General features: G+C 46.1%; 2 protein-coding genes across 2 annotated transcripts; one reads left to right on the top strand and one right to left on the bottom strand.

The window, feature by feature from the left end:
- The first annotated feature begins 29,293 nt into the window (after positions 1-29,293).
- Positions 29,294-30,393, top strand: LOC146186707 (uncharacterized). Its single transcript, XM_084605723.1, has one exon. It carries the CDS (start codon positions 29,682-29,684, stop codon positions 30,384-30,386), a length of 705 nt encoding a protein of 234 aa, XP_084461849.1. The 5' UTR covers positions 29,294-29,681; the 3' UTR covers positions 30,387-30,393.
- Positions 30,394-44,530: 14,137 nt separating this feature from the next.
- On the bottom strand, positions 44,531-127,817 carry LOC146186706 (uncharacterized). Its single transcript, XM_084605722.1, has 5 exons — positions 127,590-127,817; positions 106,240-106,397; positions 83,610-83,686; positions 74,208-74,294; positions 44,531-44,899 (listed from the first exon to the last, which is right to left on the bottom strand). The coding sequence occupies exons 1-5, from the start codon at positions 127,704-127,706 to the stop codon at positions 44,673-44,675; spliced, it is 666 nt and encodes a 221-aa protein (XP_084461848.1). The 5' UTR covers positions 127,707-127,817; the 3' UTR covers positions 44,531-44,672.
- Positions 127,818-144,179: the final 16,362 nt, after the last annotated feature.

Here is a 144,179-nt window from a genome sequence, read left to right as displayed (position 1 = left end):
GTTCGGCGTCGACGTACGTAACGAAAATGTCTCCGATTGTTTTGTGGAGACACTCTGTAAGTCCATTCGTCTGCGGATGGTAGGCATTTGTCTTCTGGTGGCTCGTTTGAGTGTACTTCAAAATGGCCTGCGTGAACTTCGCCGAAATGATGATTCACTGTCCATGAGAAGCACTTCGGGGGTGCAGTCCATCAGGAGAATCGTTCGATGAAGTACTTGGTGACATCTGCCCTGGCCCCATGAGGCATGGCTTTCGCTTCAGCATAGCGTGTAAGGTATTGAGCCGCCACGAGGATCCACTGGTGAGCCCCAAATGAAGTTGGAAAGCGGCCAAGCAGATGCATCCCAATTTGCTAAAATGGCCTATTTATTTAGGGGTGGTATAAGGTTGAGTAGCCCAGAAGGTCTGATCGGGGGTGTGTCTTGCGTCGCTGATACTCACGGCATGTTTTCACGTAATGGACAATGTGATCCGGGAACTACAGCCAGTAGTACTTCTAGATTCACTGCAACGTGCGAGCTAACCCGAGATGCCCAGCTGTGAGCTCATCGTGCACCGCCTGAAGAGTTTTCCGACGCAGGCTTTTAGGCACAAGAAGCTGCGCGCACCTGTTTGGTGCGACGTTCTTCACGACTACGTCATTGTTTAACGCGAATAAGGAAAATGACACCTGAATACAACAGAAGGGGAAGTCTTGCTTCTAGTAAATCGGCTAGGTATTATAGGTCGGGATCCCATCGCTGCTGTTGTGAGAATCTGCTGGCGCTTACCGATCCCAAGTGCGCATCGTCGTCGTCTTCTTTCGAGGAAACGTCAATGGGGGCTTGGGTGTCGGAATGACTGCCGAAAGACTTGTAGACTACACAAATATCCAATTCCTGAGGACGTAGTCTCCATCCTGCAAAGCAGCCTTTCAAATTGGCGAACAAGCAAAGTGCGTGATGATCACTTACCACCTTGAGTGGTCTGCCATGTAGGTAAGGGCGGAACATGGAAGACGCTCAGATGATCGCGAGGTAATCTCTACGGTCTTCGAGCAATTGGCTTCCGCTTATTAGAGGGATCTCCTGAAGTAAGCGATGGCTTTTTAGCCTGTCTGCCACACTTCTATACAAGAACTAGGCCGACACTTCTTGCGTCGGTGTGATTTCAGTCTGCCGTTTTGATGAAAGTGGCTTAGGACACAAGCGCGAAAGTTCGTTGAAAGCTCGTTCTTGAGGCACTTCAGATTTACGAAATACGTCTCCATTTGCAAGCTGGGTCCATGGCTTGGCGATGCGCGAACTGTTCCTGACAAATCGGCAGTAGAGAAGCGCATAGCGAAACGAAACTGCGCACAGCCTCTTTGTCTGCAGACTGTGGGAACTGTGCGATCGCAGTTGTTTTCTGCTGGTCTGGTCGAATTCCTTCCTTGCTCACAATGGGGCCCAGGAACAGCCGCTCCTCGTATGCAAAGCGGCACTTCTCTGGAATCGTTGTTAGCCCTGGTGATTTGATTGATTCCAGCACTCCAAATCCATTGCAGATGTTTTTCAAAGCTTGAGATGAAGGCATCGACGTCGTCTAAATACAAAATACAAATTTGCCGCTTCAAGTCAGTGATCACAATAGTCATTACTCGCTGGAACGTCGCTGGTGTGGAACAGAGCCCAAATGGCATTAGCTTGAACTCGAAGAGGACATCTGGCGTGTTAAATGCGGTTTTTTCGCAGTCTCTTTCGTCGACCTCGATTTGCCAGTACCCGGTATTTAGATTCATCGAAGAACTACTTAGCGTTTCAGAGCAGATCCAGTGTGTCGTCGATGCGGGGGAGCGGGTAGACATCCTCCGTTGTTATGCTGCTCAAGCGGCGGTAATCAACGCAGAAACGAAATGTTCTGTCTTTCTTCTTCACCAGAGCGACGGGAGCTGCCCGTGGGCTATTCGATGGCAGAATGACGTAGTCAAGAAGCATTTCATTATATTGCTCCCAAATGCTCGGCGTTCTCGTGGTGATACACTTAAGGGGCTTTGACAAAGAAGCCGTACGTATTTGTCTGTGATAATGCGGTGGTTTTCGAACGGTGTCTGTTGCACCTTTGGCACTGGCAAAAAGCACTCGCAGTAGCTTTCAAGAAGAGCGCGAATATCAGTTCATATCTTCCGGGGTAGCGCAGGGTTTGTATCGTATGTCTGATGCTGGCCTTCGTTAGTTTGGTCATTAGCAGGCTCATTGGGAAATGTGAAGACGTCGCTGATGTCTGCCAACACGTCGAGGAAGGCAACTGTTGTTAAGATGCCGGTAGTCGGTGAGGCTGGTTACCATCACCGGAGCTTCTCTATATCGGAAATGGGTGACGCCTCTTGCGATGCCATGTCCTCTATATAGTAACAACCTTTCAACGACAGCTTCGGTTATGACAATTTCTCCTTTACCCAGAGAAGCGATGATGCTTAATCAGAGTGGTATGGTCAATGTGCCGTCGAGGACGTTGAGAGTGATGTGATGTGTCTAAGTTGTCGTAGCAGTTATGACTGTCGATTAAGAGCTCGATAAGCTTCTTTAGGAGGACGATGATCGCCAGATGGTAAATCATAAAATCCATGCCCAAGATCACGTCATACGAGTATTGCGGTAGGAAAACGACGTTAGCAGGGTAGATGCATCTATTTACTCTAACCCTTGCGTTGCATCGCTTCGATGGAGTAATAAGGTTATTGCGGACTTTTGGCGTCCAACCTCAGCTCCGTCATGCACTGAGGTGGCAGCCGCCGCACACCATTGTCACTTGGCAGGGCGACGGTCTCCGCTTGGAATCTGGACCCGTCGTCGTGGATGCTGTCGTCGTGCGTAGCGGCGGTGTCACTTTGAAGTCTGGGCGCGTTGAGGCGTCGTCATAGGGAGCGTCAGCATAATAGCGTCGTCATCGCTACTCTTCGTCGGAGGTGGAGGGTCTTCGTTAGTTATCCGTGAAGCGACCTGACCTCCAATAGTTGCTACCTTTATTTTCCCCTACTGGGGCTTGGGGACCTTTCTCGCACACTGTCATCGTAGTTATGGCTGGCGACGCAAAGCGGGCCCTTTGCGGAAGTGGGGACAGGAACCTATGGCTTGGTGTTGCAAATCCACCACTAGGCAGATAGTTCTCGATTTCGTGCGGTCGTTTACCGGGCCGAGGTCGTGGAGTGTCGGCTACAAATCCGCTGCGGCCATTCGTCGGTACGGGTAGTGGCCTATAATGTGGCCGGTTTCACGGCAGTGGAAGAATAATGGTGGGTTGTTCGCAGGCCTCCAGGCGTTGCACTTCCAGGGCCTTGGGGGTCTTTTGTAGATTTTACGGAGGGGGCCAAGGGGCATCGTTCAGGTGTGGCGTTCTCGTGACGATGGGGGAATTGCGAGCCTCGTCAAAACGCAGGCTGACGTAAAGCACCCCCATAGTTCTTTGCAGTCAGGTTTTCCGGTGCAGCCGTCAGAGATGTCGCATCAGGAACACCGAATGCCTGCTGAACTTCATGAATGGCGTACGCAAGTGAAGCTAACTCAGGTTGCACTGGCGATGAGAGGATTCGACTCAGCTCTTCCTGGACTACATCACGGATACGTTCCTGCCAGTCATTGCTAGCAGTGGACACAGTGTGTGGGCAAACAGAGCAGGCTTGCACTGCACGGTTGTATTTTCGAGCGCGAGAGTCGAGGGTCTCTTCGATGTCAGAGGCTTCCGTGACAAATTTTTCAACCGTTTTCGGCGGGTTCCAGACGAGGCAGGTAAACAGCTACTCCTTTACGCCTGGCATCAGAAATTTCACCGGTTCTCCTCGCTCCATCTCAGGGTCGGACCGATGAAAATGTGTTTCATTTTTCGACGCATGCGAGTGCAGTAATAGAGTTGAACGTTCAGATAGTTGGTCGAACTTGTTGCAAAAAGGCAGCAGAGCAGGCAACAAGACAAAGCAATCACAGACACAAGGACAATGTTGCAGTGACAACTATATTAACCTGGACCCGCGCATCTTCTGCATTCACTTTACTTCTGCATCTAAACTCTTCCTTAACTTTAATGTTCTCCCTGTAAGCGTAAAATGTCTAGTTCCTTTTTCAGCAGTGCCACCGAAGGCGTGCTAAAGCAATGGTCCCCAGAGTTTCTTATCGCATATGCTTCTAAAATTTTCCATATCAACCTGTCCTTATGCCTTCTCAAAACCTGCACATTATAAAGGTCTTCTGGGATTTTTCGGTCTTTGCAAATCACAGTCATTGCAGTACACCGCAAGGTTAGTGCCCAAATTCTCCGATATTGCCGCAGCGTGCTCTCTAATTCTGTCAATAATGCATCTCCCTGTTGGTCCAATATATTGATTCCTACAATGCTAGGGAATTTATATCAATGCTCTAGATACAATTAGAGAACTTTGTCTGGTGTGCAGTTTGGCATATATACAATTTCCTGGTTACTCACCCGAGCACACATGCCTTTTTCTCTGTTTGGTGCCGTAGGAACAATTCAGCTGTTATGTTTGTGTGCAATATTCGTCAAATAATGGGTTATTCCATGAAAATATGGTACCAATGAACGCTTATTCCTTTGTGGAATGTCTTCTTTTGCTCTCCACGGTTTGTACGGCAGCACGAGGTTTTCTGCTATACTGCACAGCAAATACTCTGGAAACCCTACCACCTGAAGCCTCCCAGTCTGGTGTAAAAATTTTCTCTGATACCGTGGTGGCAGGACGTGTTAGGAGCCGACGTCAACGTAGCTCTCGCAACGCCTCTTTATACTGTCTTTTTATGCTGTGATGTATATGAAACGAACTGCTTATACGCTCTAGGCTGGTAACTCCAATAGAAGTGCGCTTTATGCTTATCGGCAGAACGTTAAAGTTAAGGAAGAAGTTAGATGTAGAGGTAAAGTGAAGACAGGAGAAAGTGCGCGGGTTCAGGTTAATATAGTTGTCAGTGTGCCATTGTCCTTGTGTCCGTGTGCTTCTGTCATGTTGCCTGCTCTGCGGCTTTTTTGCAAGATGCGAGGAGAGATTCATTGGGGAGTTGGACCATTGACGGAAGAAGGAGTTGAGCTCTTTGCCTTCTAACGACGGTCGCGAACACCTCCACAGCGCCTTCTTGAAGGCTTCCCATGTTTTAGATGAGACTCATGGTCCTCGAACCACGTACGTGCGGTCCCATCAAGCGCGTAAATGTTCTGGAGCTTCACAACTTCGTCCCAGCTTGTTGAAGTCTGCCACTCGCTCGTACTTGTCAAGCCACTGTTCGTCATCTTCTCTCCGGGTGCCATGAACAAATGGGTGGCATCCAGGGCTGCTGCATAACAACTGGGACTGCAGACTTTGCCATTGTCAACGTTGAAGCCTTCTTTCGGCGTTTAAAAGAGGTCCGAAATCAGACCGTGTTCGCGCTGGAGCCATAAATTCAGCGGCTGGTTCAGTCGTCGTTTGGCTGATCCTACAGGGCGGGAGAAACAGAGCACTGGTCGCGTGAAGGGGTAGACCGGAACACAAAGGCAGCACCTGCACCAGATGTCACGTGTTGATGACAAGGCAGGCACCAGAAAAAAAAAAGAAGACACCCGTAATTACGCAGAAAACTCTTTATTCGTCAGACTTGTGCCCCCAAGAGTAGTTAGCGACTCGCCGCGGCGATAGCAACAAGCGTGCTCTCTGGTCGTCGAACTACGAGTACCCTTCGCACCCATCACCGCTCAATTTTAAGGCGGCCGAAAACCATCGATATAAAGCCGTAAACGGTTACCACCACAACCTGGAACATTGCAGAAAAATACGCGAGTGGCCGATATCTTCGAGATACATCTCGGCGCATCTTACGTGAGAAAGTTTCTGATAAATATTCCTCTCGCAACAACGAGCATGAACAAACGAAGAATACAGGAGTTATCCGCGTGCCGGAATCAGTGATGAGAGCGCGTGCAGCCGCTGTCAAAAAATTGAAAAAAATGCAGATTTGAATGATTTGCGGCAATATACATAAGTAAAAAAGAGGGGCGCAAAAACGAAAGCAATGCTTTATTCTATAGTTACGGCGGGGTTCCAGGATAGTAAGGAACGCAGTCCGCACCCGCTGCCGAAACATCACAATAATTCATTGCTTTTGTTCGTGCGCCCTTACTTTTTGACTATAAGTAGTTGATATATATATATATATATATATATATATATATATATATATATATATATATATATATATATATATATATATATATATATATATATATATATATATATATATAGCTTACGGGGGTCTCGGTTCTGGCAGTCTTGAAGCCATAGGTAGCGTAAGAGGGTTCTAGCACAGCTTTCGCCCTCGCAGCTAGCGCAGCTTTCGCTGGCGGTAACAAGGGACGTTCCACGTCCGACCCTGGGGTTGAGGGTGGCTCTGGTGAACACCCTCAAGGTTCGTATACAGACAACATAAATACCCAAGCAAGTAGCAGGGGGGACAGTGGCCGATGTAGCTCAGTTGGAAGAGCACCGGACGCGATATTCGGAGGTCTTGGGTTCGGTTCCCACCATCAGCACGTTGTTTTTTTTTCTACTTTGTGTTTAATTATCTTTCCCCTAAACAGATTACATTACTAATTTCTGTGATTATCCAAGTAAACATTAAAAAAAAGACATAAAGTTCCATCCCTAACGCTTTCCTTGGCCTCGCCGACTATTGGCTTCTTTCCTTTATGCATTATAACGAGCACCCTCATTTCCCCTTAATTGATCTGCTTATATATATATATAGTCCTGAGAAACTAGGACTATAACCGCGTTGAAAAGAAAGCAAGGCCAGAAGGGCTCGCGGATTAGGAGCATGTTTTGTTTTTGGCAGTGGTAACCAGACACACTCCAGCGTGGAAGAGTCGCATCTTTTCTTTCAGATTAAAATGTGACAGCATTCATGCTCTTGCCGTTAATAAATTGGTGCACGTTGAAAATTGCGACCGAATGCTACTCGAAATAATTTATTGCATTTCCCGTAACCTGGAGACGTAAGCTTGAAATGGTTACGCACATTGGACATTGGTTGTGGATGGTACTAACCACAAATATGAACAGGCCTAGTGTACAGCACGCCCAGCCAGGGGTTTTCTCCTTCCAACAGAGCAGCGTATCTCTCACGGTTTTCTTGTCGTGTTAAAGCGATCGCGTGAAATATTGCGGCCTTAGGTATTCAGCGGCGCCCCATGGCCGCTTTGTCGCCTTCGTTAGCTGCCGTATAATCAATGCGTTGCCGGCACCGGTGAGAAATCTATTGTCGTGGATTGTGGAGCTTTGACGGTGGCGGCACTTAAATGCAGAACGTCGAAGATGCGCACTCAGCTACGAGGAAACGCTTACTTCCGAAAAACGAAAGTCAAGCAGTGCTTTGAAGTGCTCCTCGAGCGTGTTTAGAACTGCCTGCTGGTGAGAGAGTCACCATGAGCGGAGAAGGCAACACAATGACAGACTCGATTCGAAATTCATGAACACGCTTCGAGCTTCGACGTCTACCGGCGTTTTACGCAGTGATACCTAGGACCATGGCAAAATTCTAGGGAAGGCGTGGCATCCTGATAGCGCAGTCATGTTGTAAAAGCTCTTTCGGTGCCGAGATGAAGAAAAATTAGTGCCCTGATCAGCGAAAATCAGCTCCCGGATAAAAAGAAAATCAGTGCCCGGATTAAGGAAAATCCGTTCCCCGGATGCGGGCTTTTGTTTTTATTTCGACGTCCCCTAATGTCGCCGACAATAGAAGTTAAAAGCATTTCATGCTTAATTCGCGAACAACGGACGGTAGCAGACGTCAATATGTATTCTCAACTGGTCGTAGGTGATTCCAATTCTCATGTCTAGATTTACGGCCTACACTGTCGCCTCTACTTCGTTACTATTATCCAATCTATCCACAAAAAATGCGAAAGTACAATATGGAAATGTAAGTGGTGGAGCAGGATTTCATACGCCGTCTCATAGTTACAACTCGGTAGGCTTTAGAACCTGGCTCTCTGAACAGTACTGGTGTGATATTTTGGTGGCACTTCGACTTAACCATACTCTTTGCGGCTTAACGAGGATTGCACTTTTCTTATGAAATGATTGCTATATTTCACGTGGTTTAGGCATTCATAAACTTATATTCACAATTAGAAAACGAGTGTAAATTCGCCTCGCCACGTTGACACGTTTTGGGCCACAGTGGTCACATAAGCAGTGAGGACTACACTTACTTAAATCGTATAAAATTGTCTCCTCGCACCCTAGCACTACATCCAGTTTTACTTTTCTTTCGAAACAGCTCAGTAGTCTGTGCAGTTTTTGTGGGCTAAAAGCTCTAAAGGTCTAGAGTTATATTGCCGGTCTCTCATTAAACAATGTCCTTGGGCAGCCAAATAGGCAGCTAAATTGGCAGCTACATTTAGGCTGGAGGTGGTTTTTTCCCAGACAGACCACATTTATGTTCCACCTGCCCTCAGGTACCCAACAAGAAACCAGTGTGAACAGGACGTGGGAATGGTAGTTTTCTGGTCGTACTTAGGTCGATGTGGGACCTAGAAAGGGTCTTTTGGCCAGCATGAATTGAGCTATGCTGCGTATTTCTCGTATGTGGCCCACATGTTTGCTGCACTTCCCAATAAAGATTTTACAAAGGCCCCTGAGGAACACATGTGTTGATGCCAGTTTTCCAACGCCGCCACAGCCGATCCAGGACATCAAGAAGCTTTTGTTGGGTAGCCATTTGCTCAAAGAGAGGTCTTATTTTCAATATAAAAACCATATTAACGCTGCATCTGCTCTTAAATACTCGACAAGGGAACAATGCGGGGTTTATGTATGTATGCGGTCAGACGAAGCAAAAGCTATGCCCATATGGGGCCCACATAGGGCCAACAAGGGTGATCCCAATTAGCTGCCCACTTATGGCACACAGGGTGCTGACGTAGGTATCAAAATGGTGGGTTCCGCCCCACATGCCCGTGGGATCCGCAAGGGCCCCGCGTTTCGTGTTTAGTTCAGTTTATTTGAAATGTTTATTTTTTGTGTATTTGAATTTTATTCTAGTAACTGTTAGTGTTTATAGATCTTTTCCGTCATTTACTGGCCTTTTCTGATGACGTGACTAGCATCACTTCGGGGAGTCGTAATTTGACTGCTGGCCTCAGATTTGACGCCCCGTTACTTATATGCACTTTTGCCCTTGCATTAACATTATTGAAATATTGAAGTCTGGTTTTTATTATGTTCTTATTCTTCTGCACCGTTTAAGGACGATTCTACTGAATGAAGCACTAGCAACAAAGAACTCCGGTACTACTAACACCTATGAATCGCTGTACACAACAAATAAACGTCACATGTGGTCCCAACATGTTATTTAATTCAAAATATAACAATATTTTACGCGGCGAAGTATGAGACAAATACAAAACACTAAAGGGGAGAGTAACATCAGTGACAAGTAGATGTCATTCAACACAGCTGGGTCTAAGCATTGAAACTTTCCAAAAACTCCATTAGAGCGCTAGCGCTACCGCATTCTTGGGCGAGTTTCTCGTTATTTCGCGTAATTCCTGGCCTGTTACCTCACGCGTTCCCCGAATGGCGCCACGTACTCGTGCGCGCTGTGTTGAAAAAAAGTGTCTTCATTGATTGTCATGCGCAGGCACGAGAACTTATGATATCGCTGCGGCCCATCATGCCTTGCGCAAAACTGCAGAACACTCTAGCGCTGTGCAGTAAACTTCGTCGGCTTCATGCAGTCCCCAGTGCACCGCTGCTTCATCTAACCTATGTATATACGCCATCTCGTTAAAATTTAGAGCACGGCGTGTTGTACAGGCAGCTGAGACCACCGAACAATGACAAGCCAGCCCGCTGCCAAGAAGCTTTGCAAGCGCGGAAGCGAGCCTAACCTTTCTTCACAAATTCTTGGACGCATCTTTGGTTACAGTAATTAACAATGAAGGGACATGTACTCGGAACATCTCTTTCCAAGGTTGTTGTAACACGAAGTATAGAAAACTGTTCATGATTCCTCAATTTGAACTTATTTTCGTTTTTAGGCTTTAGTCTAGGTGCATAGTACTGTTCAACATCTATTGCGTAAGTTAGTAATATTTGAAACTCTTGTTATTTAGGATTTCTAGATGAGTACTTTTAGCAGTGTCAGGTTGCGACAGAGCATTACCAAAGTTTTCTGTACTTTCATTATTCACCACTTAATTTTTTTTGGAACAACCAACAAAGTAGTCCATATCTTAATACTGGTTCGCTCATTCCTTTGTAAAAAATTTCGGCCTTGTCACCACTACTTGTCATGTAGTGGTGACAAGGCCGCATACACCAAAATAGGACATATCCGTGATAGTAATAAAATGAACTCTGAACTGGCTGACTTGGGCCCGCAATAGAATTAAGCGACCCGGCGGCGGCGATAGCAATAAACGTGCTCTCTGGTCGTCGAGCTGACGAACACTAAATTTAAATGTGATGAGGGAACATCTAGATAGAGCCGCAAACGGTGACGAGCACAGCCTAGAACATTGCAGAAGCACACGTGAGTGGCAGCAATCTTCGAGACCTACCTCGGCGCATCTTGCGAGAAAAAGAAACTGATAAAGCTGCGCCTCGCGACAATGAGCGTGAGCATCAATGAGTACAGAATCGATCCGCATAACAGAATCAGAGTCATAAGGCCTCATGCCGGCAGCGGGCGAAAAAAAGAACAAATACGATTTGACTAGATCGCGGCAATATGAACAGTCGTACATGATGTTATATGACACAACTGTGCAGTCAGGCGCCTTAGATTTTCATATACTAGTTCGTTATGTTTGCAGCAAGCGAGAGTGTTATCATTTATATTCCCAAATTTTAAGCGATATATTGCACGTAAGTGGAACACACGGGGCATTGTGCAACTGTTTGCGTGCAGCAGTGTTACTGGCAGTGACAAATATATTTTTGTATACTTTGAAATAATAAATATTATTTTCAACGCTATATTACTTATAAAATTATCTTGGAGCAGTTACATCAAGTTAAAATATTTGCATGGATCCCGTTAACTTCCAGTTTAGTTGTGTTTATGTCAATAGGAGACAATATTTTTCAACTTAATTTCGCCTCACTTAAGTAATCGAAATACAAATTAAACATCAATACTTCTAAGGAGTTATGTGATGTTAGGAAGATAGTGAGAGACCGGAAAGCGTGGCGTGACATGGTCCATAGGGTCACGAAGAGTCGGACACGACTGAACGACTGAACTGAACTGAACTGAACTGAACTGAACTTTTAAGGAGAAAGAGAGAGAACTCTTGCGATTCTACATACCTGATTTTTCTTATTCTCCGTGTTTCTCCTCTAGGTCTAGTATTCATTGGAAGTTTTTGAGGTAGCTGCGTAGCCATGAGATATAATTTCCAAGAAATCTAATTATTTCAAGTTTCAGTACAAACTATTATCCGATATAGCTTAAAATGTCCTAATAAGGTCGAAAAATGACAGTTGGCACCATTTCATTTTTATCCACTTTTGTGCAGATCGAATAGCAGTATTCATCCAGCAAAGAATTAGTGTTACAGCTAGTGTTCAGTTCATAGTAATAATTGGTTATCTGTATATCTAAATTCAAGCGCAAACCCACATATCATAGCGCTTACCTAAATTGTCTTCAAACTCGATGTTGTCGAGGTGATCAACTGACTCAAAAATCAGCTATCTTCCTATGCGAACGATATTTACATCTTAGAATCAAGAGAGGCGCATTGCGAAGTTCATACTAGTCTTTAAAAGGTGGCACCAATGCCGACATTTTACAATCGCCTCCAGTACTCAGGCATTTCATGGAAAAGTGTTCTGCGGGCGTGTTTGTATGCAAATAAGTGTCACATTAGGCCACATGTGTAAGTGGAAAATCTTTAAGACAGTAGGCATGTCTACTCTGCAACATCGACAGAAATGTCGCGCCGATCTCTTCGCTGCAACATTTCAACCAGTTTTTCATCTTGACTTAAAATTCATCCCTAATTTACTTCATTGCGGCTTTGAGGTGCTGCGCTCATTTTTTCATGATCATGTTATCGTTGTGGGAAAGTAATGGCACCCATAAGTGCGATGGTGTACACTACGGAAGCAACTGATAGCAATTTGAAGTAACAGGTATGATGTTTCGTCGGCAATCGCTATATGACAAGAGTTGAATTTAGCTTTTTTTTTCATTTAGTTTCCAGAATCAAGCCAACATTATATCAGTAAGTGCGCAATATACGACAATCATTGCATTTTTTAAAGAGCCCAAAATATAGTTAAAGGATGCAATGCGATATGTCGGTAAGCAGTAGCGCTACGAGATTAATTGAAAAAAAAGTTTTCAAAATTGACATAAATTGATAACCGCTAAACCTTTATAAATGTTGTAAAAGACACTTATAGAAAGGGTGCGACCTATTTCCTTGATTTTTCGTATCAATATATTTTCCCAATCACTTGATGTATTTCGTTTCATTTGTCTTGTTGGATTCAATTTCACAGTCTTTTTCCACCTCGGTGCAATAATTTGCGATGTTCAATATTATCAGGTAGAAGTGCTTTCCGAAGTATATGAACATAATTACAACTAATCATACCAAAGTTTTAAGGCTTCCGGAGTTCGTGGCTTACCAACTTCCTGCTGCACAATAGATTGCCATGATTTCTAGAAACCTCTGAAGTGCACGTAATTAAGCAAGCTGACTTTGTAAACGAAAGAAGGACGTTTTATGTACGCTGTGCGCAATCGTGGTTTTGAATGAGAACGAAATTTAGGGTTCTATCCTCTTTCCTGACTGATAGTGCCGTGCACGTTCTTCAGCGATCTTTTTGGCCAAACCTCATTCGAGGGGAAAAGGTCGCGCTTGATATTCCCGGCTTATAAGTGCTTCGCTCTTTTCATAAGATCCAGTTTGCGTTCGTCGCTATTGAGCAAATAAAGGAATCCTTATCTGCGTCAATCGATTCCTGTCCGCCAGGAGGCTCTATTACTCAGGCGTTATGTCCAACTGCAGTTTGGAATGTGTAAGGATTTCTTATACATAAGTCAATGATAATTTGTCCGTCTTCAGCAAGTGACATTTCTCTGCGTTGCAGCTCGAGCGAATCCCCTTTATGCTTTCGGGGAGTTGGGGCGTAAAAAAAGAGCTCTTAAGTCATGAATGTGTGGAAAAACTATTAGAAAACTGTACTCCACGAAGCGCTGGTAGGAATATGTCAGCGGAGTTTTTCCCCCACTGGGCGAGTGGGCAAAGAAGCGGGGGAACGAGTTGATGATTCGGGAGCAGTCTCTTCAGGGAAAGAGGGGTAGAAGGGGGGGGGGGGCGGAGTGCTGAAAATCAGTGGAGTGAACTTAACTGGAGAAAATGAATCAACATATTGTTTTCAGAAAATGTGCCGCTACAGAAAGCGGCAAGTGGCAGCATCGGAGATGGCGGGTTCGAAACGCCTTGTCAATAATGAAGGTAAGTTTTGCGACGGCCGGCTCTCTGCTGCCATTTATGTTGTTTTGTAGGGTAAGTAGCTGGTCTGTGCAGCATTGAAAAGTATTTTGGTATAGTAAAACTTACAGGAAATGGCATCAGTGAGAAGTAAGCATTTTCTTCTGAAGCGCATCTGTGTCGATTAATACAAATTAAAATGCTTCCCTTCGCAGCCATGAGTGCTTCATGGATTTGATGTTACTTCCAAAGGCCCCTTTATAAATAAAGAAAAGCTGAGAACTCATCAGTAGCGTCGTCGTCTTCTATTTGTTAAACGTATCTTGCAAAACCTTATGCATAATTCATGCATACATTGCTTCATTAAAAATACTCGAGAATGCTTTCAGCGTTTTCCTAAACTGGTAGATTTTAAACTTTAGGTTAATTCTTGTAACCTCTTCGACGAGCGTGTCGGCGCGCTATAACGTTGTTAATTTCTAGACAAAAATTAAAGAGCACTGCAGAATCTGCATTGAAGTAATGCGAAAGCACGGATGCTGCTGTTGGTTGCTTCTAGTTGCTTCATTCACTTCTTTTGCCCTTTTGTGTGTTTGGTACTTTCAAATTGCGCGCCAATCCCTTTCTAAGCCCTTTTTCGGCGCAATTCCCGGTTGCATGATCTCACATCCTCTACCTCACATTAATTCACTTCTTGTTTACCCATTTTAGTCTTTGCTACTTTCATTTCCAAAATGGTGTGCAACACAGCTACGTAACTCAATTTACTTGGTTTAGCAGCCGGATAGGAAAGCCATTTAAAGATAACGGTAATAAAATGAATTTACACTTTCAGTTGGTTCGGTGTACCACAGAGAGGTAAGACACCGACACTGCGAATGGATAACCGAGATTGCTATCCATGAACTATAAGATGACACAGAAATAACTCACCAAAGGCAGCCTTATTCTCACGAGATCCGTGGCGGGAAGATAGATTTGCACATGACATTAAAAAGACATTCTGCTGTTTTACTGCGATTTAAATTCAAGGTGGTAGAAGGAAGAACATTAACGGGAAATAACGCGTTTTTGAAGCCGCATACATGCGCACAAGTGGCCTAAGCTGCCTCTCACTTTAAGCACGCACGCCAACATGGGGCGTCTTGGAGAGCTTGAACTGCGCATCCTAGACCGCTGAGAGGAGCAAATGTTCTCTTTAGGGAAGAAACTCTAAAAACCACTGGAAACAATAGAAACACTACATTGTTTACAACAACGTGCTTCAGCCGAGTATAGCCTCCTATTAATTTGGCTTCAGCTGATCTTAATAGCCCCCAATTCTAATCACCCCTCCGTTAAGGTCACTACGCGTTTCTAAAACCTCTCTCCAATTCATTTAGAGATTTTAAGCTCAGGCGGGCATAGTCTTCCGTTTTATGCAATTGTTCTATAAAGTATGAATACATTACAACTTTTACCCTGCAGGCACTAACATAAAGCTCATATTATTTATGCCTGGTGGCTAAAAAGCGCGCAGATAAAATTTCATAAACTCCCGCGGTAGGATTAGAGAAGCTGAAAACGGTCTCAGGTATTTCACGCGCCACAAAGTTTTTTCTGATGAAACTGTAGGATGATGGAGAAGCCTATGTTAAACAGTATGTATTTCCTCTCTTAAAGCAAGAGGGAATGTCATAATGGGAGCCAAAATAAATATGTATTGCGCGGACAAAGAAGTTGCGTTTTTCGTTGTGTTTTTTAAACTGCTTTCGCTTTAACGATGTAATGCTATTCACCAAAAGCATTGTATGGACATCGCTTGGCCACTGGTTGGATTGGAGGACGACTGAGTAAAGAGGCCTCCCATGAAGTCGGAGACGGCGTAGTCGTAAGTCAGGCTTAAACTGTGCGTTTTTTGCCTTCACTATTTCAGTGCATATCTAAAGGATTACGCGTATGGTAACAATAGAAGGCGGCTGCGGCCGTTTGTGCATGGCCGATGAGGGATGTGACGGCATTCTTTGCGCTTTTGCACTTCATCTGCGGTGACACGTCGCTAGAGGATTTTAACTTTTTCCGAGGCCGTAAAAAGTTTTAACGCCTGGTAATTTAACGCCTAGTTTGTGGGCGATTCGGAGAAAAATGTGCACGTATGGCAGTGCCATTATCCTACGCTGGTCTTCCATCTTCCTGCCCCCGTGACGTAGTTCTGCACCGGCACGCTTTGTGTCAGAAGAGCGTCTGGCTTAGTGCGCAAGGCACCTGTCTCAGGCACTTGTAATGTGTGACTGAAAGGGTATAAGAAGGTTTATAATTGCCAAAATAAAGGTTGGAAGTCAGCGCTCTTTGTGCCAACTCCTTTTCTCGTGTTCCCGTTTACAATTTGCTCTTTTTAACCATGAATTAGAGAATTGAGCAGGAGAATCTATCGATATTTTTTTTTTTTAGTCCACATAAACGAAGTATTGTGTCTTAATGAGATACGATTATAGTAGCAACACTTAAAATACGAGCTCTCTAGTGACTGCGTTGTACACTCAATGTTTCGAACCCGCTAGCCCGCTGCACGTCCCATCGAATGAAACTTGAAAGACCCTTTCACGGCAATTCGGCCTCAATCTTTATTCCTGCAAAGTAGAAACGAACTTCAACTTCTGCTCTACTGAAATGATGTAAAGAGCCATAAGAATCTTTGAGCTTCCTGTTATATTTGACGCCTCATTTTGCGGCCTTCTCTTTGATAACGAAACTTTCGAAGTACTGAGACTGCATAGCCACGGCCTATACACCCACTCGTGCCGGTTATCCAACGTAGGGGGGGGATGCCGCCAACCTAACACGCAATTAGCGAACCCTTGTAATTTGCTCCCTCCCGTAAATATACAAAGTTCAACTCAACTTTTATTACCAAAAGTAGCCATGTTGCGAAAGTTTCAGCTCCCGCTTCGAGCGAACTGCAGCGAAGAGCTCCTTGCCTGAAAAACGCGATGCCAACTTGATTACGCAATCACACCTCTGCATTGGGTTTGCGCCGTAGAGAAGCTGGTGGTTTAACTACCCTTGCTGAGAGTAAATGCGTTCTGCTTGCGCTGCCTGTTCGACACGATTCTGGTCTGTAAACCTACGCACTTCACGGGATGCTTTATTGTTATGTCTTTCTTTTCTGTTTCTTTTTGAGGAGTACACTTTGTGCGAGTTATGCACACCGAAAGAGCAGAACATGGGAGCTGAGTGAACATGCCTTGAATTAGCGCGCTGCCAATTTCACTTCAACCGTGGGCTAGACGAGTCGCTAGAACACGGGTTGAGCGCTAAATGCAGGCGCCTGCCCCATCAGAGAGCGAATTGCAATCATGACTCGGGTAAAAGTTAGCGAAGTGCCGGCAACTTAGCTTTTATTTTTTTTTTTGTTTAGCACGCTCCCTAAGGAAGGTTAGAAGCCCCTATATTTGTCACATTCACTCCGTTGATAGTTACAAAAAAAGAAACCAAAGAGGCGCCTTTTACGGTGTGGGCAGCTTATGCTTAATTGAGAAACGAAAGTTTGACTTCAGAAACTTCCCAAATATTTTACGCTCCTATCACCATGCCACTTTTGTCGGGTACTGGAGGCGATAGAGGACTTGTGGAGCAATGGAGGAGAGTAACGGTGGTAAATGTTCTCCAGTTTCTATTAAGTTCAGATTGAAAATCTACTAAAGTTGAAGTTTGGGCACCTGCCACCCCTTGCTATAGATTGCAGAACACCACCCGTAAAATACAGACGATGTGCATTATTATCCAATCAGCGCATTCATTTTTTCTGCACTGCCATTATTTTCCCGCCATGAAATGATGACGCAATTGTTTTGTCATACAATTACACCTAAGATTAAAAACAAACAAGAAATGCTGATTTCTCTACCGTGTCTTTAGCGTTGTTGACTCCAGATTCATTTATATGCACTTGAATGAGCCTACCTTCAAAAGATTCGAATATTAAAATGACACACAGTTATGTAGTACAAATATATTATACTACGCGGTCAAAACTAAACGATGCCTGATTGGTGGCTGTTAGGCGTAGACAAAGTGAAAGCGACTGATAATAAAAAAAAACAAGGTAAATCCGCGCAACAACGAAGAGGATCAATAGAACTTCAGAAGGACAGGACAAGTAAAAAGAGCGCTTAAGAAGAAAAGCGACTGCGTAACTAATACGAAAGTCAAAGAGAACAACATCGTGGTGAAGGATATTACTACGTTGACATAGTGGTGGTATCAAATGTTCCAGCTCACGGTTCTTTCTCAGATGCATTGATGAGACAACGAAGCACCAGGCATTGTTTCCAGAAACCTAAGCGAAATGCACTTTGATATCCTACTGTGCTTCACTTGCTTGGGTGGATTCTAGGCCCAGCCGTGACCTTACCGATGCGACTTCTTTCGGTGGCCGCTAAAAGTGCCGAAGCGTACTTTTCATATCTCTTAACTCTGAAATAGCATTGAAAGCTGTAGTCCATCTCATGCTCTATAATAAAGTGTGCTTCACAAGAGGTGAAATCTTTATAATACTTTATTAGAATTCAAACACCTTATTTTACTCTACCCAACTGCCAAAGGTGTGGGTAACAAGAAAGTATTTTGGAAAGCAAAACAGCGCACTTCAAAAAACAGACACAGGAAGGGAACGACAACACAGCGCTATGTTGTCGTTCACTTTATGGGTATGTGTTTTGAAGTGCGCTATTTTGCTTTCCAAGATGTTTTGCCAACTAGCCCGTTCTTCCACCCTCACAAGAAAATATATCCTACATGCCAATCACCAGGTCAAATTACTACAATTAAAAACTCGTTTCAAAATTACGGCCCGCCTCGCCATTTAAATTTAACATTTTGCCTCGGCTGCTAATACGCAGTTTATATTTTAGGTTTGAGAATAAGCTACTCTCTTCGGAGCTACGGATCAAAGAACATGAGATGTTTGAGTAGGCAGAACTCCGAGCCAGGTCAGCGCATGCAGCAACTTAACAGAGTGCGCGCCACCGAGCATCGAGCGTTCCGAGAGCGCTGTCTCCCTACCACGTCTCCACTAATGTGCTTTGCGCTGCTGAAAACGCTCCTCGCTGGCGTTCCTCTGCCGGTCTGATTGCGCGGGCTGCGCATGTCACCAAAGAAGCCCGAAGCATGCTTGCCACAGAATAATGAACGCTTATCGCTGAATGACGCAGGCAAGGTGTGGTTGTATGATCCTCTATGTTTCGCCCCAGAAAAATGTCCATGCTGTTTGCTGTACATCATCGAAGGCATTAGCGTTCGTGGAAATTTTACACCTAATATGTATATCAGGAATACTTAGCAAGGAATCTCGCGATCGAATTAGAAGCTCAATTGTAATACGTGAAAGTTCAACTTCAACGCTACTTAATGGACGTTGTAACTTACAATTCTAACATTATTTCTTTTGCAAACTTCTTTTACAGAGCTGTACGGAACAACACGATTTTAACTTCCTAACATATATTAACCTTATTACTTATGATTAACAAACTTCTTGTATTCAAATGTGGTTTTCAGCCAAATAATTAAGCACTCATTCGATGCAAACAACCAAGAAAAGGAGACGTGTGAGTGATAAGGACAACCATTCTTCCACTCTATTCACTTGAGCTTTCTCTGCACACCAGTTCTACCATGAAGTGGCATCTGGAAGCGCTTGCGCACGGATTCCGCAAGTATTATTCTCACATGCGGTTGAATCGTCTGATTCATTTGTCAGCTATCGTCTCACACTCGCGCCCTTCATATCCCTGCCAAGAATATTTAGAACAAGCATGGGCATCCTGTATACAAGAAAATGTTAACCACAGTTGGTAGGTGAGGTGTTTTTTATATTAAGAAATATGTGTTTCTTCTAACTGTTACTATCGAGTAAAGTTTCTTATCCTTCTTTTTCAAAAAGAAAGCCAACCAAAAAATAGGTTGACATTCGCGGTATGGCACGCATCGTGTCTCATGCTCGGAGTTTCAGCAAAGCTACCCAGTACGTTTTGAATATCCGGTCAAAATTACAATGATGGCAATACGACATTCTAACACTAGCTATAAGGAACATGAGAAAGCTGGTGAACGATTTTAATCATTGTTAATATCAACATAAACAATAAATGTCAAATTTTATGGCCTTTTTATCTTCTAGATTTGTGTCAGGTGGCTAGTACGAACCATAAGAGTTCATCTATTTACGCAAATGTAAATACTGATGCTCTGTGCGCCCGCAGATTCTGGGCATTGCAGCTGCAGGTGCGTGAAGAAAGCATAATAAATACATTTCTAGACCGCTTATCTCTGTCCGATCGTCGGACCTTTATTTTTCTTGAGTGCAACCAAGCAGCTGAAAAGCAGGCCTGCCGTGAATATGGATGTTACGAGGTAGGGACAAGGGACGTGGCTCAGGGATATATGCTTTTAGGTATTCTGACTGGCTCTCCCCGGGCACAAGTTTCTCAATTCCTCATGAGGATGTCAAAGGTTGTTGAACCGATATAATAGAGCATATTCTGGATCGCATGAGGCCTGTTATTATCATATTCAAAAAGTGAGCTATTAAAACGATATCAATAAGAGAAATGCCTAACATCACTCTCAACGTTTCGCAAATCTATTAGTACAGGCTCCGTTACCGTTTCCTAGATTTAAAAAAATTCGATGTGGTTCCCTGCCCAGCTGTAAACAGCAAATACTACTTCACTGGCTATTCTTTCCAGGATTTAACGCGCGTACTCCAAAGGCAGACATCAAAGCACTAGTGTCCTAAACGTGCCTGTGATGTGATGACGTTTGGATTTGCTTAGAACTGTGTATACAGTTTCCCCGTTTAAAATCTCCCTGTGTCGGAGCCATAACGGCGCCCGCAGTGGTGGCTACATCATTTGACGATTAGTTCGTTGTCGAATGAAGTACCTATACTTCCTGTGCACCAATATATCAAGGCAAAAAACAATAACCATATAAATTCTAGCACGGCTTGAATCTGACGATGTAAAAAAAAGCTCTATTTAACATAGTTTGACTTAGAAACGTTTTGCACTTAGAACTTGAAGTTTTGAATATGGGGAACTCTCATCATCATAATCATCATTATCATCATCATCAGCCTGACTATACCCACTGCAGGGCGAAGGCCTCTCCCATATTTTTCCACTTTACCCGGTTCTGTGCTAGCTGCATCCGCTTGACCCCTGCGAACTTCTTAACCTCATCCGCCCACCCAACTTTCTGCCGCCCCCTGCTACGCTTTCCTTCCCTTGGAATACGGTTTGTTACCCTAAGCGACCATCGGTTATCCTCTCTTCGCACTACATGTCCTGCCCATGCCCATTTCTACTTAATTTCCACTAGAATGTCGGTAACCTGAGTTATTTCTCTGACTCACTCTGCACGCTTCCTATCTCTTAATGTTACCCCTACCATTTTTCGTTCCATAGCCCTCGGTTGTCCTGAACTTAAGTAGAACTCTCTTGGTTAGCCTCCAAGTTTCAGCCCCAAAAGTGAGTACAGGTAAGATGCAACTGTTATATACTTTCCTCTTTAGCGATACCGGTAAGCTGCTAGTCATAATCTGTGAGTGCTTGCCAAATGCGCTCCATCCCAATCTTATTCTTCTCGTGTATGGGGAACTCTCAACTATCACCTTAAGAACAGACTTGCTAAAGCCTCTAACAGCACGTTTATACTCAGCGATTTGTCTTATGTTTTGTTTAACTAGGTTTGTGGAGAAAAATAGGCCCTGTATTTGCCTCAATTTTATGAGGACACCTACTATTAAAGAAGTACAGTCATTTTTTTCGTCTCTCTTACATACGTGCCCGCAGCCATGAGACCTGCCAGCTGCTGTACCCTGTTCTCTGTTTTCTCAGACGTGATTGGAGTTTTGAGGACACGTGACTCAAGAAGGATAAGCTGCACCAAATAAATTTCAGAAGAATAATCTGAGGTTGCAACGATCACATTACTTTCTTGTGAATCAAACTGTCCATATCACTTTTAGGAGCCCGCCTGAGTGTTTGCTATAAAGCTGATAAAACTCAACTCGTGTTCGGTCAGTTGCTGCGACCTTTATGTTCTGCGGTAGATCTCTATCGCACTGAGAGGGGAAGATGAGTGCAGTAAGCCCTCGCGCAAGCGCTTGCAACTGTTGCCCTTTTAGCGTTATGTTCGCGAAGTTGGTGCTGGCGTAGCGTTGTGCCTAAAGTGTGATTGACATGTTTCTTTATAAGATGGCATTAGAGCGCAATAAACATGTTTGCTATTAATGCTCTGTGTTTGCTATTAATGCAAGCGGGGAACTCACGAGCTCCCCGCTTGTGCCTGAAATTGGATCGTTATAATCCGGCTAGTGGCAGATGTCTAAGATGGACGGGACACTTTGAAGCGTTATGCTGCAGGAGCGACGGGGTTACTCTGAATTCTTGAAGCGCTGCAACGAACACGCGCCAATAAGTTCATCCAGACTTTGCCTCTTCCTTTGATATCTCGGATTACCTACAGCCATTATTAAGCTATGCAGACGTATCATAGCACTTACGACAAAAGGTTCTCGTGATCAGTTGAGGGTTAAATAAAGCAGACCAGTGTAATTTGCGCCGATTAAGAATCATGTGAATAATGAAATAAAGATTCACACTATGAGCCAGAATACTCTTTAGCCCAATGCAGGTATATATTTTGCGGGCAGAAAGTAGAGTTTAACATATGATATGGGCCTGACTTAGATACTATAAAACTCGAAACGTGGGAACGATGGGAACCAAGCTTGCGCAGCTTTGACCTCGAAGACCACCGAGGCTTAGTGGAAAGTGCTTCAGCGGGGGCCTTAGGCTGCAAAATACCGGACTAAGTATATTAGAGCAAATTTCAAATAAAGACCGCTTTCCTTTTCTTTTCAATAAAGCGTTTTTATAATCATCATCATTGCCATCAATACTGTGCATGGACGAGCCTCATCCTCAAGCTATAGAACTCCTGGTGACTCCTAGGACTTAGCTGAATATATATAGAACGGCTTCTGTCGTTTCTCACTCTGTGGTGTAAATTCAGTGCTCTGATCCCGTTCCTTACTCCTTTAAATATATTAAATCGCTAAATATGTAAATAAATCTATTTAAGATAGAAGGCTGCAACTTCTTCCTCGTGGCACAACATGACGCACTAGAACGCAGGGCAGCGGTTCTTCTGCGCGACTGCAGAGTTGTGGAAGATAACGCAATCTCCACTCGCCCGACCATGTGGCGAGAAAACTAGAATTTTTAAGACAGCCTGGTTTCTAAGATTTTTAAAAGTATTTTAACTACCGAGTAAGCGGAATCGTCAAATGAACATTGGCTTGCAGAAAATAAGATGTGTAGTAACTGTCCATATATCGGTAAGCACGTACATCTAAGGAAAGGGGGAGGGTAGGGACTGAAATATGCAAGATAATAAGAGGGGCCGCAGTGGAGTTCACCAGTAGAATGTCGGCCACATGGTGATATTGAACATGCATTAAAATTTCAAAACATGTGGGTGACTTTCTGTCTCCATGAAAAGGTAGCTGCCGCGCCCGGGCTGGAACCCGTTTACTGCGGCTTAGTAGCACTACTGCGACGGGGAAAATGAAATGCGCTTTAACCGCCTACAACTCAGTAACGCCTTGAGGGGAAAGAGGAAAGTTAAACCAGAAGCAGACTAACAGAAAAAGGGGGTATAGCAAGCGACTGAAATATTTTGGACAATCTGGATCGAGAAATATTTCGCATTATAATTGCATTCACGTTGTAAAGTGTCGTCTTCCACCGTTCCCCATCTGGTAAGCGCGGAAGATGAGGCAGGCAGATTAATGTCACCTTGCACTGACAGAGGGAGACCAAATTACGACATGTATTTCATTACGTCACGACCTGTAGGAGGAACGTAAGACATTCATGTAACATGTGCTATCGGGGCACTTCAAAGAAACCGAAGCAGTCGAAAGTTTAGCGATTCCATTTGTTAATTCTAGTCGGAAATCCCCTAGGGCGCTAAAATATATGGCGTACCTCATGGTACATGCAGGTTTAGGACCCATTATTCCATTCAACATATATTATTGTCTTCTAGGTCTACCGTATAGGTCTACCACATAGAGAAAGAAGAATACTACTTATCCGGTAGACTTAGCCGTAATTAGTTTGTTCTACCTTTCCCAGTGTATAAACATTTGAAACCACCAAAATATAGATTCATTGCTTTGTGCTGACCATTTTGTCCATGTGGCAGACGTAGCCATGGTGCAATGGAAATGTGAACTGCCGGCTCGACTCGGTGTTCGTATTGTATGTCAGCCAATAATACAGGTGTGCCCCTATTTTTCTGGCAGAACCACATTTGCCACAAAAGAGCAAAGAGCGGCTGTACAAGGTAATATTCAAGCTCGCGCAGGCACTTCCTTGTGTAATACGAGGTGATGTGCTTCAATACGCACAGTTTCAACTTCTTTTACGTCATGGCTGCGGGTACTGAAACATCTTCATCACTCTCCTACGTTCACTTGTTCCCTACTTCTCGAGTTTAGACCTTGACATGTAATGTCACATAACATCAAAGCTAGGCACATTTTATTTTGTATTTAAGCTCAATCATTTTAGATCAACTCGGTCTTCTAAATAGGAGGATTGAGAACCGGCAGAGTAGCATTTGTACGCGGCCTGTGGTTTCTTTTTGTTGCCTCATGCTTCATTCTGTTCATGCATGCGGAGAGGTAACTTCCCGGATACCTGTTAGTAGGACTCCATTTGACTACTCTAAAGGTTATACATAACAGACACCGCCCTAGCTTCATGTAAGATAGTTTTGTGGTCAGCGCGCTCACACGTTGCGGCAAGGGGCTGCAACTGGTGTCTACTGACCCGACGTCATTTTTTACTTGTCTCATTGTCCAGATGAAACTCTGCGTCATGCGAATATATCGAGTGGAATTCTAGGATCATGATATTTCGTAATGCGATGCCCGGTGTTTTTTCTTGACGTGCTCTGTGAGAAGCATAAGAAAACGGCCCATGTTTAAGCTGGTTGATGCGCAACACTGATATTGTGTTTCCGTAGACTGCCTACCACCGCTTCAGTGATACCTTTCCATAAAGGAGCACAGTGTGGATGCATTTCGTTGCTTTGGAAATGGCTAGAATTACTGAGCTCAGCCAGACACCAGGGAATATATTGAATAAAATCACGCGTGCAGCCGTTCAGCATTAGAACGGTGAACCCAGTGACTTCATACCTTTTGCTCTCCACTTGAGAGGAGCAGATGGAGTTGGCTTTATTCAAGGGATTCAATACAGTGAAAGCCTCGTGGCAGATGGGATGTTAACAATCAAACTGTATATACCGATCAATCTCTACGTTTGCTATAAACGCACAACATTAACCATTTCCTTTGTCTTCTCAAGAATACGCCCATGAATGGCAATGCATTGCACCACTCTAGTTGAATTGTAAATTTATTTGAGGGTGCAGCCAAGTTAGGTGCACAGGGATGAAACGTCTCCACGTATTAAATTTACAATATTTGCATGCTAAAATAACATATTTCGACAACATTTGGCACGTCTGATCTAGGTCGAGGCATCGATTCAATTCCCAGTGAACCGATGGGAGAAAAAGAAAGTTTGTGTTACTCTAGGACCTCAAAATAAAACTTGCACAAAGCACATCACAGCGCACGTGAAGGCCTCTACTGGGTCGAACTCGTCGAGAACCCTTCACAACTGCGTCCATAGTAGTCTCGAACGCTTTGTAACGTTAACCTCTCCAGAGAAAAGCAAACACTACCTGAAATGTTCAGTGTACAAGTCACTTCGCAGCACTACATCCGATATCGCTTGTTTTAAAGAAACCTAACAACAGAGCTTCGTGCCGACGTATTCATTAGCTATCTATTTTTAATTTTTGGTACGTATTAAGAGGCGAGTCACAAGAGTACTTTTAATGATGGCGATCTATTTGCTTATGCGTTTTTATTTCGACAGTGTTTAATAGAATCATAGAAGAAAAGAAACGAATGGTTATCATCACTAAATTGAAATTAGAATTATCTTTTTGGATCCTGACCTGAAGCTGCCCCTAACGATCACAAATAGTGGCCAGATGGTGCTGAATCGCGCTTCTCAAAAAAGCCAGAGGGCTGTACACGCAGATGAAGTCAACCTGCAAAATCACACAGCAATGCGGCTTATGCTGTGAGACGATGCGGTCGTTCGAAGCAGGCAGGTGTTGCGGTCACCTCGCAGATTACCGTGTCCTGGTCGCCCAGTGAAGAAGCGTACCATGATGAGAACCGTGCCATTGCCTCTCGCCGACCACACACGATTGGTTTGCCCAATCTCGATAGAGGGAAACAAACCAAAGTGGCTTTTCGTTGAGAGTGCGCGCAATCTTCATCTTTCTTGTTTGTTTCTTTTGAACCGGGAGCGAAAGGAAAAGGAAGTTATTCCGCTCATAACAACGCGGGCAAGAATGTTGGGTGCTCCGTTCCGTGATTGCCTGAGCGGGGCTTAACGACACCGCAGAGGGATATTAAGTGGGACTTATTGCACCAGGCCAGATTGCTATCTCGTATATGTCTTCCCACACAGGAAAGAAGACACGACAAGGCTTTGTGCTATCCCTCCTTGGTCCTGTGTGCTTAACCTTCTTTGCGAAGCATGATTTCATTTCTTTGCTTTGGCGTACACCAGCACAACTGGTAATCCAGAATAACACGAAGGTATCCAAACCATTCAAGAATTTAGTATCAAATTTTAAAGCAAAATCAAATATTCAACTTTTTTTTTCACATTTGCATGTTTAATAGGCAAACTATTCGCATGCACAAATGTAGAGTATAGTAGCCCAGTCTATTGTTGTCAGCTAACTGAAAATGCGAATTTCATTCAAACGCGATATCTCCTGTATTCTAGTTAAAGCAGACGCTTGGGTGAGGTGGTAATCTATGCGTTCAGACAGCAAAAAAAAAAAAAAAGACGGGGGCGTAGAAAAGACACATATGAGCGCTGGCTTTGAACTGAAGCCTTAATATGCTTGTGCAGTTAAAATAAATCTTCGGTTGAGATTCACCTTCTTTTGTGTTCTTCCTAAGTCCCCATAGTTTTTTGCTCTGTCCGACTCCTATATTCATTCCGCAAAAGGCATAATTCAGGTAACGCGATCTGAAAGCGCTAACAGGAAACCAGGTCTAAAAGAAATATGCCTTTCGATAATGTTTCTCCTCAGTATTCTTTCTCAAGAATATCCCCGATACCAGGAATGTAAATTCTGGATTCTCAATATTTCGCCGAGAGTTCACTGCCCTTTTAGCTTTGACCATGGTACACTCGTCTCAGTATTTTATTATTTTATTGGAAAAGTGTGCTCTGCGTTTCTAATGCATTTCCCTTTTCATCAGTTTTGTCAGAAACGCTGAATATTCATATGGGACATTTGGTAGTATTTTCTAACCAGCGGGTATACAATCAGTTCCTCTCCTAAAGCCCGCCAGAAAATATTTGATTCGTATATGGGGTTTATGTGCTTAAAGATTAAAGTCCAAATACATGACGAATCTGGAGCCTGCATGATGAATACTGTTGAGGAATAATTTTCATCTTTACAGAGAGCGACTTCATCTGGGATACGTGAGAAAACAAATAATCTATGTTAATTTCATGTGCCTTAATAATCATTACGACTTCCAGTAACGGCTGATATATATAAATAAAATCACATATTTATGTTAATGATATAACGACACAAAAAAGTGACATTAGGGGCAGTGAGAAGTGAGATCATCCTTTGAAGACAACATCCGGGGTGCGCCGTAAATTTTATCGACAGAGACAGCGGATTTCTATACAGCCCTAACGAATTAAATGTCATTTATTCTTTCCTCCTCAGAATAAAAGCCTGCATTTTACGGTGTACGAAGCACCATTTCTCTTTTGCAGCAAGAAAGGCTTTTGCAAACGTTCACTATTTTTTATTCGTCGGTAAATTAGGCGGCTTCGGAAAGGCGGACAACATAAAAAAGCTATGCATGATATGTTCAGTACATAGTTCATGACTGAGGCATATTGAAAGGCATCAGGAAGAGAAATATATGGTGCAGCCTTGATGTGTATATTAACTTTCCTGTAAAGAGGCGCGAGAGATAAATAATACACAAAGCAGGCCTGAAGCTAGAAAGCATTCTTAGCCAATATGATGCCGGCTTTCGATTAGCGTGAATTTATTATTGCAAAAGCGATACTACGACAGCCAAAGCGAGACGTCGCGTGGCCGGAGCTACGCCGCGAAGAGGCGTAGCTACGGTCTCCTCATAAAAAAAAAAAAAAGATTAGCCTGCCATAACATTTGAATTCACGTTACCCCAATGCCACGGGCAGGAGCAGCCAACTCCAGTCGCTCCTTTGATATCGGAGGATGATATCAGAATCAGCCTGCCAGAAACGTTTACATTCTTGTTAATTCTACGAAACGCAGGCACGTCCAAACGGCTTGGTTTAAGTGTGACTTTATGTGACTGCAGAACAAATTTCCACGTTCACCAATATTCCTGGCAGGTGACTTCAATTATCCGAATATTGAGTGGCGGGAATGCCGGCCCCTCCACGGCGCAAGAAAGCGTGAATGTCAGAATTTTATGGATGTGCTAGCACTTTTCAACCTACATCAAATGGTTTCCACACCTACGCGTGGCGATTCAATCTTAGATCTAGTGCTGACAACGCAGCCTGACCAAACGTCTGTAAACTTGCTGGATGGTCTCAGTGACCACAAAGTTTTGCAGTGCGATTTCACAGTAGCCAGAAACAAACCAGAAAAAGCAAATAAAATTATATTTGATTATACCAGAGCAGATACTGATATGATACTTAATGAGCTATCATTGTTCTCTGCAGATATTTTTCGCTCCTTCAATTCGCGGGACGCGAATGAAAACTGGTCTCTTATGCGGGATAAACTATCTTTGCTAAAAGATAAGTACGTACCTAAGGTCACCATCACCACATCTACAGAGAGCACATGGTTCACAAGGAGCGTCAAAAGATGTATAAACAAAAAGAAAAGGTTGTACGCGAAAGCTAAAAAGTCAGCATCTGAGCACGATTGGAATCAGTATCGTACACATGCCCAACAGTGCAAAACTGAAATCGAAATCGCAAAGAACAAGTTCTATAACAGTGACATTTCACGTCTGTTAAAGAACAATCCTCAAAAATTTTGGCGCGTTGTTAATCCAAACTATGGTACAAACACCTCAGTGTCAATAACTAAAGAAGGAAAGCTCCTTACCTCCCCTGAAGTAGCAGAGGAATTCAACCAATTTTTCTGCTCAGTTTTCACTGATGAGAGCCCTTTACCTACTGACCTGCAATTTCCAGAGCTACACGAAAGCATGCCCGACATAACTGTCACAGCAGAAGGTGTATCCTCTGCCATAGACCGCCTCCCTGCTAACTCTGCACCCGGCCTCGATAACATATGTCCTAAATTACTAAAAATAGCGAAACCTGCAATATGCTCCATCTTAGCTGCTATTTTTCAGCAATCCATTGATACGGGTTGTGTACCATACGACTGGAAAATTGCGCGTGTCATACCCATTTTCATATCTGGTGATGCCTCTCTGCCATCAAATTACAGACCAATTTCTTTAACCAATATAAGCTGCAAATTGCTAGAACACATAATCTCCTCCGCCATAATGGGTCATCTGGTGAAGCATAACTTCTTTTTTCCCAATCAGCACGGCTTCCTACATGGTAGGTCTTGCGAAACACAACTGTTTGAATTGGTTACTGAGCTTCATCATGCTGTTCATGTGCACTCTAAAATAGACGCCGTATTTATAGATTTCGCCAAAGCATTCGACAAAGTCCCACACATACGTCTAATAAAGAAGCTTGAAAATTTAAACATAAATTATAAGGTTATTTGTTGGATAAGGAGTTTTTTGGCTAATCGCTATCAATCAGTCTTTGTTAACAGCCATTCTTCCTCCCACTCCCCCGTTAAATCTGGAGTGCCGCAAGGGTCTGTACTCGGACCTATCTTGTTCTTAGTTTATATAAATGATATCAGTAATAACCTAAATTCCACGGTCAGATTATTTGCTGATGATTGTGTGGTATACAGACAGATAACTGATCTTTCAGACTGTACTCATTTACAATCAGACATTGATAAGATCAACAATTGGTGCACACAGTGGCAAATGGAAATTAACACCTCAAAAACAAAACTTGTCAGATTTACCACAACATCTAACACCGAACCATTCCATTACACTTTGAACAACGTGCGTATTGAATCGGTACCCATCATAAAGTATTTAGGTGTACATTTAGCATCAGACCTTTCATGGAACTGTCACTTAGATACGGTCATCAATAAGGCTTCCAAAACACTCGGCTTCCTCAGACGCAACCTCCGATTAGCTAATCCAGACACAAAGCTATTAGCATACACCACATTAGTGCGCTCTAAGTTGGAGTACGCCTCTTTAATTTGGAACCCTCATCAAGCATACCTAGTAACAAAATTAGAGTCTCTGCAAAATAAAGCCGCCCGTTTCATATCTAAAAACTATTCGCGATCAGCAAGTATAACTGAAATAAAAACAGCCCTCAACTTACCTCTTCTTGAAAGACGGAGAATGTTTTCCTTACTGTCCTTTTTCTTCAAATTATATTATAGTAATTCTTCCTTTGCGTTGCATCATATCACGCCGGCTCATCATGTATTCCCACGCATTGATCACCAACTGAAAGTGCAACCCATCTTTGCTCGAACCAATCTGTTCTTTCACTCGCCTCTCCTCCTCGCCATCCGTCAATGGAATCTGCTGCCTGCCACCATTGCATCTTCCAGTGATTATGAAACGTTTGTAACCGGACTAAAAAATCACTTCGAGCTGTAACCTTCATCTTTGCATTTCTTTTTTTCGTATTAAAGCGCTGCTCTTCGAAAAACGTGAATGTTAGGTGCCATCTGTATCTTTATTTGAGTGTTTGAAGCATTAGCTTTTCAACATTTTGCGCCTGGCTATATTGTTAACCACTGTATACTTATCGCAATTTTGGATGCATTGTTTGTACTGTTGTCCCACTTTCCGCCCCCCCCCCCCCCCTATGTAATGCCCACCCGGGCCTTTAGGGTATTTGAATAAATAAATATGTGGGCTGGTATCTAACGCTCTCGCGTCATACCCTTAGAGGATGAGCTTAAGTGTCCCCACTAAAGTAGTACCTTGCACTGATAGGGCGTGATAGGGGAATACTGTAGCAGGAAAAAGAAGCTTCCGCCGTTGCTTTCACAATTAAACTAGGGTTAACCAGAGCTAAACCACAACTAATTTATTTCAGTCTGCGCAATCTTAGCATAAACATTTGTAAATTCTTTAAACTGATATGATTGATTATTACTGTGTGTGCATACCTGATTAGTTTATCAGCGCCTGATATACAGTTCAATGTGGCTGCACTTTAGGGAGCCAAGAGAATGATGTCTGGCATAGAGAAGGCGATATAAAAAGAGGTCAGACTACTTTCGAAAATATTGTTAAGGGAAAGGTACGCAGCGGTAGACGCTAGGACACACCACAACTGTAAGACGGACACACCACAGAACGAACCCAGCTTAGCCTGAGCATCGTCTTCTTCACTGCACCACACCACACCACACCACACCACACCACACCACACCACACCAGCACGTCGTCGTCGTCTCCATACTGGACTCCGTAACAGTATTTCCCGCGCGTGAGAAGCACCGTTCCTGTGCTCCCTACACAGGAGAACTTCAATGACACGGTTTCAGACGGGCGACATGCACGAGTTTTGGATGAGGGGTTGTGGAAGGATACTTAGTCTGTAGAGGGGCGATCTCATAGGTCACGTCGGTGACTTGCCGCTGGACGCATTAAGGGCCCACGTTACAAGGCAGAAGTTTTTCGCACATCCCCGCACGGCGGGCGGGAAGCCAGAGAAGTACGAGGGAACCAGGAGTGTAGTGGACGTAACGGTTATAAAGATCATAACGACGCTTTTGAGAGTGCTGAGGCGCGCCAAGCCGGTCTCTAGCAATGTGGCGGGCGCCATTATTGCGGGCGATGGCATCCGAAGCGTAACTACAGGAAGAGTCGTCAAGGGGCAGCAAGGTGTCAAAGGGTAGTAATGGGTGGCGGCCGCAGAGTAGATAAAAGGGAGAGTATCCGACGGTATTATGGTGTGAGGAGTTATAGGCGAACGTGACGAAAGATAAGGAGACGTCCCAGTCACGATGATGATCGGACAGATACATAGACAGCATTTTGGTCAGTGTGCGATTAAAGCACTCAGTAAGACCGTTTATTTGTGGATGGTAGGCCGTGGTGAACTGGTGACGAGTAGCGCATGAGCGCAGCAGGTCATGAACCACTTTAGAAAGGAAACAGCGGCACGATCTGGAAGCAGTTGATGTGGAGCGCCATGAGTCAAGATTACATCATGCAGAAGAAAGTCGGCAACGTCGGAGGCTTAGCTGGTGGGGATAGCAATCGTTACAGCATATCTGGGGCAATAGTCAGTCGCCACAGCAATCCATTTGTTTACAGAAGTTGACGTCGGAAAAAACCCACGAAGATCGAGGCCCACACCAGAAAACGGCTCAGTCGGCACTGGGGTTGGTTGCAGGGGCCCACTAAGTTGAAGCGAGGGTGTCTTACGACGCTGACACAGCTCACAAGCGACGACGTAGCGACGGACAGAGCGGTAGAGAACAGGCCAAAAAATTCGGTGTCGCTCACGGTCTTACGTGCGGGATTCTGCCAAGTGTCCTGCTGTAGGGGCGTCGTGAAGTTGGGCGAGGACCTTAACAATATATATGATGGCCTGTTGTGCAGGAGATGCAGGCGACCTGAAGTTGCTAACTAATTTCAGTGGCAAACACAAAGAAAATGCCGTGCACGTGTGCAACGTTTTCGGGGTGTTGCTAATCCAAATGACACAAGGAGCACAATTAAAAACATTAAAGTGTTATTGTTTTTCTCATCTTCAATTTCCGTAATAAAGCATGCGAATTTAATAATACTGACGTTGCATTCCTATATATGAGTTTACTAAGCATTTGGCATTTGTAATTTGTAGCACATATGCTGTATTAGTTCGAGGAACCGAATTTGTAGCCCTATTAATATTAAAAAATCTATTTCACTCGCAGAGTCATCGCATGCATTTATTTTCAGGCTTTTCAGGACGATCTTTAAACAAAATATGGAACTTCCTTATTACGAAATACTTGGGAGTGAGAGTCCACGGAGAATATGAGGTAAATGAGCATATGAGAGGTCAATTTTATTGTACTGAGCTTCATTTTTTTTTCAGCGCACCGCCTGAATGCTTTTTGCGTGGAATTTTCGGGTTGCATTAGTTTATTTTTATTTTCTTTATTCTTCACTGTAGGACACCCCGCTTTGCCCAAGGGCGCATAAGCAGGGGCGTTACAACTTGGGAAAGAACAGATCTTCATTAGTACAGCACATGGTCACGAGACAAATTATTCTACTCTGATATGGTTTTGACAAAAATGAATTAGCATAAATGTTGGTTCTAGTCCGGTATCCTCGAATTTTAGATTCATGATCAGTTCTTCTAGATACATAGTTCGGTTGTTTAAAATAAATATCTTTATTAATGCAAGTCCTGTTGTTATATATTCTAAAACAGAATTTCAAACCCAGTTTTCGTCGGCGAGTCGAGAGCGCTTCCCATTCCAGTTCTCTTTTCATTTCTGTGCAGCTCGATTGCACCGGTCGAGAACGAACCTTGCCGTTCCGTTATTCATTCCTCTATTTTGTCTATCAAGGTTTTCTGGTCAGGGTCCCACACAACACAAGCATAATCCAGGATTCGCCTTACGTATAATAGTTAAGCAGTGGTTTTCAGGGTACAGGTTAAAGATTTCAGGTTCCATTGAATAAAAGTTTGAACTCTGGCAGCCTTTGAAGCTTCTTCACTCGCATGGGCATTCCAGGAACAATCATTTTAAAATGTCACAACCAGATATTTATACATAATTTTCCGATTAATAACATTAGTATTTACATAGTATAGAGTCTCTGGTTGTTTCTTTGTTTTTCGTGAAAGACAGATGGACACATTTGTTTATAATTAGTTCTATTTTCCGCTTCTCACACTATGCAAACAATTTTAGCCATATCAGTCTGCAAATCAAGAGAATCCTGTTTAGTTTTAGTTTTTGTTTATATGACGCAGTCATTGTCAAACAAACGTAGTCGCGAAGGTATACCGGTATGAATGTCATTAATGTAAACTAAAAATAATAAAGGCCGTAAGATGGATCCCTAAGGAACTACCGATGTGACCTCAGCCGCAGGGGAAAAAGCTCCGTTTAGTATAACACATTGTAGACGCTGGGAAAAATAATTGATGATCCAATTCCACATTCCTGCATGGTTAATATTTACCATTTGAAGTCAATTATGAAGCAATGGGTAACACACCGTGTCGAAAGGTTTGTGAAAAAAAAAAACACAGTCTTCCCGTTTTCATCTACCTACGATACTAACTCATTGTATAGCTAGCTCAGTTTTGTGCAGGACAATCCTTTACGAAAACAATGTTGTTCATCAATTAGCAATCTCTGTTGAAATAAATGTTTGATATTTCCATGCATAAAATATTCACCGATATTTTGCACGAGATGGATGTTAAAGAAATAGGCCTGTAATTCTTTACTTGTTTCCTGGACTACCCGTGTGAAGCGGAACTACCTGTGCCATTTTGGAGTCAACTGGTGCACAGCAGTGGAAAGAAATTTAGTGTGTATTAGTTAAAGGTAGGATCAGATAGGCCAAGTACAATGTCTCAATATAAAGGGAGAAATACCTCCTGGACCGAGTGCCTTGGTTTCATCTATATTCTTAACAATGATGCAATACCTCGACAGGTGGCATTGATGACACACCACACTCACATGGGGGATTCCAGAAAAAAATTTGAGCAAAAATAGAGAATGAAAAAAGAAATATTAAAACAACAGGCTTTAGCTGTATCGTCAGATTAGACCTGATTGTTGTGAACAATTTCTGTATTCCAGTGGCGTCGAACCACAGCTTTTAACGTCGTCCAAAAAAAGCTTGGGATTGGCTTTCATATTATCATTCAGTCGATTAAAGGGCTGTTCCTTCGCAGTGATTATTTTAGTTTTATATTTATTAGTTAACTCGATTGACCTGTTATACTGATAGCTACTTTGTGTCCTTTTAATTGCGAGATATACGAGCCTTGTTTTACTGAATAGTGTTAAGATACTTGGAGTTACCCATGGCTTCTTGCACTTTTTCAGCCTGGCTGAATCAATACTTGGCACACACTTTTTGCTTAAATAACGACTGCGTTTGTTAAACATTACCATTATATAAAATAAAACAGTCAAATATAGACGATTGATTAAACAGCTCCTGAGAAATGGCCGAATAATCACTCCTATCAAATGAGAATACCTTCCTCGGTTGAATCCAGGTAGAACGAGATGATGAAAATGGTTTACACGGTATGAAGGTGCACTGAATAAGGGTAAAGGGCTCAGTTCGCAGGTCGCGCCAACGTTTGAACAAGTGGACTTGTGTTCGATTGGGCAAAGCGATCATCACTGGCAGGGGTTTACATACGCTTTTGCTTCCGAAAAAGAAAACTGGGGAGGGGGAAAGTGGGTGAGAAGAAATTAGGTCAAAGAGTAAAAAAAAAAGTTTCTTCAGTAGGTATTTATCAGCCTGGAACCAGGGATCCTGCGGCCTGTAAAAGAAATAAATGCGGCCGTACCAGGAAAAACTACTATACCGGGTGGACGATTGGTCACCCCTTAAGCAGGTTTGGTGCAGATACACCTTCTTACAAAGGGGCAGGCTTTGCAAAGGGCCCTGATAAAGAATATATCTCAAGGGAACAATTCTTTAAACTGCCTGCAAAGGGGGGGTTGGGGGAAGAAAGGACAAAGAAACAGAATAATAACCCCACAGTGAAGCACAACAAGCATGCAAAAAAAAAAAAAAAGGTTCGAGGAAATGTGTTTGGAGAAACATGTGCTGCTTGTGTTATTGCGAAGGGGAATAGAGTATACATGTGCAGTGAATAGACTTTACAATAACACTATGAGGGATTGTTTTCCCGAATGCTTATGGTGCAGAGGGAATCTACTTAAGGGATTATTAGTTTCTTGAGAGATATTTATTTCTGCTGATTCCAATGCTCTAAACTTATGGGTTGGATATGCCTGTCCATATTGTCTGTCCCTTGCAGATTTAAAGCCTGACTGGAGAATATAATTGAATTTCTTCGATCTTACGGTCTTGCTGATTGAAATGCTGGGAAACTGCTTTCGGGATGTTTTTGCCTGTCTGCCCGATGGCCATTAAGCCTTATGTTCCCTGCTTGCCCTGTCTCTCTGATGTACTGTTTATGACAGAAGCAGCATTCTAGAATGTACGCAAAAGCCTGATTTTATGTGGAAAGTGAAATCGTTTGCATTACTTTTAACCGTGGTGCCTTTTTCAATGTGAGTGCAGGTCTTACATTTAGGTCGAGAGCAAGAATGTGGTTGTGTTGGATGCTTATTGTCGAGTTTAGAATGCAGTAGAATATTTCTGAGGTTTGTGTTACGTTCGTACCTTGGTGCCTCCGAAAATATTTTCCTCAGGTGTTCATTACACGTGTAATACACGTGCAATACATACATACATACATACATATATATATATATATATATATATATATATATATATATATATATATATATATATATATATATATATATATTGCACGTTCTTACAAGCGAGGTTTAAGTTGACGCAGGCTTTGTGTCGAAGACCCAGCTGTGTCCAGTTGCGAGTCCCAGCATGAGCCACTTTTTCGTCGACCTCATCTTCTCTTGTCTCCATGTCTGGGCGTCACACTTCCCCCGACGCAGCTGAAGCCCGCTAGGTGACTTAAACATCGTCGCGTGATCGATAAGGCTTTAAACGAACGACGTGAGCGACTTCAATTTTTGCAGGATGACCGCCGCTTTTGGTGAGGCGAGCGATTGCGATAATTGACCTCGCTAAGTTGGGCAAGAATGACAAATGGTCCATCGCAGTGACACACCAGCTTTTGTGACAGACCCCGCTTCGTGATAGGCCGCCACAGCAAGACCAAATAGCCAGGCTGGTAAATAACGTGACAGTGGTGGGCATCGTACCGTAATTTCGAGCGATCCCGGGACGCTAAGATGCGAAGGCGGGCAAGCCGGCGGGCTTCTTCGGCAAAGCTGATTGTCTCGGCTATCGAGATATCTTCAGCACTAGTGGTTGAAAACGGGAGGATGGTGTCCAGGGTATATCGTGGGTGGCGAGATTAGAGCAGGAAGAATGGACTAAAGCCAGTGGTCTTATGACGGGCGGTGTTGAAGGCGTAGGTGACAAGCGGTAGTACACTGTCCCAGTTTTTATTATCTGCGTCGTCATACATGGACAGCATGTTAGTTATCGAACGGTTGGTGCGTTCATTTAGGCAGTTGGTTTGGGGATGATAAGCGCTGACACGCTGTAGCGCTGACACTAGGTGCAGCGGGCGACGTACCGCTCAGTAGTTCGCATTTTTGGCCAATAGAAGCGCTCCTGAGTGCGGTGGAGTGTTCATGCAGTTTCAAGATTACCGGGACTAGGGTCGTCATGCATGGCCTGTAATATAGGATGGTATAGGCTCCTCGGAACAATCTGAAGGATGCAGGGACCTGTTGAGGTATAATTTTCTTCCAGAGCAGGCGATCACGCACACTAAATTGATGTCCACCTGACCGATATTGAGCCGCTGCAAAGAGAGGATCCAAGATGGGATCTCTTTGTTGTTCTATAAGCGTGGAGATGTCAGGAAAAGCCGTTGATACCGACGTGACCCAGCTCTCAAAATCATCGGCGTGAGACTCCGCCGTAGGAAGAGGGAGGCGCGAAAGACAGTCTTCGTCAGCGAGCTTATGGGCAGTTTTGTATGTGACTGTAAAGTCATATTCTTGTAACCGTAGAACCCATCGTGCAAGGCGGACATACGGGTCTTTGAGATTAACTATACAGCAGAGGGCATGGTGATCTGTGACAACAGTCAACGGGCGTCTATATAGATACGAGCGAAAGAGTTGTATGGTGAAAACAGCGAGACATTTCTTTTCCATGAGAGTATAATTGCGCTCCGGCTTACTAAGGGAAAGACTCGCGTACGCAACGACGTGCTCTTTGCTGTTGCAGCACTGGACAAGAACCGCGCAAATTCCAACACCACTTGCGTCAGTATGCACTTCTGTGGGCACTGAAGGATCGAAGTGGCGGAGCACAGGTTGCGACGTGAGAAGAAATTTCAAGAGGCGGAAGGCGGAATCGCACTCAGGTGTCCACTCGAAATCTGCATTTTTATGAAGGATTGTCATTGGGTGTGCAATATCAGCAAAACGGTGAATAAAGCGGCGAAAATACGAACACAAACCCAGGAAACTCCGTAGTTATTTGACGGACTGGGGTGACTTGAAAAAGGCAACCGCTGCTGTCTTTGCAGGATCACGTCTGACGCCGTCTTTATCGACGAGATGTCCGAGAACTAGCGCTTGGCGCGATCCAAAACGACACTTCTTTGAGTTCAGCACGAGGCCAGGTTTGCGCATACATTCCAGTACAAGATCTAAACGTTCATTGTGCTCGCTGAACGTCTTCCCGAAAATCACGACATCGTTCAAGTAACACATACACACCTCCAATTTTAAACCGGGGATTATCGTGTCTATGAATCGTTCGAAGGTGGCGGGTGCATTACAGAGGCAGAATGGGATCACATCGAATTAGTAAAGCCCATCGGGTGTGATAAATGCAGATTTCTCTCTGACCGCCGGACGCACAGGTATTTGCCAATAGCACGATCTGAGGTAAACAGTGGAAAAGTAAGAGGTAGAAAAAAGACAGTAAATTGCGTCATCTATGCGGGGAAGAGGGTACACGTCTTTCCTAGTGACTGCATTTAGACGACGGTAGTCAACGCAAAAACGCCATGTGCCATCCTTCTTCCTGACAGGAATCACTGGGGCAGCCCAAGGCCACGAGACTCTTGAACACCCTTCGTTAACATCTCGTTCACTTGTTCATTTATCACCTTTCATTCAGACGGTGACACACGATAGGGCTTTTGTCGAATCGGATGGGAGGCGCCATTGTCGATCCTGTGTCGGAATCCTTGAAGCAGGAAGTCAGGATGGGGCATCTGGTTGGGAAAAGTCAAACAAGGAGAAGTGTCGCCCTAAAATGACCAGCAGTGCACGGCGCTTCTTCATTGAGAGCGAGGGGTCAATCATACGAAACAATTGCGATTCATCTTGGATATCAGTCATTGCTTTGTCTATGGCGTCGGTAATCAAGTCAACAGGTATTGGCGAGTCATTACTGCAGGATGCAAGTTTCAAACCTGTGGGAAGAACGACAGGTTCCGTAGAGCAATTCACTGCTCAGAGTGCAGTGCGGCCTTTGGCAACAGACACCATGGTATGAAGAATCAAGACATTTTTCGTGATGCAGGTGAGGTGCGCCGGCTCTAACGTTACTTCAGACATGCCGAGGGTGGCGTCGAGGGAGGAAACCTGTACATATACAGCCGACGATGGAGGCCCAACGGTATCTACAGAAATACAAAACGTACTCACATTACTACACGAGCCTTTCATCAGACCAGGTGTAACCGACTTGCCCACGCTAATATTATGTTTATGTTTTGTAAAGTTTATGTTGCGGGCGATAGTTCTAGGGACCGGCTCACTTCTTCGCGAATGATCAGACGGATCATGGAGGCCAGATCACCAGACGATGTACGTCCTCAGCGTCAACAGCAGCCACCAACGTAACGCCAGGCGAACGTCCAAACTTGGTTGTTATTAAGATGCATTTGCAGCGTCTCGAACGTGCGGAAATGCTGGATCACATCTTCCATTGAATCAAGGCTTGACTTGCCGATAGGGAAATTATAAATATCTATGGCAAACTCTTTAAGCAGATGGCCAACTTAGTCATCTTCAGTTATGCGAGCATCGACAAGCTTACACTGCTCCAAGACTTCCTCGATGCATTTGGTGCACGTTCCGCCAGGAAGCTGAACTCTTTTGAGAGAGCGCTTGTTCAGCTCGCTTCGTCTTCCCGTCAGAATCTCCAAAGCACTTTTTTATCTCTTCCACAAAGCGGTCCGAGGTGGTGAAAGTGTCCTCGATGTTGTCGTACCACGTTAGGGCTGTGTCGTTAAGCGCGAAGACTACTTTAGCTAGCTGGGCGGAAGAGTCCCATTGATTGTAACGGCTCACCATCTGGTAGTGAGTGGGCGGTTCAAACTGGGAATCGAGTGTTCTGGATTTCTGGTGACCATATCCCCAGCACCTCCACCAAGTGCGCGGTGGCAGGAGCGTGCTCTGCCCCGACTTAAAACGGTTCGGGCAGGCTAATTCTAATATCACCCACCTATATGAAAGGTGTGCCCCAAGTTGGCAGCTCCTGCCCATGTTATAGAGGTAACGTTAATTAAAATGCCGTGGCAGGCTGATTCTTTATGAGGAGGATTCTTTATGAGGAGGCTAGACTGAAATAGAACCTAACCTTACCAAATAAATAAATTACACCTCTTCACGGCGCCTCTTCGCGGTGTAGCTGCGGCCACCCGAGGTCTTGCTTTGACTGTCGTAGTATTGCTTTCGTAATAAAATACTTCGACGAAAGGCCTCCCATGTTTCTTGCGAAGACGCCTTATTTTGAGGTCCTGGTACGTTTCGCACGGCATGGCCCCCCGCTAAATCTATGTCCATTAGACTGTTAATGACGTGACAGTCTTCGTTACAGGTTTCAAGAGTTGAGAACTAACCATCTCACTCAGTAAACGATGTCAGGCCCATACCTTACCAGCCGCTGGCTAGCGGTACAACACAGGAGTCGGGAATAACAATTATTGCATTTAATAGAGGATCACTCCCCCCACTCCTTAGCATCGGTATTAACAACAAAGTACGCGGCCCATCCGAGGTGTAAGAAATATTAGCGTTAATACTGAGCTACCAAAATGCCAGCTGAAGGGAAATACAAGGACAAATTTCGGGATATAAAATTACTAATTCAGAACAAGATATTGCAGAGTTGAGACGCCTTAGCTTTTCGACGAAGTCGAGATCCTGTCTAACTTCAGGCTCGCTGTCGAAGACGGCTCCCTATTATCCAGGCCAGGCACTGTAAAGGTCCAACCATTTCCGGGTAGACTAAAACCACTCGCGCAGAGTTTAGAGTTTACCAACACACCGTTACCCTGAATCCTTCCTCCAGGCAGCTGCACACGACAACCTAGGCAAGCAGTTCATGTGCGCGTAGGGTTAGTTGTACACCCACAGGAGGCACAGAAAGCAGTAACGGTGGAACAGGCCGCCGGACAAGAGGTATGTGCGAAAAAACGAAAATTCGCTGCGGGGAACGTCGCGTTATCAGCGGCGTGAAGACGGCTTGTTTAAATAAAAAGCGAAGAGCAACGAGATGGGAGTCAGGTAGCGAGGAAGCCGGGCGGGCCATTTCTTCATCCTTGGTGCCGTCCATTGCAGTTGCCTTCACTTAGCCAAAGCGTCTTGGCCACAGCACTGTACACCTAACAATGATGAATCAGGTAATGACTTAATCCACGGTGGTCAAAACTGGATAACGGACACTAGAAACGAAGTTTATTCCTGAGTTGGTTCATGGTGGCAATGTCGCCCAATCAGACATGACTTGTAATGACAGCTCTCGTGGCAGTAAAAGTGAGAGAGAACAAGGGGCTGACACCGCGCCTGAATATTAGGAGATACGTTCAAGCACCCAGGCGCCTATTCTCGTCTCTCTCTCACTCTCTTTAGGTCCGCAGACGAAAGCTTCCTGACGTTTCTACGCTGTAGACAATGCCACGTAGAATAAATACACCGGTGCTTGTCCGTATCCACATTAGCTTACTGTTTAGTGTAAAGACCGTATTATTTATACAGCTAAAATTGTTCATTTTCGCTTAAATAGTTTTTGGACCGCTGCATATCCATATCGTAACAGATAAAACAGAATACATATATCGTAAAAGCGTATATAACGAATACATATCACAGTGACTGTTGGGCTCAGCAAAAGCAATATGCAACCTGGATGCTATAGAAGATTTGTGCGAAGACACCTTGCATAACCGTGAGCGTGCGGCGCTGTCCGGTGCCGAAGGTTTCTTGCTTAAGGAATTCCATCAGTTTCAGGCATTATTAAGGATAACCAGTGATGTGTTATATTTTAAGTGCGTTTTGTTTCTCTTGTGTGCATCAATATGTTTTATTTATTAACGCCGAGGTTTTATGGAGTTCGTGGCACCGAAATAAAACCTGTGAGTGCTCGGCGACCGTCCAAAACAATGATTTTGGATTCTTAACATGATGCCACCAAATGAAGGAGGATACAATTAGAAGAGCGGGTACTCGAAATGACTACACATAATTCCATAAAATATTTCGGTGCCAACTCCGGTATTTGGGATTGAACCCGGGCCTACTGCGTGGCAAATGAGCAAGCGGCACATACGACAAATTCTTATTGATCCAATGTTGTTAGAGGAGGGCCCAGAGAATATCTTTTGGAGTGTGCAACGCATAAGTAAGTGTGTGGGTACTGCACTATATCGTAGAATAAAACCGAAAGCAAAGATGGAAAAGGTGCTGTCGCGTTGATTTATTAAGACAGAGCTTAATCGACCTCCCAATTTGTTTTGGATTTTTTAACATACGAGATTCTTGGTACCGTTTATTGTAATGTCGGTTCGTGATAGGCTTCTAGTTTGTCATACAAAGGTCCCTTACAGTGACATTGCGCAGCAAACACCGGCTCCTTTGCCACTGGGTCGCACGATTGGCATAATCATTGGCTCATATTTGTAGCACCCACACTCGGTGACGGTTGAACAAGACGAGCCTAGGTCGAAATGTGCGTGGTGAATAACACGGCGTACAAAGAAGAAAACACCAGACTCGCTTTCTAGCTGAGTGCTCGTCCGGGAGGCTAGACTGAAATAGAACCTAACCTTACCAAATAAATAAATTACTCCTTTCCAAAGGCGTGCTAGATAACTACGAGTGGGTGCTGTCTGCCAGCCATGGGGGGGGTCACCTTGTCGCAAAGTGTCCTGTCCTGAAAAGATTCATTGCGGCGAACCGACATAGCCCCATGCATACCTCGGATTGGACATATACTGCCCCGATTGGCTGAGCACTCTCAGGTCTGCAATCTTGCGAACTCTTTCCTTAATTAATCTGTTCCAAAGTGCCTTGTATTGTATTTTTATTTCCTTTCATCTGCAACATTGGATGCTGCGAACGAAGGCTAAAATTTTATCTTTCTTTCCGATACACCTTTATCCGTTTTTCCTATTGTTCCTAGTTTTAATGTAACATTTTAGGCTTGATTTTTTCTAGCCGTTCAACAATTGTACTTGCATTCCCGACTGCTCTGCCGTGGCTACGGTCGGTGAGTGATCATTCGTGGCCCTATCGCCAATTAGCTATTCGTTGGTGCATCAGACTTATGCCGAATTCGAGTCGGAGAGCAGGCACACTCTAGAGCACTTCGAAACTGCTCTCAAACAAGCAGGCGCCCTCCAATGGAAAAGTAGGAGTAGAATCACTGGCTTCCAATGATTGATTAGGAGGGCTTTTCCTCCGCTTAGAGCAGCCGACAGCACTCTCGGCTACTATCTCGTCTAAAGAGAGTGTAGAGTAAGTCACATGGCGCAAAGCTTCATATCCGCGCCATCATTTGTTTTTCTTAAGTCGGCGATGCTCAAAATGGCTTCTGCAAAGCGGGAGCGCTCCGCGTGCTCTTCGAAATCAAGCGAATTTGCGTCAGGAGTAGAACGCATTGCTCAGGTGCTGTATGCATGTTTGAGAGTCAGTGCTGGTATCGAAAGGGCCAGAGAAGGCGAATCGCTGCGCTATGAGAACAAAGGCATACAAAACAAGCGGGTCTTCACGAAGCGTTGGCCTCTCCGCGGGTGGCAACTGTGGCCACTGCGGGCAGGCGGAGAATGATAGGGAGAGAAGTGCGGTTACGTGATCGTGGCGCACTGCTCTCGACACGCAGAGAGCGTTCCTGTTGGAGGAAAGTTACACCGTCGCTCGCGTGTTTCTGTACTGCTGTGCAATGCTCGCCGCCTCTGTTCTCGTCCCTTTACCGAATGCGCCATTAGCACTCGGTTAGAGCTTCTTGTCCTTCTTGTCATAAAAACTAGAGTGCGGGGACCGTTGGCAGTGCCTTTTACTCCGATTGTAATTGTTTTTACCAGTGGGTTGTAATTGCTTGTTTTTCACAGTTTCACGAGAGTTTTTTATACACCACAAGAAACAAGTAAATGCGGAAAAAAGTGCCATCTTTATTTTGAGCAGAGTATGTAATTATGTAAATGAAGCGAGAATATGGAGTAAGTTTGATAGCTCCGCGAAACAGAGGCTATTATTGAGGTGGCTGATTTCTATTTACACACTGAGTTCCGACTGTACTTCTATGCTAAGCCCGTTATACTTTGTGGCACGGGCAGAGGCTCTTTGTTTTTCTGTCCTTTAGCATGCCTCAGCATAATATATGTACTTCTATGCTTATCTTGTTTCTTCGGGAAATAGAATTCGCAGAGGATTGGCCAGTGCAATATACCATTAGCAATAGCTTGAAGCAATGTAAGGGGGGGGGGGGGGCTTCGACGGCCACAGGCTGTGCGTAATAACGTGAGGTAAAATATAGGCAGTGGCAAGAATAATAAAAATGAGAAATTGTAAAACTTTCCAAGGTAATAAGAATAAAACGTAACTTGAAGAAAACCAGGTTATTGAATTCACCTAGACAATGCTTTTTCCAGAGCTTCCAAAGTATGTGTTGCTGAGGGACATAAATTATAAGAGATTAAACCGAACTCCTGCCTCAAAGGCCAGCATGTGTCATATGTGTTCAATAAACAAGTCTTAAGAAATGTGAACCCATTTTCACAGAAAAAACAAACGTTCAAAATGTTTTTATTTGCCTAACGTATTAGAGCTGTCACCTCATTTTAACTCTTCTTGAAGCGAAGCGTTTCCTGAAATAATAAACCTCGACGCACGCTGCCTTCCTCCTAGTGTACCGTCAAGGTTCGGTCTTGTCTTTTGCGTGTGCTTGAGATGCAGGAGCCGGCATTTTGCAATCCACTTGGCTGAAACTGTGGAGACTTTGGCCACAAAGAGTGTTGAAGCGCTTTCGGCAGTTCTCGTCAGGTTGGGTTATTTTATCGTCCACCCACAGCATGCAATCTCCCGTCTTTAGTTGTGTGCTGTCCGCACTGTTAGTGTTCCGTTGTTCGACGTGAACACGCTCTGCAAGAAGATTGGTCCAATTTGAGTGCGAACACAGTGTAAATTTGAAGAATATTTATATCTAATTCTGTTTGAACAATGTAAATACGCAAGTAGAAATTGTGTTGCCTGAAAAGGTCATTCACGTTTTCCATTAAACAATTTGAAGAAAAGCCAACAATGACTATGCATATTCTCAAATCCTCGAAGATAAGAAGCGGTCTACATGAACGAATAATAAATCTTACAACCAGAAAGACAGTTGCAGGTTTTTATATCCGCACTTCCCTAGCGTTCTGCGGGATTTTTAAGAGCTGATACTTTTTATTGTGTTCCTTGTTTTCTTTAGACGCTAATTTTTGGGATCAATCTTAGTTCTACGAAAGGAAGTTAGGTGCACCGCAGTAGATATCTTTACTATATGCCCGCTTCCATGAAGACGAACATTCTATATAAATTACAAGGGCCGGACTCGAGTGGCGGCAGAGGCAGGAACTTGCGCACATGGGTGTTTCCTCTCTGCCACCGCTGTTAAATAGTAGCGCTGTGACCCATGCACTTGTTCTTCGCGGGCGGAAAGGCGACGCGTTTGCTTTGGGATGTTGCTTTTTCTGCACATCACAATGTAAAAGGACTGTTGTCGTCCAACCATGTGACAGAAGGCTCAGGCATGATTTGTGAAACCACGCACTAGTTTTATAATCGTTCTTTATTCTAACCAACAAGCGGAATCTTGAGGAGCATACAGAGACCCAATGGTAATTTTGGCTCAGCATGGGGAGGGAGGGGGCATGGGAGATCATGGGTTCGTCGACCGTGAGTCATCCTTAAACCTTATAGCTGTGGTTGTGTGTCAGAATCTTGCTGAAGAGCCAAAAACATAGTACAGCTCGGACGTAAAGTAAAGATAAATCATCTGGAACCGTGTTCTCCTTCACTCAAGAATTGGTGAAAGGAAACATCGGCAGCCTTTTCATACCCCGACTTGCAGAATAGGGCGCAGCAGTAGTTCTGGACACAGTAACCTCTAAGCAAAAGGTTAGTTCGGACTCCAGGAAGTCGCTTATTCCTAATGCAGACGCATTACTTGCGCAGCCAGGCACACATCATTCAGAGAATCGCATATGACAGCAAAGGTAATAAAGTTCAAATATGCTGCAGGAAACGTATATCCGGACCGAATGAAATGCCAAACCTACATTGCGGCCGGGAAGGCCATCTGCTGCCGTGGAGACAGGTTTTTTGTCAAAGACTAGCCGCAGAGGAACATGTGGCGGCCAATATATGTATTCGTTAAAAGGCTTTCAGGCATTTTATTTACGAGGAAGGTAATGAACTCGACCAGTTGCTCCGAGGCGGTGCGCGCGCCTCGTATCAGGAAGTCGGGTTACGCTGATTTTTTAAACTCGTGTGAATAGTCCTTGCAGCATCTGAACAATCAGCCTGATGTGATGACCGATAAGTGAAGCCGCCTGAAAATTGTTCACGAGGGGAGTCAGACAGAGCAGTGTCCAAAAGCGGACAAATACCTTCGCTCTGGCACCCATTGAGATGGTGCATACAGGCGAACTACGTGATATCCTAACTCAAGCACTAATTTTAACAGGCTGGAAGAATTCAATGCGTCGCAGAAAACAATGGATGCAACGGAAACTGCATGCAACGCGTCCGTAACGGCTAGCCAACAAACCTTAGAGACTAAAAGTGGTTATGTGATAAGTCGTGCCTTTCTGCATCCTTGACATACAATTTGCGTGAACGCGCTTTCCTGTCATATCATGCAGGAACCAAGGTGGCCGCGGAAAAAAAAAGCAGGTTTAGTGCAACCCAACTTAGTCAAACCTAGAACAGTGCTCTGCAATTAGGTTGTTTTTTGCTGCGCACAATAGTTACAGCAAAGAATTGGTCTTTCAGATGGAGTTTTGCCTAAATCATGCAATGTAAGAAATAAGAACACAGTATATATTGCTGTTACCTGAGCCAACACTGAACCAGCTTCATACATTTAAAAGTCAAAGTACCTAAGTTCCAAAATTATTTCGCTCACTTAGTAAAATGAACATATGAGTAGGGCAAACTCCACTCCAACTGCCACTCTGGCTGTACCAAACAAACCTGCTTGTATTTATCCTTACGTTATTCATCGGTAGTCGAATGATACAGCGAAAAGTTTGCAAGAGGTTGCGATGAGTTTGCATATGCGATATGGACGGAGAGGACGTGAAAGAATCAACACGCTGAGTCTGTATTCCGCGAAGATCTTGATTTTTTTATAACTTTCAGCATCTGTTCTCATCGGCATGAACCAGTCTTCGCGTCCACTTAGTACTTGCTAAAAGGAATAAGCATAGGAACTAAATAAATGTACAAGTTGTAAAATAACAGCCGCAATATAATATTGTTACTTAGCTGTATTCGCTGTTCGTGATGAGGATGAAGAAATGAAACAGACTCCGAGAAGACTACGACGCTGAGTGTTGTGAAACCGGTGCCCTCATCAACGTTAGTTGTGCGGACAGCTTTGGGACTGTAAATCTTCCACATAACATCTCTTGGTGGAGGTGAATCTATTCGATCCCCTGTCACAAGCTGGATCTCCGCAGCGGCCGCCACATCGGAACCACCACGATGACTACCGACGCCTCTACCTCTACAGCCGCCGCCCCTGCTGTTGTAATAGCTCACCCCCGTGACCCCGGAACCTTCTGCGGGACCGACGACGTCGACGTAGACGACTGGCTAGCCTTATACGAGCGCGTGAGCAAGCACAACAGGTGGGATGCCACACTCATGCTCGCGAATGTAATATTTTACTTGGCTGGGACCGCGCGGGTGTAGTTTGAAACCCACGAAGACGAGCTAACATCTTGGGATATTTGCAAACAGAAACTGCACGACCTATTCGGCAAGCCTATTGGCCGCCACATTGTCGCCAAAAAAGCGCTCGCCTCTCGGGCCCAAACGTCTACGGAGTCTTATCTCACTTACATCCAAGACGTCCTGTCTCTATGCCGCAAAGTCGACCAAGGCATGCCTGAGGAGGATAAAGTCGGCCATATAGTAAAAGGCATTGCCGACGATGCCTTCAACCTCCTGTTGTGCAGGCATTGCTCCACCGTGGACTTCGTGCTACAGGTGTGCCGACGTTTCGAGCAGGCGAAACAGAGGCGCATATACCACCGTTTCGACCGGCTGCCGAACACGGCTGCTAGCTCCTCCTGTATCGATATCCCGAATCCTCGACCGCCTGCTAACGACAGCACTTTGACACGCATTGTCCGCCAAGAGCTTGAGGCAATGACTCCCGCGGCCTCACTGTCGCATACAACCGACAACATCCTGGCTACCATATTGTAGCGTGTGCAACAGCAGCCGCTAGGCGGCTGCTCATCGAGAGTCTCGTGCACGGACACGAAGTGCCCCGTGGCGTTCGAGAAGAAGCTGAAGTTAGCTGCCATCTCTCGGTGCTCCGACCCTGTTCTTCTGCGCCTGCTAGCTCAACCCCCCATTAAAACCCAACCTTCTGGTTACGGGCCTAAACGGCTACGTGACACTGGTGGAGGTGAGGCCTTGTTCTACATGTCTCGGGCCTCTCGCAGCCGCTCATCGAGTCCCAACCGGCTTCCGCTCGTATCTAAACCTGTTCATCGCTGCAGCCGTCGCCTCCGGGGTCTGGCGCCGGAATTCGCTCCTATACCTGAACCGACGCCAGCTGACCAGCAGTTAGAGACTTCTGCAATGGCCCAGGCAAGTGAGCATCAGTTGCTGCTTCAGCAGCCTCGTACGCCCCCCAGTTTCCATGGCGGTACTGGGGAAGATGTCGACGACTGGATCGACCAGTTCGAGCGAGTGGCGCAATTTAATCAGTGGAACCCGGCTCAGAAGCTGCGCAATGTGTATTTCGCGCTTGAAGACTGTGCTAAAACGTGGTATGAGAATAGGGAGGCCAGTCTTCAAAACTGGGATTCCTTTCGCCAGCAGCTGCGGGAAACCTTTGCCAACCACGACCGCCGTGATCGCGCACGCCGCCTCCTAGAAGCCCGTGTGCAACTGCCCAACGAAAGTGTGGCCATGTTCGCCGAGGACGTGACGCGTCTTTGCCGACGGGCTGATCCCGACATGACGGAAGCAGCGAAGTTGCGCCACCTGATGCAGGGTGTAAAAGAACCCCTCTTCGCTGGTCTGGTTCGGAGTCCACCTCAAACCGTCGCGGATTTCATCAATGAAGCTACCCTCATTGAGCGAGCCCTGCAGCAGAGATACCGGCGCACGGAGTCTGCCTGTGGTCAGCCCTTCAGCAGTGTGGCCACATTGAACAGGTCCACTGACGATCACTCTCTGCGTGAGTTGATCCGCGAGGTAGTTCGCGAGGAGCTCCTCAAGTTCAATCTTGGATCGCCTAACCCTACTGCCGTGGCTGTCACCGAAGCCGCGCGGGAAGAAATACGTCAGACATTGTCACCGCCTGAGTCACTGTCGGAGCCACGTTCTATGAACTACGCAGCGGCTCTTCGTCGGCCTGCAGTGCCTCCTGCGCAACAGCTTCGTTTCGAAGCACAGCCGCCGCCCACTTTGCAACCACCGTTCTACCAACCGTCCTACCAGCCGCCATCCCAGCAGAGCCTCGTCATGCAGCCGTCCGCTCCTCAGCCACTGTTCTACCAGCCGCCATCCCAGCAGAGCCCCCTCATGCAGCAGCCGGTTCGGAAGGCAGACGTCTGGCGCACTCCTCGCCAACGGCCGCTGTGCTACCACTGCGGAGAACCCGGCCACTTGTACCGTCGTTGTCCATACCGGGAACTCGGTCTTCGGGGTTTTGCTCGTGATTCCCCGCGTCCCCGGGTCGGCGAACGCCCTCCAGAAATCGCAGAATATCTGGCAACCCGTGCAACCTCTTCGAGCGACAGTACACAGTCTTCTCCCGTGCGCTCCTCGTCACCCGGCCGCCGTGAGTTTAATCATGTGCCGAGGCGCCGGTCACCAAGCCCACACCGGGGAAACTGAAGGCGGCGACCTCAGGGGGGCAGGTTGCTGACGAACGGAATCGATGTCCCGAAGACCCTCCCGTGACGACTCAGCCCGATGCTGTGACTACGATGCCTCCGCCGCCCCGTGAACCCGAAACTCCCAGTCAACCTCAAGCCGATCACGTTGTTAGCGCCGACCTTTCCGTTCTCGTCGACGGACACCCAGTAACCGCTTTGGTAGATACCGGAGCAGACTTTTCAATAATAAGCAAGAATTTCGCAGATCGGCTCTCCAAGGTTAAAACTGAATGGCTGGGGCCGCAAATTCGTACTGCTGGCGGTCACCTTATGACGCCGATTGGACGATGCACTGCCCGAGTAACCATCGCTGATTCAGCCTTTGTAGCCGTTTTCGTTATACTGCCGCACTGCTGCAAGGATCTCATACTCGGCATGGACTTTTTACGTGAGCATGGAGCCATTATTAATGTTCCTCGCCGAACTGTCACGTTTTCGACGCCTGCAAGGACGACCGCTGGCTCCGAACGACGCCAAGCACCTTTACGCATCGTTGACGCGGATGTATCTATGCCGCCACGTTCGTCTGCTCTCGTCACAGTCAGGTGCGACGACCAGTCCTGTGCTGCCGGCGTCGCCGAACAGAACACAGAGCTTCTGTTGCATCATGGAGTCTGTGTTGCACGCGGTATAGTTCATCTGACTAATGGTCTAGCTCACGTGCTGATTACGAACTTCGGGAACGAACGGCAACGCATCGCTAAAGGCACCACGGTAGCCTACTTTGAAGGTGTACTTTGAAGCAGCCCACGACTGCTTTGTTCTTGAGACCAACACGTCTGCAAGCCAAACGCCCAACTTCGACCCTGATGTGAATCCCGCTCTATCGCCGGCAGAGAAGGACAGACTCGTCGGGCTACTCTTTCAGTTTCAAGACTGTTTCTCATCCGCCTCCGCGGTTAAACAGACGCCCTTGACCAAGCACCGCATAATAACCGACGACCGCACCCGACCAGTCCGACAGAACCCCTATCGAGTGTCACCGCGGGAACGCGAAGTCATTGCTCAACAGGTAGACGAGATGTTAAATGACGGTGTCATACAACCATCGAAGAGTCCCTGGGCTTCGCCTGTTGTCCTCGTTAAGAAGAAAGACGGAAGTTTAAGGTTCTGTGTGGACTACCGTAAGCTCAATCAAGTCACAAAAAAAGACGTCTACCCGCTGCCACGCATTGATGACTCACTAGACCGGTTGCGCCACGCGCGCTACTTTTCATAGCTTGATCTTAAGAGCGGTTACTGGCAGATCGAAGTCGATGAACGTGATCGCGAGAAGACAGCGTTTGTCACGCCCGACGGACTTTATGAAATCAAAGTCCTACCTTTCGGATTGTGCTCCGCTCCAGCGACATTCCAGCGAATGATGGACGCAGTTCTATCTGGTCTTAAATGGCAGATGTGTCTAGTCTACCTGGACGACGTTGTTGTGTTTTCACCAACGTTCGAGGAACACCTCCAACGTCTCTCCGCTGTGCTACGGGCTATCAGATCTGCCGGCCTCACGTTAAAACCACAAAAGTGTCACTTTGGCTATGAAGAGCTCCTGTTCTTGGGCCACGTCGTCAGCCATCGAGGAGTTCGTCCCGATCCCGCTAAAACAACAGCCGTCACCAAATTCCCTACTCCATGTAACAAGAAGACAGTTCGCCGTTTCTTGGGCCTCTGCGCCTATTACCGCAGGTTTATTGAAAACTTTTCGCGCATTGCCGCTCCGTTGACACGTCTCACCCGGGATGATGTCACCTTCACCTGGACGGACGAAGAGCAAAAGGCATTCGACGAGTTACGGCACCGCTTGCAGACAACACCTGTGCTTGCCCATTTTGATGCGAATGCCGAGACTCTGGTTCACACAGATGCAAGCAACGTGGGTCTAGGCGCTGTACTCGTCCAGTGGCAAGACGGTGCCGAGCGAGTTATCGCATACGCCAGCCGGACTTTGTCCCGTGCCGAATCCAACTATTCCACCACCGAAAAAGAATGTCTGGCTGTTGTATGGGCGGTGATGAAATTTCGACCCTATCTTTATGGCCGGCACTTTCGGGTTGTAAGTGACCATCACTCTTTGTGCTGGTTAACGAACTTGCGAGACCCATCCGGACGCCTTGCACGATGGAGTTTACGGCTACAGGAGTTCGACATGACCATCGTGTATAAGTCTGGACGTCAGCACAACGACGCCGACTGCTTGTCCCGTTCACCTGTCGAGGCTGCGCGGGAAGACGAAGAACCAGACTTCCCCCTTATCGCAGCCGTCGACGCGCTCACTGTTTCGCAGCAGCAACGTGACGACCCGGCTCTCGCACCACTTATCAATTTTCTGGAAGCGCGCTCTACAGAAGTTCCCCGTCTCTTCGCCAGAACGCATTCATCGTTTTGCATGCGAAACAATGTTTTATACAAGATCAACTTCGCTTCAACGGGAAGAGATTACCTCCTCGTCGTACCACAGTCTCTTCGAGAAGAAATCTTACAGGCATGTCATGACGAGCCCACCGCGGGTCACCTGGGGTATGCTCGAACTCTGGCCCGAATTAAAAGGAGTTATTACTGGCCAAACCTTGCGGCCGCAGTACGACATTACGTGAGGACATGCCATGATTGCCAGCGACGGAAAACACCGCCTGTGAAACCGGCCGGTTTACTGCATCCTGTTCAAGTGCCAAGATACCCATTCGAACAAGTTGGCATGGATCTGTTGGGTCCTTTTCCAATTTCTGATTCGGGCAACAGGTGGATAATTGTCGCTACAGATTACCTCACGCGTTACGCTGAAACGAAGGCTCTCCAGCGCGGTACAGCCACCGAGGCAGCGAAATTTTTCATCGAACGCATCGTCCTGAGGCACGGCGCCCCGACAGTTATAATAACAGACCGAGGCACTGCTTTCACTGCCAAGCTACTGGAATCTGTCATGCAACTAAGCGGCACTACCCATCGCAGGTCAACCGCCTACCATCCACAAACTAATGGCTTAACAGAACGTCTGAACAAAACTCTCGCCGACATGATGTCCATGTACGTGGATGCTGAACATCGGTCGTGGGATAACATCCTGCCATACGTCACTTTTGCGTACAACACGGCGCAGCAGGAAACAACGCAAATGATGCCGTTCTCCTTATTGTATGGTCGCGAAGTTTCGACAATGCTCGAAGCCATGTTGCCCCACGACGCCCGGGGCCTCGAAGTTGGCGTCGAGGAGTTCACTCAACGCGCAGAAGAAGCGCGACAGCTGGCGAGGGCACGCATCCGGAACCAGCAAGGTCGAGACGCCCAGCGTTATGATCACCGCCACCGTGTAGTGACTTTCCAACCGGGTGATAGAGTGTGGCTTTGGACTCCGATTCGACGTCGGGGACTATCCGAAAAACTTCTGAAGCAGTACTTTGGCCCATACAAAGTGCTCCGTCAGCTGAGCGACGTCACGTACGAAGTGCTTCCGGACGGCTTTTCTTCTACTCGTCGCCAGCAGAAATCCGAGGTTGTCCATGTCGTGCGCATGAAGCCGTACTTTTCGCGAGGAAATTAGCGCACCGCCTACCGCATGTTTCTTGCTTTATTTTTTTTTATCTCTGCTTTCGAATTCATCAAGTTGACATTTATTTTTTTAGAGAGGGGGGTAATGTAGCGTGTGCAACAGCAGCCGCTAGGCGGCTGCTCATCGAGAGTCTCGTGCACGGACACGAAGTGCCCCGTGGCGTTCGAGAAGAAGCTGAAGTTAGCTGCCATCTCTCGGTGCTCCGACCCTGTTCTTCTGCGCCTGCTAGCTCAACCCCCCATTAAAACCCAACCTTCTGGTTACGGGCCTAAACGGCTACGTGACAATATCACTTATTAAGGCTGTTGTTCGCCAAGAAATTGCGAATATGGGCCTCCCTTCTACCAGCACCACCGACACCATGGTTTTCAGGACCTGCCCCTCCAGTAATTGCTGCCACCTCAACCAACGCCGGTTTCTCGCCCCGATATCGTTACTGCAACCCAAATGAATGGCGTACCCACGACAATCGCCCCATCTGTTTTACTTGTTCTCGCATTGGCCACATTTCCCGCCACTGCCGTAGTCGCTGGTACACGCCATCTCGTCAGTACACCTACGTTGACCGCCGCGGAGACTATGCCCCTCGCTATTCCCCACCTCGCCCCGACCAGACCCTTGCTGACCCCGGTTCCACTGTCCGTGCTGCCGACCGTTCACCATCCCCGCAAGCACGACGTTCGCGTTCTCCTCTTCCTCGCCGCGATTCGCCATCGTCATATTCTGGCCACGTACCGGAAAACTAGCCAATGTAGCTCCCGGAGGTGACGCTGCATTTATGACCCGGACTGAAAAACCTCTGTTGACCCCTGCCCTACAAAATAACCGCATCGACGTCCTTGTGGATGGAGTTCCCGTTTCTGCTCTAATTGATACAGGCGCCCAACTGTCCGTTCTCAGCTCCTCATTTCGTCGTCGCCTCAAGAAAGTCCTTACGCCAGCCGTCTCGTCCACAGTTCGCATCGCCAATGGCAGCCATGCTGCCGTGGTTGGCATGTGTACGGCGCGAGGTACAACTGCTGACCGTCATGCCCCAGTGTTGTTCACCGTCCTACATGAATGCCCCCACGATGTTATCCTTGGAATTGATTTCTTAACAGCCCACTCTGCCCTTATTGACTGCTCTAGCGGCCTACTTCGCTTGGACCTTCCGCTCTGCTCTGAAGACCCCTCCTGCTCACCCCGACTTCGATCAGCACAGTTTAGCCGCCTTCCTCCTGAAACTGCCGTTTACATCCCTATGTCGCCATTTCCACCCGTCTCAGATGGCGACTATCTCGCTTGTCCCATTATTGATGTCATGCTGCAGCGGCATGTCACCCTTCCTCATGTAATTGTGCACATCTCCCAGAACCGCACCACTCTCCCAGTCCTTAACTTCAGCTTTTCAGCTCAAGTTCTGCCCGAGGGAATTTCATTAGCTTCGCTGTCACCGATGACTGATTGTGCCATTTCAGCTCAGTCTACAGATCATACAACTGCCGTCCCTGCCAACACCCCTCGTCGTTCACATCGCGCCCTGATCCGCTTAACAGCATGATATCAGCTGATCTGCAACCTGAATTCGCCGCTAATTTACACAAGCTTTTGTTTACCTACAGTGACCTTTTTGACTTCGGCACCCGCCCATTGGGTCAAACGACAGTTGTAACCCACCGCATTGACACCGGGGACGTCAGTCCTATCCACAGGCGGCCCTATCGTGTTTCGCTTACCGAGCGACGCGTCATTCAAACGGAGGTCGAAAAGATGTTAACGAACGACATAATCGAGCCTTCCAGTAGCCCCTGGGCATCCCCTGTCGTGCTGGTCAAGAAGAAGGATAACAGTTGGAGATTCTGCGTTGACTACCGTCATTTGAATAAGATAACCAAAAAAGATGTATATCCTCTTCCGCGCATCGACGACGCGCTTGATAGTTTGCACGAAGCCAGCTACTTTTCATCCATCGACCTTCGTTCCTGCTACTGGCAGATTTCTGTCGACGAGAGAGACCGTGAAAAGACAGCGTTCATCACCCCTGACGGCCTCTATCAATTTAAAGTCATGCCTTTTGGCCTATGTAACGCCCCTGCAACTTTCGAACGGATGATGGACTCATTGCTGCGCGGCTTCAAGTGGACGACTTGTCTTTGTTACTTAGACGACGTCATTGTTTTCTCGTCCCATTTTGACAGCCACCTCTCTCGCCTTTCTACCATTCTGGAGCTATTCCGCCGCGCTGGCCTTCAACTCAACTCAAAGAAATGCAGTTTCGGCCATCGGGAATTCAAAGTGCTTGGTCACTTGGTTAATGTTTCCGGTGTTCAGTCTGACCCTGACAAGATACGTGCCGTCAGAGATTTTCCCACTCCGCGTTCATCCAGCGATGTCCGAAGCTTTATTGGCCTATGTTCCTATTTCCGACGATTCGTCCCGAACTTCGCAGTCCTTGCTCGTCCGCTCACCCAACTCCTCAAGAAAGACGTTTCATTCTATTGGCGGCCTGCACAAGTTGCAGCTTTCTCAAAGCTTATTGCTGCTCTAACTACTCCACCACTCTTGGCCCACTTCAACCCTTCCGCCAATACTGAACTCCGTACCGACGCAAGTGGCCATGGAATAGGAGCTATTCTCGCTCAGCAACAACACGGCCGTACAAGGGTGATTGCGTATGCCAGCCGCCTCCTCTCAACACCCGAACAAAATTATTCTATTACAGCGCGAGAGTGCCTGGCGCTTGTCTGGGCTATTACGAAATTCCGCCCTTATTTGTTTGGCCGCCATTTTACTGTGATAACAGACCATCATGCCTTGTGCTGGCTTTCCTCTCTCAAAGATCCTACTGGCCGTTTGGGGCGCTGGGGCTACGATTACAAGAATACACCTTTTCCGTCGTCTACAAGTCCGGCCGGCTTCACCAAGATGCAGACTGTTTGTCACGTCATCCTGTCGACTCCCCTATCCTACAGACTATGACGATGATGCATATGTCTTATCTGTCTCCGCCTTTGCCAACAGTGTCAAGGAACAGCACCTAGATCCTTCTCTGCATTCCATTATCCTCCGTCTTATCTCCGACCGCCCTGACCCATCTCTCGCCTTATGTGAGCTCCACGAGAACACCTTATACCGACGTAATATGCGACCAGATGGCACAGACCTTTTGCTCGTCGTTCCACAACACCTGCGTTCCACCATCCTTGAACAGTTCCATGATGCTCCCACGGCTGGTCACTTGGGTGTCTCTCGCACATACGACAGCCTGCGCCGACGTTTCTACTGCCGGGGCTCTACCGCTCAGTCCAGCAGTACATTGCCGCGTGTGAACTGTGTCAGCGTCGGAAGAAGCCCACAATTTTGCCTTCAGGTCATATGCAGCCGATACCCATACCAACTGACCCATTTTCCCGTATAGGCGTTGACCTCATTGGCCCCTTTCCAGTTTCCACCTCGGGGAACAAATGGATCGTTGTCGCCACCGATTACGCTACTCGGTACGCTATTACCCGAGCCATCCCGACCAGCTGCGCCACAGGCGTCGCTGACTTCCTTCTAGAAAACGTAATTCTTCATCATGGTGCTCCTCGCGAACTACTAACTGATCGTGGCCGCTGTTTCCTGTCGCGAGTGGTTGAGGAAATTCTCCGTTTGTGCTCCATCCGCCACAAATTCACCACCGCATATCACCCCCAGACCAACGGGCTGACGGAACGTCTAAACCGTACCCTCACAGACATGCTGGCCATGTATGTGTCTGACGACCATCGAGATTGGGACGTTCATCTCCCCTTTGTCACATTCGCTTACAATTCATCTTTCCATTCTACCGCTGGATACTCCCCATTTTATTTATTATTTGGCCGACACCCGTTACTACCCTTCGACACCTCTCTACCCGCGGCAGACGCCACCAGTACTTACACCAGTGATGCCGTCACCCGCGCTCATGATGCCCGCCGGAGAGCTCATGCCAGGCTCTCTGCATCCCAAGACTCTCAAAAGATCCGGTGCGACAGCCGCCACCGTGATGTCCACTACACTCCTGGATCTCTCGTTTTGCTGTGGCTCCCGTGCCGTCGAGTGGGCTTGTGTGAAAAACTTTTACCTAGTTACAGTGGCCCTTACCGTGTTTTGCGCCCCGTGACCAACGTTACCTACGAAGTTGAATCTGTGGTTACGAAGTCCACGTCCACAGCTCCAACCTCCGAATTAGTGCATGTGTCCCGTCTAAAGCCCTATCATCAACGTTCTATTTCGCTAACATAGACCGCACCGGGACTGTGCTTTTCCCGCGGGGGGGGGGGGGGGTAGTGTTACTTAGCTGTATTCGCTGTTCGTGATAAGGATGAAGAAGTGAAACACAGTCCGAGAAGACGACGACGCTGAGTGTTGTGAAACCGGTGCCCTCATCAGCGTTAGTTGTGCGGACAGCTTTGGGACTGTAAATCTTCCACATAACAATATATACCTTGTCTAGTTCTGTCAAACTGAGAAACAATTTCCTCTTGTGGTATTTTATTGCCGCCAGCTTTCTGAAAAATTTACGTATCTCGTTTGAAATTCACGCAGTGCAGGAATGCTCTGCATTTTGTATTAATACCATGAACAAGCCACCGGGCCACAGAAGCGAGCAGCCAGGGTCGGGTTGGTCCCCCGTACTCTTCGCAGCAGCGAAAAGCGCCACTCGCTTAGAAGCCCTCTCATTGTATTCGCGGCGGACCCTGTCTTAGAAAACGAAAAGCGCGCTCCAAGTGGTGAGGAACGCTTCGGGAAGGATGAAGGCCTACAAAAGAAGCAAGATAGGGACAGAGTGCACAAAGGCACTGAAGAGGCAAGGCTATCTGTAGACGACATGGACAATACCAAGGCGGATCCTTGGAATAGTGCGAGGGGAAGGGCGTGTAAACAGCGCTAGAACGGGGGCCGCGAACAGGTTCCGGAAGAAGAGAGGAAGAGATAGCTGCTCTTAGTCGTCGCTGACTGAAACATAAGAGGTGCAGCCGAGCTATCAGGGAAAGGTTAAAAAAGATAGCAGAGTTTGGATCAGGGTGCTTCCCGGAAAGACTAAGTCACGTGCTACATGTAACGACAGACGAACTGTAGCACAAATCTGTAGAGCGCAGCAAGGAAGCAGGAATCATTGATGTTTTAACGGTGACAGGGCGAGAGTTGTGGAGCGGCTGGGACAGGGAGGGGAAGATCTGCAGGCAGTAGCTCCAAGGTTGAAGATAGTAATATGAACAGTACTAGAGGTGCTCAGAAGGAACCAGGAGATTGGAATGAAGGTGGCCGGGGTCAACGGGAAATTAAAAAATTAAGGCGAGAAATGCATTTTAAGGTAACTGCTATCAAGAAGGAAGTACGTAGAGCAAGGCCGGGCAAGGGATTTCACTGAGATGGAATCCATTTAAGATCCGCGCTGAGATTGACTGGCGCCCGGAAGGTTGTGCGGTATATTTATTAGGAGGTCTGCAAGAATTCCGAGCGTAGGGCGTCACATTGAAACAAAAAAATGTCAGGCTTGAGAACCACTCCAACCAACCCACCAGAAGAAGACGAAGAAATAAAGCTGAGAAAAATAATTTTAAAATTTTAACTTCATTATCCAACAGATAAACATGCAAGGCGGCAGAAGTAGAGCAAGGTGGTTAAAGATAGAACAGGAGTGAGACATGGTCAAGCAGGTGTATATGCTATGTGCGAGACACAAATACGGGACCTGGAAGAACCACCGGGTACAGAAGGCTATGTTTGGGAAGCGTGCAATAGAAAGGAGAAAGGAGGCGGGGTTGGTATGTGTGTGTGTGTGTGTGTGCGCGTGTGTGTGTGTGTGTGTGTGTGTGTGCGCGTGTGTGTGTGTGTGTTTGCTTATACCAAAGGACCACTTTGCGAAGGGTAAAATCAGCTAGCAAAGAACATATCTGGGCTTTAGGAACAATAGCAGTTAAAAAGGTATGGGCTATGGGCAGCCTGTTTATTGACCGGGGACAAAGGCAAACTGGAAAACAGGAATATGGTAAATGTTTCAGTGAATATATCAAAGAATTTGGAAAAATTTTCGAATTGATTGGGTGATATGAATGGACACATTGAGGATCTGGATGGGTACACTGATGGCTACGGGAAGTTAATGTTAGAAATCTGTGAGCAGTTAACTGCTGTGAATAGAAAAGGAAATGTGAAGGCCAAATAACCTGACACTCTCGGATTAGGAAAACCATCGTTGATTATTGCTTGTTGTTACCGGGAATCTACAATAAGCTTCCGAACGTGGAAATAGATGAGGAAGGCGCGCACAGCCTGGGTAGTGACTATAAGCGTATTAGCCTGCAGATGGGACACCTTGGTCGAAAGAAAAAAAAGCCAGGAATCATAAAGAGCCAACGCAAATTTAACCGGAAAACAACGAGAGCTAATAGCATTCCGCATTGAGAAAACGATGTAGAAACACGTCATGCAGGAGTGAGTTAATTGTTGGAACATTAGGAGGACTCCTCGATGCTGGTGGAATAATGAAACTATAGTGAACTAGAATAGGTGTAGTGGGGCGAGGGAAGCGCCGCGCCAGCGGAGCGCGTGAAGTAGGCGGCGCCGAAATCTCAGGCCTCCGCGCGGCGGCGCTGCTGCGCCTTTCACTTGGCAGCCTCCTCATACTCTGGAGCTCGCTGCGATAGGCGCCGGCTTGTTACACGGGGAGCGCGCTCTGCCTTGGCGTGCTTTTTCAGTGTGTCGTCCTCTGTTATGCTGTTTAACATAGGCGTAATTCCCCAAATCCCATTGTCAGAAGACAATTCAGTGTACCCCGTGACTTTCTCCAGGAAACAGGTAGGGGCCATCCACTGACCGTACGAGAAACGGAACACTTTGTGCGGCAATCTTAGCACGTGCACGCATCTGCGTAGGGTACGCGCGCTGTTTTCAACAAGATCGTCGTGGGCAAGCCTTTTTCCGTACGTTAATTCATATGCGTCTTGATTTCATCTCTGCTGCGCTGTGCAGCCCATGATATTACGAGATGAGCAAACCTCGGCGGAGAAACTATTGTTTTGCTCCTGGGTGTAGGACCGGCTACAGTGGAGTGAATGATGCTCCGAAGTTATCATTATTCGGGGTTCCTGAAGACGAAGCAAGGCGCCGCACATGGCAGCGCAACTTGCACCGTGCGGACAAGCCCCTGGAAATGACGGATGCCGTGTATGAGCTGCATTTTGAAGAGAAGTATATATTAAGAGACTATGTGCATATCATCAACGGCAAAGAGGTGCGCATACCACGTGGCAAGCCATCTCTGACACTGAAAGTCATGCCTGGACTCACTGAAGCGCAAACAGATCACAACTGTTTTGAGAAAATGAGGGTTTCGTACGCCTTCCAACTTTTCGGGACAAACGTCCTGAGAGGAATGGCATTTTACAAGAAAGATATTGAAAGGAAATGCGGCTCCATCGAAGCTACGCAAAAATTCTTCACGTGAGATATACTACCCATGAATTACTGATTTGTCAGTCGGCATTAGCCTTGCATACAACGTTTGATTTGTGTTTACTTTTGTCTTCTTTTCAGGAAGATAAACAAACTGATAACGGCCATGACGTCAAGGTTTCCTGCCGAAGCACTCAGGCCAGCATCTCCATCAGCTGCCATTCTTGTGGACTTTCTGGACTATCTCGACAAGTGGGAAACTGGCACCTCTGGAAAACGAGGCTTTCTAAGCGATTCCACAGCGACTGGACTTAGAGTTACCCTGGCTAGCAAGCTATCATTGCTGCAGTACTTGACAGAGGCGCTTCGATTTAAGTACCTAATGACTTCGCGTTTGAGCACAGACCCTGTGGAGCACTTGTTTGGAATAATCCGGCAGTCCAGTGGATGCAATTCCCATCCTTCTCCAGAGCGTTCCTCATTTTATAACCTTGCTCGAAGCGTTGACGGGGCCAACGCCCCTCCAGAAGCGATAAGTGCCCTCCTGAACGTAAGTGACAAGGAGCAAACTAAAACCCCAAAGACCGTCGATGAGCTTCTTGCTCAAGGTAAACTAGACCAGGCTGAGACTTCTCTCGTTAAGGTGCCACCTGCAAATGACCAACACTTGCCATTAGTGGTAGAAAAGAGTGACTCAAGACTTATTTATTATATGGCAGGGTACGTGGCCAGAAAATGTGTCTTGAAACTTTCTTAACTGTGCGTCTTGCAAAGACATTCTTCTCGTGGAACCAAATGAGGCAGCAGTGCACCATCTCCCATCCGAGTATACAAAACATTGTGACTGGGGTGGACTTTTATACCCCTCGAAAGATTTGTACTGCTTCGTCGCTGAATTGGAAAATTTATTTACAGAATGCTTCAGCACTGGAGAATTGCACGCCAACAGCATCTCCGACGTGATATCGCTTGTGAGGCAAACATTCATTCATTCTAATGCTGTTGGGTGCAGTGTACACAAGGAAAAGATTAGCATGAAGGTGGTCTCTTTCTATGTCCTTACTCGCTTGCACTTTCTCGTCAAAGGACTGAACAGCGAAAATAGCGCAAAGCGAAAAAAAAATAAAGGAAAGCGAGCCAAACTTGCTAAGCTGAGCAAGAGTGTGTAAAATTCACGGCAGTCAGTTCCACCAATGCTGCTTTGCATTTTCTCGGAAATATTTGCTTATTATTGCAAATAAAGCCATTTTGTATATATTTCCAACGCAATCAGACTTTTCACATGCCTATGGGAGCTACATGCAGTGAACGCACGCCAGCCATACGTCACATGGAACGTTTATGACTTTACAAAAGAGGACTATCTGCCTTTCTTCCATAAATGTCTGATGTAAGATTAAACCTCTTAGAGCCCGAATAACTTCAGGAGCATTATACCTGCCTGATCACCAGGTACTCGCCGAGCTGCTGCGAGCGAGCGCTTGCTTGCCAGGTGAAGGGAGCGGCAGCGCCGTCTGTCGGCGTCGGCGCAAACAGCTTCAGCCCGCCGCCTTCCCTCGACCCACTACTCCTATTCTAGTTCACTATAATGAAACATAGCAGGCAATCGAGAGAAGACAGATGGCTTCCAGAGAGCATAGATAAAATAAGAAAGCGCAGATATCTCAAGAGGAAATAGATAGGAAATGGGAATCCAACCGGCAAAAGAAACTGAAATTGCAGATAGTGATGCAGAGTAAAATAAAACAGCCCAGTGAGCGCTGAATGACCGAAGTGCGCGAATTACATGCAGAGGTGGCAACGAAATCCTGGAGCTATATAACCCGTCTGGATAAGAGATATCATAGGGAACAGCAACAGATTCAGGACGCCAAGGGAAAACGTCTAGAGGATGATGATGCCCTAAGATATATACACCAGTCATCGCAGTATCATTTAGCGCAATGATGGAGTAATCTCCCTTGATGGAGAAACAGTACCAGATAGAATGAAGAAAAGGAGCTTACAACTGACAAATCTTAACTGAAAGAAGGCGGATACAAATATTCCAGTGTGTACAGTCATAAGAATAGATGAAATGCCAATCAAGCTAATAATGGGGTTGGTTCAAGAAGAAAGTACGCGTTTTTAAAAGCATTAGGAGCAGTCATAACAGAGAAAGAAATTCCGGATAGCCGGCGGCATAGTAGGATGTATATATTTTATAATGTACAAAGAGATAAGAAGAACATTATAATTCATTTATACCGTTACTTACTTACAGCCTGGCTATGCGTGCAGTGAAATAAAAATGGAGTGGTGGATAGAAGGCAATGTACTGGGCTAAGTGCATAATGGGTTAAGGAATAGTAGGTGCATAGATGATAGCAGAAATAGCCAGAGTGCAAAAGCAGACCACCCTATGTCGCCCTTGTGGACATAAGCGACGCATACGATGGCGTAAACAGGAAACTTCTGTGAAACATACTCAAATCTGAATGCATCGATAAGCAAGGTAATGAATTAGTCAAGGAAATATACACAGATAATATAGTTGAGATTGCATGTGGAAGGGGTTAAGAAGTACGTCTAATGTCGAGCTATGCAGAGGACTAAGGCAATGATGTCCGCTATAACAGCTGTTATTCATGATTTATATGAAAAATCTGGAATAGTCGGCAAGAAAGCAACCTTGGTTTTAATCTCTCGTATAGGCTAGGTGGAATGGACTTACAACAAACGCTTCCAGGATTAATGTACACGGATGGCATTGTTCTATTAGCCAATAGCCAGGATGATTTACAAGCATTGGTTAATATACGTGAATACGAGGGAGATGCAGACGGCTTTACTTTCAGCGCACGCAAGTCGGGCCTGATGGTATTCAACGATTTCAGTGATAAGAAACTGACAATACAAGAGAGTGAGATACCAACACTGGCAGAATATAAGTACCTCGGGGTAAGGACAAACGAAGGACAGATATAGATGGAAATACATAAACAGGTCACCAGGCCCAGAGGCGAAGGGAATCCCTGGTTATGAAGCAGCAAGCTTTTTGAAGGTACAAGAGATATAAAGTACTGAAGGGTATTTGGAAATTAATAATGGTACCAGGGATTACCTTGGTACCATTATTCATTTTTTAGGACTGCTGCAGCTGAGGCTCTAAGGGAGCACTTCAGCTGAGGCTCAAAGGAAGTACCTTTGCAAGACAAACAGAACCACCTTTGCAGGCTGCGAGGTTCGAAACGGGGTTTGGGCCCACTGCGGAGGAGGGGCTCGCAGCGGGGTTTACGGAGCTTCTCCCAAACGCACACCCCTGGAAAAGCCGAGCGCCAGGCCGGGGGACGCTTGTACCCATTTTTACCGGTGGGTGTTCGACGGTGGGTTTCGAACTAACCACCTCCCGCAGCCGAAACATACCCTTTTCCAGGGTGGACCCTTTTCCGCGACCACCCAGGAAGACTTTTTTTTAAAATAAAGTTGTTTCCATCCATCCTACCTTGGGGAACGCGGTTTTGTGCTCAAGGGCAGAAGTCTCGACGGAGTTAGATATCAATCAAAAATATGTTGGAAGGTTAGCACTGGGAAACCACGGCAAAACTACATGCGAAGCAGTACTGGGACACATAGGTTGGGGATCTTTCAAGGCACGAGAGGCTCAGAGCAAAATATAGTACGAGGAAAGCCGGAGGAAAACGGGCGACAGTAGTTGAGCAGCTAAAGTATTTAAATACTTATACCGAAAGGACATTGACTCAAAGTGACGGATAAGGACAAGAGAACTAACCAGTAGGTGCGTAGGAAGGCAGGGTGGAGAAATAAATAACATTCAAGGACAGGTAAATAACACAGGCTAAAAAATGTAATTGTTTGAATGATAACGAAGCCGACCCTAGACATATATAGAAAATGAATAACTCAGAATAAGAAGGAAATCTATGACAAGTCAAGAGGTAGCGGCCTTTGTTTTGAAGCTAGATCAGGATGTCGTAGAACCCGAAGTTACAGAAGGAAGTAAAATTAAAAAGATAAAACTTGTGCCCTCTGCGGTAGATGCCCAGAAAACATTGAAAATATTATAATGAAGTGTGGCAGTATCCATCCAGATGTCGATGCTTTCATAATCACTCTAGACTATGCCCTGGCGTTTAGGGGTAACAAAGCAAGTGGGAACGATTCGCGGCAAAGGTAAGCAAGAGAGGTTTGGAAGATTGGTGGATAAATAGCAGGGAGGGGACGCATGGAATCTAAACCGAAATTATACATGGGTATTTAAAGATAACCCGGAACAAAAAGGAAAGTCTATTAAAAGTTGATGGATTATCTGTCGGGGGCAAAAACGGAAAAAGACCAGAATTGAAGGGTGTGCCAGGAGACAGCGGTTTACCGGCGGCCGAACGGCGACTCGCCGTCGTGTGTGTTTGTGCGCGCGTGCGTGTGTGCGTACGTGTGCGCGCCGGGTGCTCTTCAGCGGATGGTGTAGCGTTTTTGGCACGACTGCTGCTTGCTGCTGCCGGCCGGTCGGCCCCCAAAGCGCCCAAGGTTTCAGACCTGGAGATGGGTACGCGCTGGCGGCCTAGTCAGGCGTGGACGCCCGTCTGCCCTGGAATTCGAGGCTACAGGAGGGCTGCGAACCGCCACCGAGGAGGCGCGGAGGATTCCTTTGTTACCGACACCACCGAACGAGCGCTGCGACAAAGCTCCAAAGGCACACACAAGCGGGGGGGGGGGGGGCAAAGTAAAGAGAAACAAGGGAATACCTGGAGAGGATAATACGGCGAACCGTCGGCGAAACTCAGTGGCTTGCAAGACGCCGAACGAAACGGCCATCGCTTAGAATTTCTGTACAGTTCCTTCCATGTGGTCGTTAAATCAGTTTGTTAAGTTTAATCGGAGTTTTTATTTTGTTACCAAAATATGACAACGCAGACACGCAACAACAGCGAAAAAAAGTCTGGTGCCGAAACCCGGGACTCGATCTGCTGTGGATTTGTGAGATATTTGCTTCACTTCACGCTCACGTCAACGCATCCAAGCCAGGGGCATCTCGGCAACGATCAGGTCCCAACTACCGATGTCATCGATCCGGTGAGCTTAATTTTTGGCTAACTAATTGGGAAGAACATGGAACGCTTTAAAAAAAACTGAAAGTTTCACGCTCGCAAGTTACGAAGCTGATCAACGAAATCAACGAGTGGCAAGTGACACTCGCAAGTAATGATGGGACGTTACTGCACGCTAGGCTCAGCAAATTTGCAACAACAGCTTCAGACCATCGACAGAAAAATCGAACCATTGGTACCAGAAGACGACACAGAAAACGAGTATGAACAAATGTTCGAGTACCAAGACAGGGTTGTAACCTGCCTCGCTGGACTGCAACTTCATGTGAAGAATGGTCCGGTATCAACGAAGGCTGTCGTGGAATCGGTGGGCAGCGGCATCATCATTTAAACGGCCACGCCAGCCGCTAAAACGACCGCGCCAGCAACCCAAATAGCCAACACGGTGAAAACGAAAGTCAAGCTGCCTAAAATTGACTCACTCAAATTTACGGGATGGCGCTCTGACTGGCAACCTTTTGGGAAGTGTTCGAGCAGGTAGGTGACAGTAACGAAGGTTTTGTCTTACATAGACAGATTTCACTATCTGCGAACATCAGTCACGGGCGACGCTGCAGTCGCACTTGCTCGTCTTTCACCGGCAAGTGCCACTGCAGGTCGAGGAGAACGACAAAATGTGTCAAGCTTTAGAGTTCTTTGAGGACAACATCAAGTGAGTCGGTAATCGCTATGAAGTTGCGCTGCCTTGGAACTCCGAGATTTTACTCGTGGGTAACTGAGAAATTGCTTTGAAGCGCCTCAATCTATTGGCGAACCGACTCAAAAGGGCTCCTGACCTTCTCGAAGAATACTATGCTGCGATCAGGCAGTACGGTATTCTGGACATGGCAGAACGGGTAGAAGAAAAGGCCGACCACTACCACTGCGTTTACCACATGCCTCATCAAGCAGTGCTTCATGACTCCAGAAAATTCAGTGATGTTTGATGCTTCTTCCCACGCCAAAAGTACAGTCTTAATGATTACCTTGAAACAGGACCCATCATAACAGCAGATCTCGTCGGCCTTTTGCTCAATTTCCGCAAGTATTGAGTTGCGCTTCTTGCGACATTGAGCAGGTTTTCTAGTGCGAGAGCAAGACAGAGACGTACTGCGATATTTTTGGTTCCGAGACACTCCTTGGGCCGGTACTTCGTTGCCTCCCATTGAAACGTGGCGCATGAAGCGGTACCGTTTCAAACCACCGCAAGCCCGTTTCTGCTCTCCGCTACCCTTCACCACCACTTAAAAGCTTGCGAGGAAGAATTTCCCCAAACTGCCAGCCAGCTGCAGCAAAGCCTTTATGTAGGCGACCTACTAATTGGTGCAGATGACGAAGAGGAGGCTTTGAGGCTCTACAATGAAGCGAACGCGATCTTGGACTTCATCTAGATGAAGTCGCACAAGTAGTCGTCGAATAACGAAAGGCTACACCGGCTATTTGGGCACGATGACAGCGAAAATAAGTCTCTAGAATTCTTCTCCGGAGTGCTGAAGGTGCTGGGACTGATATCGGACCCCATTACCGATCGCCTGACCTTTGCGCCATGAGTCGCAAGCACCATCACAATATAGACACACCAAACGTTCCATGCTGCAAACTACCGCACTGATCTATGACCCACTGGTATGGCTGTCACCTTTTATCGAAAGGGCTAAGGTAGTGTTTCAGCAGTTGTGGCGCCAGAATGTCGAATGGGACAATGACCGACCAAACGACAAAGCTGAAGGCTGGAAAACCTGGTACTGTGAATTAGAACATCTTCCCGAGATACAGGTACCACGGTACTGCGGAGCCGACGTCAGCGGGCCGGCTACAAAAACGCACCTGCACATCTTCATAGACGCCAGTTCCACGGCCTATGGGGCAGTCGCCTACCCCACCATCGCTTCAGAAGACGGCCTAACTTAAACAATTGTAATGAGCAATTTGACGGTGACTCCACTTAAAGAACTCACGCTAGCAAGAGTGGAGCTAATGGCATGCTTGCTTGCAGCTCGACTGTGCAGCTACACAGTAAATACGCTCGGGAAGCACCCTGATTACGTTAGTCTTTGGACCGATTCCGCCATCACTCTCCATTGGATTCGAGGTGACGCTGAACGCTGGCAGCAGTTCGTGCCAAACTGCGTCCGTGAGATACAGCACAGCACAGTATGCTAAGACTGGGCACTTCCCGGGGAAAGAGAACCCTGCGGATCTCCTGACGCGTGGCGTCGCAGTTTCCCGCCTTGCGACTAGTGAGATGTGGTGGACGGGAATCAAATGACTCCGCGCACATGAAAGCGAGTGGCCAAATGGACTGGTGCAGGCAACCTTCACGGACAAGGAATTAGAGAGCAGGCTGCCAACCAAGGCACTGCCGGCCATTTCGTCTCAGGAGACTGCGCCTGCGTTAATGAACGTTATCAGCTACAGATCTTTCACGATACTGATCAGAGTCACGGCTTGGGTGCTCCGTTTCAACTTTAAGGCAAGAAGACGAAGCGATGAAGCCGGACCCCTCACCCCCGAAGAGCTAGATCGGGCGAACTTTTTTGGATACGTAATGAGCAGAGCGAAGGCTGTTCCAAAGAACTGCACAGCATTCAGAAATCAGAAAACGGTGCCCAACGACTCTCCGACCGCTTCACTTGTGGTGGATGAAAATGGAGTTTTGAGGATTGACGGACGGCTACAACGTAGCCACCTGAGCTATGACGCCAAACATCCCGTCGTCATACCAAAAGGAAGCCACCTAGCGAAGCTGCTTGCCCACTACTGCCACCTCAAAGTGTTGCACGGAGGGATAATCTACGCGCTTACGCAGCTCAGAGAAAGATATCATGTGATCGGAGCAAAGCAGCTGGTGAAAATAATTGTAAAATAATGCGTAACATACCAGCGGTTCAACGAACTGCCGGCAAACGAAATGACAGCACCGCTGCCAAAAGACCACATAACAGAAGCCCAAATCTTTCAGGTGACAGGCGTTGACTTTGTTGACTTTGCCGGACCACTTGCGTCAAAGGGTTCTCGCCTACGAGATATGTAGTACTGTTGACCTGCGTAGTCACTGGAGGCATTCATCTGGAGCTGGCTGCCGACATGTCGATAGGCTCGTTTCTGCTCGCGTTTCGGCGATTCGCTATCAGACGAGGACTTCCGAGCGCCATCTACAGTGATAATGCCCTCGCGTTGAAGAAGGTCAACAAGGGATTTGGGATGCCTCTGGGATGTCATGCGAGGTGATCCAGTACAAGATTACCTTATAAACTCACATGTTCAATGGAAATTAATTATAGAACGCGGATCGTGGTGTGGTGACGTCTATGAGCGTCTTGTCGGACTAACGAAGCAAGCCTTAAAGAAGACGCTAGGGACGAGCTACTTGACGTTCGAAGAAATGTCAACTACGCCGGCCGAAGGGTAAGCGGTACTTATTTCTTGTCCACTTACTCATGTTTACAACAGAGCCGAACGAACCTGAACCGCTCTGTCCGACTATGTTTCTTACCGGAACACGACTGCCCTCCCTTCTGGAGCTGCAAACGAAGGAAATCTCTGCCCTGTCCTGTAACCACTTGCTAAAAATAATTTCAACTCGCAGAAAAGCATTGAAATTGTTCTGGAGACGATGGTGCCCTGAGTACTTAAAGGAGCTACAGCTGACTCATTCCAAAGGAACTTAACGAAGAAAGCAAGTTAAAATTGGGGACGTGGTCCTCCTGAAAGAAGATCTCCAGCCGCGGCAAATGTGGAAGCTGGGAATAATCGAAAGTGATTTCACGGGAAGAGACACACAGGCAAGAGCTTTTGAAGTTTGACTGCCAGGGGGACCAGACTTCACCGTCCAATTCAGTTCCTCTACCCTCTGGAACTCTCCGACTAAGAAATGACTTCGTCACTTCGGGGGGGAATGTGTCGGACACAAAAACGGAAAAAGACCAGAACTGAAGGGCGCGTCAGGAGACTGCGGTTTCGTCCCCCTGATCGCCGGCCGTGCGGCCACTCGCGGACGTGTGTGTTTGGGCGCGCGCGTGTGTGTGTATATGTGTGCGCGCCGCGGTGCCCTCCAGCAGCTGGCGTAGCGTTTCTGGCACGACTGCTGCTTGCTGCTGCGGGCCGGTCGACCAGCGGCTTGTCGCCCCTGAAAGCGCCCAAGGTTTCAGGCCGGGACATGTGTACGCGCTGGCGTCCTAACCAGATGCGGACGCCCGCCTGCCCTAGAATTCGTGCCTACAGGAGGGCTGCGAGCCAGCACTGAGCAGGCGAGGAAGATTCCTCTGTTACCGACACCACCGAACGAGCGCCGCGACTGCGAGGCTTCAAGGGCACAAACGAGCGGGGGGGGGGGGGGGAGGGGGGCCCAAAAAAAGAGAAACAAGGGAATGCCTGGAGAGGGTAATACGGCGAACCTTCGGCGAAAACCAGTGGCTTGCAAGACGCCGAATGAAACGATCGTCGGTTTGAATTTCTGTACAATTTCTTCCATGTACCCGTTAAATCAGTTAAGTTTCATCGGAGTTTTTATTCTGTGACCAAAATATCCCAACAAAGTCACGCGACAGCAACGACAACATTGTCAAAGTTAAAAAAGTTTGAGCATGGCGATGAGTATAACCACACCATCTGAAAGGGAACTCGCCTAACATCCATCCATCCATCTATAAACCATCCATCCATCCATCCATCCATCTATAAACCATCCATCCATCCATCCATCCATCCATCTATCCATCCATCCATCCATCCATCCATCCATCCATCCATCCATCCATCCATCCATCCATCCATCCATCCATACATACATACATACATACATACATACATACATACATACATACATACATACATACATACATACATACATACATACATACATACATACATACATACATACATACATACATACATACATACATACATACATACATACATACATACATACATACATACATACATACATCCATCCATCCATCCATCCATCCATCCAACACGTTTTGGGCGTTTCGCCTCTGTCTCTCGGTGATGCATTAAGCGTCTAACGTGCGCTTTCGTCGCATAGCCTTAGTGTCTGGTATTCGTTGTTCGTCAGCAAATCATAAAGCAGGTCGAAACCTCGCAGGAGGAGCACGGCATCCATTTTTCACGGTGCACCTAGTCGCTGTCTGCCTATTGGCGGGGACTGTTGCCCATAGATCAAATCCAAGTGGGTGGTACACTGTCCATGTTCGAAGTGATGCGTGAATCCAGGACGAACACACAGGCACTCTGGTAGGAGTTGTTAGCGCGTTCTTTGGATGATGACCTTATACCTTTGCCACTATTCTGATCGCAAGCAGGCCCAATTAGCCGCACTCTACCTTATCGAAGCGTCTGCCGGCTTCGTATTGGTATCCAAGACACTTGGGTGTTGATATGGTGGTAGTAGATTACACCATTTTTTGGGGCTGATAATGATCACGCTTTAAAATCACAAGTACAGCACTCTGATAACACCACACGAGTGCCATTATGATAGCCGTGTTTAATAGGATAAAATGCGATTGCAAGCTTTCAAGCACAAGGTATAAGTTTTCTAATAACGTGATACGCCTCACTATTACGCATTACAGATTGCCGTGCTTGTGAACCATACCTGTGTGCCGTACCTCCGATCAGCAATATTTGTCGTCACCTCATTGATGAAGAGCAGAAATAGAATAGCCAGCCTTGTCGTCTATTACCCTTTCGTATCACCCTGAGTGAATGTTCGAGCACCTTCTGGTCAAAACAAATTAAGCCTTCCCAGAATACAGCAGTAATCTGTAAGCACACTACTGGCTTGGCGTCGGACGTACGTTTTGACATGTGCTACTTCACGATACGGCTCCACTACTACCCAAGGATGTGGTTAGTTTTTTCTTTATTACCTTGTTAATAATATTGCAATCAGAGCTACTATGACTGCGATTAACAAAAAACTGAAAAATAAAGGCCAGTTTAGCTCAGCAAAGCACAAATATACACGCAGAAGAAAATTAAACAATCGATTAGATGAGCTGATTAGATGGTAGGGGTAACATTAAGAGATAGAAAGCGTGCAGAGTGGGTCAGAGAAATAACTCAAGTTAACGACATTCTAGTGGAAATCAAGAAGAAGAAATGGGCATGGGCAGGACATGTAGTGCGAAGAGAGGATAACCGATGGTCGCTGAGGGTAACAAACTGGATTCCAAGGGAAGGAAAGCGTAGCAGGGGGCGGCAGAAAGTTAGGTGGGCGGATGAGATTAAGAAATTCGCAGGGGTCAAGTGGATGCAGCTAGCACAGAACCGGGTTAAGTGGAGAGATATGGGAGAGGCCTTCGCCCTGCAGTGGGTATAATCAGGCTGATGATGATGATGATGATGATGATGATGATGATGATGATGATGATGATGATGATGATGAGATGAGCTTCGCTTCGTTAATCATTTCTTTTCCACACCCTCTCATGTTTGTGTATATACCAGGCGCCTATGGGTTTTGTTTGAATGAGGAAGCCTAATTAAGATTTGTAGTGCGACTTTGTCAAAGAAATAAAAACAATGGTGAAGGCGATATCCGAAGCACAGCGTGAAAAACGAGTAAATAAGCTGGTAACTGAGATGGCATAATCATTACCTCTACAGGCTGCTTGATCTGTCACATACTTGATACTATAGATCATATTTTGCTTGACAGCAGAGACGCAGTATACTACTGGGATATCTTGCATATGGCTTTAAGGAAGGCACTGGCTATATCATGTGTGGTTTTGCGGTTCCTACCTGTCCATAACCAGGGGGGTTGTGCCACACAACTTACTCATGGGCGCTTGACTCTGCCTTGTTATGGTCAACGAGAATGCTTACGACACACGCAAGGGAGTATTATATTAAAAGTATGACTAAGCTGAAAGCGCAGTGTCATGAGTGAGAAATTTTTGAATATATGGCAATTTTGATCGAGCGCGCTATCTTAGACCACTCAGAAACATTATGCAGCCTTACGTTTTGCTGGCGTTTTCAGCGATATTTTTCATTATTTGGGACTTTTACCTCACCATCTTTTTATTGTGAACAGGTAATAAAGCGAAAAACGCAAATATGAGCGGAGGTCTAACACAGTGGCCAGAGTACTTGGCCTTGTCGCCTGGGCCAGAGATCAAATTTCAACGGGGGCGATTTTCTTTCTAGCAGGGTTCTGACAAAAAGCTTTGAAACGTTCACTTGAAAGTTTGGCTGCTTAATGGATCTCCGCGCTCACAACCACAGAGAAAAAATATTCTCAAAATGTTTTAAATCTTCTGTGACCCTTGTTAGTGCTTCACCGAGCACCGTAGTAGCTACACTTATCTTCTGTGTTTTTGAAATCAGGCACGCCTCTGGTGGAGGTTGTAAGAGCTGAATAAACGCTTTCTTATTGATGTACGCATTACTTCGCAACAACCTTGACAGGAGAATTAAAATGATCGACCCAGCATTACGAGAAACTAGAATCGTCTGCGACGGAGTGAAGACACAAACGGTAACATTCCGCTTTGTTTCGACCATATGACAGTAGCGGTTTAATTTACATGGCTGAAGGAAAGTTTAAAGCTAATTTCGGCGCTGTAAGACTTGTTGCGTTTTCCCCTTGCTATGTTACGTGACCTGACCTTGTCCCCTGCGGGAAATGGACATTGCAGATATGCAGTTTTAGGCATTGTCGCGGGCAGTTTTCGGCTCGCATCGTGCAGAACCGAGTTACGTAAGTATCGTTGTCGAATATAGAAAAACGTAAATGACCTTGTATGCTCTGTCTCTGCAAACGAATGTCGAGATCAAGAATGTTAGGCATGCTTTTCTATTCACAACCACCTGTAAGCAATACATGCTTCGATGTGCAACCTCTACATCTAACATCTCGCCTGCTCGTTGACAAAATACATTAAGACCGCACAGTAAGTTCCGCCGGGTACGCTGATGTATCCGTTGGTTCATTATTATTTAAAAAAAAACTAATCTATTTGAAAATTTGCAATTCAGTGCTTTTTGGCTTCTTGTTAAATGTAAACGTGAATGCAAAAACATATGAGCTCATTCGCCTCAGTGTACTTTACGTCAAAGCATGCAAGTTCGAAACTCGATCACCAAAGTGTAATTTATAACAAACCAAGAAACACATTCACAACTCCTTTGATTAACAAATTGCGTTTTTTTTCTTAACAACACGTGAAACGTATCCGCATTCTTATTATGGTGCATTCGAACACGGAATTTTTACTCACCTGTAAAAGGGCTTCGATGGGTTATATCTTTAACAATAGTGCAATTTTCTTCCGCCAACAGGAACTGATAGGTTGCATGCTTGAAACCTGCGGTTCAGGAGATGGGAATTTATATCCTGTACATATACGTGTTTCACAAACTTTTTATTTTCGCCAAGGAAATTGTGCAGTATAGAACCATTATCTCCGACTTCCGAAGCGTAAATATCTTTATACATAAAACTCCAGGTAACTTGCATGCGAGGAAAGGTCCAGAACCGAAACAATTGCGATTTTATAAAGCGCTTGAAAATTTGGGGACACTTAAGCTCCGGCCTTAAGGTGAAAACAAGACAGCGCCACTTGTCGCCGTCAGCCGGCTCCCCATTTCTCTCCTCGTTCGTGTAAATGCACTTTGCCATTCACATAAGTATTATAGCTTGGTTTGTGCCTATGTTAACCAACTCATGAATATGTAGTCGCAAGTCGCGATGTAAGTATTAATCCCACTGCTAATCATGCTTCGAACGCGCTTGTGTAACTTACGAGCAACGTCTATAATTTGGATACCTAATTAAGGCTCTATATAGAAGGTTAGACTCCGATCATGCCTTCCTGTGTAAATACAAAACCTCAGCTGGAAGCTCTTGCCAGCTAGGTCATCTAATTTTATTACTGATATTATAAAACTCATCGAAAAGCCAGTGCCTTGCCATGTCGGTTGCCCAATACCACTTGCAAAATCCACGAATCTGATTTTTCGCTCATAACGCCAAACCCCACGCAGACAGAACTGACCCTCAGCTTCCTATAGAAAGGGGCCATGAATGTTGTTGTGAAGATCCATCACACAGTAAATCAGTTGAGAGAAGCGGGAAGGAGGTGTTCAGCACAACTCATGCATATAAAGTGTCATGCAGAACTGAGAGGAGGTGTTAGGCAGTCCGACGGAGTGTTTTCTCTGGCGCTAACATGCTACGTCTTTCTTAGGAAAAGGACATCGCTGTTCACTCTTCGGCTAAAATGGCGCCCTGGACTTCTTGCTGTGTGCTGAGCTGGGAAGACTCGGATCACCTAGCCACGCAGGCGCGGACACCCGACCCGCTCATCGCTTTTGCATGGACTAGGCCCCTGATGAAGCTCTTATCTGGGACCCACCATGCTATGTAAGCAGCTGCAGCGGATCGGCCGATCGCAGTCCGACGCAGTGCTTGCTCTGGCGCTAACATGCTACGTCTTTCTTAGGTAAGCATTGTTGCTTTCATTGTGAAAATTCTGTTTCTGCACTTCGTCGAACTGCGATTGTGCCTATTTGGTGCCGATTTATTTCGTCGATTTTTCTTTTGCTTACCATCATGTCTGCTGCAACCAGTGATACAAATTGTCCTACTTGCTAAAAACCAGTGCAGCGGGGCAAACAGAGCTTACAATGCAGTGAGTGTAAATGTGTTTATCATACCGTAAAGTGCACTGGCGTGTCTAAAAAGCAGATAAAACAGGATTGGATATGCAACTCGTGCGTAGATATTCAGTCATCTGAGCTTGAGGAAGAGGACATGACTCTCAGCAGCCGACTCTTAAACAGGCCATGTCGGCAATCAGTGCATTGAGCACCAAGCTTTCAGAATTCAACTCATGAGTCGACAAGCTTGATAAGACCATACAACAGCAGTCTGCTAAAAATGACAAAGTAATTGAACAGATCCAAGCGCAAGGTAAAATTATTGAAGGAATTGAAAGTCAATAGATCTACTTTCAAATAAATATGATGAGATGAAGACTGCTCTCAGTGCTCACAAACTCGCGGTTGCAGCTCTTGATAAACGTGCAGCAGACCTTGAATCTTTGCTGACTGCAAAAACCAAGAGTTAGCGGAGCTTCACAACGCAGTTACGAACCTTGACGCATACTCTAGGAGGAACAATGTACAGATACATGTGGTTGCTCAGACATACAAGAAGGAGCTCCCTGTCGTGTTGAATGAACTAGCGTTGAAACTTGGCGTCTCTTCGAACACACTTGATCAGGTTGATTCAATGCACAGACTGCCTGCTCAGAAGGGAAAAATACCTCCCATAATCGTGAAGTTCAACACTCGGGCCCCTCGAGATGAATGGCTCAGTAAGAGATACACGTTAAGTTCAGAAGATATATTTTTGTAAATGAAAATCTACCGCAGTACACGAAATACCTGTTCTGGAAGACAAAACAGACAGCTTAGATGCTGTCGTTTAAGTTTGTTTGGATCAAAAACGGCAAGGTCTATATGAGGAAGGCGGAAAGTCAGGGAGCTGTTAAGGTCTCAAATGAAGGGGACTTGTTGAACCTACACTAAATATGTTCAATACGTTTGATTCATTTTCTAATTGGACTGAGGATAAGAGCTGAATCTAGAGTTCAGTGCAAACCGGTACTGGACCTCGTTTACGTGAATGTCAGAAATATTAAACGTCACTAGAACTTACTAAACACTTACTCGGCTCAGCCACTTACATATCTGCATATTCTGTTGCTGTCTGAGGTCAATATAAATCAATCTGAATCTGACACATTTGGACTTAATGGCTTTAATTCCTTTTCGTTCTGTCGGGAATTGAGTAAAGGTGGAGGTATCATGGCGTATGCTAGAAAGACGTAGCTTAATGAAATTATTCCATGTGAATTTACCGCAGCTGAAGCCATCGCTTTTTCGGTGAGCAATTCTGACTTGAAATTTTTTGTCATTGCTATATACAGGCCCCCAAGCTCCGATCTTCACACATTTTTCGATGAACTGTCATTATTGATTGCTTCTTGCGCAAACGAGAACTTAGTGATAGCTGCAGATTTAAATATAGATATCAGCCAAACTGGAAAACGAGGCACTGCCGTTTATTTGGATTTACTTGCGAGCTATGGAATTGAAAACAACATTCACAGTTACACTAGAGAGGAAATCATGGGCAATAGGTTGACCAGGTCGTGCATTGACCACATAGCCTCGCGCTCTACTACTTTAGAAATGTCTGCTGGTGTTATACATCAAAAGGTTGCTGATCATTATTTTGCAGCTTTATCCATTTTTGACAATTCTCGTCAGGATAGGAGTGAAGTAAACACAATAACTATTATCGATAATGCGATAGTGGATGAATTAGTTCAGACTTCGGACTGGGATAGTCTAATTAATTCGAGTCACTAGAGGCATACGAGGGCCTTGTAAGGACTTTTAATAAAATATATATGCCCTTGCAACGCGTCGGGTCAAGATAAGACGCAGGAATCCGGAAAAAAAATGAATAACCAGTGATATTTTAAAGTTATCATATGAAAAGGATAGATTATGGAACTCGTGCAAAAAGAACCCAGATGACTCTGCTCTCAAGCAGGAGTACCGTGCAGTTAGAAACAGGCTCACCGCTATGTTAAGGCTTAAGAAAAAACAGTTATTTACAGCGGAATTATCGCATTGCCGGCGTAATGTGCGAAATACGTGGGACACTTTGAACTACCTGCTGGGCAGGCCCAGTCAACAATCTTTAGACGAAAAACTTATTAAAGCATTTCCACGTGAATCGCCTCAAGATATTGCGAATTCATTTAATATTTCTGTCGCCGCTTCGATAGGTAAGCTGACACAGAATGCCCCTAAACCCCATCCGGGTTATATCGGATTGCCATTGCTCAACTCTACGTTTCTTCCGCCTACTGATACAGATGAGCTGCGTACAGTGCTTGCTTCCCTTTCTGCCCACAGACCTCCGGGATATGATAAAATTAGAGTGCGACATTTGCAAAAAAGCTTCAACAAAATGAAAACGTTACTGCTCTTTATTCTGAATGGCTGCATTGGAACTGGGGAAATACCTGCCGGACTGAAGATCTCAGTGGTTAGGCCAGTGCCGAAGAAGGGCTCCAGGACGGATAAAAATAATTACAGACCTATAGCTATATTGCCTACTTTTGGCATTATTTTGGAGAAGATTGTTTATAATAATATGGAAGCATTTTGTAGAAAATATGACGTAATCCATCCTTCTCAGTATGGCTTTCAGCGCGGATTAAGTGCTATAGATCTGCTCGAAGACTGTTCGGACCACATAATTGAAACTATAGATCATAATGAAATTTCTCTCGGCCTTTTCTTAGACCTGTCTAAAGCTTTCGATACTGTTGACCACTCTATTCTGATATATAAGTTATATAAGGTTGGATTCAGACGACCATACCGAGTTTTCTTTAGGAACTTTTTTTCGAATCGCTTTCAAACCGTCATGGTGAAAAATCAATACAGTGACTTTGTCCAAGTCCAGTTTGGGGTCCCCTTCGCCTTTTACTATTTAATATTTATATTAATGACTTAAGCAATCCAAACCTTTTCAGTATGCAGACGACACAGCCCTACTTATGTCCCATCGATCCTTTGAACAGGCCAGAGACTTGCTACAAGCAGATGTTTATAGTATAGTGCAGTGGTTTAATTCGAACCAAATATATTTGAATAAAAGCAAAAGTATCCTGTTGTGCTTTAGAAATCCACACAACAATATACGCGAGTGAAACGATTGTTCTGCATGATGCTGGGTGTAGTGGATGTCAATGTGAGTCTTTGCTATTCTCATCTACAGTAAAATACCTTGGCCTTTACTTCAATCAACATTTTTCATGGGCTACGCATATCCAGCATGTTGTCAATCGTCTTCGAACTGTTTCAGCCCAACTGTACAAGCTAAGGCTCACATGCCCAATCAGGCACCGTAGAATGGTTTTTAGAGCTATGGGTGAATCTGTATTACGGTATGGTGTCACAGTGTATGGCTCTTGCCGTGGCCCACCCACAAGCGCTCTTGCGCTTCTGTGGGCACGAGAATGTACTCTGTATTGATGAATGGTAATACAATTATGTATGTATTATATGTATGTATGTACTGAAACTGGTCGGACTGCCTAATTTTAATGTTTTTTTTTTTCTGAACCTCGACCTTCTAAACTATTATTGCAGCCTAGAGCAGACAACTCGGACGCTATACACCAACAATGTTTCCAAAGACAACGTGGAGAAGCTGTTTTCGGTTTTACTCCATTCTGTGTGTTCAGGGCGACATATTTACTACTCTTTGGACACTTCTCCGGTCACTATTCGGTGGCAACGTAGCTAATATAGTAAATATACCAATTTTAGCTATTTTATTCAGTCGGCCCACATATAATGTGTTGTTACAAAATTTTGCATCACGTAGAACGGGATCAAGAGCGAGGGCGAAAGCTGTGCTAGAACCCTCTTACGCTACCTATGGCTTCAAGACTGCCAGAACCGAGACCTCCGTAAGCTACAAGCTGATCAATTAATGGGAAATGAGGGTGCTCGTTATAATACACGAAGGAAAGAAGCCAACAGTCGGCGAGGCCAAGGAAAGCGTTGGGGATGGTATATATATATATATATATATATAAAATAATGTCTATTGCTGATTACTACGAGACAGAGGAAAACGACTAGAGAAAAATTGATGTTGAGGCTTGTCGAAAGCCTGTGCATAGAACGTCATGCATAGGCGGGAGTGAGCCCTTGCGATCAAAAATTTTATGCAGTTGCTTCCTGCTGTCTTTAAAAATTCGTGTTTGAAGGTCGACTAGCCCCGCCTGAGTAAAAGCAACTTCTGGATAAAGAATGCAGAAATCTTCTACTCAATCCTCTGTACAAAATATATTGTGAATAATTAAAATAATTCCGAAGGACAGAAGCTGTGTGTTCATTTGCGCACAGTTCTTATTATCATTTGGGGGACTTTGGAATATGGCAAAAATTTTTTTTGTCATTTAAATTCAAAATATTTTGACTGGGATCAATGAGTCGTCCAGAACAAATTGCGTGAGCACGAACACACTTCGCCACTCGTTGAAGAAACTGCTTCACTTACAGGGAGAAAAGAGAGGAAGCACGGCGGTATTGCAGTCTAGCATAGAGTGATTTAACTACGAAAGAAAATTGACTGTCGCGCAATGGGATCATTTTATGTGCACACACAGGAGCTGAATTGCGCTCTACGTGGCTCGCTGGCTACCGACGCGTTGTTCCTTGTTCTCACACTTCGTAACCGAAACAAGGCACCGTTCCCCGCATCACCCTCGTTCGCATATTCGGATTTTCCACAAGCCAGTTCCTCCCATTCACGTCACACCTTCTAATCGACATGCACCTTCACGATGGCTGTCTTCTACGGATCTCCACTATCTCCATGCCAAACCAGGCGCACTAAAGTCTCTATCCTCCTGATTAAATACCTGAATTCGTGTTTGGTGACCTCAGTCGTAGGACAATACTACCCGATATGGTCACTCCAATACTCTCGCAAAACAGCCTGGTCCACTCTACACCAAGCAGCATGTTATTTTCGATCGTTCTTCGCGCTTCAATGCGTACGATTCCAGCTGCGAAGCGGTGCATTTGAGTTGCGGATGTTTTTTAGATTCACATCAATGGCCTTCGAAATATGGCCAAGCGAAGGCGTTACTACACTTTTAGCAGCACTGCTTTCATGCAATATATTGCATGAAAGCTGTTGTGATACGGTTATTGTGATATGTTGTGATATGACTGATTCAGCAAAACCAGTTATAAGTCGCAAAATTAGTTGTCGATGCGTGTTACATCACGCGATAAACCTAACACAGCATGACGTGCGGCCATTAGTGGGGGCCTGGAGAATTTTGAACTTTATTTCTTGACTTTGAACGTCGCCCTCAGCATACATGGACGTTTCGCAGAAGTATTTATTTTATTGGGATATTTGCAGAAAGAGCGAAAAAGATTCAATGAGGGATGAGATGATGGTTTGGTTTGGTTTTGTAGGGTTTACCGTCCCAAAGCGACTAAGGCTATGAGAGACGCCGTAGTGGAGGACTCCGGAAATTTCGACCACCTGGGGTTCTTTAACGTGCACTGACGTGCAGGGATGAGATGAGGACACAAACTCTTCCTGAAAACACTCAAAGAACCTCTTTAATATTGATCACTTGTGTCCAATTGTCTGGGTCGGCCGATATTATTGGGCAGTGCGGGCGTCTCAAATTTGTATTTTCATAAAGAGCGACATTTATTCTGAAATAATTATTACATCCGGTTAATTAACTGTTTGGTTCGTACTCGTTTTGGTTTTTACCGCACTTTTGGCATTTAATCCTCTGTTAGAGGTAATAAATTTATATTTTGTGCTCTTCTGAGAAAGTAAAATTCGCGCACCACAAAATACTCTGTTAATGTGCACAAAGTTGTTTGATCCTCTCAGCGAGAGGTGAATGAAACTCGACTCACTTTTCTATCTGTCGATCTGCAGTAAATTTAGTTTTCAACTTCAGTATTTTTATCCGATCATTCATCAATACCAGCATATTCATTGACAAAACGCGCTAATTGCGCTCCCAAGAAGCAAAACTGTATTGCTCAGCAGCACGTGTTTGATGCTTCGTTTGAGTCGTAGCATTGGCAAACATTTGAGAGTGCAACGTTTTCGTACACTATAAATGCTGCTGAGATTTGACCTTCTATGCGCAATGAAGACATTTTTTGCTTGGTATACAGTGTATACCTGATCAGATATGCGAGAATAAACAAACCCTCGTCTCTATTTTAAAAACAATGAAGTCCTGTTAGGATTATACTTAAGTGCAGTCGAATAACTTTGGCTTTCGCCCTCATCAATTTTATGTGGATAATAACAAACTGTGAAATGAAATGCTGTCCAGAGCCACAAATATCTTTTAACTAAGGTACTGCCAACAAGGTAGCCTTAACGCAGCTCTGTCTATTTCATGTAAATGAAAACCTCTAATTTCTAAAGCCATAACGTGGGAGCACGCTGCATGCTCCTCAATGCGTTTCTATTACAGTGATCTCATCCGGAGCTTGTAAACCTTCCTCCGATAAAACCCGTTATTAATTTCACAACGACTTCAGCATGCTGGTTTATTCTAAAAGCCGGACCGACAAGATATCGGGCGGAGCTGTCATTGCGGAGTTTTCTGAATGAGCCGCTGCTACTGGCTTCGGGAACGAAAAACGACCGCAGGCTTAATAAAATGTTCAGAGCTATCAAATAACATGGCTACACTAAAAAAAGCAAGAATAAATGCAGACGAAAAAGAGATTGCGTCCTCTCAGAATTCTAAGCTCCATCCTTACATTCCCCAGTTGAGTAGGCGGACGGCTGGAAAGCACGGTCATATTCCTCCTTGTATAGCATAACCCTGTGTTTCGTACACTGTATCTGTTCCTCAACTGTAGAAATTGTAGTCGTAGCTCGGTGACCGCCTCTCTAAACGAGCTTAATATTTTCAAGTATATCACAATCGGCTCCCGATGTTCCCCACCTTTATATCGCATCAGTTGCTTGCGGGTATGTCTTAAAATCTCCTTTGTATCAATGTCGGCTCTTTTAAGGCCGAAGCCTTTAATGGCTCATACTCAGAGCCATGACGTTATCCGTCCGGCCATGAGAAGTGTCACGCTTCTTCGGAGCTAGTGACCTCATCACCTGGTGATGTCAATGACCATGACGCCCGAGATTGTGAAAGGCACATTATAATCTCCCTCGACTACGATGAGGAAGATAGTTAAAAATGAAAAAAGTTTCCGACATCACTGCAGAATCTGCACTAGAGAAACGCGTAAGCTCGAGCTTTGCTGTGTTGTCCGCGAGACGTGTCAGCGGGATTCCGCTAGTGACATATACCGAGCCTTTCTTTTCCTACTAACTAATTATAGAACGCCGGTGAACATTGATTGTATTCGACAAGGGGCGCGCGATGTACCGTGTGCAGCAGCAACTCTTAGGCTCTCCCATTTCTGCACTGCAGATTCTACCGTGTTAGAAGATATGCAATTCGCGCGGCATGCAGAGATATATGACAGAGCAATGCATGCCATCGTAAGGAACAAAACCGCAGAAAATACAGGATGTGGCAAGATGACAACAAGAGCATACTCGTTGTTTCTGACCTATCTCTTCTGCGGATGTGTTCCTTACGATGTCCCACCAACTGTCCTACACTCGCGCATTGTTAATATGCATGATATACGACATGCTTACGTTTCACATGCTTGTAGCGAAGCAGCGACGTCAATATTCCACTTCTGAGTGAAACTTCAGGAGAACGTGGCGCGATATGTAGCTATCAATGCATATTTAGTAGGACAATAATATGTCAGAGTTATTAAGAATTGCGTCCCTGTACGCTAAAGGCCAATTATAAACGTAACGTATTTCAAAGACAGCATTAAAACGCACATATAAATATAAGCAGTCACATACGTCTAAATAGAAACTGCCGCCTCCTATGAGCATATGTTTTGCTTGAATAGTACCAATATATACTAGCCCGCAAAAAATACATTGTTTCCTGAAGGCATCGAGACAGTAATTGAAAGGGGACATGTATTCTTACCTGCTTCTTGAATGCTTGTCATTTTGTTATATCCTCCACTTTCACGTTCAAATTGGAAGGTGCGGTTATAGGAGAAGCTTTGTGAGGAAGAAGACAATTCTCTGTAACACTGTGCACTATATACCGATTCATCGCACAACTGCACGCATCACTCATATCTTACTATCAAATGCAAATATTATATGCTTATTAGTGGAGCCAAGTCACTGACTAAAAGTACAAAACGTTATTTTAAAGGCTTGTCCCATGCCAGCACCTTTGTTTGATTTTACTGTTATTGCATATTTATTTCCTGCCTGGAAGCCATATGGTGATGTGATCGTCTTGCCAACTTTTTTGTTCAAATTCCCTCTTTCTCATTCGATTTACTCATTTCTTCTCATTTAATGCTCAAATATAACTAAAGAAGTGACTAAACAGAGATATCAACAGGCTTTTTATTTCTAAAATAATGTTCGCTTATATTTTCTTGCTCAAATATATATTAATTTGCAATTCAAATTTTAACGGTTTTTGCGTTTTATTTCATATTGACAGTGAAGTGAGTAGTCAAGGTTTTCAAGGTTATACCCAATTTGACAGTTTTATCTTGATGTTTGTCAAGCTTCGCTTTAAGAGTGGATCCGGTAGCATGTTGCAGTTTTGCTTCCATCGGTACCCGAACGCGGTGGCCACGCTTAAATTGGGTCCAAAGGCAACGACGTCCTTATGCTGCGGGATGTAAGGGCATGTTATAACGTAATATTTGCAAATTAGTTTATACGAAAGGAAAATAAATTACCCGTCACACATTCTGTGTGTAAACCTCAAAAGCGCCATATATGAAGGGAGCAAGGTTGGAATGAAAGTGGAAATAGTGAGAGATCCTGTAGTGGTGGGCTGCGGAGCAACTTCGACCCTCTGGGAATGTTTGACGAGCCGTGACATCGCACAGCACACGGGCGCCTCTTCGTTTCGCCTCCACCGAAAAGCAGCCGCCGGTGGTTGGATTCCAACCCCTGGTGCTTAGCCTCAGTAATTAAGAGGTTTGACCACTGCATCAGCACGGTGCCGCTATTATGGTTTCACAGGTGGTCGAAATTATTTCACAGCGATCCGCTACAGATCTTTCTCTATTCAACCTTCGTTTCCACATCCTTCCTCTTGGTATGGCGTGCTGCAGCTGTCCACCGAGGAGTTTGGCAAGCATTGCACCTTTCATATAAACCAATTTACATTTTTCAAATTAGCATTCTCGCTGGCGCCCAACCGCTGCTCGTAGTAGGTTATCTTAGCACCAAGCACGCGGCATGGGAATACGATGTGGAGGATTTGAAATGACGTAAACTGTGGACTGAGGCCCAGCAATGCTGACTGTCGCTACATGCAAACACCCACCACCGACTCGAAAATCTCCACCAGGACCGATAACAGCGTAGCAAACGATACATATCTCCGTTGTCCCCAATTCGGCGCAAATTTTCGTTCAGTCGGCGCCACGCGAAGGAGGCGCTTAGGTGGCGTCGCATAGTGGATTCCAGAACATTTGAGAAACGTCTCCGTTGCATCGGTGTCACCCCTCCTTATCACTCGGTGGCGACAGTGACTCGCACGGTTGAGAAGGAGCTGGTCATCTCGAAAAAGCTCTTCGCACCTAACCAATCACGATGCGCTTCTCGGCAGGAAAAGGAGGGGCCGCTTGCAGAGCTAAATTGAAAGTTACGTTATGTGGGCGCCTGCCATGGCGCGTTGTAACCGGTAGACGCGACGCGCCCTATTTATTCAGGCCGCGTCGCTTAAGCCAACCAGCCAGCCATAGTTAAGCGAGTGTTGAAGTGCTACTGGTCGGCTGCCTTGGCCAATCCACTCGTCGGTAAGCCTGCAAGATCTGCGAAAGAGCGGCGCTCGTCTACAGGACTGCCAAATCGTGACTCTCCAGATGTCGGCCTGAGAGAGTGCCAGCTGAACAATTTGGCTTTTATTTATTTGTCTTTCTCGTGCATTTCTTCGTGTTGTAAAAGCAATAGGATTATTGAAAGCCTAGTTAGTTGCATGCTTTGCATTACCTTTCTGTGAGCCTCTTGTTTGTATATTTTAAGTGTTTGAATTCCTCTGCATCGTCTCTTGCTGTGTATGAACTTTTTTTAATTCTGACTCTCTCCTTACTCTCGCTTGATCCGGCGGAAACTGGGCACCAAACCACCATCTTCTTCTGTCACCCCAGGTTCTTGTTTTCGGGCTGATCTTGCCACGTAAGTCGAGAACGTTCCCTTTGAGACCGGGACAGCTGCCCCTCCCCCCCCCCCCCCTCCCTTGCTTTAAAGGTGTCTGGGAGTGTGCGCACAGTTAGTGGTACAATGTTAATGTAATTATTAATGGGTGACAATTATTCCGGAGTCTCGAACACGATGTTTGATTCACTCAGCCTCGGACAACGGAGAACGAGTCGGAATGGTTTACGGACAGGTCATAAACTGTGTGCCAGTATGACAATAGCGAGAGGTACCGCGCGGAAGCGGATATGTAGGGTCCACCTAGTAGTGCTATGGGCTAGGGTTTGGGCGATTCAGACTCAATATGAATAACAAAGACATTACTGAGTTGCGCCTACAGAAGGTTCAAAAAGGAGCAGAATTGCGAGAATATGTGTATCAAAAAGAAAAGGAAGTTCTGGAACAGGCTGAGAAGGAAAGAAAGAGGCAACGAGAAGAACGAAACAGAGATAATGACTCAGGAAACAGGCAGAACGAGAAAGAGCAAGCGTAGGTTATAGAAAGAACAAGAATTCTTTCAAGAGAGAGAGATATGCTTCTGAAGGAGCTGGTTGAAATTGAGCGTTTGAAGAGTATCACCGAGCAGGGTGAGGTAACCTATCCCTATATGAGGTGGGAATGTGTACGGAGTCGCTCGGTGACTATCACAAAAGGGGTGAGACTAAATGCAGAGGTCAGAGTAAGGTTGTGGAACAGCCCGTTCTTGCAACAGAAATTTCAGTAAGTGAGGGCTTTTCTGGAGCTAACATTTATTAAGAAAATAAGAATGTGCACCCTAAGAGGAAGAGTTGTCAAGTAGCAGTATAAGCACAAAAGCTCAGATGGAGGTGAAGCTGAGGACAACACTCTTCCAGAAACTCAAGAAACGGGTTCGAGTGGCGACTTCACTGCCGAGGACGTTCTGCTCACTGATGAGTACGAAACATTTCCATTCGAGGAAAATGGCAGTGGCGATTGGAACTGAAACAGTCCGGAAAGGAGAACTGCACTGCGATCGAATATAATAAAGAATATTTTAAGGAAGGAGAGGTAATTGTAATTGCCGAAGAAATGTCTCCAATGAATGATGAGCCTTCCTCTGAATAGGAAAGACAGAAGGTCGTAAACGACAAAAAGGAAATGGAAATAACTGAAGATCGAACGAATTCACCGTGTGCTTCAGCTAGACAGAAAGCATCCCATGACGATGCGGAAATGGAGCAAGCGTTCCCCGACAAAAGGTGACAAAGAAACCGAAAATGAAGTGTAAAGTATCCAAACCTGCCAAGGCAGGTGAAGTCGAGCAGCAATGTCCTCGGAGAACGGCAAGTAAGAACCTGCAGCGGGACTGGAAACGTAAGCGAAAACGACTTACCCTGACTGAGATCAAAGACTGCAGAGCCTTATGAGAGCTTAGTGTCTAACCTGCAGTCAGAATTTACACCTAGGTGTAAGTAGCGAGAGCAGTTAGAACCGCGGCTGCAAGAAAAGCTCAAAAAGGGAGTAGGAAAAAAAAGCAGGACTCGCGAGAGAACTAGATGTCAAAGTATAGCGAGAAACAGACCTCGAAGGGAACAAATCTGTTCCAAGTAGAAAGTGAATTTCGGATATGAAAGTGTAGGCGTAAGTATGACTTCGATTTGTACGCTTTTTATTCGGAAGGATGTGTGTAACTGCATTACAGACTTCTGACATGTTTCGGGGTGCAAATTGTTATGGGTGAAACGCTATTTGGGAACGTCATTGTCAGTGACTTTTCATTGTAGTTTGTGAGACTCAATATTACTGATGTGCGTATTTCACTTCGCCTCATGAAGTTTGTGAGTGCATGCATGTGCGCGCGATGTTCATGTGTTTGAGAATAGTGTAGGACACATAAGTGACAATCGTTAAATACCTATCCAACTGTACACAGAAGAATCTAAGCAGCCACCCAGTCTGAAAAAACTGCATAAACTTTTCTGATGTTACGACAGAATTTCTGTGCGGTGTTTTACGGGAAACCTGTTGTGACAACAGAACATGTTGTAGTAACATCAGAAATTTCTGTAGCTACAACAGAAAAGTGCTACAGAACTACAGACAACAGAAATATACTACAGAAAAACTACAGAACTACAAAAAAATCTGATGGTTACGACAGAACTACAGGATTTTTTGTCGTATTTTTGACACAGTTCTGTAGTTTTTTTCGACAGGGCATCACTTAATATTAGAAACAGCAATGTCGGATCTCCTAAAAAAGGGGGAACGTGAAACCTCTCACCCGGTTAACGGGATAAACTAGAATGGAGTGAGCCGAACGTAGCACTGCCGGAACAGATATCTTAGACACAATCCAATGGGCGAGCGAGATTCGCCAAGATGTCAAATCGGTCACCAAAACACTGGGAGGGACGGATAAGTTGGAAATTGCCCATAGCAAAGTTCTGCGAATTAGGGAAACTAAGAAAAGCATAGGAAAGCGGTAAAGAAAGAAATATCAATTTAAAACTTAAGAAGAAGGCTAGCTAGGCTGCACAGAGCTGCACAGGGCGCGGCTACCGAAGCTGCACTGGGAGTTCACGTTCTAAAAACTGGAATACAATATAGACCTTCCATGTAAGTGAAATATTCTGCTACACTTTTAACGCGGAGAGTAACCGTTCAATTCATCAAAAGAATACTAAAAAGTTGTGCCTATATAGATTGAAATGGTGAATGATTTAATTCAAAAAATTAAGTAGCGGTACATAGATGCAATACCTTGCGCATTTCTTTTGCAGTATAAATGTAAAGACATTTACCAACTCGACGCAATCTCAGCAAGCAAAAGGTTCGAGCAGAGATAGCCAGACTGAGCAATAATTGGAACAATAATTGGCTTTTAACCCGGAAGTCATCGTAACGTTCTTTGAAACGTTCTCGAGGATATTGTAACAGCTCTAAAAATTACATGCAAAAATACTGGGGAAGAGAAAATTGGCTAACATAGGGAGGCGGCTGAGATAATGATGATCTGAAAACCGGGTTAACAGAGTAAGCGTGACAACATACATCGCTTCTCCTTTCATTTTGCGTAGGTAAGCTGATGAAGCATGTAAAAAATCCCGTTGGAAAAAAAGTTATTGGTAGAATGTGAACAATTCGCGCACATTGTTGTATGCTTCCGAACCGAGATATCCACGCAGGACGTCATGTTAAAGATTAAACGCCAATTACTCGACACGTTAACACAGGACAAGCGAGTCATCGTAGAAGTGTTCTTGAGAAATATTTTTGACAATATCTACCTGGCGGAGATTTTAGTAAGAGTAGTTGACCACGTTAACACTTTGAACGACAAGAAACAGAACACAACAAAGCGCGAGCTTACCACGTGTTTGTATGGAAGAAACGGAAGTTTCTCTATAAACAAAAACGTGATCGTCATCAGTGCGATATAAACAAGCGAGGAAAGTCAAGATTTAAATCATCATAGGCATCCAACGCATACTGCTGGACACACTCATCGTGGTAACCCAAGCAGATCACCATCTTTTTCAGAAGACAGCGATACATTGCTGATGCACATATCTGCAAGGGCGGATTTGATTTCACACACATCTGATATTTCTCTTTCTGTTTTGTTAGAATGCGAGAATATTGCAGCTATTTTGAAGTGATGCTGCCATTTGTAGGGCTGAAAACGTATTCCCAGCTTTCCTGTATGCGTGCGAGTTACAAATATTGGCGTGCTCTCTTACCCTTTTGTTTATACATCGGCCCGTTTGACCAGCGTACTTCATTCCGCATGAGAGGGGAATGTAATAGATCATGCCGGTATCGCATTTGACATGTTCTATCTCATGGTTGGTGGTGCAACGTGGTTTGCTAGTTTTATCTAGTGTATTTGCTTTCACGCACAACCTCAATAATTTTTGGGTGCAGTGAATACATTAAAGAGATCAAGCCTGCCTGCAATCTTTTTGAGATCGTTCAGTACTCCCTGTACTTAAGAGATGACAACCGGACGCGTGATCATCTTGGAACCCTCAGGGTATTGGTTCTTACTTTTTGCCTCAAAGTTTACAGAATTTTGTCTGAAATTGAGTCAAGGAGGATATTAGGGTACCCGCTGTCCTTCAAGATTGCAACCTGTTGGCTAAGTCAATACTCAACTATATGTACTCGTGACATCGTGATGCTCTGAATCACACATGCGTGGGCGATGTATCATTTAATTAGCTTTGAGCGTCCGGAATAACATAATAAAATTACCTGCACCTTTTTTTTTTTTGTAGAGGCAACACGCGTGCTCTACGCCCTCATAAATTTTGAGGACTGAGAACCTGAAGACCGATCGTTCCGGCAGTTGAAATTTGAATTTCAATCCCTTGTTCGCTCCTCCAAAGAAGGCTTCGAAGGAAGGCAATGCAGCAGAAAAGAAAACAGGTCCACATCACCCTGTTCGTAATCCAGGTAAATACGAAGGTTGAAAACACCCTTGGCAAACGTCCTAAGTTTCCCGTGCAGGTCCACGTCACGTCACAGCTGCTCCTGTGCAAGATTCACTCAGTCTCAAATAGAGTACCCGAAAAATTCAGACCTGCCGTGATCAATGAAGGTGTGGAGGTAGTTAAGCGATGCTCCCTGATTCACGAAGGTGGGTGCCTTTTCAAGGAAATTAGTAATTGTTTCAAGAATAATAACATTACGTTTCACCTATTGGACAAGGCGGGACCGTTCGTTATTTAAAAAACAACAGATCGTGCACAATGCACAGGAGCCTATTTCAAGAACTTCAAAAGGTTAGCATCCGGCTAAAAACAGGCGCACAGCAGGAAAAGAGAGGTGAATAGTCTTTGTGAAATCTCAGGCCTGGACAGCGTTGCGAAGGAAGTGAAATCACAATGAAAACTTTCAGTTGGACCATTCTACAACGTAAAGACCCATATTGATAGCAACCCCTTGCGAATGATTCTAGAAGACCGAAACCTTGCAAAGGACCTTGGCACGATATTTGCAACAGCACCTTTGTACTGTGGAAGTAGACGACCCCTAGAGTTCAGAGATTGGAAAACGTTGTCGAGTTCCCCCCAAAAAAGGCCACACCATTAGATGCCTCTTCATTCATATTAAAGACAAGTAGCACACCATCACTAAACCTGATGCGTGACCGCCGTCGAGGAAGCTGTCAAGTTCTTTGGACCAACAAATTTTCAGAATCGATTTGGTACTAGTGCTTGTGGTTTCTAGATTTGCTTCAGAAATAGATGGGATCTATGTCGAATATGAAGGAAACCTTTTTGAGCAGCGCTCTGGGATCTGCACCGACTCCTGTTTGGCGCCAATTATGTCTGACCCATACATGGCTAAAGGAAATGGGGCATTGAAGCACCGGCACGAAACCCTCGGCGTGCTGACATGTTTTCGTTATGTTGACAATCTTTTGCTGTGTTTCCCGGTGATGCAGGTAACTATAAATGCCAGCTTGGTTATGCATGAAAAAACAGTATGAGTCACAATAACCTCATACAGATTTCTCATACTAAGCTCATACAAATCTCATACAATCTCGTATATTTCTCACACGTTGAATGACATTTGTATGAGATTATATGAGATTTATACGAGTTTAGTATGAGTTTAGTATGAGAAATTTGTATGAGGGTATTGTGACTCATGGGGTTTTTTCGCTAGGGAATTTGTTTGAAACGGCGTTCAAGGGATTGAAATTCACATTTGAACTGCCGGAATCGTTGGTCCTTAGGTTCTTGGACCTCGAAGTTTATGAGAGCGTAGAGCACACATGTCTAGTGTACAAGACTAAAGAAGAAAAGGCAATTTTACGATGTAAATCTGGACTATGAAAGTTGTATAAATGGTCCATCGCCACGTACGTATGATTCGGAGCATCAAGAAGTCATGCGTACATCACCAATAGAAAGGACTTAGGCGACAGATAGCAAGGTATAAGGACAACAGGTACCCTGATAACCTCCTGGACTCTATTTCAGACAAAATTCTAAAAACGTTTGATGGCAAAAAAATTAGAAAAAATACCCAGAGGGTTCCAAGAAGATCACGCGTTCGGTTGTAATTCCATACGTACAAGGAGTATCACACGGTTTCAGAATGATTGGCGGCAGGCACGAAGTCCCTGTGGTGTTCAATGCACCCAAAAAAATTCTCCCGCTAGTGCTCGAAAGTAAATACAGTTGATAATACTCCCAAACCACGTTGCACCATCAAACATGAGATAAAACACGTCGAATGAGATACCGGCGCGGTATATTAAATTTTTCTCTCATGCACAATGAAGTATGCTGGCCAAACGACCATTGCATAAACAAAAAGCTGAGGGAGCACGCCAATATTTCAACTCCATCAAGAATACAGCAAAGCTGCGGAACATTGTCAGCACTTCAAATGACAGCTTCAGATCAAAATAACTGCAATAATCTCGCATTTTAACAAAACGGAAAGAGAAATTGCAGATGCGTGTGAAATAAAATCCGCCAGTGCCGAAATGGGTATCAGCAATGTATCGCTCTCATCTGAGAAAGAAGTTGGCCTGCTTAGGCTATCGCGATGAGTGGGTCCAGCAGTATGCCCTTGATGCCTATGATGATTGATTTCTTCATGTTCCTCGTTTCTTTATATTGTACTGATTACGATTACGTTTCTGTGTATAAAAGTACTTCCGTTTCTGTGTGTTTTGATTCTTCTCGTTCTAGGTGTTACGCGTTGAACCACTATGAGTAGCAAATTAGGGGCAATTCTCGCCATTTCATTTTAGTATCTTTGACCATCTTGGGGTGGGAATACGAACATTTTACTAGAATACATCATGGACTTTCTTAATGGTAGGATAGCTAATCTTTGCAGTGAAGCGCCCAAATCAAGGGACATCCGACTCGGAAACGGAGGCCTGCCGCCAGGCACAGTCCTTCCTATTCGTTTCTAATTTCGTCAAGCTTTAGCTACCATGGCACCCCAAACGCATTCAAGGCCTAAAGTTTAGTTTCTACGCAGACGATGGCGCTCTCTTGACAACAGAATGAAGTGATGCGCAAATACAGGAGTCTGCAAAAATCCATAGACGCCGCAGAAATATTGCATCACAAGAGGATTTAGGAGCTCGGTTAAAAAGTCAGAGGTTCTATCTACCGGAAAACAGGGTCGAGCATGCAGGCTACATCTTGCATAAATCTGTCCGAGGAGTTCCCATAAATCAGGTCAACAAATTTCGGATTTTAGAGGTCATACTAAAAACAATTTGTTCAATTGAGACGCAATAATTGCCATTCAAGGCAAAACACTGCAAGCGTTGCGACCCATTCGAAAAAGCAGTAAGAGGCACACCAGCATGAGGGAGAAAAAGCTCCTCATAGTACTACAAGCTTCCTCAACCTTTCTCCATATCTCTGATGAAGGGTGACGAATAACGTCAAAGTGGCATTATCATCAAAATGTGCGTTCACTTGCAATATAGCTTCCAGTGCGTACGACAACAGAGCGAAGTCTCAGACTAGGAGCACACAATATGCAGGTCGCATCCTCAACGTCATCCTGCGAACAAGCCAGCGATACTGCATCCCAAGAGCATCGGGTTAAGAGGTCTGGCCCCCGACGACCGGCACATTATTCAAGGGCCAGCTAATCTGGTCGCAAAGGGCAGATATATGCCCGATGAAGTCTGCCTCTTAATTTCACTAAGAAGCACACGCCATTCAGAGCAGACGACGAACACTCACCGGTTCTTGCTGGTCAGGATTTCATTTCTGTGATTGATATTGGATATACTATGCGCGCAGTTAGGCATTTGCGACGGTCATTGAGGACACTGTACAGTTGCGGCTTAATTTTCAGCTAGTGTAAATTACTCGATCGTTGTTTTCATGCACCATTGCAGCCACTCTGCAGGGCAGGCTCTGCAGTGGTAGGATTGACCGCAAATTTGTTCCGGTAGAATGTCAGACGGTAGGGCACTGTTTCGCTGTTTAGGCCTCCCAAAGGAAGGCGTTCTAATGCCGGACCACCGCTTGCTCGCTATTGTTCTTGTCCTGCCCGGTCGGCGGGGGAACTGTATCGACAATATTAGCCGTGCGGCTGTGTTTTGAGAAAAGAACAGTGCTTTGAAACCGGAATTCAAAGCTGGGCGGCGAAAGGAAGAGCGAGAGGCCACCGACTTGAACGAATGCCTGCAGCTTATATGTTTTGTGGCGTTACAGAATCGTCGACACCGGAAACGCAGGAAGAATACCTCCAATTCCAGCACGAACGCTACTTGAATGTTATTCGAACAATCGCGCCTCACGGTAGAATTGGCGGATCAGCAGCACCCTGCTATCATCCCACATGTTTTGCTCATCGCGCGAGATGTATTGGCTGCGGAAAAAGCGTTGAGACATGTTGCATCAGTTCAGAAAGAGGACGGCTAGAAAAGATCTGAACAGCGCCAAAATGAGCAGTTTGGCTGAGAACTGTTTGATACAGGCACGCAATAATCAGAGTGGGTTGCACGTTTTGGTTCCCACTTCCTTCTTCTTGAAAGTGAATAGGCGCAATCCATCATGCGCTCAATTACAGTTACGTGTGAGAAGTCAAGCGCGGCAATATTCTGGCGCGTCTCGGGGAACGAGCGGCGTCCGTGTAGAATTCTGCAGGACGGTTTGGCTTCGCCTTCGGCACGCTTGTGCAAGGACCTTCAACGCCACACTAAAGTCGCGGGACTATAATGCTGCTTCCAGACCCTGAGGTGGACAAACGCAACCCATAAGTTTACCGTCGCACACCGCTGCTCAATAAACATCACAACATCGTCACAGTCTGCTATGTCATCCGCGTCAGCAATTTTTTACCGGTAGCACACTACCGATTTTGCTCTGTTCCGGGTGAAACATCTTTGCTTCGCTGAACCATAGCCAAGATCTCATAGCCTACACCAATAATCGTGAGGAAAATCGGATTATATTCAACGTTGACCGTGCTAAGGAATGTTACCGCCTGAAACATGCCTATCTGTTCGATGACTTTAAGGGCTATAATTTCATAAAGGCTTGACTACGTTGTAAGCCAGCTGTGCGCCAGAACGGCGCACATCTTGCCTAATGGTGGTGCTACATAGAGCTTTCCGTCACTCGGGATTTTGCGCGGATTGTGTCCTATTCCTTGCTTTATTCACCCTTGCAATATATCGATTTTTGCTCCGTGTACAGATCTACCGCTAACAGAAACCCTAGTAGTCGAAGTCGTAACATATGCCGGCGATTTAATCCTGCTGCTTCGTGATTCAGAAAGGTTTGTAGCATTCTCGTGCGAGTACGATGAGTACGCACTTCTCTCAGGTAGTAAAGTGAAGAAAATAAAAGGCAAGCGCTTCCTTTGGGTCATCCAGTTGACCCAGGGCTCTTGCACTCGTTGAACATGTCACCATCCTCGACATGACATTTTCGGCGGACGGCGTCTCTCCCTTTAGCTAGCAATGGATTGTGAGTACCCTACAAAGTCAAGTTGTCTCGGTATCTGCACCACGCTTGTTGCTAGCAGAGAGGACGTTTTTTTTAAAGAATGTGTTCTTTTTTTAGTTTTGCATATGGCGCGTGTAGCACCCTCCCCTCCAACTTTGTTTGTACGAGAGTTTAACACTCTTCTCTAGTAAAATGACTGGTTCACAGGAAAGGATGGCGCAGTAGCTCTGAAACTTGTTTCTGTGGACAAGTGAACCACGCAGCAAAGGAAGAGAGGGAAGAGGGAGTGAAAGTGTACAGAGAGAAAAAGGAACCGTAGTGGAGGTCTACGCAGTAGTTCTGACTACCTGTTAAACTTTACAGTGCACTGACGTCGCACAGCTCATGGACTACTCTCCGTTTTACCTTTATTGCAACGCAGCTGCCGGGGTTAGCACTTTGCTTTATGGATAGGTTTGGGATGGGAAGACGAAGACTGTTTCGCCCACCTATTTATCACAGATCCCGCGACCCCCACGAGAATCGGTAATAGTGTGAGCACGGACACTTGCCGGACCTAAGGAAGAGTAAGGAGTCACAGTGGGAAAACATGATGGAAAACCTAAGCAGCGATCACTTTATCCTCCGGACGCGAATAGCATCGGAAAGGGTAAGAGGCCGGATCGGCAAGCAAAACTCACGGACTGGAACGCGTTCCGCGGGGCTTGCAAAAAATCTGAAGGCAGCATCCAATCACTAGAAGAATGGAGCGGCATGTTGACAGAAACGCGAGACAAATGCACAAAAAGTGTAAGACGAACAACAACAACGCCCGAAGTAGACGGGCACCTTCTGCGACTATGGGAAGCCAGATGCCGTCTCACCAAAAGATGGCGGAAGCTAAACACAACAGGAAACTAAAACTAAAGATAGCAGAAGTTACGGCAAAAGCTGAAGAATACGCAGCGCAACTCGCGAGACAAAATTGGGAACAATTCAGCGACTCGTTTAAGGGAACCTTAGGTACAGCCAGAACCTGGAATCTCCTAAGAGCACTAATCTATCCGACCAAAACAAAATTAGAAAACAATAAAAGCATCCAAAGAATTATCCACTCCTTCGAGGGTTCGGATCCCAACCTTTTAGAGAAGGCATGAAAGAAATGTTTCGGTGATCACAACCCCTCACGATACCAAGGAACCTATCGCGGAGCCGAAAACGAGAGACTCGACCGCCCAATAACTGTGGAAGAAGTTTATGCGGCCATAAGGAGTACAACCAGAAACACGACAGCAGGAGCCGACAGAATCGACAACGCCCTGACCCGAAACCTGAGTGACGACCTCATACAAGAGCTCGCAAGCTTTCTACACAAACACTGGGAGGCGGAGACGGTTCCCGAAGAATGGAAACACGCCGAAGTAATTATGATTCCTAAACCTGGCAAACAGCTCCAAATTGAAAATCTCAGGCCCATCTCACTCACGTCGTGCCTCGGCAAGCTTTACGAGCGGGTGGTGATGCTCAGACTGCAAACTTTCATGGAAGATAATGAACATGTACCCCATACCATGTTCGGCTTCAGAGCAAAACTCTCGAAGCAGGACGTGCTGCTTCAAATACAAGATGTGCTCCGCAACGTACCCCGAACGGGTGAAAATATCATAATGGCCCTTGACATCAAGGGAGCATTTGATAACGTCAGTCACGAAGCGATCGATCCTTAGAGGCCTAGACGACCTGGACTGCGGACGCAGAATCCACGGATACGTCAAAGCCTTCCGGTCAGATAGAACTGCCACCATCGGCATGGCAGACCTTCCATCGAACAAAATTCACGCGCCAAACAAAGGAACACCCCAAGTATAAGTCATCTCACCTATTCTCTTCAATGTAGCTATGATAGGTCTAGCACGAAAACTAGAGAAGATCGAAGGCATCAGGCAAGCCATGTATGCAGACAACATAACAGTCTGGACGAACATCGGTTCCCTCGGGGAGAAGGAAGAAAAACTGCAGGAAGCGGCCTCCTGTGTACAGAAATATCTCGGAGAAAGAGGACTCGCATGCTCGACCGAGAAATCGGAACTACTTCGAGTGTGGAGAGGCAAACGAAACCGGACCGTCCCAACCAGTGAGAACCTGAAACTCAACATCTACTTGGAGGGAATGCCCATCCCGGAAAAGACATCAATAAGAATATTAGGTATGTGGGTTCAATCGAACCAACGCAGTAGGCACACTTTTACCATGCTCAAAACAACAACGATACAAGTGACAAGCATGATCACCCGCATCACCAACAGGCGGCATGGCATGCGCGAAGAGGACACACTAAAACTAATTAGAAACCTGGTAGTAAGCCGAATTATGTACAGCCTGCCCTTCCAGTGCCTCAACAAGAGTGAAATACAACAAGCGGATGCCCTACTACGCAAAGCGTATACGACAGCGCTCCGATTACCACGCAACACGTCTACAGAAAAGCTCACGGCGCTTGGATTGCAAAACACATTCGAAGAACTACGCGAGGCGCAGTTTGAGTCGCACAAACTCAGGCTGCTGCAGACAACGACTGGAAGAGCGCTCTTACAGAAACTCGGATACTGTGAGCAGATGCGAGAAATAGCGAGGACGGTAACGATCCCCGACGAACTTCGCAAGTCCTTCAAGGTAGCTCCAATCCCGAGAAACATGGACCCTAATCTCCACCAAGGTAGAAGAGAAGCAAGGGCCAATTTTATTCAAAAACATACGCTCCTCAAGACACGACCGTGTATGCAGACGCGTCCTCGAGAGGAGGACACGACAAAATTGCAGTGGCCACGGTGGTCAATTCATCTCTACGCGAAGTGACCAGCGCCTCTATCCGACACTGCACAGTAGCACAGGCCGAGGAAGTAGCCGCTGCTCTAGCAGTGGGGGAGGGCTATAGAGCTGGGCGGTCATTAACGATACTCACGGACTCTCAAACAGCCTGTCGAAATTTCATGAATGGTAGGATTGGTCGTCACGCGCTCCGTATACTCCTCGAAGCGAGCGAGAGCATTAAAAACCACGAAGAAAACAGGACCAGACACAAAATTATGTGAGTACCGGGGCACATGGGGGTGGAAGGGAACCAAGAGGCTGACAGGATAGCACGAGCATACACTACTTTCTGAGCATCCGACGAGTCCGCGGAACTTTTGCCAGCACCCAAGGCATACTCAGCCATACTAGAAAACTATAGAGGAAGAAGAATGCAATATCCCCCACCGCACAGCTCTCTCACCACAGAGGAAGCTGTCATATGGAGACAATTACAGACGGGTTCATACTCAAACCTACCCATACTAAACAAAATGCACCCTACCATATACGCTGACAGATGTCCGTGGTGCGATGAAAAACCAACACTATATCACATCACATGGGCCTGTCAAAACATAGATGTGGTCCCCAAAATTCGAAACCCGAGTGCGGAGCAATGGGAGACTCTGCTGTCCAGCGACCGCTGCGAAGACCAGCAAGGTCTGGTACAGCGAGCCCAACGGGCGGCAGTACCCAGCGGAGCCCTGCACTGAGGGCAACCGACCATTGTGCAAAAGTGGGCGAAGTCGACGGAGAAGACTTGTGGATTCAACAAGCAGACATCTCTGAAGACGTCCCAAAAACCGCCAAGTAATATAGAGCTAAATAAAGTTTTTTTCCTCCTCCTCCTCCCTTCATCAGTAAAAACGGAGGCGCGAGAATGCTATGTCTTTTCGCATTCCGGCGATTGTTTAGCGCTAAATGGGCATCTCAGTTATTGGACCGCATATATTATTTGAGCGATCTTTACATTTTTACTGGCTCGGATGTAGAAGGTGGCTATTTGTATAGCGTTGGTATAGGCAACGATGCACAAGCGGCGCTCTCTCCTCTTGGTTTTTGCGGCTCACATTTCTATAGTTAGATGAGATGTTTCCAAACTAAGTATGGAGAGCAATGATCGTTTATTAGTTCTGCAATAAGCTGTTACCCTCTGTTACCCATAGCCATGTACCAGAGGCACACGCCAAAAAAAGTGAGCGGACGGCCATTTTTCCAATCTCTCGCATGATGAGAAAGCTTTCCAGTGGTGCTCTGACCATGGCGTATACTCCTCACCATATATAGAGACTGTACAGGAAAGTCATAGCCGTTAATGTATCTCATATCAACTGTGGTCAGGTTGAGTCTCACACCCTTGTCTTTGTGCACGACGTCGTTGCTCGGATATGCCTCCACAAGCGTCGCGATTTTTTTTTTCATTCCGTGTCACTCGAAGCAAGGCCGCGGGAAGCGCTGAAATAATGTTTCGAAGAATCTGTGGGATTCATTGTTTTGTGTGGCGACACAGTCATCTCGCGTTCGACATGATAGCGCGTCTATCAGTACTAATATGCAGATCTCTGGATGGCCTGCTGTCTGCTCAGGGGGGGGGGGGAAGCAAATCTTTCTCCGGAAGCGCCCAATGCGCCACATCCACCCCAAAAAGGGCACTAGCACGAAATTTATCATTTGGTATATGTATTTGCAATGGAAGTAATTTGAATAAAGTTGTTGTCTTTTAAATTTCGAGCCAGCAGCTAGCCTATTCTATGTGTTAGCCCAAATGTCCTCTGACTGTCTAGCAATAAATATGGTAGGTGGTCACGGCTCCCGAGGAATGATACTGCACCTACAATATTACTATACAATATGTGGTCAGATACATTGCATCATATTTGTTGCCACTTCATATTATGTCTTAATTGTGTTCTGTTTAAATTTCACATGATTCTCTCACGGTAGTTTGCTGTTTTCATATTTTTTAAACTATCATTATCATCGCTCTATACTAACTGCAGGGCGAAGGCTGCTCCCATATTCCTCCAATTAACTCGATGTGCTAGCTGCATCCAATTGACCACTGTGAACTTCTTAACCTCCTCCTCCCACCTAACTTTCTGCCGCTCCCTCCTGCGCTTCCTTCCCTTGGAATCTAGTTGGGCACCTTAAGCGACCATCTGTTATCTTCCCTTCACACTACATGCCCTGCCCATGACCATTTCTTCTAGATTTCCACTGGAATATCAGTAATTTCAGTTATTAAGGTGAAAGCCTTTATAGCCTCATCTTGTCAGCAAGTGTCACGCTTTTGTGGCGGCTCTGCTTGTTCGAGACGAGATGCCGTCATGGAGGTCTCGACTAGTCACAGAGCACCACCACTGTATGCACGAATGCGTGCCTTTTATGACAATATGTTAATGAATAATCAATTTTATTAAATGACTAGTTAATTATTGATTACTCATTGTTGGTAGTTGCGCAACAAATGTATTATTTCTTAATTACTGAACACTGATTACTAATGATTGCATGCTGATTACTAATTATTTACTTATTTCTATACAGTGACAGTCGCGTAATGAGGTAAATAATTACTGATTCCTAATTATGACTGCTTACCTAGTTAATGACTAAATAAAGATTTACTAATTGCTGACGCATCAATAATAATTACTAATTAGTGACCGTTGTCTCATCAATTACTTAATAATTACTGCCGCCTTATATGGCTTATGGCAAGCCATAAGTAATTAATAGTTATTGGATAACTAATTAACAACTTTTTAAATGTTTATTGAATAATGACATTTATTGTTTACTAATTAGTTGCAATTGTGTAATCAATTAATTAAATAAAAATAAATGCTGCGCGCCCGGTAAAATTGCGTAGCAGGATGCAGCACTCAGGCGTTCGCCTTTCATCACTTTAGTCGCCAGTGTCCTCGAACTTTTATCTGACTCACTCTCACGCTTCATATCTCTTAACGTTACCCCTGCCATGTTTTTGTTCCATAGCCCTCTACGTTGTCCTCAATCTAAGTAGAACTATTTTCGTTAGCCTCCACATTTCAAGGAAACAAGTGAGTCTAGGTAAGATGCCACTGTTATATACTTCCATCTTGAGCGATACGGATAAGCTGCTAGTCATAATCTGCCAGCACGTGCCAAATGGTCCACATTGTAATCTTATCCTCCTAGTTATTTTACTTTTATGATCCGGATCTGCGGTTACTACCTGTCTCAAGTAGACATGTTCACCTACCATTTCATGTGTTTCGGTACTTATTACGTACAATCTGCTGTTCCTTTGCGAGGCTGTTGAACATAAACTTAGTCTTCTGCATATATATATTTAGGTATAAACTTTCTGATTTTCTTTTTCAGTCATAAAATATTCTTTTAAATTCATGCCCTCAGTCAGCAAGGCAATGTAATCAGCAAATCGTACATTACCGATGCGTTTTCCATCAAGCCTTATCTCTAACTTCTCCCATTCTCAGTACCCTAATACTTCCTCTAAGCAAGGTGCGATTATTACTGAGAAGATCATGTCTCCTTGCCTTAAACCTCTCCTTATAGGAATTTTATTAGTTTCATTATGCACAGTTATGATTGGTGTGCAGTCGCTATAGATATCCTCGAGGAGATTCACATACGGCTCATTTATACCCTGATTCAGCAATACCTGAAGCTGTGGAACATATCCTACTTGAGTGCCCTGAGTACGCTGACGAACGTGCGTACTATAAACAAAGCATGGAGAAGCTCTCCCACTGCCTTTAACTATGGACAGTGCCTAGGTATCTTAGACTGCCCTAGGCAATAGAAACTCGCAATGAACTTTCAATTTGCACATTTGAAAGATTTTGGAGCTCTTGACAAACTCTAAATTCACCTTGCATGTTACCTTCAGGCGTTTGTCACGCTGTGAACTCAAAGCACATTTGTGATATTATGCATTTTATCATTTAGTTTTATACTATTACTCCCCGATATGTACCTTATATCGCATTTAATGGCCGCATTTTACCTCCCTCTATATTTCTTTTTGTGATGAAAAGTGTGGGTCCCGGATCCGTTTACTCGCGTTCAGAGGCAAGCGAGGGTTCCACTCGCCTGACAGTCTGCGGCGAAGCCGAATCCGGTGTTGTGGATTCCGCGAAGACGTGGCTGTGGGTGTAGTATAGACTCGTGGTGGTCCGCTCCAGACGCTTGGGTCCCGGAGGTGGTCACAAATACACTAAACTCCGAGCCAGAATGAAGACCAGCGAACACGCTCGAACGCTCTCTTACTACCTTTTCTCGGGCATCACTTCTTCCTTCACCTCTATCTCTTCTCGCGTTACCATCATGTGTTATGCTACAACTTCATGAAACTACCCCCTACTTTAGGACTTTTAGAGCGGAACGGTTCTAGTCTCCAGCAAAGGCAGGTTCAGGCTGTCAGTGGACACGTGACTCACTGAGCAGTAACCACATGTAACATAATATCGCTAAAAGACTGGTATGAGCCATATAAAGCTGACGAATCCAGGCCAAAGTTCACACGCGACTTAGGTTGTCAGCACCCACATTTTCAGTTCCCTTATTGTACTCTTGCACTGTTCACAATATTTTTGCAGCATTGGACTCCACCGTAAAGCTCGATTTTTCACATGTCGCGCCGATTGCAAGTACTGAAGCGATTAATGGTCACATTGAATTATGAATGGTTTGCCGTGGGAGGTAAATGGGAATTTTCCCAGTGGCCCAGACAAGCGCTAGACTCCCGCTCTATGGTAAAATAACGTGTCTCTCGCGGTAGTAAGTTGCGACTCGAGTATGCCACGGGGTGCAGTATTTCATCGTCACGCGTTTGGAGCAAAACTGCACCCAAGCTCATGCTCTAAGCATCTGTGCGCAGCACAAATGGTCGTGACAGGTGGGGGGTTTTAACTAATGGAGAAGTACTAAGCTCCTTCTTCAGCGTCTGGAACGCTTCTTCCTGCGCTCAACCTCAAGCGACGACGCTGGGCTGGCCTTTTTTGTGAGTTCGGTCATGGGCTTAGAGATAGATGCATAAACTTGGATTAATATTCAGTAGTATAAGGAGAGGCCCAGAAACGTCTGTACAACCTTCTTAGTAGATGGCCACTTTGAAGCTAGAATCTTGTCCAACGTCTTCAACTTTGGGTTCACCTTCGACGCACCCATGTGATGGCCCAAGAAAGTAATCGTGCGCGCACCAATACCGCAATTGCTTTGCTTGATAGTGAGACCGGCATTGCGTATTCTCTCGAAGACATGTCTCAAGCTTTGCATATGTTCAAGCCAACTGTAATATGCGACTACCACATTGTCGAAGTAGCAGTACACATTTTTGATGTCACCTAACACCGCTTTAATGAGGCACGCAAATATGGCTGGTGCTGTTTTGATGATGCTGGAGAAGTCGTTTTTCTCTACTTTCATCAGTCATAGGGACCTGCCAATAACCCTTCATAAAATAGAACTTGGAGAAAAACGTTCTCTGTCCTGCAAAGGCGAGGATGACATCAATGCGCGTAATGGGCTCAGAGTCAAATGTTAGGACCTTATTGAGCTCTCGGAAGTCGATGCACAATTGTATGCTGTTTTTTGGCTTCTTGACAACCCCAATTGGCGCATGCGTACACGGACTTCGACTGGTCGATAATACCAAGACGCAACATCTCCCATCATTTCACAGGCTGTGTTTTCCGGCAGTGAGTACGATGCCACTATTTTAGAGCATGTTGTTTCTTTACCGTCCTCGGCTTAAGCCGAATGTGCTTGCGAGAACGAGCTTCGTATATTGGTGTTCTTCGCGGACTACTGCACTTTCTCTCACAGCTTGCTTCTCGTAAATGATGTTCTTTCCTAACAGCAGATTCCTTTTTGTGATGAACGAGCACTGATTTGATGGCTTTGGGAACACAGAGGAGCTGCGGCCAGTCTTTCGTCTCCGGTTGTTCTCTAGATAGTCTAGAAACATGCTTGTCATGATGTGCATTTTCTTGGTCAGCCTCTGTCGCCCCCCTTTCGAAGGCGGTCTTCACCAGGTGTATGAGTGGCTACAGCTGCATCTAACGTGAAACAGTCGTGTCGACGTTCCAGACAATTCCCAGTGCTGCTCAGCACTCGATTTGGGGGCTTCGCATGCTCAGCATTTCGTAGTTGCCTTATAGAACCTAGACCAGCTACCGTATTGACTCAAACTCTTGTCATGCTTTTTCTCATCTTCACACATGCTTAGATTTCTTCCCTCAACCGTCCGCAATGTTCTCATTGTTGCTCAGGTTTTCCCTGTGAAGCTCTCTCAAGGAGCTTACATTTTACCTATTTCTCTGACAGTCCGCAGCACACCTTTCAATGCAGACATATGTCTTGCTGGAGCTCTCAGTCTTGTGACGTACTGATGTGAACATATGAGGACAGCGTCCAACTGTCTTTATGTACAAACAGACCTCATGTAGCCCTAATGACTTCGTAACATCTTTGTTCTTATGCTTTAGTTGTAATCTTAAACTACTAGCATGTACTGCGGCCCGTAATGACCCATGTGCTTAATTAAACGATTTGGTCATTTTTCTAGGGCTCTGATGCAACCCAGTAGCTCTCTCTACATAATGTCCAACGGCATGAAAGGAGGTGTTTTTCTCCTCAGCTGTTATGCACTTTCGAAGCTCAAAGAGTGCTTTTACGGTCGCCATCAACCCCCGTTCTTTCTCACGGATTTCTGTAACCACATTCAAATGCTTGGGCTCGGCATATGGCGTGAGCCGCCCATCCTTTCGCGCTTCTGCCCAGTCCGCTTCTCATTCCTCTTTGTCAATGCTAAGTTGTCCTTCGTGCCAGCCGAGGAATTCTTTAACTGTCATACCTAGTTGCTCGCTCATCAGCACCAACGTCTCAAGCTCCATCTTCACCCCTCACGACGGCTCAGATCTGGCACGGCGGGAAATGACGTTTGCAAGAATCCTGGCAAGCTCGCCAGGTTGTTATAGAAATTATTGGCCCAGGACCGGTTTACTTGTGCTCAGAGGCAGGCGAGGGTTCCACTCACCTATCAGTCTTCGCCGACATCGGATTCGGTGTTGTGGAATCTGCGAAGACGTGGCTGTGTGTGTAATGTCGACGCGTAGAGGTCCGCTCCATACGATGAAGTTCAGCGCTCTTTTACGACGCTCTTTTACTACCTTTTCTCACTTCTTTCTTCTAATCTTTCTCTACTCGCGATGCCACCATGTGCTATGCAACAACTTTATGACACTTTTGTTTTCTTCAATGTTTCTCTCTCCAATTTTTCTTACTACATAGAATAGCATGCCAGTGAAATCTAAATGCTGCCTAAATTCTTTGTTTTTCAATAAAGGGTCTCTCTCTATCTTTCTCTGCATAGCTGTGAAGGTTTCGACTGAGTCAAATGCTTTTTTCTAATCAATAAATGCTATGTATTCAAAGCATTTTTCTGTCACCTGATTGATAGTATGAATGTGATCGATTTTACTGTGTCGATCCTTTCTGAAAACCTGCTATATCTTTGGTTATTTATAATTAAGATTATATTGTTCATTACCTTAGTAAATACATTGTGCATAACGGACAGAAAGCGGATTGGCCTATAACTTTCATGCCCTTTTTGTCCCCTATCTTATGAATTACATTAATCTTTGCGTTTTTTAATGCTTCTGGTAGCGTCGATGTCAGCTGGTATTGCGTTTACGGTGACCGTATTTTACAGCACGTATTCACCCCTTCTTTCAACAAATCTGTAGTTACTTTATACTCCTCAACTGCTTCCCCTTTTTGATAGCTCCTATAGCTTTTCTAACAACGTACTCCGTAACTGGTGGAACGTCTATTGTTCTTTACTACTGCAAATTGCATTATTGTTCTGACTACATAGGCTGCTGCATAAAGCAGTACCGAACTCCTCCGCCATTTGGAAAATCTTGCCCATAGTTTGATGACATTGCCTGCATTGGGCCTTAGCGCATAATTGATTTATGTCAATGCCTAATTTCCTCTTCTACGTTTTGGGGCGACCACCGTACTTTAGAGCATAATCGATGTTTGCCCATGTTACAGAACGTTATGTGGGATGAAATATTTCAGTAACAAATTTAGGAATATTGATCCAATGCAGCTTACCAATTTTCTAAACAGGATGCCGTGAATTCCACGTGCTCTGTAACTTGGTGTTTACTGTCATCTTTTGCTATAGTAGTAGTTGTAACGCAGCGATAGGCAGCTTCAGTCACTGTGATAGTCATGAATACTAAACGAAATTTACGATCCTCTGCTAAAACCTGGAAGAGAGTTAAAGAATTCATGAGATATTTTTGAAATATGAGCCATTGTAATCCCAATTGGCATTCTTTGTTGTGAAGCTGTGATGTCTTCTCTTGCTAATCACATCATATTCTCCTAAATTCCCACTAATACTGGCGGTGATATTCTTTGGCGCATATATAACCGGGCAGGTTTATACTTAATATATTTAATGGAGCGTGCAGTAGTCAAAGTGGAGAAGTGAGACGGGCTCGTTATGTTACCGGCTCTGCGGCCTTCACACGCGTTTTTACAAAGGTTACAATATGGCAGCCGACCACACAAAATTGCAATTTGCACTGCAATTGTTTTACTGTGGCCAGCCATTGATGATAGTAGGTTTCGACAATTCAACATAAAATACACTGCTGTGTTTACTGCTTTTGTTTGCTGCAACAGCTATCTTTGTTATTTACCTTTGTGACGCACTGGCCTTCAACTATTTCACAGTATGACAACTAACGCGCGCTTTTCGCAAAGAAAAAAATGCTTTACACTCCTTTAGATGTCATTCTAATAAATATCCTAAAAGCTAATATTGAGTCATAAATGTTCCTCTCAGCAAAGAAGAAGAAAGGAACCATTCTTGATATTTTCCTCTGTCAAGCATGTCAATAGAGAAATGGATAATAAAATAAAACTTATACGGTATTTTTAAACTAGAATTGAACATGACGCTATGAACACCGTAAGACATCCTACACATCAAGATGTCATGCGCTAAGTGCAAGGATGATAATAAAAATATTGCCTGGTCCTTAATATTAGAGCACTTTCAAATGTATATGCTTGTCACCTTTTGGAAAGTGCCTTAAGGATATTTTCATAACATGGATAGCACATACGGGTAGATAATGTAGTAACACAGAGAAAGTAGTACCAAGAGCAATTGTTTGAAGTTGATGATGCGTGGCCTTTTAAGGAAGGGCAAGGGTTCTGTCCTTTCATTAACAGAATACGTATCACATACGTAAGGGAATAGCCGGCTCGAGTAAACCGCGGAAATTCGCAGATGTCTTCATCACATGCTGGGTTACACATCTAAGACTCAGCGTCGTAAATGCTCCCTGGAAATCTTGCGTTATGTACAATTTTGGGTCCGAGAGTCTCATAACCAAGAGAATTGACTAGACATTGCCTTCAACTTAGAAAGAAGTATAGCCGCCCATATACCTCAACTGTAACGAAACTTTCGTTGTAAACAGCATCTCCAAATATAAGAAGCAAACATTGTCTGAATTGATAGACATGATTACCGCTTCAAAATACTAGAGCCGTGCTTACCACGAAGGAATGCATCTCCTGAGCTTGAAGCTGATCTTGGTGAGGTCGCCTGGCAGGAGGGGGTCATTAACTATGTCATGTTTTGCAAAGTATTCTATTTGTCTCTCCAGAGTATGGGAGGACATTGTCCAACATTGTGCAAATCTCTTTACTTTTACATTGGGTCTGATATTTGAGTTGACATTCAACATACGAGAGAAGGTGTGTACTGTTGGGTAACATCTCTATCAGATAACCAGTTCATATTAGTATTCGGGTGGTGCAGTAATATGAACTAACTGTGCTTCGCCGTACTGTTGAGAATACACTAGCATGAAGAGCAACCACGATCCCTTTACTGTCTTTAGCATGCATTTAGCGGTTTTATGGGGGTTAAACCACAACTCATTTTTAAATATTCGCAAGGTTGGCTTTGGTTAATGAAGATTTCCTGATCAGATTTGGTGCGAAAACTACCCAATAACTCTCTTTAGCTTAATTCTCCTTCGTACTAAGCCATGTTTGTTGTGTTGCTTTCAGTGCCTCTTGTGATATTTGTATCGTCACGTCGGTGAATGCGCCAGCGTGTCTTCGTCGCCAGGGGCACTTGAATAAGCATATATAAACCTGGACATAGCAACAGGTCTGCCTCGATGACGGCGGTTCCGCATCAAGGCCCTGCGCGAAGCAACAAACTCGCGTGGCATCGGATACCCAGGTGCAGCTAACGCTGCGAGAGACTGCCCACGCTCCTCTCAAGGGCAGCGGTGGAGGAAAGATGCATGCATCACCGGCCCAGCATTGGGGTCGGTTTACAGTTACCAATAGTACGCCTGAGAGAACAGATGCGCCGACAATATGATACCCTCGCTACCGCGGTGTCAGGAAACCAGTCTACCCATGGGAATATGGTGACGTAATCGTCGACGTGCCCTGGCCTACGTGAAAGAATCCAGAAGCCGGTTTCTTATGGTGCTGTGTGCAAAAACGCCAATTGTTGATCTTCTATTGCCCAGTGGTCAAGGACAAAGGATTGCCTATCTAGGTACTGAGGGACAAGGCAGTGTATAAAAATAGATCAAACATTGCTGGGGACATTGGGAGACTTTAGCTGAAATCTATCATCAAGTAAATAAATTTACAAAGCTCCTTGCTTCCGTGGTGCCTTATCGCCTCGCCTCGCTGGCCTTCGCTACCTTCGGCTCCGGCCCTACCGGCGTCGCAACACTCTAAATATTGCCGACTATTTAATAACTAAGTTTTTAGCAGCCTTGTGTTTTTGTATCACAGGTCACAGGAAGAAACATCCCGGCCTTTTTCCCTCTCCCTAGAAGTTCGAAGAGCTATTTGTTTCGCACCCTCTGCGTTTAAGTGGTAGAAAATTACCAGCTTCGAATCATTGGAGCAGTCTCACAGACACTACAATGTATGATGTCAGATGTGCCTCACGACGGTACTATTAATATTACTTTAGAAAAGAAAATAGCTGGCGGGACGTAGTGAAGATTCGACGAATTGATTTCCACTTCAGTAACGCGATGAGAAAGGGAGGCATCACAACGATGGTTTTCAGAGTGCATAAAGCCAAATACTAGCTATGTCAGAATCTGTCAGTGGTCACATTTTATTTTACCATCGCTAGCACCAATAACAACATGAACCCGGCAGCATTATAATGCCGGTCTGTTATAATTTTTTCCCTCACTGCTTTGAATACTTTGTCTGCTTCTGTTTTTGATGTCCATCTCGGGTCTATTTTCTTGGCCTGACACTTCTGAAATTTACATCTAAAAGATGCTGATTGGGTTTGTCTCCGTACAGGTGCAGTTTTTGGGCTTGTCGTTCCAAAAGACCACATGATGTGGTCAGTGCCATTTCTAAAATAATTGCGAACTTTCAATTCTCAGGACGAAAAGCGCCTGAAGGGGACCCAATCTTGAGTGTAGAAAAAATATTGCTACAGCTTGTTTCGTGATCCTAGCACACGTTTTTTTTTCTTCAGAAAGAAGCGAGACAACTATGTGTATTTAATGGTAAAAAGAAGACAAAATATGTCAGAAGGGTGGACGCTGACTTAGAATATGACTTCGTAAACTGGCAACAAGCATCCCACATACATAGGCAGGGGGCGAATTTCGCTCAAGAATTGTAACCGTTTAGAAAGAAAACATAGTGTACACCCTCGAGAAGTGAACAAAAGGTAAGGAGCACGAATAAATAGGTTGATTGCGATCGATATACCCTAGCTATTTACTAGTGCTTGCAAACAACTTTACACCGGCGTGTCCTAGGTGCGGTACTGTTCTGGATGTGATGCAGTGAACACAAAAGAAAATATTGGCGCCGAACGATCTGGATATTTAGCGCTACGTCTACACAAGCGGCATTGCTGAAATATACGCGAAACCGCAGAGAAATTGCTGTTTTTTTACTCAAATAGGTTCGGAAAGTTAAACGAAGTTCACTGATACGAAGCTCTTCCCATGCATGCTCCCCTTTTGTAAATATCAAAGGTTGTTAGCCCCTCTACAACTGCAAAACATGGGTGCTCCTGAAACCAATGAACAGTGATTGAACTTTTTTTTAGACATCATATGCTAGCCACACTATAACGATATGTGCGTCGATTCTTATTTTCCTTATGGCACAAACTGCATCCCACTGGCTGTCGCTCCACATTTTATCTCGAGTCAAATAACGCAACATTTCCACAGCTAATGCAAACTGAAATATCTATTTAAAGCACTGAGCCTACGAACGCAAGCAGCATTGAATACTATTTGTTATGGTTGCTGCGCGCATTCCTGGTGGCTTTTAAAGTAGAAACATGCGCTGACTGCTGCTTCATTATTGCTGGCAGGTTGCCATGCACTATCAAAGCAAAAAAATAAGAAAAACTGAATATTAAAGAGAAGGTGTCCTAATCGGAAGAGTTAAAAAAACAGAAGTTTTATATTGCATTTTATGGGGCGTATATATTTCAACAAGTACAGACATTCTCATTGCTAAACATGGACATTTTTGCGGGCTACGTTGTATTGCCGATGACTGCTATAGAAGGCACAGCGCTAAGCAGGTTAATGGCTGCGCGTACAACACGGGAGTTCAGTTCAACAACTTTGTCCGTTCCCTGCGCTCCTCTTTTGTACTTCGTCTTTAGGACTGCTACATATTCCTGCTGGACAGCTGGAGCCCATTGGCTGAAGTGTAGGTCGCCTCCACTTATTGACAAGGCTTCATCTGGCAATATGGGCAATATCAGTTGTGGCAGAGACCAGCACGTGCAGGCAGAATGCTATTCTGTAGTTCAGTTCGCTGAAGCATTTGATGAATACACAAAGGGCAACATGATGCGCCAATATTGTTGCGCTAAGCTGTGCTTCCAGAGTGCCCTTCAAAGCCACATCAAGTCTACAGGGTCAAAAGAAAGATGAAGAGACGGCATGTGATACGAAGCTTTCCACTGCTTTTGTGAAGCAAGATTCAGAAAGTAGCGAGAAGGTGAGCTTCTCCAGCCCGCCAAAGAGTTTCGGCGATGCGCGGTTTGCCTTGTACAGATTACACAAAAACGGTGTACAGAGACTACCGAATACCACATGCATAAAGTGTTCCAGTTTCAAGGGCAAAAGGTAAATATGACAGGTTGGCATCCCAGTTCTTGTGGTCTGAAGCGATGCACTTAAAGAGCATTTTACGCATGGCTTGAATGTGGCTCGGGGTCCAGTGTCTAAAACGCCACGCGCACAAACGAAGAAGCTGTTCCATGTGCCGTAATCTGGCGACCTCGCTCAGTGATGACCACTCGCGAAGGCCAATGGCGCTAAGTGGCAGAGCTGAGTAAGACCAGGGACACGTGGTGAGTGGTAGCACAAGGACGAGCGGCCATTTCGCAGTAGCGAGAAGCACAGCCTACGAATTAACCATTGCCACATGAAGACTCCGGAATGCGACACGAAATGTCGATTCCGACTTTTTCGAAGGCACCTCGTACTGAAGTCACAGGATAGAGCAGACACTGTTATGTGAACGTAGGGAGTTTGTGCCTCTATCACTGTGCAGCTCGTCCCATATTGCTCAGTCGTCTATCGCATATTCGGCCAATAAAAGCGGTCGCGGATACGGTGGAGCGTACCTGCAGAGCCTAGGTGACCAAAAGTGGGGTTCGTTGCGCATGGTGCGCAAAATGCACGAGCGGTGGCTCTCGGGAACCACGAGTCGAAAATTTGTATCGCAGTTTGAGTACTCCTCTTTGCATAGGAAGACATCACGGGGCTAAGAGAGCTGGTGACAGTAGATTCACGCGTCACGTTAGGAAGTGGCTGAAAGCTTTTAAAACAAGGGAAGAGCTGGGAGAGTGGTACCAAATGTGTCAAGAAAAAGATCAACGGCAAAGGGGTAGAATCCATCTACTGTCATTCGATTTGACCAGGCTACGGTGAAGCTTCCGCTGAAGAAGGTAGTCAATTTTATGAAGGCGTTTAAACTTACGATCATCCACTCAGGCAGAAAAGGGGCTTTATAGGTCTACCGCAACGCCTGTTGCAGAAAGAAACACTGGAATCTGTGGCAAAGAATATGCCGCCAGTGAAGCACTACCCCAAGATATGGAAACAGGAAGCTGTGCAGCTTCTAAAGCAGTTGAAATTGTTACGATTGAGCAAAGCCTTGAAAGATTGTATCACTGGAAGCCTTGAAATATTTACAACAGGAAAAACACAAATTAAAGGTATCTTGTTTCATCCTGTATGAGAGCAAATGCTGGCAGCGGAAGGTTGTAAAATTTCTTCAAAAAATCTTAACCTGCTTCGAGAAAACGACTGGTTCCTTGTTCGCAGCTCAATTTAAGTTATTGAGTAGATGGAAAGGGGGTGCCAATGCCGAAGGTAGCCTTTTCAATAGACATAGAGATATGTTACATGTTTTATTCGATTCCACACGAATCTGTGTTCGCTGCCATCAGAAAAAGCGCTGAGTTTCACGGGGAACTGCGGTTTCAGAACGCCATTAGTCACAAATTTAGGCAATTTCCGACAAATTTTGCATTTTTATCTGAAGGCTTCAGCTATCCACAACAATAGGCAGTATTCTAATCAAAAAGGTGGCATCTATATGCATTCCAGCATAGCTGCGGCTCAAGTGGTATTTTTCCGTCATCGTTTGACAGGCGCTTAAAAGGGCAATTGAAGATCTGAGTCTGACATGTACGTATATATTCGTCGCTGACTATTTGGTTTTCGTGAGTGTTCCTGGGAACGGTAAGCTCTTAGACTGCCGCTACGGTGATGTCTATCGGAGCTAAAACGAGGAATAACCAGCACCAACAGCGTTCTGCTTCGAAGTGTTTTTTTATTGCGCTGTTCGCGCTAAGGCGCCTAGTGCCAACCTCTTTGTTCACTACCGTGCCGAGCTTTGTGATAAGAACGCGGCGCGATGGCTGCTACATGGCTCCAACCATGAAGAGGAAGCCAAGGGATCTGCCCATGCAGCGGACTAGTTTTGTAGCAGAGTCGGCAGAGTCTAAGCGAGAGTGTGTGGAGGGGTCACGGTTGGAGGAGTGGTAATATAAGCAGGTTTCAGCCTGTCAACAGACACATTATCTCAACCGTTGATGTCTAGGGTGAATGTCTTCATCGCACACTGGACCACGCGGAATGGTCTGTTGTAGGTCGGTGTTAGGGGAGGACGGACGCGGTCACGGCGAACGAAAGCATGACTGCAGGAGTCAGATCCTCGCTAAAAAAAAACGGATTGAGGGTGATGAGTAGCAGGGATGACCGGTGTGATGTGTCAAAATATGTTCCGGCGGTCCCGGAGGTAGGGTGAAGCATCATTGTGAACAAAGCGGACGAAGGAGAGAATTTCCCAGGTAGTCGCAGGGGAACGACATAAACAGCTCAGCAGATCAGCCAAGGTCAGCCTTCAGTGCTGAGCGGATGCCCAGAAGGACGTGGGAAGTACGGCCAGACCAGCACTCCTTCGGTTGATATGTGGTAAGGGCAATCTTGAGTTGGCGATGAAGATGTTCTATCATACCTATTGCCGAAGGATGGTAGGCGGTCGTATGAATGTGGTGGACGCCGGGGATGTTGGCAAGGGTGGTGAACAGGGGCGAATAAAACTGGCGGCCGCGGTCGGTGGCGACGACAGACGGGCAGACGAAACGAGTCACGCAATCGACCATGAAGGCCGTAGCAACTGTCTCTGCCGTAGTGCCAGAAATGGGTATAACCTCGGGCCTACGGGTGAAGCGATCCACACATGTGAGCAGGTACGAGGCCCCACGTGATGACGGAATAGGTGCACAATGTATATGTCGAAGTGGGAGCACCTCGCACTGGGATGCCAAAGAGGAGAGGCAGGCATGACGGTATGCCGTTGAACTTTAACAGGCTGACATTGAAGGCAGGTTCGTGCCAAGCCACGGACATCGGCATTCAAGGTCGGCTAAAGGAAGCGCGATGTAACCGCCTTCTATGTGGCACAAATACCAGGGTGGCTCATGTGGTGCAGATTGTCAAATATGGAGCAAGGAAAGCCAAAGGTACCTAAGGGCGCGTAACAACAGTGGATGTCTCACACGTTTTCAATGTAAAGGAAAATGGCAGCTTACATTCAGCGAAGGACATGGACGCGGGCGAGGAACGAAGGCGATGCAGCAGTAGGTCGTTGCGCTTTTCGGCTGCTGACTCCTCCATGTCCACTGGTGAGTCGGACGTCATGGCACCGACATGGGAAAGTGCATCCACAGCAGCATTTTCCGGTTTATGGACGTGACGAAGATGCACTGTAAACTCTAAGACAAAGGAATGTTGGCAAATCTCGCGTTCAGTATAGGCAATTTATAGACTGTGATGACGTGAAAGTCCCGACCCTCCAGGATGCGGCGGAAATTCTTTATGGCGGAGTACACCGCGAGGAATTCTCGACTGCAGATGCCGTATTTAGCCTCAGGTGGCTTTAGCTTTTGTGGCAAAAAACGAGAGGCTGCTAGCTGGAGACGTTCTGCTTAAGTACTGCGCCGATTGCAATGCTGGATGCATCAGTGACAAGACGCAAGGGAGCGTCAGGAACGGGATGTATTCGCAAAGTGGCATTTGCGAGTGCCTTTGTCGTAGCACCGAATGCAGCTGCAGTGGCTTCAGTACACTCAAGTGGTGCAGCTGGATCTTTTTGGCAGGCAGGTCGGATAGAGGCCTTAGGAAATTGGCACACTTGGGGAGAAAGCGGCGGTGAAAGTTTAGAAGGCCCAATAAGAATATGAGCTTCTAAAGTGATGTAGGGGATGGAAAATCTAGAACAGCCTTTGCTTTGCTGTCAAGAAGCCGGATAACTTATGGAGTGACAAGATGGCCTAGAAACTCAATTGTAGCGACGCCTAAAAGGCACTTGACCGGATTGATAACGAGGCGGTATTCATCAAGGCGTTGGAAGAGCAGAAGTGCAAGATGCCGGGTTAGTTGGTACTGCATAATGAAATAAAACAGTGCATGGAACGGGACGCAACACGGAAGAAAAGAAACACGGACACGGGCGCTGCAGGTGAGCTGCGTGCTTATCCTCGGAGGAGCTTGCGACGACATCATCGAGTTAGGAGAAAACGAAGTAGAGGCCTCGCTCCACGGAGATTTGATGATAAGCCTTCCCTAAGTCATAAAATAAAGAAGCGTTTACAATACCAGAACACAAGGAAGTGACACGGACAAGCGCTTAGCGCATTTATAGCATGTATCAACTAGATCAACAAAAATCTCTACTGGATTCATCAAGTTAATCTTAGAGAAGATCGCGCAACCAGCCATATTTGATCAGAATTCCTGTATGTGAGGAAGTCGATACCGGTCTCATAAGGTGTGAGCATTGAGGGCACATTAGTCTCCACATGGCCTCCGGCCGCCCGGATCTTTCTTTGGAACGACGCGGAGGGGCGATGCCCTGTTGCTAGAGGAAGGGTGCACAGTACCGAGTTCAAGCATGTGTTCAAACGCATGGCGAGCGACAGCGAGGCGTTCTCCAGACAGGCGGCGAGGGCGAGCAAACACGTAGTGTCCAGACTTCATGATGTGGTGGCTGATCGAGTGTTTCACGGATGACTTTGATATGCGGCTTCGTGATGTTCGGAACAACAAGACTTTTCCCGTCCAGCGAAGCAGCAACGAGAGCTCCAAGACTTGTCGCCGAAGAGGTGGGGAGTGCCCCGCTGACTAAGAGTTTGGTGCCAAGATCGATGAGGCGATGTATCTGCATATCGACAGAGAGATTGAAGCAACTGTGGAAATCACCACCAAGAATAGCTTGCGAGACATCGGCGATGATGAAAATCCAGTTGAACGTCAACAACAATCCGCGGTTAAGTCTAAGAGACCGTTGGCCATACTTGCGGATGGGGGAGTTGTTTATGGCTTGGAGGGGGGGGGGTCGGTTCGTTGCGACGGCGATCTGTCCGAGCTCTGCGTATTACAGTAACCTGTGCTCTCGTGTCAACTAGGAAGCGAGCGTCAATGATATTGTCTGAAACATGAACTAGGAGGCATGTCCGTCCAGCAGTACCACTTTCTGCCGTCAGTGACCGGTCGCAGCATTTCCCGACCAGGAGCATGTGTGCGTGCTGTTGCGGGCAGAGCTGCCGAAAAAACAGCCGAGGATTAGGAGCATCGCCGCGCTTTGGATGGTTGGACTTCCGGCGAGGGCGGTAGTGCCTGGTTATGCTGGCAGTACTGGAACTCGGCGGAGAACGCCATGGCATGGGCGCGAGGTCATCAAGCAGCCTGGCTAAAGCATTCTGTCGCTCTTCTATGCTCACAAGCTGAAAGGCTGTCGTAGTAGTGGAAGGCGGAGCGTTCACCGCTCTGACGCTGGCGTGCCTTGAGTAATTAGCAACACCGTCCGCGAGTTCGACGACCTTGTCCAGAGTGACATCACCCGCTGCCGCGAGGACGAGGACCATGCATGGAGAAGTCGCTGGAGAAACACCTACCGCGGTAAACTGTCCGCCCCAAAGGGGGAGTCTCCAAGCAGCTGTCGCATGCAAAAGAGGAGCTTCGAATGACGGCTATTACTGAGTTCTGTAGCGGTGATGGAGCTGCGGGAGTTGGCTGGAGACGGCTGCGCTCGGAGGCTGATTATAGGGCAACGAGAGACGACTTCAAAGTGTCAAAAGTTCGGACCATGTCTGGCGAGGCGATAATGTCCACTAATATCTCGGCGACGTCAGTAGGCAGTGAGGACGCGAGAATTGGGGAACTTGGTCTCCTGGCTAGTCATACGCCACAAGGGGAAATGCGCATCCACCTGGAGTAGCCAGGAACGAGGGTTGGTGGGCCAAAATGGTGGCAGGTTGACTGGTTGAAACGCGGCCAACGGAGCGTCGTTATGCCGATTTTCCTGGGGTGTTTTGCCGGCGGTAGGAGGGCTGGAAGAGCCAGCAGAGTTCGTGTAGGAGGGCGGGTTTGCGTGGCCGATGCCGAGCCACCAAATATGTTGAAGCAAATAAGAGGCATAACCAGCTCCAACAGCGTTCAAGAGTGTTCGGGTTTGAAGTGTTTTTTATTGCGCTGCTCGCGCTGAGGTGCCTTGTGCGCACCTCCTCTTTGTCCAGCGCCGTGCCGTGGCTTGAGACAAGAGGGCGGCGCGAGGGGCGCTACATGTGGCGTCTTTTCTTTTGCTTCCGGTGGACTCACGCTCACCAGTGGGCTTCCACTAGTGGGGCAGCTTCCGTTCCGGCACTTTGTTTTGCACATTGGCGAACAAGGTGTTTTTTGGTCCTTTAAACCGAGGTCTACAAAAGCGCTGCTTCCATATAACAGCGCTAATTCGATGTTAGGCATCCTTACGTTGTGCATCGCGTCGGCCTCAGGCAAGTTATGCGATCACAAATTTCAAGCAAGGTTTCGATGTCAACTTCAGCATGTCATTTCGAGTGTGTGTCAGATATTGTTGCAAAAAATGAAGACCGGGAGCAAGGGTAAAGGCGGAGCAGTAAAAGAATGCCCACGTAATCTCATATATACCTAAGTTGTCGCACACCGTCAAGAGAATTTCGAAGAAAGGTGGCATCAACATCGTTTTTTTTTTTGCCTTTTACAAACTCAAAATTTGTGTGAGATGAAGGATAATAAGCATTCCCTGCACCTTCAAACTGGACAGAAAGTTCAAGAAATGTGTTTCTGGAGTGGTGAACAGCATATCTCTGAGTTTTGGAAAGTTTACATAGTCCAACCCGCAGATGTTTTAATCAAAGAGCACGAGAGTACAAATCGAATGTTGGGTAAATTGAAAAAGGGTTCTTGGCCGAGCATTGCGCTGAATGCAAGAAAATGAACAATTGGGACTGTTAAGCGAGGATCTAGGCACTGGTAGCGAACAGAACCGGAGCGGTGGTGGCTTAACTTGGAGTAAGCTGGTCTGCAAAGGCACTTCCTCTTCCTGTCTCTCGGCTATCTGTCCGCTCAGTTGTAACTTCCTTACAATCTGGCCCCCGCAGAAAAGAAGAGGCATCCTGGCGACTCAAGGAGACGAAAGAATAGCTGGATCGTAATAAGGCTTCAAGCGGTCGGCGTGAACAATCTCACGCCCACGGCGGCGAAGGCTGGTAGAAGCGGCTAGCTGTTGAACAAGGTAATTGACGGGAGAAGTCTGTTGGAGCACTAGATGGGGTCCGTGGTACTTGGCAGTAAACTTGTTGGTTAGACCTGGTGGTATCGAAGGGACCCAGAGCCAAACGTGAGACCCAGAAGAGAATTGGGGCAGAGAGTGGCTGCGGTTGCTCTGCGCTTTCTTCTGGGCTTGCTCTTCCGAAGTAAGCGAGCGGGCCAGCTTGCGACATTCTTCAGCGTGCCTGGCAGCTGCTGAAAGTGATGTAAACTCTGAGATATTAGGACGGTAAGGGAGCATGGTGTCGAGTGGAGACGAAGGTTCACGCCCGTACAGCAGAAAAAATGGCGAGAATCCGGTAGTTGCTTGAACGACGGTATTGTAGGCAGAGGTTATAAATGGGAGAAACTTGTCCCAATCGGAGTGGTCGGAGGCGATGTACTTGGACATCGCGTAACCGAGTGTGCGGTTGAAGCGTTTTATAAGGGCGTTGGTTTGCGGGCGGTACACGCTGGCTGTCCGGTGGCTGACATTCACGTAGGAGCCCTTCGACAACCTCGAATAGGAAAGATTTGCCTCGATAACTTAGAAGTTCACGAGGGGCCCCGTGCCGCAGACCGAAATGATGAAGAAGAAAGGACGCGATATTTATTGGGTACGGTGGCATCCTGAAGTGCTGCTGTCGCCGCATAGCGAGTAAGGTGATCGACGGCCACAATGATCCAACAATTCCCTGCAGGTGTATATGGCAGAGGTCCATACAAATCGATGACAACATGATCGAATGGTCGGTATGGGCACGGAAGATGCTGTAGTAGAACCGGCTGATGAAGAGGAGGAGGCTTCCGATGCTGGCAATTGATGCACGAACGCACATACTTACTGACGAAGGTATACATACCGCACCATTAAAAACGCTGTCGCAACCGTTCATAAGTCTTAAATACATCCACATGGCCACAATGTGGATCGTTATAACAAGATGCGCGGATATCGCTATGGAGGTGGCGAGGTACGACTAGCAGCCACTTACGGCCATCTGGCATATAATTGCGTTGATAGAGGAGACGGTCACGAAGGGCGAAATGCTGCGCTTGACGACGAAGGGTGCGAGGAGCCGGTGCAATTGACGAGTTCGTAAGAATGTCGATTAGTAATGTTATCCACGGATCCTTGCGCTGTTCTGATGGCATGTTGTCGATGGACAGAGAAGACAAGGCGGAGCCGGGTGCAGAGGACAAAAAAAGCGTCAGGAGGCACCGGCGAACGAGATAAAACGACTGCGGCGGAGTGCTTGTGCCATGTACGATGGATAACTCACATATCATATTACTCTAGCAGTCTGAGCGACCAGCTGGCGAGGCGGCCGGTGAGGTCTTTTAATGAAGATAACCAGCACAAAGCGTGGTGGTCTGTAACAACATCGAAAGGGCACCCATACAAGTATGGCCGAAATTTCTGAAGCACCCAAACAATAGCCAAGCATTCCTTTTCTGTCACTGAGTAGTTGGTCTCGGCCTTGGACAACGTTCGACTTGCGTACGCCACAACGTATTTATCAACACCGGGTTTTCGTCGGACAAAAACAGGGCCGAGGCCGGCGTCGCTGGCATTGGTGTGTAGTTCGGCAGGAGCAGGCGGGGTAAAATGGCGCAATGCGGGGTGTGAGGTAAGTATCGTGCGCAATTACGTAAAAGCAGTATCTCAAGCCGGCGACCAAGCAGAAACATCTTTGTGAGCGCTGAGAAGTCGCGTCAGAGGGGCGATGATGGTCGCAAAGTTTTTACGAAACGCCTAAAAGAGAAGCGTAAGCCTATAAACCTACGTAATTGCTTGATAGATTTTGGCTTCTGGAACTCAGCGACAGCGCGGAGTTTAGACGGATCAAGAAGGATGCCATACTTGGAGACGGATGCTCTAAATTGTGAGATGGCGAGCGGCGAAATGGCACTTTTTCAGATTGAGCTGCAGACCGGCGTCGCTAAGACATTGCAAGGCAGTTTCAAGGTGAGTTAGGTGGGTCGCGAAGTCTGATGAAAATACGACGATATCATCCAAGTAGCAGAGACATGTGTGCCACTTCAAACCGCGGACAATATTGTCCATCATGCGTTAAAAGGTGGCGGGCGCGTTACACTACGGCATGGCGCTGAACTCATAGAGCCCGTCGGGAGTGACAAATGTTGCCTTGGGGTGATCGTCCTCAGCCATTGGAACTTGCGGATAGACGTCCTTTCGTGTGATCGCATTAGGGCGGCGGTAGTAGGGGGATGCCCAAAGGCTACTGTAAGGCTGAATGACGCCCTTACTGAGCATTTCGTGGACTTTCTGATCAATAATGCGGCGCTCTGCGGCTGATACACGATAAGGACGTTGTCGTAATGGGGCGTGCGGACCGGTATAGATGTGGTGGGCAACCGCTGATGTACGACCCAGGGATAGCTGCTGGATGTCAAAGGAAGCTCGGAATCGGTTCAGCAAGTCGATGACCTTGGCGCGTTGATCTGGAGCGAGAAAACTGTCGATGGCTTTGTCGAAGGCAGCCAGAGGCGATGAAGGAGATGAGGAACGAGGTGGGCTAAGGGCACTGACGCTGACGGAGATTGTGTAGGTACAGGTTTAGAGAAGCGGCGGGGAGGTCACAAAATTTTCTGATCGAACAGGCTCGGCATGCCCAACGCACTCGCCACGTTGCAACGTGATTGGATAGAACGAATCGTCACTAATGGCTAGTTAGGTGCGGCCGCTTCGTACACTAAGGACGGCATATGGGGAGGGGAAGACAGACAGCGTCGTGAGACGAAAAGGGAAGATGGGGTGAAGAGCACTGTACAGTCTTGAAGAGATTCCCAGTTTATAGGCACAAGCGTAGCAGATGAAGGCGGGACATCAGTAGCATCCGAAAGTGCAGTTATTGCCTGCGGAACTGCGTCTAGTGGTTTTCCGGCATTGGCGAGGTAGAGCGACGACGCATCGGTGACGGCGAGCGGCGGAGCGGAGAAGTTGAGCGGTGGTCGTGCGAGAAGTGGTCAAAGTGAAACGACGGATGAGGTGGAGCACGGGGTCGGGACGGCGGCTGTGCGTAGGTGATCGGGCTCTGATCGAAGGCGTACGGGGCCGGGCGACGGCGGCACAGGCGTGAAACATGGTCAGGGAGACCACAAGCAAAGCAAATGGGCTGGTTGTCAGATGTGCGCCAAGGGCGTAGAATAGGTGGCGCACGGCGCTGAGTGAAAAATACCTGCTGAGGCGAACCGTACGATGGAAAAGGCGTAGGAGGGAGTGGTCTTGCAGCAACCTCAGCATAAGTTAGTGAAGTAGGTCCGGGCGTCGGGACAGCGACGGCATGAATGAGCAGAGCTGTGAGTGAAGCGGCATGAAGAGTTGGTTGTCGAGGGGATGGAAGTGCTTCGGCAACTTGTTCCTGAATAACCTGGCGTATGGTCGGAGCAAGGTGTGAGCTGGAATGCGGAACGTTTGGAATTAGCAGTAATTGCCGTGCAACTTCATGGCGTACGAAGTCTGATTTCTTGAATAAGTGTGGAGCTGGCAGTGGAATCAGTCGTAGACGAGATTGCGGCTTCAGGTTATCGAAAGACGATGCGTTGGCGATGAAGGTCGTCGTAACTTTGACACATCGTGACATCACTTACAGTGTGGGGCTCTTTTGCCATGAGAATGTTGAATACACCTTCATTGATGCCCATCATGATGTGGCGAATCTTCCCGGCTTCACTCATCAATGCATTTACATGGTGTCACACATCTAAAACATCTTCGATGGAGCTAGTGAAGGTTTCGCCTGACTGCTGCACCCGCTCGCGCAAACGGTGTTCGGTGCGAAGCTTGCGAACCGCAGGGTGACCGAAGACATCCACAAATCGAGATCTTAACGAGGCCCAAGTTGAAATGTCAGCCTCGAGAATTGTGAACCACAACTTTGCTGCTTGTGTCAAGTAGAAGATCACTTGGTTAGTTTCAGGATGTCATCCCATTGTGGGTGCTTACTCGTTCATACGAAGAAAGCCAGTCCTCCACGTCCTGATCGTCGGTACCGCTGAAGTCCGGTGGTTCCCGCTGTCGAAGCACCCCGGTGCATGGAATAGAAGGGGCCGAGGGAGCGAAGCCGGTGGTGTTGGTGCTGGAGTCTGTCATTAAGGTCAGAATTTGGCGGCTGCGGAGCCCCAGAACGAGGAAAAAGAAGATAAATTCCGCGACCTCCACCAAGTGTTAAGCGGGGATCCAAGCACTGGTAGCGGGCACTAGTTAGCGAGCAGAACTGGAGCGGTGATGGCTTAACTTGGAGTCGGCAGGTCCGAAAAAGCACTCCTTCTTCCTCTTTCTCGGCTATCTGTCCGCTTTATACTGTGTACAGTAATTTCAGAACATGTTCTTTCAGGCAAGGTTAAACAACAAATGGGTGCTCTGTGTCTTTGAAATCTTTCTAATCAAAATCACAACCTTTATCGTTAAGAAGCCTTCATATTCGGATAAATAATTCTCGTTATTGGAATGTCATGTGTAGGTTCTGGGTAGGCCTTCATTGACAATATGCCTTCCGTTCCTTTTGATCTCTCTTTGAATGCGTCATTGGTGTGTTTGAAGACGGTTCCTTGACTTTTGTGTCCGCTCTCGTGTAAGTTTGGCTTTTGATCGGGTCAAACAAGTTAGAATCTCCCAGCTTCGCGTTCTTGTCAATTTTGCTTTGTATCCTGTTTGCTGTTTTTTTTTACTTTGCTCGCGTTGATTTTTTTGTTTTATTCTGACTTGGTGCCTTTTTTTTCACCGTATTTATTTATTGTTTCTGCTGAGGCTTTCGTGAGCAGCGAGGTTTTGGGCTGTTCTGACCTGATGCCTTTTTTCAGTATTTTTCTTGGGACAGCCTAGAGAAGGTGTTTTGTTTTACCTTGGTTGCTTTTTGCGGTTTGGCCAATTTTACTCTTCTCTAATCATGCCTAATAACATTCTCCTTTTTGATGGTTGGCTCTGTTTATTCATGAGGTAATAACTTTATGGATTCTTGTTTACTCAGTGGGCCGCTCCAGGTTAGGACTATCGTCTTTGCAGTGGAAGATTTTCTTTCGTGTTGATATCTTGCACGCCACTTCTTCACGTACTGGTTGTTTTGACGATTAGATTGTAGCGGAGATCATTTATAGAGGCCTTGTATTTCTTCACGAAACAAAGCTGTTAGTCTGCGTTTGTGTACGTCTTGCCTCCTCTTCGTCCTTGTCTCTATAGCGCAGTTCTTTATGTGTATCGAATTATTAACCAACTAGCCCAACAGGTACTACTCAAGGCTCTGTCGGCCGCTCGCGCAATGCGTAGTGTCGAGGGTAGAGCCGGAAAATTCAGGCATGACGGAGAGGATGTTTGATCGAGTAACATTCTGCCATGTAAGGGGAAGTAGTGAAAAAATACTCTTCATTATTGTATTTGCGGTCATAGTGAAACAATGACATCTTATTCCTGCTGACGAAGGCCTAGTGTGCCGCCGACCAGAAGGGCCACGAAGGTAGAGGAGTAAACATGGCGGACAACTGTCCGTCACAAGTGTGAAATGGAATCTATAGCTACCGTGCCAAAATCATTTTATATCCTCGCCGACACCAATCTCACTCGCATCAGTGTGAACTTAGCCACAGCGGAGGAGTTGATGGGCTAGAGGATTGAATGGTGAGGTAAGTAGGAACTTAAGCCGGTGACCAGTTGAGTTACACTTTGAGGTCTAGTCGAAAACGTTATTCCGACATGTCGAAAAGGACATGTCGGCAAATCGTGATGTGAACCATCGAAAGCAAGAACGCAGTCCTTACAATCTTCGGAGCTTCAGGGTCTCTGGTCGTTGGATTAAAAGAACTGCCTCAGTCTTCTATGGATCCGGCCGAACACCTTTGCGGTCGACGATATGTAGGAGTACCAGCGCTTGACCTTCGCCAAAATGAAAATATTTAAAATTGAGGACAAGTCTGGCCCTTTGCCAGGAGTCTAGAAGAATAGCGAAGTGCTTGTTACGTTCGATAAAGGTCGGACCAAAATAACAATGTCGTCTAAAGGTTTCTCATATGAGGCCACGGACTATCATATCCATAAATATTTCAAACGTGACCGGCGCAGTAGCAGGCCGTCCGGGGTAATATATGCTGCTGTAAAACAGGCATTGGGCTCTGATATGTTCAGCGCCTATTGCTGAAGAGAACGACGACAAGAATGTTCAACGCGCGTGACGGGCAGGAAAGAAAACGACAACGAAGCTCGCTTCGACGCTCGTACGTGTGCTGACACGTCTCACGACTGATCGCAGAACGTTCTATTGACTGTTGACGACGTATCGCCCTGTGCAAGGTCTTCTACAACACTGCTTTCGTCTTGTCCATAGGGTCCATAAGAATGTAGCGATACCCGGATCAAAGCATCAGAACAGAAACAGGACTCGGAGAAAAGGCACTCTAGGATATAGTCGATGCTTGGGAGAGGATAAACATTTTTTAGTAAATAAAGTTGAGGAGATGGTAATCGATGCAGCACCTCCATATTTCATCTTTTTTTAGCAGTATCCCGAAAGAAGCCAAATAATGGAGAACTTCTAATTTACGCAATGTCGAAAACGGGAATTGGCCGATCAAAAAAGAGCACGTTGGTGGGTCTCTGCATGTCAGGACGCGACGAATAGTTTGATGGTAATTTCGGCAAGATGAAACTGTCCTGCGCTCGGCGCGATGTGCGGGTGGAGTAAAATCGACTGTCGCTGCTCTCATGGCAAGTGAACTGTTTCTAAAAATGGTCGCATCTTGACGACAAGCTGTTAAGGTCGTCTTGACAAGCGAAAACGCTGGCTTTGACTGAAGCATACCTGGAAGTCGGTGGGCACGCAGGCGCATGGGCAGGGAGAGCATATGTCCCATTCGCAAAGCCAGAGGGCTAGGCACACTGCTCACGTCGTAGTATATCTCACCCGAAACAATTTCACAGATGGTGCGCTGGCCTTCAGATCAACTTTCTATGACACTAGTCGCGGTGGCTACATTTACCAGTGTCCAAACTTCAATGTTATGCGGCGAATCTTGAGGTCATCGAATGTTCGACAGTGTCGAATAACATCGGAGACTGAACTCAAGTTATACATAGCAATGAGGAAGTGATAGACGTTTTCTGCAATGCCATTGAGCGGATGACCAACCTTGTCATATTCTGTCATCGGGTTGCTTACGATCTTGCTAGCTTCAGTATTGCCTTAGCGTAAGTGGTGCAAGCTTCATTTTCTGCAAGTGTCTGCTGCACACAATTTTTTTCCTCTGGTAAATACACAACACTTCTTATTGTCCTCTACAAACCACTCCCATGTAGTGTGCGAGTCTCTGTGCTTCTCATACCACATGAAGGCGGCTGCATAGGGAAGGGTACCTTATTCGCCAGCTTAGCCGCCGAATACCGGCGGTTATAGCGGCTCACACATTCATAACGGGGAGCCACTCGTCAAAATCTTGCCTTGATTGACCGGAAGAGGAACGGGGCGCCCTAAACGGCAGTGACGCGTTCGTGACTTTCGGCACCATATCACCATGTCGTACAGGGACGAAGGGTTCGATGTTAATATCCGGGACGCCTCAGTGGTCTGCTGAATTCCCACCGGAACGGGAGGAAGACCAGCGAGGCGACAGGTCCGGTGAGGCTCCAGTGGCTCATGATGCGTCGTACGGGTGGGCGTACCCCGAGCCTGCCACCAGTGTGGTACGGACGAGGTTCACTGATGGAGCGCTATTCTGATGGAGAAGGCAGAAATCAGCTCGTCAACAGCGGCGCCTCTGCACGAGAGTTGCGTCCAACGTCGTTGTCCTTCTCCTCCGCTTTTAATTTAGAAATCATATTCAAGAGTGTTATTTGACTATAGGAAAAAATTTGAAACAGTTCTAGCACACACAACCACAATAGATAGACTACAGACGAGACACAAGCGCTGACTCTCAACTGATTTTTATTGAAGAAACGCATCACCGTATATCCATAAGAGTTGGTGGAGACAGGAAAGGGGCCATCTCTCCATCGATTTGGTTGCGCACCTTAATAGTTGCAGTGATTGCGTGGCCCGATTAGGTAAGGCAAATATTCTCGACAAGCGCGCTGATAAAACGGCACGTTTCAGCCTATAAGCTTTCCATATCAGGAAAGATGGCGTCGGATGTGTCAGTAAGCCTTCTTTATCGATCTTCAATGCTGAAGTTAGCATTTTAGGTGCTGCAAAAATTTTTCACCTTTTGAATGTCTTGTTATTGATTTTTGTATTTTTTTAGCGTCGAATAATTGCGCGTGCGTTATATCTATCTTGTTATCTTGGCGATCGATGGCTCTTTTCCTGTCTCCACTAATTCTTCTGTATTAGTGATGCGTTTCTTGAATAAAAATCAGTTGGCACTGTACGCTTGTGTCTCGTCGCTCGTCTAACGTTTGTGGTTGTGTGTGGTGCGCTGTTTCTAACGCTGTTTTCAATCTTTTTCATTTAGTCATAAAGAGCCAACTCGGCCAAAAAAGAGTGTTAATGAAGGGGAGCAATAGTATGCTGGAGAAAGTCACTAAAGTGTTCTGATGCTATTACTACCTTTTATATATCAGAAAAATAAAATACGGCATAAGGAAAGTGAAGCCTAGTTACTCGTATTCATTCCTCGAGCACATTTTATGTGCTGTAACGAAGGAGATAAATGATGAATTCTCAGTCAGTGACAAGCGCCTAAACAAAACATATGATGGCTATTTGATTTGTGGGCTGCACCCTTTCGAGGAGACATCAAATACGCAAGGGTACAGCGAATTTCTCTCTGACGCACCTAAATACAGCCAATATTTATTGGGTAGCGTTCCTTTATTTCCAGCATAACAAGTTAGGTTACCTACAGCAAGATACATGGTTCCCATTAGCCGACAAAAATGCCAAATGCACCATATATATTTTGCTAATCTGGGATCTAGCTGCTACCCTCGACAAATATTTCTTATTCGCAAATAAAAAAGTAAGAATAATAAATATTTCACAGTTGCATTGTTTCGTTTCACGTTAATTTATTACAAAGCACTCACGTGAAGCGGGTGAACAAATTCTTTCGCTTGAGAGCAGGTCTTTGTCGATCGAATATGCTTTCACAAATTACGACTTGGTACCGTTTAATCAGAAATTTCATACATTATTGTAGACTTCCACAGACGTTTAGCGTTAATTGCTTAATTGCACAATATTGAATATACTACAACATTAAAAATATCGTGCAACCACTTCTCTTAAATTAATTACAATATTTTCAGGGATACGGATCTCCACTTACTGTGTACCCATCTGTGCTTCCTTCAGATGAAGTAGGTGATTCACAAGTGCCGGCATTTTCGTTTGAAAACACGTTGATAAACTGCGCACACAATATTAGCACGGCGAATCCAACCATTCTTGTTACTTTTTAGAAAATTAACGGGATGGGTATCTGAGAGGTGTTTCTCTGAAGGCGCCGCTAAATAGCCAACCCTCAGCATAAAAGGCATTCACAGCAGGCAGCATGCAGATTATAAATTATGTTTCAACAAAGCTCCTTTTAGCGCACAAGTTCATGCTTCTCTCAATATTTTCCACGCGTATATTTAAGAAAAGAAATGAAATGCTCTCAGTATGAGTCTCATTTCCATAGGTCGAATTCCTTCCTTAGGGCATTGCTGTCTATGTGGTATTTGCACTCTCTATATATGTAAAAATGACAAAACATGGCAGCGGTTTAACCAATACACGTCACTACGACCTGCTAAAGCTTTGGGTACAGATGGGAGGTCGTGGAGACGACGACGTGGAATGCACAGTTCGAAAAACCTTTGAATTCGGCTTGCGAAAAAAAAAAAAACCCACCTTCGACGTTCTATACTTGCTTCCTACAAAAACCTGTGAGACCTAATCCGATCAGCTTCGATGTTTTTATTAGTGTGAAGGCACTACAAGCGGATATAGAAGGTCTGGCGATTTTGCTAGTCAGACCTCTTGATTAGTGCCTTGACACGGAAAGAAGAGTACGAGTCGTCTTCAAATAAAAACAAAAAAATGTGCTGCTTTTGCAAACTGCAGGTGAGTAAAACTGTTCTGGGCGAAAAAACTAAAAGTATCATGGTATTACTACGTTAATTGCAGCACAGAAGCCTACATAGCGTCCTTGTTTTCTTAAAGGGTAATGTTATTATAATATGCAGTTTATATGTTTCTTTCACCTGAAGCATTAAAAATTCATATTGATGTTTAGTGCAAATGTGTGAACTATAGTAACCTCTGTGCAGTCAGGATTTATTAACAGTATTGCCTTTATAAAACGAGATAGGAGGAGAACTAACATAATGCATAAAGCAAAATGAACTTCGAAGTAAATACAAAGCACACTTTTTCGCCTTGACGTGTAACTATAACTTCGCTCCAAGGCAACGATAAGACCTTTTCGTTACATTTGTAGATGGCTTTTGAGTTCTTTTCGTCTGGAGGCTGAATAGAAGTCGGCTGAAAAATACTATTCTTTAGAGAAATATTTAACACCTTTTCAAAGTGTATATTCTTAAAGATAGTGCAATGATGCAGCAAAAGTTTCAATATATTAAACAAATCACCGTACATGCGCAAGATGCACTATCAACGTTATGTATACACAAGATGGCAGTAGGAAAATTATATTTATCTTTATCACACACACACAGACACACACACACACACACACACACACACACACACACACACACACACACACACACACACACACACACACACACACACACACACACACATACAAACTGTACGCCTCATTAAAAGAAACATTATTACTTTCAACGACTTTTCAGGACAAAGAATCCTGTAATCCTCCTGTCAAGATATCGTGTGCAAAAATGTTCCTCTTAATGAATAGTAGACATCGCTGTATATATTGTTTAGTCAGACGAGTCGGTCTTTTTCTCACATGTATATATATATTGTCACGCTAATGACGACGATGAAGGATGGTGATGGTGTGACAGAAGAGGAGAAAGAAGCGTTGGTTTCGGGGCGCTAGTAGGCTTCATCTTGTTCCGATACATCAGCACTGTAAATAAACACCCCTTCCTATTTCATCGTAACAACTTGGTGGAAGGTGCTCCGTACGATCCCCTCGATCCCTACCTACAGCGCTTCAAGGCCAACTGGAGCTTCGACGTAGTCGCCGCATCGCTGGACTGCCACCGCTCACGACCATTATGGACCACACCGACACAAACCATGCAAGCCGCGACGCTGCAAGCCAGGCTGGCAGCATGCCTGCCCAATCCACCCCAATTCCGTCCCAGCCTTACCGGGAACCACGAACTTTTGCCGGAGAAGAAGGTGAGGACGTTGAGAAGTGGCTACTAGATTATCAACGAGTTAGTCGGTACAACCGGTGGGACCCCCTTACCATGCTAACAAACGTCATTTTCTTTCTCACTCACACGGCTCTGACCTGATTTGAGAATAACGAGGATAACTTAACGACTTGGGAACGGTTCGCCACCGAGCTAAAACTCCGTTTTGGCGACTCTGTGCCCAGCAAAAAGCGGGCTGAGCAGACCCTTGCACAAAGAGCTCAATTGCCCGATGAAACTTGTACAACTTACACAGAAGAGATCCTCAAGTTGTGCAAATGTGACAATTCCAACATGCCTGAGGAAGACAGAGTCGGTCACATTTTGAAGGGTATCGCGGCGGACGTGTACAACTTCTTAATCGCCAAAGACAGCCTTGACACTGTCTCCGATGTCATTAGACACATCCGCGCGTTTCAAGCTTTTAAAACACGTCGTATTGCGCCGAAATTTGGGCGGCTGGCCAACGTGCCTACCGTGGCCAGTCTTGATGACCATGCCCAACTAGATCTTCCGTCAATTATCCGGCAAATCGTGCGCGAAGAACTTCTACGGATCAACACGCTTCCCCTGCATGAATCTGCTGAGGTTTCTGTCCAGAGGGCCTCTAGACGGCCGGCTTCACCAACACAAGCGATTCAAGTACAGCATTTCTCTCAAGCTCCTGAAATTGCAGCTTCTATTGACTACCCGCCAATGCATTTTGCCAACCCGACTGCGTCTATGCTTGAAGCCCCAAGGTATGACGTCACCTCAAGTGCACCTAGATCTTCTATTCGATCTACAAGGATTCCTGTGCAGTGTGAGCATTCAGCCAGACCTACGATGCGCCCTGCTGTGCCTGACTCGTATCCACAACACCATTTTATACATTCGCCACCGATATGCTACTGCTGCGGCGTCGAAGGTCACATCGCCAGGTACTGCCGCAGTAGGTTCCCGCCACGCTATAACCGCCCGGGGCCTCCAGCAGTGCCCAACAATCGGCAATACAGCCCCGTTTTCCAGCAATCCACTCCCCGTGGGTACTTCGGCAACATCCAGAACGGGAATCTCCGCGACCATTCCCCAGCATCTGAGCGAAGTGTTACTCCTCCACCCGCCTTCCGTGCCCGTCGTTCTCCATCACCGCATGATCTGCATGATCAGCGCCGATCTCAGCTCACCTCAACGCCGTACTCTTGTGGATATTCTTTTACCTTTTTCGCCTATGTTTGACTTTTCTGAAACAGATGGACCAACCTCTCGCCCTGCACATCGGACCCATCATAGCATCGACACTGGTTCGGCTCGTCCCATTCGTCAAAAGCCATATCGCGTGTCCCCATCTGAGCGCAAAGTCATTCATGAGCAAGTGGAGGACATGCTGCGGAAGAAGGTGATACAGGAGTCATCTAGCCCCTGGGCTGCCCCTGTTATTCTTGTACGCAAGAAAGCCGGTTCGTGGCGATTCTGCGTCGATTATCGGCGTCTAAATTCTGTTACGAAAAAGGACGTCTATCCTCTTCCTCGCATAGACGATGCCCTCTACTGCCTCTCTGGTGCGTCCTATTTTTCTTGTCTTGATCTCAGATCTGGCTACTGGCAAATTCCAATGGACCCTGCGGATAAGAAAAAAAAACAGCCTTCGTAACGCCAGATGGCCTTTATGAGTTTAATGTTATGCCATTCGGGCTGTGTAATGCGCCAGCCACATTTGAACGCTTTATGTACACAGTTTTGCGCGGCTTAAAACGGGACATTTGTCTTTGCTATCTGGACGATGTCGTCATATTTGGGAAATCCTTCCAAGAACACAAAGACCGTCTAGTACGTGTCTTGAATTGTCTGCACAACGCCGCCCTAATTCTGAACTCCAAAAAGTGCCCCTTTGGGGAGCGCCAAGCGCTGGTGCTAGGACACCTTGTCAATGGTGATGGTGTAATGCCGGATCCCCAGAAAACTGCCGCTGTTGAGTCTTTTAAACCCCCGCAGACAGTGAAGGAGTTGCGCAGTTTTCTAGGATTGTGCTCGTATTTTAGACGCTTCATACATCGCTTTGCTGACGTTGCTTACCCATTGACGTGCCTTCTCCACAAAAACTCTTCTTTTAACTGGACACCAGACTGCGACGCGTCATTCCGTCAACTGAAGTTTCTGTTAATATCGAAACCCATCCTACGTCACTTCGATCCTACTGCAATGATAGAACTACACACGGACGCTAGTGGAATCGGTCTTGGTGCAATCCTTGTCCAACGGCACGATGAACGAGAGCATGTTATCGCGTACGCAAGTCGTACCCTGAGCAAACCGGAGCGAAACTACACCGTCAACGAACAGGAATGCCTAGCCGTAGTTTTCGCTGTGCAGCGTTTCCGTTCATATTTGTACGGACGTTCGTTTACTATCGTAACTGACCATCATTCACTCTGTTGGTTGCGGAACCTTCGAGACCCATGTGGTCGCCTCGCACGCTGGGCCCTCCGGTTACAGGAATATGACTTTGCCGTGGTGTACAAAAGCGGGAGGCGTCATGCAGACGCAGATTGTCTTTCTAGGATGCCAATGGCCACGACTGGACCTGAAAGCGACGATTTCGACAATTATATATCGACCCTCGAGCCAGCGTTCCCCGACACGAATGTTTTCAAGACGGAACAGCAAAATGATACCAGTCTGCAGCCTCTCTTTGCCCAAGCCAGCGTACCTACAAGCCGTTTTTGTGTGCATGATGGCCTCCTATGGAAAAACAGTTATTCGCCTGTCGGCCAGCGATACCTACTCGTAGTTCCCAAGACGTTGTGCACGGACGTATTGCGTGTTATGCATGATGATCCAACTTCTGGGCTTTTGGGATAGGTTCGAACACTCCACCGTGCTCAAGAAAGATTTTACTGGCCCAGAATGCGCTCGACGGTTGAACAATACGTTGCCAGTTGCAAGCAATGTCAACGCCACAAACGTCCAACTGCAACTCCGTCTGGCTTGCTGCACCCTGTGAAGACCCCGACAGCACCGTTTGATCAAATAGGCATTGACCTCGTAGGTCCGTTTCCGAAGTCCGTGGATGGAAATCGCTGGATTGTAATCTGCGTGGACTATCTCACACGTTACTGTGAAACCGCCGCTCTTCCATCTGCTACGGCGCATCAGGTGTCGCTTTTCTTGCTGCACTCAGTCATCTTACGACACGGCCCGCCACGAATTGTCATCACTGACCGCGGGCCGACAATTCACTGCTGATGTTGTTGAAGAGCTCATGCGTTTATGCTTCGTAACTTTCCGACACTCGACGCCATACCATCCCCAGACAAATGGCTTGACTGAGGGCGTCAACAGAACGCTTATCAACATGCTAGCCATGTATGTGGACGCAGGGCATAAGAACTGGGACACCATACTGCCCTTCATCACGTATGCGTTTAATACCGCCACGCAAGAGACGACTGGGTACAGTCCATTTTTTCTGCTCTGCCAGACCACCACGCTACTCTCTGGACACTATCCTGCCCTTCACAAGCCGTGAAGACCCTCTGTCTCGCCGAAGAAGCTCGGAGAATTGCCCGATTACGGTCTGGTGCTTCACAAGAACTGTCTAAAGTGCGATACGATGCCAGTCACCGGCGGGTCACGTACTCTGTAGGTGATTTAGTCTGGCTATGGCGTCCAATTCGGCGCCGTGGCCTACATCAAAAACTCTTGGCCCATTATGACGGCCCATATGTGGTTATCAAACGCATTAGTGATTTAACTTATGGAATAGCCCGCCTGACAGCATCGGGTCGCCGGTCTGCCAAAACCGAACTGTGTCATGTTGCCCGCTTGAAGCCGTGTCAGCCTCGCACGACTCACGAACACGCCCAGAGGGCTTCGTCTGAGTAGGGGGGAAATGTCACGCTAATGACGACGATGAAGGATGGTGATGGTGTGGCAGAATAGGAGAAAGAAGCGTTGGTTCCGGGGCGCTAGTAGGCTTCATCTTGTTCCGATACATCAGCACTGTAAATAAACACCCCTTCTTATTTCATCGTAACAATATATATATATATATATATATATATATATATATATATACCCTCCCCCCAATTCAATAACCAGCACGTTTTACGAGCTGCGTTTTCCTCGGGATGCTTGGGGTCATAGGGATTGACTGGAGCAGGGACTGAACTCATCGGTTTTACTGGTACGATGGTAGGCGACTGCTGGGATGAGCTTTTTGCCGCTGTGTGTATCGTTGGTATCCACTAAGCCACTATGAGAAGCGCTATGGGTGAGCTGGGGCTGCACTGATCCTAGTATAATTTTCGAAATATTAGAAAGTCCGGACACTGGGAGCCAATAAAAAACGCGCATGTGCACAAAATCGTGCAAGCAAGCGCTTTTTTGCCTGGACGTCCTTGCGCACCTGGATAGGAAACGAAGACGGTTTCTTCTTTTTTCGAGGGGTTTGGATGTAAGTCTTAATAAATCATGGTCGTTGCCACTCTCATCCTCACATGACACACTATAGATCAACGTACCACTAAATGTGAAATAAATAATGTGGCCTGCCGTGCATAACAAACTTTACAGTTGTTCTTGACCTCAATCGAACAATATGGTTACTGCGAAACTGTTGACTGTGGGCTTAGTCGGAGGTTCGAAGAAGAACTATAAAACAGTAAGCGTAGGTCGGCCCACGGCCCAGTATAATTAGGAGAAAGAAGTAAATAAAACGAGGAAAAGATTGGAGGCTACGAAACGATGGACCCGTGTGAAAAAAAAAAGCATAAATGTCTCATAAGCTCTTGTGCTCCTTCTTGCTCTATGTATGAACCAGCCGAGCACTCGTTCATCACATTGTTTCCGGAAGTGTTTACATGCAAATAGGGTTTAATGATCAGTAAAATAGTGTTCTCGCTCCTCCGCTTTGCCGGTTTCGAAGCTCTGACACACTGTACATTTTTTTGAAGATTTGCGCTAGATCTCCGTGTTCACCTAAAATTACCTCCGCGGTAGTACATCATGACCGAAAAACCGATGGTATTACAAATGCCTTTAAAATGATTTCAATGCCAATATAGTGCGCATAGTTATAGAGAACATTGGTTGAAAGCATTGAGGTGACGTACGAAAGCACCTTATCTCAATTAGCGTGGTGAGAAGAAACGTACGAAACAGGCCGGGGGTGGGGCGGGGAGGCTACTTCCGCTGCTGACAAGCAATGGAGGAGCGAATATAACGGTGAACAAAGTTGTACATCCCCGGCAAGTAGTACCGCTGGTGGAGACGGTCGTATGTCAACAGCAAGGCAGCATGTGTGATTTGCGGGTCGGCATAGTGGTGGATGTTTCGTCTCGTATAGTGGACCGAAGTGACGCAACACAGTGGCAAGGGAACAATGAACGCCGTTCCTTACTGCAAGAGGGTATTTAAAGCGCAACAGGGGCAAAGGGGGTCACCTATGAGGGCATATAATTTTCAAGCCAGGAAAAAGGCAGACCAGCGTCTTGAGCAAGCGTTTTTCGATACGATACATTTCCTCTGTCAATGTATTTGCGACAACTTCAACGTCGATGGGTGATATGTGCGATCCTCGTCGTAAAGAGAACGGTCGGGAGGCTTTCTCGCCCGCGTTTACCGCTGTGGCGCAGGGCAGGTCACTATGCTCGGTAAATCTGTACCTCCCAGTGTAGGTGGAAGGATCGATGACTCTCCAGGGGCTGAATTGCTGTCATCGTCGATTCCTCGCTATCCGAGGCTGCAGCGTCAGACTGTATCTTTGTTACAAATAAATGTTGTTGGTTACACCGCTAGGTCTTTGCATTCTCGGTTTGTACATAGTATGAGCGGGGATCTACCGATGCATTTACTTTTGCCTTGCAATTCCATGATGCTACCTTGAAGCTCGCGATGTCTTCGTTTCAAAGAGGGGTTAACATCAGGCGGCGTGACTCGTCTGCCTATACTTCTTTACTTATGTGTCAACCTAGCGTCTAAAGTCAGCCACAGTGGTGCGCAGGCGCCCTCCTTGCACCAGCTCACCGGGCGACCGCCCATTTTGCAGTGGGCTTGATCTGGATTTCAACAAATTAAGCCAAAAAGTTTCCCTTGCATCTGTGGTTTACTTGAAATTGCGTTTTGCTACTTGCACTTCCTTTTCCGGCTAGCTCATTGGACCGAGGAAACATTGGGCTTGGCGTCACCTGTTTAAAGTCATAGAATTCGGCTAAGAGAGCGAATTCGTGACATGAGAATTGTGGTCCATTATCTGTGCATACCTCTATCGGGATTTTGAGTCGAGAAAACATGGCTCCGAGTTTATCGATGACCATTATCTGTGCATACCTCCATCGAGATTTCGAATCGAGCCAGCATGGCTCCGAGTTTCTCAATGACACCGGCTGCCGTTGGAGTGTGGAACTCCTCGACATCTGGAAAATGTGCATTGCGTCGTAAGCGATCAGGTAGTATTTTTAAGCATATTGGAATATGTCCACACCCACGCGGTACCAGGCTAGGGCTGGAATGGTGCGGATTATCAGTGGCTCTGATAGTTGGTGATAAGCACACTTTCTGCAGGTTGAACAACTCTCAATCACTGGTGAAACTTCAGTGTTGATGTTTGGCCCGTTCACCAGCTGCCTCGACCTTGCTAGGCATTTAGCAAAGCCAAGATGCCCCGCATCAATGCGTTTCAACGTCTCAGCCCACACACTTCTAGGTATAAAGACCGTCGTTCTCTTAAACAGTATTCGCCCCACAACGGTACGTTCAGCAGCCACAGATTTGAGCGGACCTTGAGCTGCGTTCCCGTCTGTAATGCTCCCGTCTGCAAGGTCTCCGGTGAGGTCTCACGCGGAAGTAGTGCAGTTGGGTGGTCACTTACAAGTGCGGAAGCAGCACTGACTGCATGAAATTTCTCCTCTCTAGTACCCAAAGGGCTGATGTCTACAGAATCCAACGACGTTGGCAGCATGTCTGCTAACTCCATCTGTTTTCCGGGAATAAATATTGGAGTAGAATTGTATTTCAGCACTCTCAATAAAAACGGCGACAGTCTGTGTGGCATGTACCCTATGGCCTGTTTATACGTCTACCAGTGGCCAATGGTCGCTCTCAGGCAAAATGTGGCGACCGTATGTAAAGTGGTCAAACTTCACGCCGCAAAATACAAGAGTCATCTCTTCATTCAGTAATTCATTCATTTATTATTACCGACAGCCTTCGATAGCTATTACAGGAGTGGAGAAAAGAAATGCACATTAAAAAAAGGGAGCACGTTCCAACTATAAAAATCCGACACTCAATACAAGAAACTGCACTGGACGTAAAGCGGACAATTAAAACTGCAAAAAACGATTAGGATAGGGCAAACTTTTATATGTTTGCGTTATGCTCAAAGTATTTTTCAGGCTCTATAGTATTGTGTCGTGGTGGTGACAAGGTCGATGACAGAAATGAAGAGTCTCTAGCTGCACTGAAGAAACTTTTTATTGTGCTGATTTGCGCCCGCAAAAGAGCAAAGCAACTCGGCGGTGGCGATAGCAACAAACGTGCTCGTCCGTCGTCGAACAAAGAATATCCGTTTCACTTGTCAGCACTGAATTTAAAGGCGGTGAGGAAAGATCTAGATAAAGACGCAAACTGTATTAGCATGACCTGAAACATTGTAGAAACACAGGAGAGCGGCTGGAATCTTCTAGATACGTCCCGGCACATCTTTCGCGACAAAGAAAATGATAAAGCGTCTTCTCGCGACAACGAGCAAGATCAAACACGGAATACAGAATCAATAAGCGCACTAAAATCACAATGATAAGGGCACTTGCCAGCGGTTGTCGAATAAGAACAATTAAAGATTGAAATAGTTGGCGGCACTACTCCCTCTTAAAACATCGCCTAGATGTTTCAAAATAAACAGACATGAATTACTATAAACATTGCGAAGCAAATATGAATAGTCTTTAGCTCGCGTAATATGGCTTAAGGCGTATAACATGGCCCATTTTTGGGTGCACTCGGCGCCGCTGAGATGCTGTCGCGTTGTCAGGAACGACCTCGTAGTTCAAATGTCCTTGTCGGCGAAGCACCTTGTACGGGCCCAAGTATCGGCGTAAAAACTTTTCGCTCAGTCTGCGGCATCGAATCGGCGTCCAAAGCAAGACTTTATCTCCCGGCTTGTATTCAGCATCGCGTCGTCGTAAGTTGTAACGTCGGGCGTGGGTTCGTTACTGATCTTTATTGCGCATTTGTGCGCAATTGTCTGAGGATGTACGCAGTAGTTCGCCGATGGCTTCTACGACTGTTTTTCAGGATGGTGTTCGTCAGTTATGCCGTAAATGCCGCTCCCCGGTCCGTAATGAGCACTTCTGGGGCGCCGTATTGCAAGAGAATTTGTTCGACAAAAAACCTAGCGACTTCTGCCGCAGTGCCATTGGGCATTGCATTTGCTTCGGCGTAGCGGGTAAGGTAGTCGGTGGCCACGATGATTCACTTCTTACACGCAGATGAAGATGCAGAGGGACCAAGGACATCCATCCCAATTTGTTGAAAGGGCAGGGTTGGGGCGGTATCGGTTTAAATAGCCCAACTGGTCTGGCCCGCGCGTCTCGCGTCGCTGGCACTCACGGCACGTTTTCACATAATGAGCAACGTCAGCAGGCCGTCGCGGCCAGTAGTACTTCTCCCGGGTTCGATGCAACGTGCGCGCAAACCCAAGATGCCCTGTTGTAGGCTCGTCTTTAACGCATGAGGAATTTCCTTTGTGGGGCTTTTAGTTACGACAAGAAGCTGCGCGGTCTTGTTCGGAGCGAAGTTCTTCTTTACGAGGACGTCATTCTCTAAGGCGAATGACAACTGATGCCTAAACACATTTGGAGGGGCAGTGGTGTTGCCTTTCAAGTGATCGAGTAGGTATTTCAGCTGAGGATCTGATCGCTGCTGTTGTGCAAAGCCGTTGGCGCTTACTGATCCCAAAAAGGGGTCGTCGTCATCGTCCTTCGGGGAAGCGTCGACGAGAGAGCGGGATACGTAGATTGTGTCGGAATGCTTGCGGCCCGTCTTATAGACTACAGTCTTGTCAAATTCTTGATGTCATAGACTCTGTCGGGCAAGGCGGACGGTGGGGTCTTTCAAATTATTCAGCCAGCAGAGCGCGTGGTGGTCGCTTACCACCTTGAATGGTCGACCGTATAGGTATGGACAGAACTAGAAGTGACCCAGATTATCTTGACCCACACCTTCTTGGTCGTCGAGTAATTGACATGGGCTTTTGTGAGGGAACGTCTAGCGTACGCGGTTACTTTCTCCTGTCCGGCTCTCGTCTGGACGAGAACGGCACATAGGCCCACACTGGTCGCGTCGGTATGAATTCCAGACTCGGCGCTTTTACCAAAATGTCCAAGTACAGGAGGGCACTGCAAGCGGCGCTTAAGCTCGTCAAGGCTTAAGCGCCAAGGCTTAAGCTCGTCAAGGCTTGCGGTGCTTGCCATCTAAAAGGTATGTCAGCCTTTTTAAGCTGCATCAACGGTTCGGCGATGCGCAGCAATGTTACTGACAAATCGTCGATAATAAGTGCACAGCCCAAGGAATCAGCGCACATCTTTTTTGATGGCTGGCGGGGGCAATTGTGCTATTGCAGCTGTTTTCTCCTTGTCTGGGCGAACACTATCCTTGCTAACGATGTGACCTAGCAACCGCATTCCTCGTACGCGAAGTGGCACTTCTCAGGGTTTAACGTTAGTCCCGATTACTGGATGGCATCCAGCACTGTCTGCAGTCTTCTCAGTTGGTCTTCACAGTTTGACGAGAAGACAACGACGTTCTCCACTTCAAGCCAGTCACGACTGTGTCCATTACTTGCTGAAACATGGCTGTTGCGGAGCAGAGGCCAAATGGCATCACCTTGAACTCGAATAGGACGTCCAGTGTGATGAATGCGGTCTCCACGCGATCCTCTCGTCGAGCTCAATTTGTCAATAGCCGCTCTTCAGGTCCATCGATGAGAAGTACCTTGCATTGCAGAGGCAGTCAAGTGTGTCATCGATGTGAGGGAGAGGTTACACATCCGTCTTTATATTGTTTAGGCGGCGGTAATCGACACAGAAACGAAGTGCCCGCCTTTTTTCTTAACCAGAACGACTGGTGCAGCCAGGGGCTCTTTTGATAGCTGAATAACGTTGTCGCAAAGCATTTCAACGACTTGCTCACAGGTGGCTTACTGTTCTCGCGGTGAAACGCGGTAGGGGCTTTGGCGCAGAGATCGGGCGTTTTCGTCCGTTATAATGTGGTGCTTGGCCAGTGGTGCTTGTCGTACCTTCGATGATGACGAGAACTCACTGTGGCTTCGAAGAAGGCTGCGAGCCTGGTCTTTTCTGCTGTGGGTTGTTGCTGGGGTAATGTGAAATGTGAGCTGATGAAATTGGTCAGGTGCGCCTTCCAGGGGTTGTTTGGGGAAGGCGAACACATCTCGGAGGTCCGCTAATTCGTCCAGAAAAGTGATCGTCGTGCCCTTCTTGAAATGACAGTATTGTTCGGTGGAGTTTGTGGCCAGTACCTGAGCTTGTCCACTCCGGAATTTCGCGATGCCTCTAGCGATACCGACCCCTCGTTCCAAGAGCAATTGGATATTTTATTTGACGATGCCTTCAGCGGTTTTGATGTTTGCGCTACCCGCGCAGACTACGACGCTTGATTGGCGCGGCACGGTCAATGCTCCGTCGAGGAAGTTTAGAGCGCCGCGTTGCATCGACGTTGTCGTCGCAGGTATGGCTTTGTCTGCAGAGAGCGTGATGAGCTTGGATCGCAGGTCGATGATAGCCTTATGCTGATTTAGAAAGTACATGCCTAAACTCGCGTCGAAAGAACACTTCTGCAAGACTACAAAGCTGATGTGGTAAGTGCGCCCACCCTTACAAAAAAGCTTAATGAGCTTCTGATTAAATGGTAATTACATTCCTCATCATGCATATTAACATTTCTATACATTTTCTTGATGCATTTTTGATGAGTTTCACAAGAAAGTTGGCCACCGTGTTTCTGGTTGGTACCTAATGTGTGCATTTCTTGTGTGTTGTTCATGAGTGTTGACCAATGAGCACTTTTGGACAAAAAGTAAAAGCTAAAACGTAGCGAAGCACCTCAACTACATTAAAAAAAGCTAAAAAATAAAAAAAAAATTAAAACTAAGCGAAAAAAAAACTGCACCTCTTGCGCAATTCGAACTCGGTCCTCTTACTCCGTAGCTTTCTACGCTAACCACTCGGCCACTCGGGAAGCTGGTAATGTCGGTAACGTATTTGCTTCTTATGTCTGGACTGTATTCATAAGATGGGGACATAATGTTTCGAAGCATGTTTCGAAGTGTACAGGCCATTGCGGCTGCTCTAACAATTACAACTTCTTGACCTTTAGAACTTTCATCTAATGTTCTAGATACCTATGCTCACTATTTTGTCCACTGCAGTCATTTTAACATGTCGAGTTTGGCATCGCTGGCAAATTTATCAGCGCTGGCTCTTCGGTGGTTGCTACCTTGGGCGTAATTTTCGCTGAACACGGAGCTGTAGCACGAACCTTTAAGGAAAAAAGTGCGACCAAGCTTCAATGCCGGCAAGCGCAGCAGCGCCAACACTATTTTACTGGAAACTAAATCTTATTTGTATCTAAACATTTCGGGAAGCGTTGCGATGACTGAGGGCTCGGCTAATCTATACGCAGAGCAAGGAGCTCGAAAGCTTAAGAAACACGCAAAATATCATGCATTATAAAGAAGGCATTGCTTCTCGTGCCCTGGTCGCGCACATGCTCCCAGGACGGTCCAGTTCCGAGTCAACGCACGGCTCGGGTTACGTCCGCGCGTCGTCGTCGGCGCAGGCCGGGGTACCCATGGTCTCTCCAAAATGGCCTGCTCGCAGGTGCAAGGAGGCATTGGAAATGGAGCGGCCTTGCGTCCGTTAGCTTGGAGGCGGTGTGGCAGTGCGTCGGTTCGCGTACACAACAATATCCTTGCCCGTAACACCCTCAAGCATATTGTCCAACCACAGCCCGCATTCGCTTGGCAAGAAGTGATTTGCAATGGCACAAACACCCAAGACGCAGGGTGTAAGCGTGTTTTGAATGAAACAAATGTCCAAAAAGTTGTTTTTGTTTTTACAGTGCATGCTAAACAGAAATGAAAACATAGTAAAGAATATACATTCGCTTAGTGATGTATAATTTCCCTCATTTTAGAAAGTCAATGTATTTCCACATTAGCTCCTATACAAAAATACTGTTTTGTTTTCCAAGTACAAAACTTCTTTCGTAATCTCAAATGAAAGTCTGTTGCGGATCTCATGTTAAAACACATAAAAATTGTTTCTTAGGCAACATCCTACATATGCTAATCAGAAATGAAAACATAGGGCTCTGAAAGTGTGCAGGTAACAAAGAAATAATATATATTCACTTAGTGATGTATACATTTCCTCATTTGAGAAAGTCAATGTATTTCCACATTAGATCCTACCCAAAAATACTGTTGCGTTTTCCAAGCACAAAACTTCATGTGTGATCTCAAAGGAAAGTGTGCTGCGGATATGATGTTAAAACACATCTAATCTTTAATCTCCTTTGAGTGGTTGATGACTCATCAAAAACACATTACGTGGGTAACAGAAATTCAATATCCATTTTTGTAAGGGCAATTACGGCTACTCTTGCAGTGCAGCATCCCGATGGAGTAATGAGGTTACCACCTGCTGTGCAAATCAGCGGGCCATTCGAAGCGGTCGCAATATTTCGGAGCTGGGAGGCTAACCGTCCGCTGATGACTGAATAGTCAGCTACGGTGTCAACTAGGCCAGTGACTGTGCGACTGTGGACAGCAACTTAAAAGGCCACTTGCTCGCGTCCTCGCATTGCATGTTGGCTTCGGTGTTCAATTCTTCTTCATCTTGTGCTGAATACGCTGGGCGGCGGTGTTAGTTTACAGTCTGGTCACGTCATATTGGATGTTGCCACCGTGCACCGCGGCGGTGTCACTTTGAAATCTCGGCGTGTCGAGGGCGTCTTCCCAAGTAATGTCGGCTTCATAGCGACGTCGTCGTAACTCGTCGTCGTCCGCGGCGGAAGATCTTCGTTAGTTCGTCGTATAGCAGCCTCACCACCAAAGGTTGCACCCTTAGTTCCCCTACGGGGGCTTGGGGATCTTCCTCGCACACTTTCATCGTAGCTGTGGCCTGGCGATGAAAAGCGGTCTCTGTACGGCGATGGGGACCTGAACCGACGGCCTGGTGGCGCAAACTCACCGCTACGCAGATAGTTCTGGATGTTTTGCGGTCGTTCACCGGGGCTGGTGAAATGTGTACGCTTGTGAAGTGCCTTCTACATGTGGTGTGTAACGAAAACGGGCATTTATCGTGTCTTCAAGTGTCCATGTTCTTTGTGCTTTGCTCAGGCTGAGGGACTGCTGCACCGTGGCATGTTTGAGAGGCGCGAAAGACGGCATGAACGATTTTTTTTCTGCGTGCCTAAGAGGTATATGCGCCGCCTACATTGCACTCGCGCTCAAATCGCACTGGGTGGTTCGGTACCGGTAATACGAAGGCGGACAGCATACTGCACGGCTGACGCAATCGCCAGTAAAGGTAAGCATATTCTTAAGCACATTGCGCTTTGTGGGAACAGTGTCCTACCGGATTGCTGCATTCTCTGTCTTTTTGTGCTGGAACGCACTGGAATGTGCTGAAATGAAAAATTGCAAACGCGCCTGTTTTCACCTGACTGCCAAAATGACATCTCCCATGTAGTTATATGTAGCAGCGAGTTAGGCAGATTTCGAGCAAGAACATCAGTCTGAACTTTCTTTAACAGAAATAAAGTGTGCGCTACTTTTTCCTAGCATTTAGTACGCGCAGGAGGGTTACGAAACGAAACTTATTTTCTTGATAGTTTGATACTGGCACTCAGTTTGCAGCGTCTCGGTTTCGTTCCACCGCCTCTATTCCGGCGACAAGGTCCATGTTGGCGTACCTTAATTTTCCTCGCATCCTCGACTCCCTCCTCCTCCATTATCTCTTACACTGCGCTCGCTAACCTGAAACCTCCTTCTTCCTTCCTCTTTTCTTCTCTCCTCCTTTCAATCGGCGCGCGCTCCGCGGATCCCCCCCATAGTTATTTTTTTGTTTTTGTCGGAGCATAGGCGCGCGCTGCCGCACAGACGTTGCCTTTCCCCCCTCCCGCCCTGCTGTTCTTTTTACTCGGAGCGTCACTCCCTCAGCTTCTGTTTCCATGTTCTGTTCTTGGCGGCGAGTCAGCGCGGCACGCCTCCGCACTCGCGCTCTCGGCCTCGAAGGGCGCCGGTCGGCCGGCCTGGTTGACGTTGCATAATAGTTTATTCCAAATTGCGTAAACTGTATGCCGCTATCATCAACCTATGTTACTTCAGGATTTGCGTCTTTAATCACAATGGGAGCATTTTTTGTTTTACGAGGATCATATTTCGCGGTTGCATGGAGTGTGAAGTTGCATTTTTATTGTGCTTCTTTTGTTGTGGCGTTTACCTCTGCTGTCGAAGA

Source organism: Amblyomma maculatum, chromosome 6 (assembly GCF_055883805.1).
Source record: "Amblyomma maculatum isolate TAMU_Amacu chromosome 6, ASM5588380v1, whole genome shotgun sequence".
Lineage (NCBI taxonomy): Eukaryota > Metazoa > Arthropoda > Arachnida > Ixodida > Ixodidae > Amblyomma > Amblyomma maculatum.
The sequence above is the reverse complement of the archived record's forward strand: the minus strand, read 5'-3'. Positions and strand labels throughout refer to the sequence as shown.

What these genes read in the sequence shown, in the direction of transcription:
- LOC146186707 (XM_084605723.1), top strand. Translation starts at nt 29,682, where the DNA reads ATGGAAATTAACACCTCAAAAACAAAACTTGTCAGATTTACCACAACA.
- LOC146186706 (XM_084605722.1), bottom strand. Translation starts at nt 127,706, where the DNA reads ATGGTTGGATTCGCCGTGCTAATATTGTGTGCGCAGTTTATCAACGTG. An exon ending in GAAGCACAGATGGGTACACA is followed by an intron (nt 106,398 to 127,589) that starts GTAAGTGGAGAT and finishes ACTCTCTTCCAG; the next exon opens with GTTTTAGCAGAGGATCGTAA. An exon ending in GACAAGCATTCAAGAAGCAG is followed by an intron (nt 74,295 to 83,609) that starts GTAAGAATACAT and finishes CCTGAACCGCAG; the next exon opens with GTTTCAAGCATGCAACCTAT.